At 40.2% G+C, this 144,179-nt stretch overlaps 2 protein-coding genes across 2 annotated transcripts in view; both read right to left on the reverse strand.

The window, feature by feature from the left end:
* Positions 1-54,264: 54,264 nt before the first annotated feature.
* Positions 54,265-108,753, reverse strand: LOC308275761 (ABC-type organic anion transporter ABCA8-like; the record flags this gene model as incomplete). Its single annotated transcript, XM_080714114.1, has 36 exons — positions 54,265-54,363; positions 54,481-54,536; positions 56,624-56,703; positions 56,935-57,075; positions 57,298-57,417; positions 58,396-58,490; positions 58,582-58,657; positions 59,153-59,313; positions 61,926-62,017; positions 62,664-62,781; positions 63,372-63,492; positions 65,244-65,335; positions 66,572-66,691; positions 68,642-68,755; positions 69,204-69,377; positions 70,500-70,607; positions 72,906-73,043; positions 73,844-73,977; positions 75,926-76,092; positions 78,439-78,634; positions 80,616-80,735; positions 82,844-82,983; positions 87,279-87,369; positions 87,812-87,950; positions 88,864-89,039; positions 89,862-89,972; positions 90,673-90,731; positions 92,359-92,527; positions 97,148-97,295; positions 98,784-98,969; positions 99,241-99,382; positions 100,866-101,092; positions 101,467-101,573; positions 104,494-104,658; positions 107,280-107,484; positions 108,658-108,753. 36 exons carry the CDS (start codon positions 108,751-108,753, stop codon positions 54,265-54,267), a joined length of 4,683 nt encoding a protein of 1,560 aa, XP_080570240.1.
* Positions 108,754-136,944: 28,191 nt separating this feature from the next.
* The window catches only part of LOC308275762 (uncharacterized protein), a gene marked incomplete at both ends in the record, with an annotated part of 129,455 nt that continues 122,220 nt past the window's right edge, over positions 136,945-144,179 (reverse strand). The window contains 8 exons of the mRNA XM_080714115.1: positions 136,945-137,043; positions 137,153-137,208; positions 138,625-138,704; positions 139,663-139,803; positions 139,934-140,053; positions 140,758-140,852; positions 140,927-141,002; positions 141,980-142,140. Of these exons, the coding sequence (XP_080570241.1) occupies positions 136,945-137,043; positions 137,153-137,208; positions 138,625-138,704; positions 139,663-139,803; positions 139,934-140,053; positions 140,758-140,852; positions 140,927-141,002; positions 141,980-142,140 (828 nt within the window). The remainder of the gene's footprint in view (positions 137,044-137,152; positions 137,209-138,624; positions 138,705-139,662; positions 139,804-139,933; positions 140,054-140,757; positions 140,853-140,926; positions 141,003-141,979; positions 142,141-144,179) is intronic.

The raw sequence follows: 144,179 nt of genomic DNA on the forward strand, positions 1-144,179 counted from the left end.
TGCACCACCATGTCTGGCTCCACTGCTGTTCTTTAATTTGCTTCTAGAGCACATGTTACAGTTTTTTTCTTTTCTTGTGTGTTTTCCTCTTCAACTGCTATAATATTAAAAACATCTCATTACACATCAACATAAGAACCCCTATGGCTAAGAAAACTGAATATTTATTTAATAATAATGACAAAATAAAATATTGAATATGAATGAATAACATATTTTATACTGTGAATTCTGAAATTATAAAATAGATGCAGTTATCGATGGATTGTCTGTTTTAGAATCTTTTGTGGCTCTGCTATTCATGATTAAGTCTTCAATGAAATTAGTTTTGGTGAAAGGTGGGAGGTATATATTTTCCAAGATGTCAGAACTCTCTCTCAACATCATTTATTGAAGAATCTACGTTTGCCTTGATGACTTTAAATGGCATTGTTTTGTTTCCTATTTAAAATTTCTTTTGTCTTTTTGGTCTGTTTCTGCACTTTCTGGTCCATTCCATTAATAACCTGTCTATGAACCATATCAGTTGGTGACCCCCAATTGGGAGTTTTATTGAGCACTTACTCTTCTCTGTGTGTGAATTTTATTTTTTGCAATTTTAGAATTTATAAGTAATTCTCATAAATAAAAGCCATCATTTGAAAGTACACAATCCTGTGACTGCCAGTACATTCATATCATTGTGTAACCATCACCAGAATCTAATTCCTGGATATTTTCATCATACCAAAGAAAACCCGTAACTGTCAGCAGTTACTCTCAATTCTCTTTTTACCCCCAATGGCTACCAACCATTAATTTATTTTCTTCCTCTACAGATTCACCTACTTTAAGCATTTCATATAAAGGGAATCATATAATATCTAGATTTTATATTTAGATTTTTTCACTTTGCATAATGTTTTCAAAGTTCATCTATGTTATATCAAAATTTCATGCCTTTTATGAGTTGAGTAATATTCCAATGTATGGATATAACACATTTTGTTTATTTACTCACCTGCTGCTGGGTATTTTGTTTTTTTTCAGTTATTTGATTATTTTGATTAGTGCTACTATGAATATTTATCTGTAAATCTTGTTTAAACACAAGCTTTAATTCTTTTAGGTAAATACTTAGGATCAGAATGGCTGGAATGTATGATTACTCTGTTTCACATTTTGAGTAACTGCCAGACTGTTTTGCACAGTGCTGAACTGTTTTAAATTTTGACTATGGATTTATGAGGGTCCCAACACGTTCACGTTCTTACCCACACTTGTTATTTTCTGGTTTCTTTCTTTTTTTGTTGTTTTTCAACTATAGTCATCCTTCCGGGTTTGTAGTGTCTCATTTTGATTTTGGTTTATGTTTCCCTAATATCTAATAATGTTGAGCATCATTTTCTGTGCTTATTAGCTATTTGCATATCTTGTTTGGAGCAATGTCTATTCAAATCTTCTGTCTGCTTAAGAAATGTTTTTTTATGTCAAGTTATAAACTTTAAAAAGTATATTCTAAATATGCAGACCTTCTATCATGTTTGTTCAACTTAAAAACATTTTCTCTCATTCTGTGGGTTAAATTTTGCTTTCTTGATAGTGCTCTTGGACACACAAAATTTTTAAATTTTGGGTAAATTCACCTTACCAATATTTTGTTGTGTATGATTTTAGTAAATATCTAAGAACTTGCCTAATCCAAAGATTTACACCTATACTTTTTTTGAGAGTTTTACAAAATTTTTAAATTTTGGGTAAGTTCACCTTACCAATATTTTGTTGTGTATGATTTTAGTTAATATCTAAGAACTTGCCTAATCCAAAGATTTACACCTATACTTTTTTTTGAGAGTTTTACTGCTATAGCTCTTCATTTTAAGTTATGGATTTAATATGAGTTAACTTTTTGTATGTGGTGTGAGGTAAGGATACAGTTTTATTATTTTGCATATTAAATGTGCTTTTGCCTTGCACTATTGTATTGGGAAAAGACTTAGCAAACTCCTGTCATTGATGCATTTTACAAATCAGGAGCCTTGTGACTCAAGTCCAGTTTTGTGCACGTATAGACGGAACCCCAGTTTGGGTGCCAAATGCTATGGCATAGACTCTCACTCTAACCGGGATCCTAAATTATCACGATAACTTTCCTGTACAGAATGCTGAGGATTCAGATTATAGACCAGCAGCCAGGGCCATTGGCTAGGACAGTCACATCTTTTAGGCAGATGGAGATTTTGGCTATCACTGCGATTAGGTAATGGAATCTGGCTTTCAGGCATCTTGCAACACTGAGTTCTGAGACCAAAGATGGATAATGTGATGACAGAGTCTGTTCATGGCCCAGTTTCAGAGAGGACATCCGGCTTTCCTCTGGGAAGTGTCATTCATCGTCTTTCATCTTTCCCGAATGATATAGGCGCTTCAAGTACCACAAGAAGTATGAAACCTGCTGGACACAAAATATTAAAACTTCTGTTTTTTAAGAACATATGGATATTAAAATGAATGGCATCAGGAGATTTTATCTTTCTAAATATATTATTATGGATGCATTATAATTATACATTCTAATGAGGTTCTGATTATAGAGCTAGACATGTCCACAGCACTTGATGTGTTTTCCCCTGAATCCATTTTCTCCCCTTTATTGAACATGTTGTTGAGATTGGCCCTGATAATATCATAACATTGTTTGAAATATTTCTTTTACCAAGTCTCCTTTCGTTCCCCCCATTTCCCTTTTATAAACTCCCTCTATCACTCCACTGGGGTTTCTCTTATTTTTTTTCATCTGGAGTCATTTCTGTTTTCTAATTTCTCTCTAACTTCCACATCCCTGTATGGAGGGGATCAGTATGGAGGTTTCTCAAAAGTCTGGGAACGGAATGACCAAATGGTCCAGCTGTACTGTTCCTAGGCATCTTTCCAAAGTAATTGAAGTAAGAATATTATAGCAACACATGCATATTCACGTTTATAGCGGCACAGTTCACAACAGCCAAGTTATGAAATGAACCTAGATGTCTATCAACAAATGAATGGGCAATGAAATTGTTTATACACACACACACACACACACACACACACACACACACACCATGGAATTTTATTCAGCCTTAAGGAAAAACAAAATCATGCATTTGCATAATATCTACTGCGTCAGCAGTAGATAAGTTATTTTTCTTCAAGTCTTAATGAAAAGTTAGGCTTCTGAGAGCTTTCATGGGAGCATCTCTCTTTAAAACAATTTCTTCCCTCTTAGATTTTATTGTGTCCAAAGATTCAATTAAGATCAGTACTTGCTACATGCCCCTTTAATTTCTCCCTGATCCCCTCAAAAATTGTCATTAGAGAGTATTTAAAACGTGAAGTCGATATCTGCTTTGACTCTAGGGTTTAACTTAAAATGCCTTGCCCAGACAGGTCCTTTGAGTTGGTTAAGGAGTTGTTTCTTCGAGCTGCTGTATTGAACATGAAACAAGAATGACTTGCCCTGGCTCAGGTCAGGAGTGTGATCTGGAGGTTGCGTCATCCCCCAGGGTGACAGGAATTAGGTTTTTGTGAAATGAAGAATGCCTATTTGCCATCAAATGGCAGTTCTAAGGATAAAACCTTCCCGGAAAAGGGACTACTTATTCCCTTGGCATGAATACAGCCCATGCTGTGTTTGTGTGGCATCAGGGGCCAGCTTCCCACAATGCTGCAGGGATCTCGGGGTACCATAATAGTAAGTGTCCAAGGTGCCACCTGCCCATGTCCTATGACCATTCTGTGACCACAGTGGCTTTAAATCCCAGGCCAAGACAGAATGAGGAGAAGCCAGGAATGTCTCTTTTTTTCTCATATAAACCAAAGGAAGCTTCAGTCACTCTGAGAACTTGTTCCTTTGGCTCTGAGATTTCTTTCCACTCTGTTTCACCCTGCTCACTTATTTGTTCATTGTGAACCATTTAAGGACAATAAACATTTGAATGGAATCTATTCTGATTGCAGTTTTGAATTCTCAACAGAAAGCACAGAATGACAGCTTTAATATGCTTCAGCCATGGAATAAATATTCATTATCTTTACTCGAGGTGGCATGAGACACTGTGTCCATATTCTGGCATTCAAACAAGAATGCAGGGGGTGGTTCCTGCCATTTGATACTTCCAGGGGTCGGGACAACAACTGTTCTACAACTGAGCACAGTGCAATAACAATCCAGGCTAAGAGGCATATTTTTATATAACTGAGTTTGCCCCATCTTAACTCCCCAAAGAAATGTCCTTAGGATGAGGGGCCACTGGGATAGGAAGGCTGAGGAAGGGGCTACTAATGGCAGAAGTTGGGTTTTATCTCTATGTTATACGTGAGGCTGACACAGGTTTCAATGAGGCAATATTTGAAAATCTGCCTCTCATAAAACAACGGAGGACAGTCAATATTGGGAAGAGATACATCCACAGTCATCCCAGAGAGGTCAATAGCAACAGAGACAGCCCCACTTCTCTCAGTCTTGCCCCCCACCAAGGAGTGGGACCTGGTGAGTAGGTAAAAGAAGCATCTTACGGTTCACCTTCACTTTGAGTAGCCCAAATCCAAGTTCAGTCCTATGTTTGAAGTTGAGGATTTGAAAGCTTATGAAAGAAAATAATAAACAACCAGATAATTTATAGTCACACATAGAAAAAGTGGACATGGGGTGAGGCTGAAAATAGGAATGTGTGAAAGACCCAGTATTGGGACCATCATATGATACAGAGAGGGCCACTGTGGGCTGAGACATGGAGGACATATTTTGGGGGGACTTTTTTTTTCTGTATAGGGGATTGAATCCAGGGGCATTATATCTCCAAGCTCTACCTCCCAGTCCTATTTTATTTATTTTTTAAATTTTGAAACAGAGTCTCCCTAAGTTTCTGAGAGTCTTGCTAAATTTTGGAAATTGGCCTCAAATCCATGATCTTCTTGTCTCAGCCTCCCATTTATTGGCATTAAAGGTATGTACCTCAGCCAGGCATGGTGGCGCACACTTGTAATCCCCGCACTTGGGAGGTGGAGACAGGAGGATCACGCAGGTTCGAAGCCAGCCTTGCTGGTTTAAGAGACCCTGTTTCCAAATTAAAAAAAAAAAGTCTGGAAGTATAGCTTGGAGGTAGAAGAGTTCCATCCCTAGTACCACCAAAAAAAAAAAAAAAAAAAAAAACTATGTACCATAACACCTAGCCAGGACTTTTCCCATTTTAAAACCAGTTCATGTGCTCTGGGAACCTGCTCATCCTTGGACAACTCTGGAGATTGTTTGCCCAATATCCCAGCTGTTTCAAAGTGACCATGGTCACACACAGCTTAATTACTCTAAGCCTGATCCATCAACATCTCAGAACAAAGCAAACACATCCGCTTCAATAGTGTTAACATGTGGACCACTGGTTGGTGCACTGCAAAGGAAATAGTCAAATGAGAGGAGAAAAAAAGTGTTTTTTTGTGTCTCTCCAGAGTCCAAACACGTATCAACAGCTGCAGAAAGTCAGCAACTAATACTGAATATGACATCCATGTACAATGTCAAGGGCAGAAGAATACAAAATACAAGCATAATAAATTTCAAGTTCAACAGAGAAATCCTGGTGGCCGGATGAAAAGATAGTGGGCTTATTTGCAGTTGGCGGGCAGTTTCCTGAGCTGGTCCTCATATTATGAGTGAGGTGTTTCACTTGTCAGTGAAGTGTCCTGAGAACAAAATGGGACACAGAATAGCACTAAATGTTCTACAAAGCAACAGCAATGACAACAGCTTCTTTTTTTCTATATTTTTCTCTTTCATTTAAAAAATATGTTAATATCACTTTATTTTTTTACTAAATAATTTTTTTTGGTACTGGATATTGAACCCAGTACCTCTGAGCTACAGCCCTGGCCCTGTTTTTCTTGTTTCAGCCTCCCAAGTACTGAGATTAAAGATATATGTCATCCTGCCAAAATTAGTACCACTTTAAAACAAATATTTTAATATCCTCCAATCTTGTTTAGTAACATGAAAGAGTATGGAGAAAGAAGATGATTTGGAAGAAAGAAATCAACAATTTCTATATGGTGAGAGGTAAAAGGAATGAAAGAACAAATAACAAAGCCTACCATTAAGGGTGTTTTATAGCTTAATAGTGTTATTTATATCTCTCTCACACAGAAGAGAAAGTAAAAAAAAGGGTCAGGAAAAGATAAAGAAGAAACAGACTTAATGTAACATCCAGTGGCTAGTCTATATGGAACTTAAATACATGGCTGTTGGAACAATCAGAATTTAAATAGGAATAAGAGTGAAATAAGAAATGCTCTTCTCAGCCAGGCATGTAATCCCAGTACTCAAGAGGCTGAGACAAGAGGATCAAAGGTTCAAGACCATCCCCAACAACTTAGTTAGAGCCTCAGCATCCTAGGGAGACCCTGTTTCAAAACTAAAAATAAATATGGCTAGGGGTGTTGCCTAAAGGTAGAATTCCCCTGGGTTGAATCCACAGTACCAAGAAAGAACTTAGTTAATAGTTGAGTGGCTAATTTTGTATTGCTATTTCCATGAACATTGTAAACAGAATGTTTTTGTTCATAAATAGAAGGTTTTAAGAATTTGTTACTTCTATCTTGTTCTGTGGTTTATTGACCACTGGATACTTTTATGTACATGACAAATCTTGAATAAAGAGCAAATTTTTAGCCATACTCTTTGCCATTTTCTTTCCTTTTATAGGCCAGAGTTGATAAAGAGGGATGACAATGTGCATGTTGGGTTTTTCTTTCCTGCATACTAATTCTCAGGCCTGTAACACATTTCGTAGTTTAACCCTGGGCGATTTGTTCTATTTCATCTTTATGCTTCGTTCAGATTTTACTGGGTCTGTTTCAAAACCAAAAAATAAAAATGGCTGGGGTGTTGCCTAGAGGTAGAATTCCCCTGGGTTCAATCCATAGTACCGAGAAAGAAAGAAAGTTAGTTAATAGTCGAGTGGCTAATTTTGTATTGCTATTTCCATGAACATTGTAAACAGAATATTATGTTTATTATGTCTGTATGTTCACATATTATGTCACATACAGACATAATAAACCAAAGGCACTATGTCATGGTTTAATCCGATGGCTAATTAGATCAAGCTTATTGGGAAAATCATATTTTGGCATCTTTATCATTGCTCACCTAAACTACTATTAGGGACTATTAGGTCCCCAGGGCTGTGATTGTATGATGGGTTCTGTTGTAATTGTCTTTATCACACTTTGTTTTCCTACAACTTTTTCTGAACATCTGTTTTTTTTTTTTGTTGTTGTTGTTGTTGTTACAATAGTAGGCTAATGCTAGCTTCCAAAATTGACTTCAAAGTCAGCCTTCAGATTCTATGCCAAATGGAGGAACAATTACAGAGCTGTTTCTGGGGAAAATAGTTTCATTTTGATAATTTTGACTTCTCTCAGAGTTTATGACAATAATGGAGTGAAAGGAACATCAAAATAGTATCACTAAATTTAAGAATAAGTTATTGGACTTGTTTATTTTTTCTAACTTAAAAAATCAGATTAGTAACTTACATACTTTCACAGTAAATCATGTTAAAAAAGGGAATGATTTTTTTCAATAGCATGATTTTTTTTTCACTTGAGCCTAAAATTTATGTACATGAACTATTGATTGATTGTTTTAAAGACAGTATATATTCATGTCCCAGAACTTCTGTCTTTATTCAGATGGAAATAGTTTCTTCAGAGCATTTCTTCAATGCAATGTGGGTTAGTATAGATTTTGACTACAAAAAGAGTACAGAGATCCCTTTTTGGGGGAAAAAAAAGAAAAAAGAAAGAAAGAAGGAAAAAAAAAGAAAGTAGAAAATAACCACTTACATTTATGGTTCCATTTTTTTTTTCTGTTTAGTTTTCAAGTCAGCCAGATTGATCAGAAGTTGGAGCCTGAGCTACCTTTGAACAAGCAATGTGATTCACACCTGAGGTCCTAATGTTCAAAATCTGCTAAACAAATGAAGGTCCCAATGATGTGCTTCGAAAAGTCTTTAAAGTAAATGCCCATTGGCTTTTTTTTAAGGGTTCAAGTTAAAAATGCAACAAAAAGCAAAAATGTGTATAATCCCATTCTAAGCCACTTGTCTCTGTATGACATTTAGTCAGGGTCAAGAAGACAGTGTGCCAGAACTAAATTGTTTGAATGAAGACAGTGTGCCAGAACTAAATTGTTTGAATGAGAAGCTTCAGGACTTTGTGTGCTGGTATTGAGAAATGGCTTCAAAATGTATTTGAAAATAGCATTGGTATTAGAAAGACAGAGCTTGGGTGCAGCAGGCACTCAGACAGGGAAGGGAACCTGCAGAGCTCCCGGTACCAAGGGTGATTAGCTAGAAAACAGAGGTAGTTCAGCGTCTTTGTGTTTTAAAGACAAGTGGCTTCTAGCAGACAGGCTAGGATGTGGGAGGATGGCACAAGCCTTCAAGAGATCCCTGATTTGATAATCAGGGATTATTGAAGTAACACATTTTGGGGTCTTAAAGATTTGAGCTTACACCTATAGGAAGAAGACTTTTGGTCAGACAAGGTGTAAGATAGTGAATCCCCACATCAAAAGGCTGCCTGGAGAAGGGGCAGATCTAGTCTGGTCAGAAAGATGATTGGTTAACAAAGATGCGAGATAAAATTCTTTATAAAAACTGTTCTATATCCAAAAACTTCAGTAACTTATTTTCAAGTTACTCCACTACACCCTCCCTTTGGGTATAGTGCTTTAATCTAATATCTGTTCCTTCTTTCTGCCTTTGTAATAATAAAATTGCTTAAGCTTACAGCTAAAAATTAAAAAAGAGTTCTGGCTATTCTTTTCCATGATAGCTAAGAACAAGAACCTGCAGCTACATCTCACACTGGTACGGTTTTGCTGTACCACTGTAACACTTCGTAAACAAGGTCACCATCAAGCCAGGACTGAATACACAGAGAGTTATTCTGAAGTTTTCAGAATTAGAAACTAACCACCAGGAAATGGGCTCCTGTGGCAATAAAGTGGCTGAGCATCCAAGAATGACAGCTCTCAGCCCCACTAGCACCAGGGGCATTCCACTTAACCCAGAGTGTGGGCGTCACTACCCATGAATTGTCCCTGTATTCTTACTCAGTGCTTAACTAGTTTAAGCCTCTACAGAGGAAGAACTCTACGTTATTACTTTCATTATTTATCCACTTTTGTTTTTTCTGGGATATGTGAAGTGGTCAAAGAGAGCACAAGTAGTCAAGGTTGTCAGAAGAGGGAGCACTTGAAATTCTGAAATTAAAAAAAAAAACACCACAGTTTCCCCATTTATATAACAAGGCTTTTTTTTTTTAAAAAAAAAAAAAACAACAACAACAAAAAAAAACCCAAAACAGCTAATCTTCCCCAGCTGCGAGTAGCCCCAGATGTTCTCATTGTGTGGTTTGGGCATAGAAAGTTTTCAAGGCCCCAAGGCCAAGTCGTTTCCAGATTGCCTTGCCCCTCCTGCTCCCTCCCTTTCCATATTTTTTACCCAGAACAAACCATTATTCTTACCACGAAGCAACTTGGAAGACTGTATAATCCCTTAAGAGTAGAAAAAAGAAAAAAAAACCACACACATACACACACACACACACACGCACTTGTACACACACACACACACACACACACACACACACACACACACACACAGAGCAAACAAGCTAGAAAAAAAGTTGATTAAAATAAGGTTAAAAGCTGGCAAATTCCAAAGTAGGAAAAGAGGCACCCAGGGAAGACCCAAGGAAGCAGAGCAGAGAAGATGTTTGCTCACTGTGTGTTGTGAGGATAATTGGCCCCAAAGTAGCCAAACAAAACACCAAAACAATCCTCCCCCAAGCCCCTAACTATTCATTTATTTTGTTTTCACTATGCAAAACAATGGGTTTTATTTTTCCATCAAAACAACTTGTTTTCATCTTACAGATACAAACAGAAAGGGGAAAAAAATAAGACGAGGAAGAAGCCGGATCTCAGTGCCTGTGCTTTTACTGTGAGGTTGAATCACACAGAATTTCTAACATTCAACTCTTTGTGACCTGCAGAAATGGCAAGTTCATATAATTCATACTAATGCAATTGGAAATGAGGAGATAAGGGGTGGTAGGGCGTGCGCAGGATGGTCACCCAATGTCTCCCACAGATCTTAAGCAGTTTGTTATTGTAATGACTTAGCTTCTTTCTGGTAAAGAAAAAAAAAATCTTGATCTGTGGGTCAAATTTGGCCTATTTCTTCTATTTCCAGTGAGCAAAAGGAGGTTTTCTGTTTTTAATGGGTTGTAAAAAAAATTTTAAAAATAGAAGAACCTACAATTTGACCATATATAGTCCTCAGAGCTTAAACATTTACTATCTGACCCTTTATAGAAAAAGTTTATGATCAATAAAAGCCCTGGGAGTACCCAGATTCTTATTTTATTTTTAAATTTTTATTTATTTATTTTTGGTATTAGGGAGAGGACCTAATGGCATTCTACCTCCCAGGTATACCCCAGCCCTTTTACTTTTTTATTTTGAAGTGGAGTCTCACTCAGTTTCTAAAATTCTCATTAAGTTGCTGAGACTGTTCTAGAACCAGGTTCTGTTTCAGCTTGCTAAGTACTGGGATTATAGGCATGTGCCCAGGCCTAACTTATTTTATTTTGGTTCTTGCTTCTAGTAACCTTCGCCCTGGATGACCTCCCAGGCTTAGCTAAAGTAGTGAAAACCTTGCCCACCAGCATGCTTTCAAATGAAGACCAACCCGTTCAGAATCCATAACCTCAAATGCCGTCTTTATTGAGCTCTCACGTTGCAGGACCCTATCCACCTACCCTAATCACCCCCGAGCCCAGCACTCTGCCCTAGAGCCTGCTGAGATTATCCCTATGAGTCAGTTCTAACCCCGCTCACCTCCCCGCGCCTTGCCTGCTCTTCCCACAGAAACCACACACACAAAAAAAGACTTGCCCACACTTGCCTATCTTCCTCCTAGTTTATGACCCTAGTGTAGTATGTCTCCCTTTCCTTTGGATCTGCAAGTTTGAAGACTAACTTTCCAATGACAATGGTTTCTTATCTACCTGAAGAATAATAAATTTTTTTAAAGAGATAGGTTGAATTATACCCTCAAAAAAAAAAAAAAAAAGATATGTTAAGATCCTAACTCCCTAGGACCTGTGAATCTGAGCTTATTTGGAAATACAATCTTTAAAGTTATAATTAAGATGTGGACTCTAAATTCTAGTATTCTTCTAAGAAGAGGAGAAGACACAGAGAAAGATACACAGTGAGCAGGCCACGAAACAACTGTACACAGAGGCAGAGATCGTGGGGAGACAGCTGCAAGCCAAGGAACACCAAGGATTGCTGAGGCTGCCAGGAGCTAGGGAGAGCCAAGAAGGATTGCTTCCTAGAGCCTCAGGAGGAGCAGGGCTCTGCTGGTCCTTGGTTTTAGACATCTGGCCTGCAGAATTGTAAGAGAATGCATTCCTCTTTCTAGAAGCCACTCAGTTGGGGGTACTTCAGCCCTGGTAAACTGATATATCAAGGTATTTAACCCCTTTGCAAGAAGAAGCACTATGAAATTCTTCTGTCGAAAAGATTGTCGAAAAGCTCATTTTCTTCTCACTACTCTATTGTGAAGATGAATGTGTCAGTTTGCTTTCCTGGGTTGATTTGGCACAGAGCAAATACTTTCAATAAAGAATTGGGGAAGAGGGTGATGTAGGATAGAAGAAATAAGCAGGAAGGAAGGACATAGGTAGGAAAAAGTAAAATATAACTGTAATATAAGAATCTGGTGCTAAAGTTCCTCATGTCTCCCATCCCAACTCTCCCAAATTACTGGGAAATCTCCAAATCTTAACACACACACACACACACGCACGCACGCATGCACGCACACACACACACACACACAGGAAAGAGAGAAGAAAAAGGAAAAAGAGAAAGAAAAGAAACTGTAATTTCCTGTGCACTGTTAAAAAGATAGATATAATATCCTGAGAAACCTGTAATTCAGGGGTCTCTCCAGTTTATCCATGGTCAGTCTGAGGATTCTGAGGATGACCAGACCACCATAAACCACCTTGTATCTACTGGACTGATATCATTCTCATACCTTCTCCTGCCTACCCTTCATAAAAGTCTCTTATATAAAGAGAAAGACCCCTGCTCTCCCAAATCATCCCTCTTTAACTTTTGAAGTGCTTTGAATTCTCCATTGAATATGTAACTCCTACTTTCCTAAATAAATATCTGTCTATGTCTTCTGGCATGTGCTGAAGTTCTTTTTGGTCACATAAGCCAAGGACTCCGTTGGTCCTGAACTGCAGAATCACTCTTTCTCTCATGACAGGAGAATGTACTCATGTACATGTGTGTGCATACACACACACACACACACACACACACACACACACATACACAGAACAATTGTAATAGCTAATATTTCTTTGATGCTTTTGAAAAGTCAGGCTACATACTAAGCAATTTAAACTTACTAACTTATTTGATCTCCATTAATAACCTTATAAAGAAAAAGTCCTCTATTGAGGACCGTAGAGACTAACAGGGGCCTTAATTCAAGTCAGTCGTGTTCTTTGCAGAGTCCTGATAATTTAGTGCTGTGCTATTGGACAGGGGTTGTTGTGTGGGAGTTCTAAAAAGCCAGGGAATCGCATGAAAACAATGAGAGCTTGATGTGAGTAATATCTGTGAAAGAGAAATTGGAAGGGCTTTTGAAATTAACTTTAATATGTAAAATCTACTTTATTGGAGGAAATAACATGAGCTGCTTTAAAAGTAGTTATAGGAACTTGATTCTGCATTTTCAGCCACATGATATGCTGATCAGGAAAGGAAGATAGTCAGACATAAGCTTATTTACTGAAAATCATCAGTAATCATTACAAAATTGTCCTCTGTGAGATGTGCTATTCCTTCTTGTAAGGAGTTTTTAAAATTCATAGCAAAGAATTTTTAATATAATTAGAACTTAATCAATCAAACCTCTTTGTTAGAAACTCTCTCTTTCATTGTAATTTCAACCCCAAAGTTAAATTATACCTTTCTATGTGTATACTCTTTTCAGGGCATTAAACAGAACATGAAGACTGACTGAAGCCCTATTCACAGGTTACTTGTGAATTTTGCCTTTGGGAGGAAAAGAATACTCCAGCCAAATAGAAATTTTAAATAAAAACTGAAGAAAATGGAAGTTTGGGGTCTTAAGAGATAATTTTAGATTGTTATAATTATGATTATTATACAGATAAAAAAATAAGCATCTGTCAAGACTAATTGTCAAATAGTTGATGAGGAAACTAGTAAGATGTTATAACTAGTTTAAAGGAGATTTTAAGGTAATTTACATGTATAGGCAGATGAGAAAAGCTGAAACAAACTTATAAATGGAATTAAAGAGCTCTACTCATAGGCTAGTAATTACTTGCATTCCACTGGATGCAACAGAAATGCATACTTATTTCTACACACAGGAATCACTTGTATTATTACCTTTCTCCAATTTACAGAATTGTAAAAAGGCTCCAAGATGATTAAAAAAGAGAGAGAGAGTCTGGAAGGATGTGCTGAACAGAGCACTCATTTATTTCTTTCCAAGTTCAAAATACTTCACAGTTTTCTCTATTATCTTATTGTATATACTTTTTCTTTAGCAGATAGGTTTTTCCAACCTTTCACTTTAGTTTTCAAAGTAGATATATGAAGTTGGTTGGATGCTGTTTGGGGGCATTATTTATATCATTTTATAATCTTTATTTTTCACAAAAATCTTTAAAATCCTGCTCTTCTCCTAACATTTGTTCAGAATCCAAAGTACTGGGATTATAGGCATGTGCTATTGCACCTGACAAGCATATTCATTTGCTAATTAATAAGAAAATAATTGATAAGATTCAAGAATGATATCATTGCATATGTCTTTAAAAACAAAAGATATTATTAATGGAGTATTTCAGCTTTTACTCCTTCCATCCACAGAGCAGATTGCACTTTAAATATTTTTTATTTTATTTTTTATTTTTTATTTTTGGTGGTACTGGGGTAGAGCCCAGAGGCTTTCTACCTCTGGGCTATACTCCCAGACCCATTTTATATTTTATTTGGAAACAGGGTCTCACTAAGTTGCCGAGAGCCTCACTAAGTAGCTGAGGCTGGCTTCGAACCTGCGCGATCCTCCTGTCTCAGCCTCCCAAGCACAGGGATTACAAGCGTGCGCCACCACGCCCGGCTAAATATTTTTTAAATTAACTGGAATGTAAGTAAAGCGTAAAACCTGAGAGAATACAAGGTGATGAGGATACATTGCTGTGTTCGTTGGCATCTGGTTACTGGAAAAAAAATACCTGAGATAATCAAATTGTAAAGAGGAAAGAATTATTTTGGTTTTCAGTTTTGGAAGTTCCAGTCCATGATTGATTGGCTATTGCTCTGGGCTTGCCGTGAGGCAGTACATCATGGTGGAAGCAGGTGGTGGAGCAAAACTGCTCACATAATAAGCCAGAAATAAGGCTCACATAATAAGGCCTGGCTCACATAATAAGCCAGAGAGGAAGGGCCAGGATTCTACCATTGAGGGCATGCTTCCAGTGACCCAGTGATCTCCTATTAAGCTCTACCACACTATAACACCACCATGCCAGCCAGGCCTTCAACACATGGGCCTTTGGAGACATTCAACACCCAAATATAGTGGTTGGCACAGTTTGACCATTGTAATAAAAAACTTATTTTGACCAATGTTGGTGAATTATGTGACTAAGGTAACTGGATAAAAGAGAATGTCACTATTTAGCTATGAAAACCCCTGGGAGGAAGATGACAAGACAATATTTCATTAGATTCTCTTACATCTTCCAGCTGTTCTACTATGACCCTTTAAAGGTAAAATAGACAGACCACTGTTAATCTAATTTCCATATCCACTATTTCCTCATCTCCCACTTCTACCCCAACATTCTGCCAAAAAGACTGACTGTCAGATCTCTCAGGGAAAGGAAGATGACATTGCTAACAATTTCACAAGCATCCCAATTGTGTAAGGGCAAAAAACCAACACAGCACAATGGTCAAGACCAAGAGGGAATTTGGTCATTTGCAGGAAAATGAGTGGAACTGAAAAGGATTATGTTAAGTAAAATAAGCCAGACTCAGAAAGACCAAAGTCATACAGTTTTTTTTCTTATACTTGGGAGACAGAAAGAAAAAGAAAAGAAAAGAGATATCTCATGAAACTAGAAAGGAGACCAGTAAAGCAAAGGAAGGAATATGAGGGGAGGAAGGAGGAGAAAAAAAGGGGAAGGACTGGGAAATGAAATTTGCCAAATTATAAAAAATAAGCAAAACTATAACTTAAAAATATTTGAAGCTAGAAAAGAGTGAAGGGGAAGAAATGGGGAAAAGTTGGAAGAATCAGATAAATCACTTATCTAAGAGATTAGGATTGCAAAATAGCATGGGAAATAGCTGGCTAAATGCTTGAGAGATAAAGTTATTGAAAAGCGTACACTTAAAGGAATAATGTATAAAAACCACTTAAAGGAAAAAATAAAACAAGGTAGCAGTGGAATGCTGAATACTGCATAGAAAACAGAACAGTGCTGAGTTAGGTGGCAATATAGCTTTGATAGTAAAGAATGCAATTGGAAAAATTAACGAAAAGGAAAAAGAGCATTTGCAGGAAACTGAAATGTTCGTACAACAGATAGTTGAAGCAATCAGCATTAAACTTTGATCTGTTTTATGTTAAATATAATAAGTAATTATATGTTATTGCCAACTCTGAGAAAATGAACTATAGAAAAATATTTTCATGATTTTTTTTAATGTGTGTATGCTACAGGGGATTGTACCCAGGGGAGTTCTACCTTGGAGTTATACCCCCAGCTCTACTTTAAAATATTTTTATTCTTTGTAATTTTAAAAAAACAGGACTCGCTAAGTTATTAAGCACTAGCCTTGAACTTGGGATCCTCCTGTCTCAACCTCCCAAGTACTGGGATTATAAGCATGTGCCACCATGACTGACCCTTTTTATGAATATTTGAAAAGGCATTTTATTTCCATCAAGATAGATTTTAAACATTTTTTTTCTGGATTAGTGTTTCCAGAAATAAAACAAGTAAAATAAAATTTTCTTCAAGTTACTTATTATTCTATGATAGGGGTTGGAAAAGCTATTCTGTAAAAGAAATCATGGCGAATATTTTAGGCTTTGTGGGTAATAGAGTTCCTGATGCAAGAAATTTGTCATTAGAGCATGAAAACAGCCAGAGATGAAATGTAAAGAAGTGTGGCTGTGTCCCAGTAAAACTTTATTTATAAAAACAGGAGGTGGGCCACTGGCCATATAATTTACCACCTCTGATCTAGCATTTTACGAATTTATCCTCTAGCTCCTTTGTGGTAATGAGGCCTCTTTCATTGTCCTCCAGGATTCACAGCTGGACTGTAGACTCCAAACTCCTTTGTGGTTAGGTGAGTTGGAGAATGGAATTCTCACTGATGGGATATAAGAGCATGTGATGTAAAAAGTTTCTGGTGGCCCTGACATCTTCCTGTAGACTAACGCATCGTTTGTCTCCAACTTTGTTTCTTGTATGATGGAGAGCGTCCTCAGGACATGTGAGGAGCCCCTCCCTATTCAGACAAGAGCTGCCATTCTTAATCACTGCTTAGAAGAACACCAGCTGAATTTGGGAAAAGATAATCTCGTAACTGGGCCATCAGCTTTAATTTTGTCAAGTTGATGATTTTGGCAATTACAGAAAATAGTGGCAATCCTGCCCCGAGGAATACTATTGTCCATTAGATAATTTTGAGAAATTGACCAAAACTTCAGTAAAAAAGATGTAGTAGTTAGTATTATGTCCGGCTTCACTCTCACCCAAGAAATCTGTGAGTGGACAATCCTTCCTTGTATTGTGGCTTAATAATGCCACCTAGGAGCAGGTTTCTGCTCTGTCCTGCTCTGCTACCTGCCACAATGGCTGTAGCACCCAGCATCACACCATTCCTGACAGGGAGAAGGATGAGATAAGAGGGGTGGCAGCAGCTAACTTCTGTTTCATTGGTTGGCATGGAGTCACATGCTCAGCTTTAGCTGCAAGGGAATCTGTAGACTCCTAGTAGAAAAGGGTAAGTGAGATAGCAATTGTGATTGGCACTGCAGGAGTAATTTTATTATATCTTTTAGTGTTCAAACCTCACAAAAATGCTTTGGCAACTAATTGTTCTAGCTGGCAGACACAAATACATAGAGATGACCATGGGAACACCTTTTTCCACAGAGCCTTTAAAAACTAAGGTTCAGTGATTATTTAACTTTTTTCAGAATAAACCAAGAAATGATGGTTTATAAAGAAAAATTTTACATAAGATAAATTTATTCATGAATAGTTAAGCTTTAAGGAAGAAAGATACATTATGACTGTGGAAGCTATAATGTTTTTCTGTTCCCTATGTTGAAATTATTAATATTACTGAAAATCAAGATGAAATTGTTCACGTTTAACTGAGTTTTTCTTTTTGTATGTGTGTGTTACTGAGGTTCCTGGAAACCCTTCTACCTCCGGGTTACACTTCCATATCTATTTTATATTTTTATTTGGAAACAGGGTCAGCGAGGCTGGCTTTGAACCTGCGCAATCCTCCTGTCTCACCCTCCTAAGTGTGGGGATTACAAGTGTGAGCCACCACGCCTGGCCTGAGTTTTTCTTCTTTTACTGAACAAAATATTATTGCAATAAGATACCCATGCTAACTAATTATTTATTCTTTGGGAAACAAAAAATATCTTTCCTAGTCAGTTTCTAATTTTCATGCATTTATTTCCACAGACAGATATTGAACTCACTGGGCCATTTCCGAAGGGAGTGATTCTGGTTTGCCATTAATGAGTACAGTGTAGATACTGATGGCACAATTTTTCCTGGGCAAATAATCAGCACAGTATTCCAGAGACTATCAGGCAGAAGTTATTGTCTCTGGCTGTATCCAACAATAAAGAAAGAACCAGAGAAGCCAGTGAGCCTTTTCAGATTTTGGAGATAGCATGTATCCCATCTGGGTATCCTTCTTGTTCCACTGGTCAAAGTCATAACAGACCATCACCTCCCAATTGGGACCTTGTGGACAACCAACACTAGAAGCTATTTAACAAGCCATGACAGAGACTCTGCCTCTGGGGTCTTTGGCACCTGCTGGCCTGTTGCGACTTCAAGTATCCTACCACTTCATGCCAGCTGGTTAGCATCTGTGGCAGCAGGAAATTGCTGCTGGGGTGTGCTGGCTGCTTGGATTCTGGCTACACAAGCTGCCTGAAACCTTGCTTTCTGATACACAGTCTTTGAGTAGCAGATTTTCTCTTGCTATTGGGCTCTGATGGAGAAAGGCCAACTTGCTGCTAAAGCACCCTATGTGATTTTTTTGTTCTGGGGTGCCAGTTTCTAGGTGTCCAGTTAGGCCTGACCACCAAGGAGATAGTCAACTTCATGCACAGTCACCTTGCTGGAGAGAACAGGGCATCCAGAAGGGTATAGACTGGTTCCTCATCCACCTAACAGTGGTTTGCAAAGGTTCCAGTTGAAGGAATGCCCTGGTTTCTGATTATTTTATAAAACCCAAAGTTAATGAAGTCTACTGGGATATAGCATCCCTCTGCCTTTTGGGCAGATGTTACTTAATTGAAAGTGGAATATTACAAACCACAGCTGGATGAACTACCCACCGGCCTGAATAGTGCGTGGTGGTGACAGCTGCTTAAACCACATCACCCGAAATTCCTTACTACATGTTTAGGGATGCCTGGGATGTGGCAAATGGTCTGGCTATGGATTAGGAGACCAACAACTATTATTTCATGGAAAGGATAAATTACTGTCACTTTTGTGGATGCTTTGGACAAGGGGCCTTTCAAATGAGAGCAAGAGTGGAATTGTCCAGCCCAGAAATCTTGCACGGGTGAAGCAAAATGCAAGTGTGTGCTACATCCAGGGAGCTGATCCTTGAAGATGAAGAAGCCAGGGAGGCAGTGGGGTCTTGCAATTTCTGCCAACAAAACCAAGCAATACAATGCATGGGAATGGGAAGTCAGCAACCTACTGGAAGTGGCATGGATTCGGCAGATTGATCACATTGGATCTTTATGAACAAGCCATGGTTTATTCGAGTATGTTAAACAGCTGACACTCTGAATATGACGCTACCACCCCATATGGCATGTGGATACTGGTATCACAAAATTCACTTGGAATTAAAAAAAAAAAAAACTTCTGCTATGTGTTTGAATATTCTACCAGACTCTAATCGGACCAGGACACACACACACACACACACACACACACACACACACACTTACAGACACACACACACTCACAGACACACACACACACACACACACACACACACACAATTTCAGCGCATATGCCGAACCCTTCATGCTTTATGCCATTCACAAGCTGATGGAACAATTGGCAGCATAATGGAAGACTAAAATCAAGAGGCGACATTGAGAAGGATTATTATCCCCTTGTCCCATGAGGGGATTTTTAAATTGCTGCACACCACTGAAATGACTGAAACCCCTGCTGGGGAATTCATGAGCCAAGTGGTCATGGAGCCCACCTCACATGCAGAAGTGTGCCTAATCCCGGGGGTGAAGGACCAGGAGGTTCTCTGATTGGGCTATACTTGAAGAATCCCCATCTCAGTATACTGAACCATTCCTTTTCAATTTTATCTCTGGAACACTCTTCCTTGGGTGCTCTGTGACACTGAAATAGCAGTAGTGCCAGACACAGGCCCTAGATGTCTAAGGCCCTAAATGTCTCCGTGGGCTGAGGTCTGCGGTCACTCTACCTCTGGTGGTTGGCTTTGCTATGATCTTAGCTGTCCTTCATGCAGGAACAACACCACTTGGGATTGGGAGTGGCATCTTCCTGATCGGCATCAGATGCAGATTCCGGGGCTAATTCTTTTGTGATTCCCTTCTCTTTGAGATTAATTTCAGGCCACTATCCAATGCTTAAACTTGGACTTCTATTTCCTAACTTCAGTGAGGCTGCTACTTTTCTGCTTAGGCTCTATCCTCAGCTTTGGGGACTCTGAGAAATTTCCTTTAGGAGGAAGGGTAGGAAAATACAGAGCTTGCCTAAAGTGTGGCCTTTCTTCCAAGGGTCATATTCCATCTGTTTTTTTTTTTAATCTGATTTTGTTGTTCTCTTACTCTTCCTTCAAGTTTTATAATCAGCAGGTTTGATTTGACATAACAGATTTTATCCTAATACTCACTGATAAGGATTCAAGTTGTACATTGTTCTTGGAAAAGTAAGGCAGGTCTCTGTAGTGTGGTATGAGCTAGTCATAGTGATGCACACCCGCGATCTTAGTATTTTTCAGGCTGAGACAGGAGGATCCTAGGTTCAATAAGAGCCTCAATAATACAGCAAGACTTTCAGTAACCTAGTGAGACTCTGTTTCAAACTAAAAAGTGGCTGGGGATGCTGTTGCTTAGAGGTTGAATATCTTGGAGTTCAATCCCAGACACATAATAAATAAATAAAATTAAAATTTAGCCTGATAAATTACTTATTGACTCATATAATGAAGGAGCATTGGAGTATCTCATGTTTGAATAAACTTCAGATTACAGGGTTTCTGCTACATTTTTGCATAAAAATCTGAAAAGCACATGGTTTATGGACTTCCATTTTGGGGGACAGTAAAGAATATTTTTGGTGCAACAACCCATCCCCAGGATGAAGGTTAAACTTATCGGTAGGTAGAATGTTGACAATTTGAAGCATCTGTCTAGTCCATGGGCACCCCACTTTTGCAATACTCATTCTTTTGGAATGCATTTCCACCTAGTGACTGCCAAGAGGCCTGGGCCAGATCCTGGGAAGTCTGAGAGATTTGATGCCACCCAGGTGGCCAGAAGTGGAAAGAAAAGGTCTCACTATTAGTGTACGGCCACTGACCGGAACTTCCGGAAACATTCTAGAACTGAAAGGCTATGGGTGTTCAGAAAATCAAACCCAAAAGATGGCACCATTTAAAAAACGTAGCTCAGAAAAAGAAAGGGAAAATACAAATGTGCTCCTTATGTCAATTCCAGAAATCTTAACACAGTTCCTGGAAAAGAACAGCTTTAGTGAATGACTTTGGATTGACATTTGCATTTTGGTTTCAAGCGTCAAGGGGACTGTTGTTGTTAAATTGATTTTGACTTTAAAACACTGGCAGAGAGATCTCATTTGTTTTTCTTCTGGGAACATTGGAGACATTTTACAACATTCTAAAGAGAGTTGCAAACAAAACCTTTCCTTAATATGAATAACAGGAGGGAGTCAGGGACGTTTTAAAATTCCTTCTTTTCTAAGAATAGCTACTGGCTAAGGAGGAAGAAAGAAAAATAAGACTCCAGGCCTCAACATCTTGAATCACTGTTAGTGTAGGTGCAGTTAATTGGCTGTCTGATGCTTATCATTAAGAATAATTAGTTCTTTCCATCATAAATCCAGAATGCCTGGTATAATAATTTAATTAAAATCTTATGGTTAGAGTTGTATCTTATGGAAATATCTTTTAATGTAAAGCGAATGATATGCATATTTCACATGTACATCTTTAAAGTATGATAGGATCCGGGCATGGTGGCACATGCTTGTAATCCCAGCATTGGGGAGGCTGAGACTGGAGGATCGTAGTTCGTGGACAGCCTCAGCTACTTAGTGAGGCCCTCTGCAGTTCAGTGAGACCCTGTTTCAAAATAAAGAATAAAAAATAGGGCAGGGGGTGTAGCTCGGAGGTCGAATGCCCCTGGGTTCCATCCAGACCTGGGTTCCATTCCATACCAGACCTGCAAAAAAAAAAAAAAAAAAAAAAGTATGGTAGGTACAAAATGTCATGGAAAACAATTTCTGAGACAAAATGTACAGATACAGACAGGTATATTTAGAAGTATAAGAAATGTATATTCAAGAGAGAATTCAGGCCATCTCTAGAGTGAGAGAGATGCCTTTGGGGGTTCATGGCTCCCCCTTTATAGAAAACTTAGGAGGGTTGAGTAGGAGGACCAGTGTGAGGATGACAGTCTGGTAGGCATGAGTCGATTCATCGCATTTTGTTTATCTTTCGGGTCCTGATGAGGCCTTCAGGCACATATCAGGCTCTGTGATTTTGATTGTAACATAGCTGTGGGCTTGAAGTGGAAACATGTCTTTTGGGTTACAGCACGGCCAATGGGGTTGTTGGGGTCTGCCCTCAGAATACTTGATCTCTGGGCTTCCTGAAGCCTCCTTTGGCCACCTCCCGAGGTTAAGCAAGGCACCACACAAGACACAAATATAACTTAATGTTTATTTGATTGATATTATAGAGTATTGGATCTGGGGCTTCAGAGGAAATACAGGCTGTTGGTTAAGACACAACCCTGCCCACCCTGTGCAGCTGAACGGGGACACCGACATCTCAGAGTTGATGGAACATCTGGAACATAAACTGGGACAGTTCTATTATTTGTAGACTTGGCAAATGCATTTTCCTCCATTAATTTCACCCCAGAAAAGCAAGAACAATTTCCTTTTACCTGGGAAGGGTGCCAATGGACCTTTATGATATAGCTCCAGGGATATCTGCACAGTCCAACCTTGTGTCACAGTCTCATGGCACAAGAGTTAGCCTCCTGGCAGAAGCCTGAGGCTCAGAATTTAGCCTCACGTCAGATGCTGAGGCTCATGGCTTTACCACTGTATTAATGATATATGCTGTCTTTTATTATTCTTACAGAATTAGAAGTAGTTGAATGCAGTCTCCAAGCTATTCTCCAGAAATGGGGATGGGCTGTTAATGAGGACAAAATCCAGGGAACTGTGTATTTTGTCAAATTCTTGGGAGTTGTCTGGTCGGGTGCAAGGTGATACTTGAAGCAGTTATAGATAGGATATAAATGTAGCCTCTGTATCCTCAGCCGGGAATAGTCAGAGTTACAGACATATCTGGGTTTTTGGGAGGTTTTGCAAATGTTTATACCCCATCTAGCTATGCTTATGTGCCCCTTATACTGTGTTGTTTATAAGGGGGTGACTTGGGATTGGACCCCTCGCAATACAAATGCATTTGTTGTCAACGAGAGGGAGATGATGCAGGCACAGACTCTGCAGGGAGCAGACTCTTCCTGCTAATAGTCCAAGTGGATGATGTAGGCTTTGGAGGAGAGTACATCAGAAACAAGGTGCTAGGAAGAGCCCAACTGGAATTTGATCACAGCTATGGAAAGGGGCAGAGGTGAACTATCGCATTGAGAAAGTGCTACGGTATATGATGTCCTCTTAGCTTGTGGGCCTATTACAGGTACCAGGTCACTGATGGTGCAGACCGCCTACCCTTTTTTTTATTTTTTTGCGGGTCTGGGGATGGAACCCAGGGGCATTTGACCTCCGAGCTACATCCCCTGCCCTATTTCTTATTCTTTATTTTGAAACCGGGTCTCACTGAGTTGCAAAGGGTCTCACTAAGTAGCTGAGGCTGTCCGCAAACCGCGATCCTCCGGTCTCAGCCTCCCAAATGCTGGGATTACAAGCGTGCGCCACCACGCCCGGCTCCCTCCTACCCTTTTGAAGGCTGGCTGAGGTCCTGGACTTGGACCCCCTGGGCTGTTCAAATGCCCACTTTGACCAAGAGGGATCTGTATGAAGACTGGCAGAGGTCTTCAACTTGGTCCCCCGGATAGGGATATCCCAAGTGGTCACTCTGACAAAGTGAGGTACATACTGAGAGCAAAGAACGTGGGTTTCTAGTATCCCTTTGAACAGTTACATACTCTGCTGGGGCCAGCACATTTTTGAGTGAAAGCTCTCTTGGAATCCACAAAAATAGGAGATGCCCCAAGTCTGTACAAGGAAGGAAAACCCAAGGAAGTGGGAGACACCTCAAGTCCTTGTGAGGAAGGGAGAGCCCTTATAACCTACAGAAATGTGGAATACTGATGGTTCCTGTTATGTGCAAACACCCATGTGGGTAGACAGGCCTTATAGCCCATCATGGAAATATGAGATTGGTGCCATATTCTCTAGCTAATGGGCCAAACACCAGGAGTTCTGGTTAGTTCTCCTGAATAAGACTGGGCCCTTGCGAGTCTGTACAGAATGCTGGGAAGTCCACCAAGGGCTATATTTGTGGCCACTCTGATGGGCAGCACAAGACCAGTTGACTAGACACCACCCATTTGTGGCATGAATATGTGGGAGAATCTGTGGAAATGGGGCCTCTGGGAAAAGCTATTATACTTCATTCTCCAGGGTATAGGCCTTCGCACGCCCTAGGTAGTGATATTACTGACACATTAGCAAAAGTTCAGGCTCTCCAACCGCCCCTGGAACCGTCTTCAGTAGCATTGTGGTTACAAAAGAAGCTAGAACATGTAGGCATCCACAACATGGGACTTGTAGCCCAGCAGTGGAGATGCCCTCTTATAGCACTCAAATGCAAGATATTGCACAATGCTCTGGGTGTGCTAAACACCACCCACAGCAATGTAGGGTTCCTCCAACCTTGGGGCAGAAGACCCTGTTACAACTAGACCCTTGGATAGCCGCCTGGTCCTCCCTGGTAAAGTTCACATTTCCCTCATGAGTGTAAGGCACAAGTTTGAAAGGTACAGAAGTCATAAGACTATGGCCTATTCACTTGTAATCTGTGGAAGATGTTCTCGACCCTTTACCACCACGCCCAGCCTCCATGCAGTTTTCTACTCTAGAAAGTGGCGCGCTCCAGACACTCTCTCTGGAGTGTCATCCCTTTATCATGGCCTTTTTAAAATCATACATCTAGTTCTCTAAATAAACCTCTCATTTTCTTTATTAGTGCTTTCTGTTTGCAATCTTTCTTACAGAAATAAAGACCCAAGGAAGAGATCACCACCATAACTAGAAGAGTCTAGTAAAGACAGTGTGTGTTTGCATGCATGTGTGTACTTAATTGAATTGCACAAATTGTACTATTTCAAAAATTATTTTAAACTAGTACTGCATTCAGAGCTGAATACTAAATAAGAAACTGTGACACTCCTTGGATTTACTAGAGCCAAGTTCCCATGTGGTTGTAGCTTTCACCTGAACTCCCATTTCTTTGCTTCTCGGGAACAAAGCCTACCCAAGGTTCCAATGAGAGCGGGCATATTTAAAGTGCAGGAAATTAGATCCTGAAAGCTGGAGATCAAAAAGTAGGATAAGTTAGTTTTTGTGATCACTGTGAACACCACGGCCTCACATCTTGAGGATCAAGAATGGATGATGGGGCAGAGGGAGAATTTTTAATAGAAGCCACAGTTATGCTGAGAATGTGTTGCTCAGCTCTGGTGTGCCTGTCCTGTTCTCCATTATAAAAATGTTGCACACATTTTGCACACATTTTGTACAAATTTTATTGGGTGCAAACACATCTCTATAGCAAAAGTGTCCAGAATGAGAAAATATGAAAAAGTTAATCATAAATCCCAGCAAACGGAGAGGCAGTTCTTTGTCTCTAAATTAAAGCACCTCTAGCTTTTCTTTCTAACAGGATCTGGGAGGTGGGAAAGACTCTAAGAAATATATTTACATGATTTCAGAAAAGGAATTTCAAATTGCATTTATTCATGAACAGAATGATTTTTAACATTAGCCACAGGTAATATTTAAATACGAGTGTTTGACTTTAGGATGTCAAGACTGTAAGGTTCATTATAACTAAGAAGAATATTATTTCCTTTTCTTTCTTTTGTCTTTTTTAAATTTGGCAGTGAGGAGTGAAGCCAGGGTGTTATACCTCTAGGCTAGACCCCCCAGCTCTTTTTATTTGAAACAGGGTCTCACTAAGTTGCAGATGGTCTTGCTGGGTTGCTGAGGCTGGCCTCAAACCTCCTGTCTTAGCCTCCCGAATACTATGATGCCAGTCTTGTGCCATCACATCTGGCCACTGAGAAGGATCAAAAAGTATATACCTATTAATTGGAACTGTAAAATGGTAATATTTTATGCCAATTGTGAAAAGAAGTAGTTAATTATCTTTCCTCAGAGCCTCATTTATGTAAATTTTGTAGGTTATCTAGCAAACAGATTATCTGTAGCATTTGAACTGGGAAGAAATAAAAGGAGTTTTTAAACAGCCAATTTGAGTACACTCCTACAGTAGGAAAGTTGGCCAAAATGTGTTCTCTGCTTCTCAGAATGAATAGTTTTGTGTCCCCAAGTCCTAGAGTGCTATGTGGTCAGCATTTGCCCCTGTGGATGGCTACCAGGACTGGTGTTTTCTCTAATTCTTGCATCTGTAAACCTGGGGGATACTTAACAGATTAAAGCTTGAATTCCTCTTCTTCTTCTTCTCCTTCTTCTTCTTCTTCTTCTTCTTCTTCTTCTTCTTCTTCTTCTTCTTCTTCTTCTTCTTCTTCTTCTTCTTCTTCTTCTTCTCCTTCTCCTTCTTCTCCTTCTTCTCCTTCTTCTCCTTCTTCTCCTTCTTCTCCTTCTTCTCCTTCTTCTCCTTCTTCTCCTTCTCCTCCTTCTCCTCCTTCTCCTCCTTCTCCTCCTTCTCCTCCTTCTCCTCCTTCTCCTCCTTCTCCTCCTTCTCCTTCTCCTTCTCCTTCTCCTTCTCCTTCTCCTTCTCCTTCTCCTTCTCCTTCTCCTTCTCCTTCTCCTTCTCCTTCTTCTTCTTCTTCTTCTTCTTCTTCTTCTTCTTCTTCTTCTTCTTCTTTCCTCCTCCTCCTCCTCCTCCTCTTCCTCCCTCTCCCTCCTTCTCCTCCTTCTCCTCTTCTTCCTCCTCCTCCTCTTCTTCCTCCTCCTCCTCTTCCTCCTCTTCCTCCTCCTCCTTCTCCTCTTTGTCCTCCTCCTCATCCTCCTTTTTCTTCTTCTTCTTGGAACTGGAGATTGAGCTCAGGAGTATTCTACCTCCGAGCTACACCCCCAGTACTTTTTTGTTTAAAAGCAGAGTCTCCCTAAGTTGCAGAGGCTGGCTTCAAACCTGTGATCCTCCTGTCTCAGCCTCTCAGGTACTGGGATCACAGGCATCAACTATTTCACCCAGTTTACTTATTTTTTTATTTCCTAATTTTCCTTCTTTTTTTATATTAGGTGCTTACCAGCAGCTCAAGTTTCTTATCCTTAGTAGCTCCAGTGAAAATAGATTTTCTTATTCTCCCCAATTTCCATGCTAAGAGAGTTAGATTTGAGAGCCATTTTTCATAAGATCAACATGTCAAGGATGAATGGTACATCCTGAAGGGCCAGGCTGGGTCAACTAAAACTGGGACAAGAAAGGTGGTCCCACCTGAATCACATGAAATATGATTGGGACAGGTGGTTTTTCCAAGGAAAATCAGAATATTGAGCATTAAGAAACAATAGGTATCTTCTGCATGCACTCTCTTGCTTGTGTATTTCTGGCAGCTACATAAAGTCAGGTGGGACATTGGACCGCTTCTTTAGCATCTCAAGTGCCTTCATCACAGGTTGCTATGGCAACTCAGGCAATGAGATAGCTGAGGTCTAATATTGTAGCACTCCTATGCAGCTGCCAAAACCCTTTGGTTATCTGGACCCAATGGTCTCATTGCTTCCCCTGTTGACATTCTCAATTTACCTTTTATAAGACCTCTAACCAGAAATAAAATAATTAGCAAATCTTAGAAATATCGCCATATAAACTGATAAGTATGTGAAGTAATGCATGTTTAATTAGCTTGACCCAGCCATTCCACAATGCATACATCCCTCAAAACAACATGTTGTACAAGATAAATATATGCAATTGTTATTTGTCAGTTAAAAAAAATAAAGACTAGGCAGAACCCAGGTGTGCTGGTGCACACCTATAATTTCAGCAGTTGGGAGGCTGACAGGAGGATCACAGGTTCAAAGACAGCCTTAGCAACTTAGTGAGGACTTCTGAAACTTACTGAAACCTGTTTCAAAATAAAATAAGGCTGGGGGTGTAGCTCACAGGTAGAATGCCCCTGGATTCCAACCTCAATACCACACACACGCACACGCACACACACACACACACACACACACACACACACACACACACGATCAAGGAGAAAAAATCACACTGTTTTAATTTTGTTCTCTGATCTTAGACAATGGTGTTGATTTGCCAAGTGCCCTTAGTGTGAAATTCGATGTATTTTGTAATGAATTGTTCTTTTTTCTTAAAGCAATATCATGACTTCAGTTGTTCTTGGAATTACTGAGGATTTGTAACAGCAAAACTATGTAATTGGCAGAGAGAATAATGGTCAGCCTTTTGTTTGTAAGGACAGAACTTGTGCTTTACAAATCACAGCATCTGGGCAACAGCTGTGGGTCCCAGGAAACTGTGAAGAAATTTGAAATTAAACTAGCTACAAGGGGGGGCTCTGTTGCTTAGTTCATGACAATAGGGGAAACTTCAGCAAACAATTATTGACCTCAGTTTAAGCATCTTTATTTATTTTATTTTTTATTTTTTTGGTGGTACTGGAGTTCCTGGAAGCCCTTCTACTTCCGGCCTACACTCCCAGACCTATTTTATATTTTTATTTGGAAAGAGGGTCTCTTACGCCAGCGCGTGCGACTGGCTTCGAACCTGCGCGATCCTCCTGTCTTCGCCTCCCAAGCGGGGGGATTACAAGCGTGCGCCACCACGCCCGGCTAAGCATTTTTTTTTTTTTTTTTTTTTTTTTTTGTGGCGGTACTGGGGTTCCTGGAAGCCCTTCTACCTCCGGGCTACACTCCCAGACCTATTTTTACGTTTTTTTTTTTTTTTTTTTTTTTAAAATTTGGAAACAGGGTCTCCTAAGACAGGTTTCAAACCTGCGCGATCCTTCTGCCTCCCAAGCGCGGGGATTACAAGCGTGCGCCACCACGCCGGGCGGGCTAAGCATCTTTAAATGAGAAATATTACTCTCCCTAACTGGGTAACAGTGGGAATCGAGTAATATGAGGAAGCTCCTATAAAATGGGAAATACTTTATTATTCGTTGATAGAATCAGGAACCATATTTCCCATACTGAGAGAGACTTTAAAAAAAAATTCCTTAGCTTGGCATGGTAACACACACCTGTAATTCCAATACTTAGGCTGAGACAGGAGGATCACAGATTCATGGACAGCCTCCACAACATAGAGAAACCCTGTTTCAAAATAAAACGTAAAATAGGGCTGGGGATAGATTAGAGATAAGATGCCCCTGGGTTCAATCCCCAGTAAAATACACACACACACACACACACACACACACACACACACACACGTGTTTAATTATACTTAGTTCCTTCAGTCTTTCTAATTTTTTTTATTTTTTAATTTTTTATTTTTTTATTTTTATTTATTTTTATTTTTATTTTTTTAATTGGTGCACTGTATTCATACATCATAGTGGGATACATACTTTTGTAGACATACATGCACACATTGCCCAGTCAGCCCCCACCCGATCCCCACCCCATTCTCTCCCCATCCCTCCTTCCCATGCTTGGCTTAGTGATTGACATCTAGTATTATAGCAATTTATCAAAAATTAAAAATGATAATCTCACATAACAGTTTCATTTGTCTGATACCAAGCTTTTGATGACCTAAAGATAACATTTCAATATTTCTTTTTGCTTTCTTTCTTACCAGAGAATTTTTTTTTCTATTTTTTAGGTGAAACTATCATATATTTATATATTTATTTTTCAGAAAAAAAACTATCCTAATATGGAATATGGACTCTAGGTACCCACAACGATCTTGAAAAAGAACAAAGCTAGAAGATGTATATTTTCTGATTTCAAGCCATATAAAGCTACAATAATTGAAACAGTGTAGTAATATTCAAAAGGCAGATATATAAACCATTGGAGTTAAATAAAAGCCTAGAGCTAAATTCTTCCCTATATTGTCAAGTTATTTTTGACAAGGTTTCCACGAACATTTGGTGGTGGGAATAATAATCTTTTAACTAAATATTATTGAAAAATAATAATTACATGGAAAAGAATAAAATTGGACCCTTACCTAATCCCATATACAAATATTAACTCAAAATAGATAAAAGACCTAAATATAAATCTTAAGACTATAAACTTTTAGGGGAGAAAATCTGGGTTATAAAACCTCACAACATTGAAATTGGCAGTGATTTCTTGGTTATGATTTCAATGGCACAGGCAACAGAAGAGTATACAAACTCCCTAAAAAAATAAAAAACATATTGTATATCCAAAGACAATGTAAACAGAGTTAACAGTTACTAATAGAATGGGATAAAATATTTCCAAATGCTATATCTGAAGGTATATTAATATTCCAACTAGAAATCCTAAAAATTAACAAACAATAAAGGCAAACAATACCCTTTAGAGATAGGTAAAAGACTAACATAAATAATGAATCTCCACAGATAACCAATCTTAGTTGTCTGTTGGATGGAAAATCTTGTTTCTCTAGTTCTGATGTGTGTTATCTATTTCTTCTTTGTAGTTAATCTCTTTAAGTATTTTCTCTAGTGCTGGTTTTGAAGACATAAATTCCTTCAGTTTCTGTTTGTCATGGAAGCTTCTTATTTCTCCATCTAATTTGATAGAAAGTTTTGCTGGATAGGAAATTTTTGGCTGGAAGTTGTTTTCTTTCAAAATTGGGAATATGTTACTCCAAGCCCTTCTGGCTCTCATAACTTGGTTTGGGAAGTCTGGAGTGATTCTAATTGGTTTGCCTCTGAATGTCACTTGGCCCTTTGTTTTGTTGCCTTTAAGATTCTCTGCTTGGCTTCCACATTGGTCATTTTGACAATTATGTGGCGTGGGGATCCTCTTCTCCGATCCTGTCTAAAGGGAGTTCTATAAGTTTCCTGGACCTGCGTATCGACCTCTTGCTCTATGTCTGGAAAATTTTCTGCTATTACTTCCTTGAAGAGATTGTTGATCCCTTTGGTTTCACTTTCTTTTCCCTCCTCTATTCCAATTATTCTTACGTTAGCTCTCTTAAAATGGGCCCATATTTCTTCAATATCAGATTCCTGCTGTCGGATATTTTTTTCTAGATTAGAAATTATGCGTTCATTTTTGGAATGATTATCTTCTAAGAGCGAGATTCTGTTCTCCATGTGTTCTAATCGGTTGTTTGTGCTTTGAATTGTGGCCTTTACTTCATTAATTGCATCCTTTATCTCTTTTTGGCTCTCTCTGAGTTCTTTTCGAAGCACCTCTATTATTTCTACAGTTATTTTCCTGATTTGATCTTCTAGAAATCTCTGATTTTCAGTTTTATCGGGTTCTGATGTTGTGGGGTTGTGAGCATTGATTGCTCCAGTATTATTCCTCTTTCCCATGATTTCAGAAGTTTGTGCCTTCTCTGGGTTCTTCCCTTGGGTCACTATGACTTCACTTAAGGTGCTCTGGATCTCGAGTCTGTAGTATCTCAGACCCCACTACTCCTTTACTGGGTTGTATCACAGAGTCTCCGACCCAGAGAGTCGATAGAGGCTGCTTTAGACTGTGGGGGGTGCCTGGTTGCACGTCCTCCTATGGTGTGATATCACTGCCACCGCCCCTCTCCCGCTGGGTCAAGTCCCAGTGAGTAAAGTACTGGGATTTCTCCTCTGGAGCCTGCAATTTGACTCACTGTTCTTGAGTACGCAGATGTAGCTGTACTGGATTCGGTGAATTCTCTGCTGCTGCAGCTGGTGGCAATATGGCGCCGCTGCTACGCCCTCGGCTGTGGGGCTGGCGTTTTTTTTTTCTTGGTTTTGATTTCCACTCTGAATCCCTGCAGCGTGTGCTGAGCTCAGCCACTGCGAGCTGTAGATGTTTCCTGCGCCGAGAAATCCCGCCTGGCTGTTCCGCAGCGGCTCCCCTCGGCTTGTTGTGGCCGTCCCGTGAACTCGCCAGTGCCGCCGGCAGTATGGCTGCTGCCGCGTCCTCGGGCGTGAAGCCGCTTCCTCGGGCGTGAGGATCTCCTCTGTGGCTCTGTTCTCAGTCCGCTTTCTCTCTGGAGCCTGGTAATTTTTTTTGTTTTCCTGGTGATGTTGTTTTCTGGCTTTGAAAGGCGCTGATTTTGTAGTAATGGAGATTTGTTGTTAGCGGGGCTCTTAAGCCCCGCTTTTCTCGGTCGCCATCTTCCCGGAACTAATTTTTTTTATTTTTTGGTGGTACTGGGGTTCCTGGAAGCCCTCCTATCTCTGGGCTACACTCCCAGACCTATTTTATATTTTTGAAACAGGGTCTCTTACGCCAGCACAGCTGGCTTCGAGCCTGCGCGATCCTCCTGTCTCCGCCTCCCGAGCGTGGGGATTACAAGCATGCGCCACCACGCCCAGGTCTAAAATGTTTATCCCTCTCCTATTTCCAACAAAAAGGCTAACTACTCCTTGATAAACCTTCCGCTGTTTAGAAAGTTTAATGAGCTAGATTCTGAGGACTGGGCCAATAATTTATTATAACATGCTTCATCATTTTGGCTTTCTCAGTGTTCTCTCAAAACTTTGGAAGTGATAAAAATATTTTTAGGCGAAGAATTAAAATCTAATACATACATATATATATATATATATATATATATATATATATATATATATACAGACAGATACATAGTGTATTACGTATTACTGTGGATTGAACCCAGGGGCATTCTACTTCTGAATTATACCCCCAGCCCTATTTTTTTTTTCATTTTGAAACAGGATCTTGCCCGATTGCTGAGGGTCTCACTAAATTGCTGAAGTTGGCTTTGGACCTGCAATCCTCTTATTTCAGCTTCCCATGTACTGGAATTACAGGTGATATCGGAATTACTAGTATTATCATGCCTGGCTACAGTTTATTTATTTATTTATTTATTTATTTATTTATTTATGCAGTACTGGGGATGGAACCCAGGGACATTCTACCTCCGAGCAACACCCCTGGCCCTATGTTTTTTATGCTTTTTAATGTTGAAACAGGGTCTCGCTGAGTTGCAAAGGGCCTCACTAAGTAGTTGAGGCTGTCTGCGAACCATGATCCTCCTGTCTCAACCCCCCAAATGCTGGGATTACAAACACGTGCCACCATGTCCAACTACAATCTCATATATATTTGGTGGTACTGGGGGTCCTGGAAGCCCTTCTACCTCTGGGCTATACTCCCAGACACCTATTTTATACTTTTTTTTATTTGGAAACAGGGTCTCTTAAGCCAGCACAGCTGGTTTCGAACCTGCGCGATACTCCTGTCTCCACCTCCCAAGCGCGGGGATTACAAGTGTGTGTCACCACGCCCGGCACAATCTAATTTTTTTTTTTTTTTTTTGGTGGTACTGGGGTTCCTGGAAGCCCTTCTACCTCCGGGCTACACTCTCAGACCTATTTTTGCATTTTTATTTTGGAAACAGGGTCTCCTAAGCCAGCGCGTGCGGCTGGCTTCGAACCTGCGCGATCCTCCTGTCTCTGCCTCCCAAGCGCGGGGATTACAAGTGTGCGCCACCACGCCCGGCACAATCTAATATTTTTAAAAAGCAATTTAGTCCTTCAGTTAAGTTTGTTCTCACAGAATCTTAGCTCTGTGGCATCTGCAGAAGAAGAGCATATTATACTGAGGAAAAGGAGTCAGCAAATAGCTGTCATAGACTGAGTCCATATTATGAGTGTGACATTTGACATGCACATTAAATATTTTAATTTTGGTGAAACACATGTAACATAAAATGTGTCAATTTTCTAATTCCTAGCTGTGCAGCTCAGTGATATTAAGTACATTCACATTTTTACACAATGATCTCCACCCTCCATCTCTAGATTTTTTTCCATCTTGAACACTGACACTTACTCCTTATTCACCTTCTGCCATCTTGAAGTCCAGAGGATTTGAAATCAAAGACCACCTGACACTGGCTTCTTTCTAGCTGTGTAGTCAGGAGTAAATCTCACAACCTCCTCAGGCCCTGACTTCTTCTCATATCCTCCTCACTCAGTGGGTTCTTGTGAGACTCAAATAAAAAGGTCCATGTAGGAGTTCCTGTGAACCATGATTTTCTTCATACAGATTGTCCACAGGACCACCAAGGGCCTGTCTAGTAATTGGCCTAATACCAAGCCTGTGCTCTCCCTCCTACCTCAGACTGTCTCAATCCTGATCAAATATCAGTGGACTGGAAACCCCAAACTTCTGTTCAATTTCTTCCCAACTCACGAGGAGGAGAAACTATAGAGATTTAGTGTAAATTAAAGAAGATCCAAGAATTCTTATGATCAAATGTTACATCAACAAGTGTCCCATTCATGAAAGCTTAAAGAAGACTCCACTGTGAGCTAGTGATAACTGAGGACACTTTATGTGTGGTCAGTCACTGAAATCAAGTGCAAATAATAACACAAAAAAAATGTTGGGTTGAGCCAGACATGGTGGCGCACACCTTTAATTCCAGTCCCTTGGAAGGCTGAGACAGGAGGGCCCAGGTTCAAGGCCAGCTTCAGCAACTTAAAAAGACGTTCAGCTACTTAGCGAGATTCTATTTCAAAATAAAGAATAAAATAGGGCTGGAATGTAGTCCAGACATAGAAAGCCCCTGGATTTAGTCCCCAGTACCATAAAATAACAACAACACAAAAAATGCTGGGTGTGGAAAAATGATAATGTACTTCAAAAGTAGTCAAAGGTCATAAAAGCCCATAGCAATTCTTCAATAATATTTGGGAATGTTTTGCATGGGTGTACAACATAGCTAAGGAAGAAAACATGATTTTTATGTCAATGAGGTTTTAATGCAGGTAGAACAAGAAGTCTTCCGAGAAATAATCATGGCCCCATGAAGTTTTTCTCTTATATGTGGAAGATAGAAGGAGGATAGGAAACAAAAGGGACTTCAGATAAATGAGGAGAGAGACAAGTAGAACCACAAAAGGAGATTTGGAGAGGGAGAAAGAGAGGGAAAAGGAGGCTTGATGAAAGGAACAATTCAAATAATGCTGTGTCTATATATGTAGGTATCAATACCAAGATAACTCACATGTACCAGAGGGAGGAGTGGAGTGAGCTGGGGAGGGAAAAGTACCAAATGCTGTGTGTATGTATGTTTGTACCACTTTGAAATTCACTGTGATGTATAATCATAATGTACCAATAAAAGTAAATAAAAACAAGGAAAAAAGAAATAATCAAGACCCCATTATAAATATACTTCTTGAATATATGAAGTTCATTTTTCTAGTTTTTTCTTTCCTTCTTTTTTCTTTTCCTTCCTCCTCCTATTTCTCCTCCTCCTCCTTCTCTTCTTCTTCTTCCTCCTCCTCCTCCTCCTCCTCCTCCTCCTCCTCCTCCTCCTCCTCCTCCTCCTCCTCCTCCTCCTCCTCCTCCTCCTCCTTCTTCTTCTTCTTCTTCTTCTTCTTCTTCTTCTTCTTCTTCTTCCTCTCTCTTGAAAAAGCTTTACCACCAAGTTTCATTCCAGCTCCTGAGTTCATGTCTTAACTGCAATATTTTTATAAAAGACAATCTGGTTCTAGGACAACTTTTTAAAATCAACTAATACAATGACTATGGCAGTAAAATTCTTGTCTGAGGTTGAGCACGTACAAGATGGATTCCAGTGCCTCTTTGTATCGATTGTCTTGCAGCCTTCGTGACTTGAATGTCTTCTCAGCTCCCCTTTCAGGAGAGCTTCGACTGTGCTGTCTTTTAATCCAGTGATTGATCCGGGTGTGTTTAATAGTCAGCTACTTTCACTTGAGACACAGAGGTGAATGAGCCTCATCTAGGACCTCAACTGGGTCGCCATTCGTGGAGAAGCTCTGCGGCCTGGGACTTTTCTCTTCTTGTTTGCTTTCTTTTACTGCACAAGACCATCTGTCCACGCCCATGTCCTGCTGGCCAAGCAAAGTGACTAAAGTCATCTCACAAATCAATTCATACCATAGAGATAAGGTCTGCATCTATCATCTTAAAATTATTCTTTGTCTAATTACATACTGGCATGAATTACATTTATTATGGCTAGACTGCTTTAATTCGAATGTATTTTTAATTTAATTGAGGCAATTAATAAAGTGAATGCCTTTTAACACTGTGTATGGGAGAGAGAGGGGTGGATAGGCAGAACATAGAGTATTTTCAGGACAGTGTATGATACATGTCAATATAAATTTGTCCAAGCCCATAAAATGAAAACTACCAAGAGTGAACCTGATGTAAACTCTGGAAGATAATGGTGTGCCAGGGGAAGTTCATCCCTTATAACAATTATGCCTCTCTGGTGGGGGATATTGGTCATGAGGGAGACTTTGCATGTGTCAGAGCAGAGGGTACAGGGAAAATATCTGTACCTTTTTACTTAAATTCACTATGGACCTAACATTCCCTTTATAATTAAAGTCTACTAAAGTAAAATAAAACAAAAAAAAACCACACCAAGTCAATAAAACCCCCACTCCATATCCTACCCACTGTTGTAATTTAGAGGTCAGACTCTACCGGCTCTCCCTAGCACATTACTCTCCCATCTGTATATTCCAGTGGGCGCGATGTTTAAATTTGTGTCCATTTATTGCTTTGAATCCTTTAGTCATAAATAATTACAATGATGGGGATGTTCTCTGGGAATTATTTACTTTTAGTTAGATGGTAGAGGGAGATGCGCCATGGATAATGTGAATTATTATCTTTGAGGATTCTAGGCTAGCGATATTGATAGGCAAAAATGAGTAATGTGTCAGGCCAACATGTCCAGGCAGGAAGTTGCCTCATGAGCTGTTGCTTCAGAGAAACCTGATTTATCAAAAAGGAGAGAGGAGAAAATAATAAACGACAAAGCTGAATTACTTTAGTGGGAAGAATGTATCACTAACGAGGCATAAGCAGCCCTATAATGTGGACAACAGATTTTCATGGGTGACATATCCAGGAATGGTCTACTAGAAATGCGGCTGTACGTCTACGGCCATACCACCCTGAATGTATTCTGATCTTGGAAGCTAAGCAGGGTTGGGCCTGGTTAGTACTTGGATGTGAGACGACCGCCTGGGGATACTGGGTGCCATAGGCTTAAAAAAAAAAAAAGAAAAGAAATGCAGCTGTAGTGCCAATGCATCCCTCCGTATCAGCCTCCTTTGATTCCCTATTGTTGTAGCTACTCTACCAATTATTCCACCTCCACGTTCCATGAATGCAGCTGGCCCAAATCAAAGGTGAGGAGATTCAATTTGTCTCTCCCCCAAGTCATCCTGGTATTTGACTCTTGTCGCTCTTTCTCCTGGTGCCCACCTCAGGTGAGATGCTGTAAGATTTTCACTTTTCTGTGGTCTTCTTTGATCTGTTTTTTGGAGTAATGTGCTCTTCCTAGCACTTTTTCAATGTGCATTTGCTAACTTTTGTGTGTGTATGTGTGTGTGTGTGTGTGTGTGTGTGTGTGTATGTGTGTGTGTGTGTGTGTGTGTGTGTGTGTGTGTGTGTGTATTGGGGGATGTGGGGGATTGACCCCAGAGATGCTCTACCTCTGAGCTACACCCCCAGCTCTTTTTATTTTCTATTTTTGAAACAAGGTCTCATTAAGTTGTAGAACAGAGTGACCTAGTTCAGTTCTAAACTCCAGAGTGATAAATTAAGTGCCATCTACTGGGTAACAGGCTCATTGCATGAAATGACTGCTGTGGAGAGAGAGGTAAAGTATATGATCGTCCTTAGCTAAGCACCTTGCCAAGTTGCTGAGGCCTGCCTCAAGCCTACAATCTTGTCTCAGCCTCCCAAGTAATGGTATTAAAGGCATGTACAACCACTTCCAGTTTAGACCTTTTTCTTATTTTTCAGAAATTCTTCAAAATTTCTGGTTCATTGATTGTCTCTTCTCCCACCTTACATTCTATTAATACATTTGTTTTCCCATCTCTTCTATAATCTCTAAGGATTGAAGTGGGAGAGAAAGATGTATTTATCTTGAAACAAATATTTTATTTAAGATTAAAATCTGAGTACCAAAGAAACCAAACATTAGTATCTTTCTCCTCTCCTCTCTATACTCCCATAAGACTCACCACCTTCTAGTATATTTGAGAGAGAATAAACACATTGCATAATCAGTTACTCCTAAGGTGCCAACCAAAGACCTTCTCTGCAGAATATTCTCTTTCTTTCTGCACCAGACTATGGAGATTCGTCTCCAGGACTTGGGAGAGAGAGACCTGAAATGAAGGCACGGACAGTTGCCTGATGGACAACTGACCTGAAATGAAGACACAGACATTTGCCTGATGGGCAACTGACAACTTTATTCTCTAGAACTAAGTTTTTATACCCTTTTTACAGCTATGCTAAAAATCATGACTTCAAGATAAAGAAAACATCAAAGTACAATACAGAAGGGTTGATATAGAACATACATCATATGCTTGCAAAATACAATTATTGAAGGGAAATTACAGGGACAAGGGGGAACAAAGAGACCTGGTTAAAGATGATTAAAAGTGTGACTGCAGCCAGTTCCCACTCTCACCAGTGGGCCAGGGGCATGAAATTCCAGAAAGACCAGGGGTCATCCAGAGTCTCGGAAAGCTTGGGCTTTCGCCAAACTGCCTTAACTCTCTCAGAACCTTTCGTTCTTCAGGCATCGTCCATGTCTTCCATCACCAGACATTGTGAACACTTTGTTATGTGACTGAGAATTTGGCCTAGGTGTATTATGGCTTCCTCATGGTAAGCTCCATTGGAGAGGTCTGTGGATAGGAAGCAAACTACATTTTTGTGTTTTTTTTCCCCTTTCTTTATTCCTTACAAGATCCTACTTTAATGAATAGTTGAGATAAACAAGAAAAGTAGTCTGGGCTTCATTCTTCTGTGTGAGCAAAACCTTGAGTGTGGGTGAGAGGCAAATATCAAGACATTACAAGATACAGTGGTAGAAACTGCATTTTTACTGTAGGCCAAGGTCTTGAGAACACACAAAAGGATAAAACGTACTTTATTTTAATTGCTATTTCAAAAGATAATTAATGTATGATCCCAAGGTTTCCCTCCCAACATTTCTCAGAGACTTTTAGTAGTTCAGATATAAGCCTTTTACCCCCTGGTTTATAAAAGGCCAAAAAATAATATGTATATGGTTCTTAATAACATGAAGACTGAGTTTCCTAGTAAAAATAAGTTAAAAGCAAATAGTACTTGAAAATTTTTCTTTCATTTGTTTCTATACTAAACCGAAGTCTGTGAAACTTTAGATCCCCTTCTTACCCTTGAATAGCTGCACTTGGCAAACACCCAAATCATAAAATATTCCTTGTTGCAGAAAGTGTTTGATATTTGGCTCAAAAAATGTACAGACATTGCAAGTTTGGACTTGAGAAAATAAGAGAGAAAGGTTCCAGGGTATAGCTTGATAGAACCTTGGAAATGAACAAAATTTTTGGTGAATTGGGAGAGTCTCAATCTGTACCGCCGTAAATCGTGTCAACATACATAAACTTGTTTGAAATCTTTGGGATGTTTTTAAAAGCAACCAGAAAAATGATTAAAATGAAAAGGCAAATATTAGCCATCTATATTCACTAAAGTCCCTTGATCATCATGCCTGTAATTATCAATTCACCTAAGGAATGACCACCAGTATGGCTTATCATTAAAAAAAAGGTATTAAACCTGGAAAGTTTATGAGATAAAGAGCTAATGTCAAATGACTTTGCTTTGGTATAGTATATTTTATTTGGATATGAAAAAATCATGCATGGAATTGAAATATTTAAGATATTTAAATTTAAGATATATAATGATGATAAATATTAAGAAGAGCACGAGAATTCTGTAATTCTCTCTTACACACACACACACATACACACACACACACACACACACACACACACACACACACCCCAAAATATCCTGCTATAAATCTGATTTTCTGTTTGTCATTGAGAGCTTTCCTAAGTTCTCCCGTAGCAGTTCATCTTCCAGATGTTCTCTCCTGTGAATAGCTATCTTCTAAAGGCTTGTGTTTCTTCCTTGATGAGTCATTCTTTTCAATTCCCTAAGTTTTTTAACTTGCTCAAAACAGGCCATTATTGTTTTTTCTAATCTTCATAAAGTCCTTCTCTTTTGAATACCGAATTGAGCAATTTGTAAATTTCAAGTCTTGGCAAAAGGCAGAATTAGGCTGTCCACTGAGGAAGCTGATTGAGCCAGTCCTCTTTCTTGTCCTCCCCTGGTAACCTGGGGACAGGCAAGTCACTCTGCTCCTACTTATATCTTTGAACAGGGCTGGGGGAAGGGAAAAGATGAGATGACCGTAGAGACACTCTCCTGGGGCAGTGCTGAGTCCAGTGAGTGGCAGCACTGGGAACTCTCGGTGTCTGCGTCCTGTGCTGTTGACATCAACAGACCTCTGGGTGGTGCTGACTCTCCAACCCTGAAATAGTCTCTGAGTTGTGATGTTACCCATGTTTTCCTAACACCGATTTCTTCTGGTTTCTGACAAAGTTATTGTTATGGTATTGGTGGTCACTGGGAGTCCTTTTCCCAAGCTCAGATAGATATCATGAGTTGGGAGATAAGAGCCAGGCCAACCAGTTGGACTTCAGTGCTGGGGGAAAAGAAGTTTATAAAAGCAAGAAACAGCACTGTGTATCAAAGAGTGAGAGAGCATGAAGGGAGAGAGAAGCATCTCATGCTTCCGAGGAGGACCAATAGAGCCAAGTGCTGACACCCCGTGGGTCCCAGACCTTAAGGCTCATTCTATCTGGTCTGCCTTATCTGGGTTGCTAAGTTCCCAGACCAATAGCCTGTGCTTTGTCAGCAGCTATGGTGAGAGGTTGTTTTTCTCAGCTCTTCCCAGGCCTGTGACCTTCTAAGTTTTAAGGTTTGTAACTTTCTTACTGTTGACCTTCATCTTATCTTCCTTGCCATGCCAACCTAGGATTAAAAAAAAAACAACCCAAACAGCAGGCTGGAAAGAGTAGAAAGCAGCCTGTTTTAACCTTTAAAATGCCTGCTCTGCTTCGGCACCAGGCATAAAATGTGACCAGATCAGTTATGAGATGAGGTCTTTACCTTTTCCAGAATTTCTGGGAACTTTCCAACATGTTTATCGTAAAGTCTTTAATGGCGGCCACATTCAACTTGTATTGTTTTGGTCGAGGCTGTTATATTGTTTACAAAGCGAATCCTTGAGGCTTTGGAATGTGAATGAGACCCTTTCTAGTTTCTGATCATGATGAAGAAGTATTGTGCATCTGTCCACGAATAGTTATATAGACGAGTTGGCTTAACTGTACAGAAAGTTAGAATCAAGAAAGTGAGGTCAAATATATCAGTGAGAATTATCTTGATCCAGGTCCTTTTTTCTACAAACTATACTATTTTTTATATTTGTATTGGTTCATTATAATTATATATTATCATGAGGTTCAGGGTGATAGAAACAAATGAATTGTACTGATTTGAGGGAGAAAGCTCATGTGCCCACAGAATTTTTAAATATACTTTTATTGGTGTTTTGCAATTATACATCATAGGAAGGTTCAAAGTAATAAAAACATACATGCACACAGCCCTTGGTGTGATTTCTTCCCAGTCCAATTCCCTTCAGTTACATATTCGTGAGATTGATACAATCATATATGGACATAGCATTATCTAAACTGTTTCTCATCAAGCCTCCTTCTCCCCTTTTCCACCTCCCTACCACTGTTCCACTGGTCTCTCTCCTCCTTTATCCAAAGTCCCTTTCATCTCTTATTTTCTCTTTAGCTTCCACATATTAGAGCAACAGATGACCTTTGTCCTTTTGAGACTGGCCGATCTCACTTAGCATAATATTCTACAGTTCACACACCTTCTTGTCTTTTTTGGGGTCATCTTCAGCACCTTGAAATGGTTGTTTTGACAGTTTTGTCCAGTTTTCTATTGGTTCTCTGTGAAGGGAAGTTATCTGACCGCATGTTGTTTTCACCAGAAGTTGTCTTTTGTTTATTCTGGGAAACAAGATGTTTATGTTCTCATATAGGAGTGCTGTTTCTACAAAAAAAAAAAAAAAAAAAAAAAATATATATATATATATATATATATATATTCTTGATAGAATGCCACATTACAGACTTATTTTCTTCTCTACCTGCAAAGACTATTTTTCATTTCTCCTTTGTTTTATGGACTGTTCCGGTCTGACTCATAGCTTTCTCTCAGAGGTCTTCAGCAGCTGTGGTAATTTCAATTGTTATTATGAAATCTGACTGGCCAAATTAGGTTAATCCCTTTGAGATAATCTGCAGCCATTTTTAAAGATGAAAAATTGCACTGTTCTCATGTATTTATTTTAATGTGATTTTTTATTTTGTCTTTTTAAATATACTTTTATTACTGCATTGAAACCATGCATCACATTGAGCTTTAGAGGGATAGAAACACACACACCACAGCCAGTGTACTATTCTCTTTTAAAATCATTTGTACAAATGGAGTTTTATTTTTCTATATGTCTAATTGTTTTTATTCATACTTTTGTTTTATCCATACTTTCCCTCATTTATTTACTTTTCCTCCTTTCTTTATGTGTCTTTTAGATATTTTCTTTTTGCTTCTGTATTCTTTTCCCTTGTCCTAAGTATGGCTGCGTTTTTCTTTCTTTAAATTATAACTATTTTAACTCAGTTTTTTCAGTATGACAGATTATCAACAAAAGCAATAATCCTGCTGGGTTTGGGGGTGCACACTTGTAATACCAGCACTTGGAAAGCTGAGACAGGAGGATCGTAGATTCGCGGCCAGCCTCAGCTACTTAGTGAGGCCCTCTGCAACTTAGTGAGACCCTGTTTCAAAAAAATAAAAAATAAGGTTGGGGGAATAGCTTGGAGGTAGAATGCCCCTGATTTTACTCCCCGGTACCAAGAAAAAAAAGAGAGAGAATGTTATTGTGGTGACCCAGGCAGAGTACTGACTGGCAGTTGGTGATGGAATGATTTTGCGAATGTGCATTACATATAGTTATGTGCAATGATTAAGCAAAGTGTAACAAGCATGTACATGTCCCACTGACATGGGTGTGTGTCATTTTGTGTAGAACCCTGTATAAAGAATGGGTCTGGCAATAAAGTTGCTGTTAACTCTTCATTCTCCTCCAGATGGCGACCCCAAGTGTGTTCTTCCTGCTGGGGCTCTTACCACTTACAACCACAACCACAACCCCTGACACCTATATCCAACCATTCTATCAATTTCTTTTAAAACCCTTGCGCGTTTAAGTTAAAAGGCACGTTTATTATATAGAGCAACTAAAAGCTATTGAATGATACCCATCAGGCCTTCTGCATCGGATACATAAATACCAAGAGAACAAATAACAGAAGGAACAAACTATCCTTCTAAGCTCTGCTTTTTTGGTCTTTTAAACCTCAAGATTCCTTTAAAAGTAAAAGCTACTCTCACTTTTGATGTTGATGTTATGTGAAATGTATTAAAAATACTCTTTTACTTGAGAATGCCTTCCTGAATCAGATGAATATTTTCAATGGAGGTGAAGGTTAGAGATCTGACATCCATTAGAACACTGCCTCCACCCACCTCTGCTTCTATTTCTGACTATAGTTAGATGCTCTGAGAAAGAATTTTAGCTACTAAAACTTAAGAGCATCAACGTCCCAAATGCAGGAAAGAACTGAGAATCCAGCAGGTAGGGATCTATCTGCTCAAGAGAACTGTTAGGTAACCCCAGTTACCTGTTCTTACAACCACAAGGTAAGGGTATAATATCAGACTAAGCCCTTGGTCAATTCTTTGTCCTGAAACTTTTGGAATACATGACTAAGCAGCATGGTTTAATACAAAACAAACAAACAAAAACAAACAAACAAAAGCAGCATTGTTTTTGAAGTCCTGGTCATCAGAAGCAACGTGCATGGTAACTTGGGGTAAAGAAAAAAAATAATGAAATTGCAATTTTACCTTCAACAGGGATATTTTTTGCTAATTGTATTATTCATGAATTCTTCCTCACTTGTCTTAAAGACTCCAATAGCTTAACAGACATTTCTTGCTTTCTTTTATTCAAAATTTCCTTTTTTGTGACTCTCCATTATTTTACATATTTGTATTTGTAGTCATACATACATATCTAAAATGAAATGATGCTAGAACTTGACTCCTTTTTTTATACTTTTATTGGCATATTGAAATTACACATCATAGTGAGATTCAAAGTGACACATACTTGCATACATTGCTCGGTGATTTTTCCTCTGCATCTCACCCCACTCCCCACCATCCCTGTGCATGTTAGTGAGACTGGTAGTGAAGAGCTACCTTCACGTATGGACAGTAGCGTTATTTCGCCTCTCAAACATTCATCCTTCTATAGTTCCAGCAAGTCTTTAATTATGGAACATCATGGTGGGAGGGCCACTCCCTCCCTCTCCAGCCCAGCATGTCTTGGCACCCTCCTCTCCTCCTAGAGCCCATTTTTCTCTTTTTGTATATTCTTTGCCAAAACTCTCTGTCCTGCTGGGATTTCTTCATGGAGCCAGGCTCTTGAACTTTCAGGTTCAAAGAAAACATTCATTTATAATTCCTATTTTTGAACTGCAGATATGCAGCGATGGAATTTCAGAAATCTGTGTCGGCACAGACGCAGAAACCTCCCTGTGTTTGTTTTCAGGCTCTTTGCTATTTAAAAACCCTCTTCGGAGAAAGCAAAGGAAAAGTCATTCACAAAGTAACCCGCCGAGCTTACAACAAGCAAAAACTGAATGTGCCTGTGGCTAAATGCTCAGCAGCTGTTCTTCACATTTTATAAGGAAATCCAGATTTTATAAGGAAATCCAGTAATATCTGATGTTGGATGGCCAAAAATCATGGCCATGACTATTATGTAAAAATTTGGTTAAGAGGCCTTTGGTTCAGGGCACAGATCTGAAAATAAGTAAGTAGAAACTTTCTGGTTTCCCCTTTGCTATCCTCCCTCCTCCAATTCTCTCTGCACCTGAGACAGTTCTCTCTTAGTTTATTGGTCTTGCCCATTTCCAAATCAGAAAGGGAACTGGATTGTTCCATTGTGGGTTCATGTCACCCTGCTCCTTCATAACTTTTAATTCAACAGTGCCATTCCCATGTCTCTTCTTCATGAGCATTAACACATATGTATATATTCATGTACCAAAACCTTGATCATGCTATAGGATTTTGCCATTTCCAACAAAATTCTTCTTGCCTCTTATTGCAGGCAATTCCTTATTCCCATCTTGAGTCTACTCAGTAAGTTTTATGTAAGCAGACCTCATTACATATCTCAGTGCAAATACTCAGTGTTATCTATGTATGTCTTGATGCATGTTTTATTTTCACTTGAAAAGAATGTGTGTTTTGCTTTTGTTTGGTTTAGAGTTCTACAAATGTCAATTAGGATAAAGTGGTTGACAATGTCACTTGGACCATTTATTTTAATTTGGTCTGGTTTTTCTGTCAACCTTAGAGTAGCATATTTAAAGTCTCTGTTCATGTTTGTGGATTGATACAAGTATCTTTATTGTTAATTAAATTATATATTTTAAATTGTTGACCTTTATTGTATGCAAATTACATGGCAATAAAAGTATCCTTCCCCTAAAACTCAATGGTGATCTATGGATATTAAAAATTAAAGAAATAAGTGGCTATCATTTATGTTTATCATTATCATATCATAGTATATAAAGTATCACTGTCTTTTAACTTTTGTCACCTGATGATAGCTGTATGGCTCCTATTTTTAGTAACTGTTTTGTCGGTCTTTATAATGATATGAGGTAGCCACCACTCAACCTTTACTTAGTGTACTTGAGTATACATACATTGGAGTAGCCATTCTTTGTTCTGAATAAATTGAACTAAATCGTACTGTACACAGAGTATTGCATTTTTTTATGTTCTGAGTTTTTATTGTATAGTATAGTAATTCGTTAACAATAATATATATATATATATATATATTAAGATAGCTAAAAGATAGGATTTTGAATGTTTTTTTAATTTTTAAAAATTTTTTTAATTGGTGCATTGTAGTCATATATCACATTGGAGTACAACTTGAGAGGATATACAAGCACACATCATCCAATTAGCCCTCATCCAGCCCTCGATCCCATGCTTGTATGGTGATTAACTTTTGATTCCCTCCCCCTCTCTCGATCCCATGCTTGTTTGGTGATTAACTTTGATACATTATGTACCTCCTGCCTTTTAAAGAGGCTCCATCCTCCCCTATTCCATACCCTCTGATTGGTCACCTTAGTTGCTTCACTATAGGGCCCTTTCTATAGCTCGGCCTCTTCCTGTTGCCCCTTTCCTCCTAGTTATTGCTGATTAGGGGAAGCATCTGATTTATATTTTCTGCGATATTTCTCTGTGCATGCCGCGTTGCAAGTACCGATCCCACTCTTGACGGCCCCAATAGTGGCCTGGCTACCCGGTGGACTGATCCAGACTTAGCTGGCTCAAGCAGCGGCCTTGCCTCACGGGAGGCCCCGATTCTGGTCTCGCTGGCCCCAACACCAGCCTAACCCCTCAGCTGGCTCCGATCCCGGCCTCGGAGGCCCCAGCACTAGCCTTGCCTCACAGCAGGCTCTATCCTGGCCTCGCTGGCCCCAGCACTGGCCTAACCCCTCGGCAGGCTCCAATCCCGGCCTCGGAGGCCTCAATAGCAGCCTTGCCTCACGGAAGGCTCCGATGCCAGCCATTGGCCCCAGCACCAGCCTAACCCCTCAGCTTGCTCTTATCCTGGCCTCGGATGCCCCAGCACCGGCCTTGCCTCACAGCAGGCTCCAATGCCGGCCTCGCTGGCCCCATCACTGGCCTAACCCCTCAGCAGGCTCTGATCCCAGCCTCGGAGGCCTCAGTAGCAGCCTTGCCTCACGGCAGGCTCTGATGCCAACCATTGGCCCCGGTACTGGCCTAGCCCCTCGGCAGGCTCTTATCCTGGCCTCGGAGGCCCCAGCACCAGCCTTGCCTCATGGCCGGCTCTGATGTCGGCCTCGTTGGCCCCAGCACCGGCCAAACCCCTCGGCAGGCTCCGATCCCGGCCTCGGAGGCCTCAGTAGCGGCCTTGCCTCATGGAAGGCTCCGATGCTGGCCATTGGCCCCGGCACCGGCCCAACCATTGGCAGGCTCTTATCCTGGCCTCAGAGGCCCCAGCACTGGCTTTGCCTCATGGCAAACTCCAGCCTCGCTGGCCCCAGCACTGGCCTAACCCCTTGGCAGGCTCCGATCCTGGCCTCAGAGGCCTCAGTAGTGGCTTTGCCTCATGGAAGGCTCCGATGGCAGCCGCTGGCCCCGGTACTGGCCTAACCCCTCGGCAGGCTCCAAGCCAGGCCTCGGAGGCCCCAGCAACTGGCCTTTCCTCACAGTGAGCTCAGATCCTGGCCTTGCTGGCCCTGGCACCGGCCTAACCCCTTGGCAAGCTCCAATCCCGGCCTTGAAGGCCCCAGCACCGGCCTTGCCTCACGGCAGGCTCTGATCCCAGCCTCACTGGCCCCAGCATTGGCCTAACCCCTTGGCAGGCTCTGATCTCAGCCTTGGAGGCCCAAGTAGTGGCCTTGCCTCATGGCAGGCTCCAATGTCAGCCATTGGCCCCGGCACCGGCCTAACCCCTCAGCAGGCTCCAATTACTGTCTCGAAGCTCCAGCACCGGTCTTGCCTCATGACAGGCTCCGATCCTGGCCTTGCTGGCTTCGGCACTGGCCTAACCCCTTGGCAGGCTCCAATCCTGGCCTTGGAGGCCTCAGTAGTGGCCTTGCCTCACGGAAGGATCTGATGCCAGCCACTGGCCCTGGTACTGGCCTAACCCCTCGGCAGGCTCCAAGCCAGGCCTCGGAGGCCCCAGCAACTGGCCTTTCTTCATGGTGAGCTCCGATCCTGGCCTTGCTGGCCCTGGCACCGGCCTAACCCCTTGGCAGGCTCCGATCTCGACCTTGGAGGCCCAAGTAGTGGTCTTGCTTCATGGCAGGCTCTGATGTCAGCCATTGGCCCCGGCACCGGCCTAACCCCTCAGCAGGCTCCAATCACTGTCTCAAAGCTCCAGCACCGGCCTTGCCTCACGACAGGCTCCGATCCCGGCCTTGCTGGCCCCGGCACCAGCCTAACCCCTCGACAGGTTCCAATCCTGGCCTTTAAGGCCCCAGCACCGGCCCTGCCTCACGGCAGGCTCCGATCCTGGCCTCACTGGCCCCAGCACTGGCCTAACCCCTTGGCAGGCTCCGATCCCAGCCTCGGAGGCTCCAGCACCGGCCTTGCCTCACGGCAGGCTCCAATCCCAGCTTTGCTGTGTCCGTTGCTGGCCTCACACCTCAGCAGGCTCCAATCCGAGCACCCTCTTCGCCCAACCAATTGTCCCACGTTCTCAAGGGTGCGTGGTGGTAACATTCTGCCTCTGGGTTTATTATTTCAAAGGTTCCAGGTGTAATGCATCAGATCTCTGCCTCACCTGAGTACTGGCCACTGCCATTGCCACTGCCTCCACCATTTCAAATCCTTCCCAGGCTCTTTTTCCACTCTGAATGTTGTCCAGTGTTCCTAAGCATGCGTGATGGTAGCATTCGACATTTGGGGTAATTTCTCCAAAAAAATAAGGTTGGTAGGATCCGATTTCTGCTTCTCCTGAATACAAGTCTCCACCGCCATCATGGAGACCACTTTCAACACTGCCTTTCTCCTTGGTCTCTGCTAAACTCTTTCCTTACAGGTGATGTCCAAGATTCTTAACAGTATAGAGAAACAGCAGTCCTCCTTCACGGGGAATTTTTCCATAAGTTCCAGTGCATTTGGATAAGTTTTGTCTGCATCTCCAGTGTCCTGGCATCCGCCACGGCCTTCTTAACTCCTCTTGGATATTTTTCCTTTTCCTTTTCCTTTTTCTTTTCCTTTTTTTTTTTTTTTTAATAAGAGAGGACAGTAGATGTGGTTTGAGGAGGTAGTGGGATCAGGCACTCAGTAGCACTGTGACCTGGTCGGTTTCCTCATGGGTCCAGCGTGCTCCGCACTACTCCGCCTGGGGCCCCGGCTGGTGTTTCCCGTGTGACCCCCGCTCGGGACCCAGGGTACTGGGCCCGGCTTCTCCAGGGGTCTGGCATGCTATGTGTGGTCCGGCCTGGAGCCCAGAGTCCCATGACCCGGGCCCCAGCTGGCATGCCCCGCGCGACCCCCGCCCGGGACCCAGCGTCTTCAGAGTATTGCATTTTTACTAGCTATTCTTAAAAGAGGCCAGGGGTATAATACGGTAGTTCTAACACTTCTTATGCATCGGAACTGACTAGATGGTTTGTTAAAGACAGGCTGCTGGGTTCTACCCTCAGTGCTACTGTTCAGGAGGATTGAGATGAACATCTAGAATTTGTATTTCCAGCAAGTCTTCATACATGGTGATCATATTCCACATGGATTACACTTTGAGAACCAGTGCCTTAAAGATTAGTGGAGACAGGGAGAGTAAAGGAGATCATACTTTTTTTTATGTAAGTTCAAGATAGTCATTTGAATCTATACATGGATGTCAGCACACAAAATGCAGGGAGTTTATGAACCCCCAGGGTCTCCTGAATTACTCATCTTATTCAAGAAAGACTGTCACCCCTAAATATATTAGTGCATTAAGTATTTGTGTACATTTTTTAAGAAAAGCATAATGAAAGAACAGGCTTTTTTATTCAAGAAATAAGTTGAACTATAGCATGAATCTAAAAATTTTCTGTTCCAGATAAAAGCTCCATTTACATAAGAACCATGTCTTCTTTGGCGCAGTAATATAGGTAGAGTAAGCGACTCTGTCAGTGATGACTTATACCATCCATCCATTCTCCTCACATAGAATACAGTTTGTTTTTCTCCCCACAAATCAAGTGTTATCTTCAAAGTCAAAGTCAAATGCCTTTCCCCTACTAAAAGTCTCCATTCCAGAGCCTTAAATGAAAATGGATGTTTCTCTTGTTTCATTTTATGCCAGTGGTACTTTTATTGATAACATGCAACATGACATTTATTATGAATTATTCTGTTATCCACTTGCTGATTAATTGTGAGCATATCACATGACCACCGCCGTCTGAATCAAGTATTTAATAAGTGCTGAGACATTTTGGTGTGATGGAAAGAATTTGGGCTTTAACAGAAAATGTTGAATGCTGGATGATCTAATTACCAATGTGTGATCTTGATTAAGTTACCTGATCATTTCTGGACATTGTTTCACATATATGTAAAAAGGGAAGAGTGTCCTGCCTAGAATATACTTCCACTACAGCTGTAGAAGGAAGGCACCAAGGTTTGGCAGGGTAGTGGGATTGACTCCTAAACAGTTATCTAGAAAGAGACCAACCTGGCCTTAGATGTCTTGGGACTCCAAATGATATCTTTCTGCATCACTGAAAGCAAATTAGATAAGAATTTAAGCCCAAGAAAATAGAAATCAGAGAATTCTCTTCTTTGTTAACTGTCTTACTTTATGTTTATAAGCATGAATTGGGGGATAGCCAAGAATGTAATTAGAATTGGTTTTTAGTTATTCTCTTTGGCAGAAAAAGAGTAGTAATTAGGCCAATATCAAAACCACTGGCCTAAATGCTGATACAGCAGAAGACCCTAGAAAGATGATCTACACCAATATCTACACCTTCACCAGATTATGTTTCCAATTATACTTGCTGAATCAGAAATTATTAATAAGATTTAAGTAAAATATATAAATTGAAGACCCCTGAGTCAAAGAAAAACACGTACATGAAATAGAAAATATACTTTAAAATTATACATTTTTTTATTTTTCACCTACTTGATCATTTGACCTGTTATTACATTTATCTGCTTTCTGTCACTAATTGACAAATATCTATGGGAGATCAATTACAATCAGGGCCTAAGGCCTAGATTTAAAAAATGCAGTGAAAATGAGGTATAATTGGCTTACAGAAACATAAATCACAATCAATGGCAAGTATTTGGTTTTCCAGATTGTATTCATACCATAATATTTTCAGTGGATATGTCAAATAGCTTGACAACAGATGTTATGGTGATGATGTTTTAGCATGTTTAGCCATCCATTAGAAACATACTAAAATCTATTTTAAAAATTTACTAAGTCATCAAGTTTTAAGGTATTCAATATCCAGAGAGTTAATATATAAACTTCTCATCAGAGGTTAGAAAAACATGTTTTAAGATTTTAACTTTAAAAAGTCAGCCAAAGAGAGGGGCTTTATCCTCTGTGATGTGGGAGCACCTTCCGTCCTCCAGGATGTGAGATTAGCTTCTGTCCTCCAAGATATGGGAGCAACTTCCAGTCTCCGTAATGTAAGAGCATCTTCGGTCCCCCATGATGCGAGGAACTTTTGTGTTCTATGATAGGAAAACAGTTCCCATCCTCCATGATGTGAGGAGCTTCTGTGTTCTATGATAGGAAAACAGTTTTCATCCTCCATGACGTAAGAGCAACTTCCTTCCTCCATGATGTGAGAGTGACTTCAGGCCTCCATGATATCAGAGCAGCATTCCTCTTCCCTCCTTGCCACTACAGCCACTGGCATTTATGCTACAGAGCTGGCCCTGTGGACTGAAACCTCTGAAACTCGACCATATTTTCTACAATCCCAATAGTCCTGAGGCAAAAATGAGTCTGATTATAGCTTGGGCAAAAATAAGCAAGAAGAATAACAGGTCAGCGATGAAGCTTAGTGGTATAACTACCCAGCATCACCAAAATACAAAAAAAAAAAGAAAAAAAAAAGAAAAGAAAAAGAAAAGGAAAAAAAGAAGGGAATGTAGACAATACCCGCATTAGAATTTTTGGACTACCAAGATGCAGAGTGGGGATTCAGTGGAAAAAGAAATCAAGAACAAAATGTGTTTTAAAGAATGCTTATGGTTTAGTCTAGAGACAAGGACAAGGTCAATATGGCGGGAGTTAGGGTTGGTGGACAAAGATGGCAACTTGGAAGAAAGATAGGTTATGCCTGGGAGCGCACATGAAAGGAAGCCACATAAAGATTCTACAGTGGAAAAAGCAAGATTAGAGCAGTATTTCACCACAATGGCACCCACATGAGGATTCAGGATAAAACGGACCATTGAAGACCAAAAGCAAAGAATCATAATTTCCTTCATTAAATTAACAAGATGGAAAGGAGGCCACTTGGCAACCGAGAGAGTTGAGAAGGAAATAACTGAGGAAGAGTTGGTGAGACATGGTCGCTGTATTTAGGGGAAGAAGAAGAAAGCTTTGATGTTTCAAAGCATCTCTTCTGTTTCAAAAGAATAAAGAAGAAATGGCATTTTTATGAGAAAAAAAGCATAAGTCTGAAAGTCAAGAAACATGTTGGACAAGTGGAGTTTCATGAAGTCTCCCCAGCTATTCTGACCTGTTCTGACCACCCCAAAACTTGAGATCTTCACAACAGTACTTATTAGGCACGCAGCTCCATGGTTGGTTGGGCAGCTGCTCTGGTGGCTTTGCCCATTTGTGTAGCTTCACGTAGGTGGAGAGTCAACAGGCCAGGACATGACCTTCCAAGCCTGGGGCTTTGGCTGGCGATCAGGTCGGGGTCTCAGGTCTCCTCTGATGGGCTTTCATCCTGTGGCAGGATAACCTTAATAAGCAGTATTCCGAAACGGCAAAATCAGTCTGCCTGTGAAATTTCTTGCCTTGTTTCCAAAGTATGAGAAGTTCAACCATCGTTAGGATCTATGATCACAACCCAGCCATCTCTTTTCTTGCAGAGTTAGTGTCTTAGTGCCAAAAAAGACATCTAATTAAAATTTTTAAAATATAAAAATGTACAATAGCCTATAAATGGTTATAACCTTCCGTGCCACAGAGGGGATTGAGCTGGTGTGCTGATCATTGCTGACAGCTCCCTCAGTCAGAGGAGATTCCCTGGAGAGATGAGACATCCTAGGATGGAGTGCACCGTGCACATTTATTGACCACCTAGCTGGAAATGGACACTAAGGCAGAGCCTTTACAGCTACTTAGTGAGGCCCTCTGCAGTTTAGTTAGACCCTGTTTCAAAACAAAGAATGAAAATAGGGCTGGGTGGTGTAGCTCGGTGGTAGAACACCCCTGGGTTCAATCCTCAGTACTGCAAAAAAAAAAAAAAAATCTCACTACAGAAAACTAAGTATTGGAGGTACTAGATATGTTAATTAGATTGGCATAATCATTCCATAAAGTAAACATATATACATGCATCAGGTTTTACAACCCAAATATAAGCAATTATTTATCAATTAAAATTTAAATTTTAAATTGTCACACATGCCAGGGGCCTGTCTGGGGTGATTACTTCTCTCTGTACGTGTGGAGTGAGGCAGAAGTAAGACACCCTGTTCCTTAGATCAGCAGAAGGGCCCACACCTGCCTGGGGCAGAGGAACTCTCCTGAAGTTCTGGCCTTTCCAAACTGACGGCACAGGCCCACAGCCACCTCACCTGACAGCATGGCTGAGCGGGGCCGAGGCAGCTGGCAGGTGTTTCTGCAGGGTCTCTGCTCACGCACCTCTCTTCCGCAAGACCCCACCTGTGGGTCCCAGATTCCTCTCTGTAAGTAGCGGCCCTGCTGCATGCAAAGTTTCTGCACTGGCACTCGGGGACCTCACGCTGCCTCCTGCAAACACCCGTGTATCACGAAGAAGGATGGCTGATCTCACTCTCCTTTGTTACCTTGACTCCTACTTCAGGCATCTCTGCCTCCTGAAAAATGTGTGCTTCTACAAAAACACAGTCAGATGTGATTAATGTTTGCTTTGAGCCTCACAGGAGAGGAGCTGACTGAGGCCAGGAGACCCACAATGGCCTGTTTAGGACCAGCCTAGACTCTGGATACTTCAAAACATTTCCACTATTCAAAATCACCACCAAGAGTATTTCCCAAATAACAGCAAATCTAGTAATTTGTTCTAATTACTATAAAGCACAGATGAATAAATGTGACCACCTTAAAAGAAGTCAGCTAAAATTTCTTTATCATACTCAGAAACAAACAATTGTATGAAAGTAAAGGTATTTATTCAGCATTATACAGAAAAACAAAGTGGGACACCCTGCAGAGATGCCAAGGCTGGGATGGGGAGGTGGCTAGTTAGGTCCTCTGTCCACACTGTTGCTGCAGCAACAACAGCTTGATAGTTTCTAAGAAACCATGGTTTCTTAGAAAAATGTTATAGACATCTAAGTGTTTATAATATAGTTTCTAAGAATATGACATTGATGCTATAAGAATAAATGCCCTCATCAAGCAACCACAGACTTATACAAGAACACAGTGTCTGTAGTTCATGGTTCTTCCTGCTGAAGGAGCTTCCACCTCATGGAGAGATCAAGTTCATCCCCAAAATTATTCAGCTCCTGCTCCTTGGAGAGCTCCAGGAAAACCTGAAAGGAAGAGAGAATGAGAGTGGTAGAGGCCATCTGCCTCCTGTAGCTCTAAATGAATCGTAAGAGCATATACTTGGTTTTATTGATGGTACAAGATCACTAAAACTGACCCACCTGCTCCAGGGTGGACTGGGAGAGGCTGTACTCCTCCAAGTCAAAGCTTTGTTTAACTGCGTGGAAATGAATGTGTATTAGGAGTTAACATATTTTTATATCTAAATGATCTTATAAGTCAACATGTGGTAGGCATAATACGTCTTTAAAAACACTTAAACAAATAGGTGAAGGTAACATTTATTTATGTCACCAATGCATTAATCAGTGAAAAACATACCAATACATGTACTTCCATCTGGGAAAAAAATTGATTGTGTTAGTTTGTATGCTGTGTCACCTGTGACATCTGGATTTAAGGGAGAACACGGCACGGAGGTTTATGCACATTTTGCTCAAGAAGATGTGAAAGGAAATCACAGTTTGAAAAAAGTCAAATAAAATTATAGTGAAGACTTGGGAGTCAGACAGGAGGATCTAAGGTTTGCATCCAGCCTCAGCAACTTAGGTCCTTCACAACTTAGTGAGACCCTGTTTCTAAGTAAAAGTTAAAATAGAGTGAGGGTGTAACTCAGAAATAGAATCCCCTGGGTTCAATCTCCTGTACCACACACACACACACATAACACACACACACACTCATGCACGCACGCACGTGTGTGTGCACACACACACACACACACGAAAGAGAAGGAAGTCTTGGGGTCTGTAGGGGGTAGATATTTCTATGGGCCTCTTTCTACAACCCACTGCAGCTTAAGGATCCCCTTCTGGTTGGCACAAATAGACCGAGGAGGATGGTCAGAGTTTGGATGGAGCCCAGCACACTGTAAATAAACCACCACACCTCTGAGGCTAGTACTGGGCTTGGTGCCAATCTGGGGAGCGCAGTGAGTGACCACGTGGCTCAGAAAGTTGGGTGCTCAGCTCTGAGAATGGGAAGAAGATTGTCACTGTGACCATAGATGCTCTCAGCAGGAGTGGGAGTCAGACGGTCTTTTAGAACCAGAAGATTGGAACCCATTGCCTAGGGCAGGTGACAAGCCACCAAAGATGTCATGGGGCAGTGACAAGAACAGCAGAGGGAAGGACCTCTTAGTACCAAAGATCAGAGTAGCAGAGTCAATGGGCTGGAATGGCAAGGGGACAGGTCATGACAGATGCAGTGTGGCCTGGTTAAAGTGCAACAGACCCGGGAAGACTGTTTAAAGGGCCAGAGAGGAGTCCACTTCCCTCCGTCCCTTCCTCCCTCCTTTCCTTTGTCCCTCCTCCTTCCTCCCTCTCTTTTCTTTTCCTTCCTTCCTTTCTTTTCCTTCCTACTTTCTCTTTCTTTCTTCCTTCCTTCCTTCTTTCTCATTTTCTCTCTTTCTTTCTTGTATTGAATCCAGGAGCACTCTATCTGCAGGCTACATCCTTATCCCTCTTTTTATTATTTTTGTTTTGTTTTGTTTTGAGATAGTCTCACTAGGTTTCCAAGGCTGGTCTTGAATCTGCTATCCTCTTGTATTAGCCTCCCAGGTGCTGGGATTACAAGGCATGCCTGGCTCCATTTCTTAATATATTGCCAAGGCAATAAAATGTCATCCAGTAAAATTTTAATTTTAAATATATATGCATCAATGTTCTTTTTTTTTTTTTTTGGTGGTACTGGGGGTGGAACCTAGGGGCTTTCTACCTATGGGCTACACTCCCAGACCTATTTTATATTTTATTTGGAAACAGGGTCTCACTAAGTTGCTGAGAGCCTCACTAAGTAGCTGAGGCTGGCTTTGAACCTGTCTGATTCTCCTGTCTCAGCCTCCCAAGTGCAGGGATTACAAGCGTGCGTCACCACACCCGGCTGCATCAATGTTCTAAGAGAAAGTATTTTTCTTAAATGCATAGCTAAGTTTTTACTTAGATTATATCTATACATCTATATATGTATACATATATGTATGTATATATGTATATATATTTCACATATGTTTAGATATAAAAAACTCACAAAGCAAAAAGAAAAATGATTCACAATAATCCTTGCCAAATACAGATACACAATTTCTTCACCCCTTTGGTTTTCATGTCCCTAAAATTCAATTGAGGTGTCCACTTTTACTTATAATGCATTAGGTCATATTTCACCTTTGTCATGGGGATAGATTGTTAAAGGACCCAGAGTTATCATCTTCCAAGTGTCTTATTGCAAGGTCGTGGATCTTACCTTTCTCCAGTTTGGAGAAAGCTTGGGCTAAAGGTCGCACATCTTCCACAGGTAACTTATAAACCATCAGAGAAGAGTACCTGGGAGGAGAGGAGAGAGATGCCACTTTCAGAAGATAAAACTAACTGTAAACACTGCTCTGGTCTTTTTTTTTTTTTAATCACATCTTTTATCCTTTTTTTTGTGGTACTGAGGTGTAAACCCAAGGGCACTCTACCTCCAAGCTACGATGTATCTGATAAGGGGTTACTCAAATGAGTCCAGATCAATGTAACTGACAGGGAAATGTGGGCTTCTGGAGCCATCCTTACCTTTCCTGCCGAGCAGCCTGTGGGAAAAGCTTCAGAATCTCTGCATGGAGGGCTTCCACCTGTGCAGGGGTCCTCACCTTCATCTCCAGCAGGTAATCTTTGCCAAATTTGCTTTTCAGGTGTTGGATGGAACCTATGCACCTGGAAGTAGTAGTAGGAAGGGGTCATAATGGAAAGAAAAATAAAGGAATTAAGTACATTGTTTAAGACTCTTGATTTGCTGCTGGCATTGGCCCAAGGGCATGACTGTTAAACCTGAGTGCAGCACTGCTGGCCGTTCATAGTGACTTCTCTCTGTCCATAAACAAAGTCTTTCAGCTATGCTCCTTGCGATGAAAGGGTGGCCTCAGGACAGGAACTCACCTCAGCCTTCCCGACACCATGATGGCCACACGGTCACACACGGCCTCCGCCTCTGCCATGTAATGGGTGGTCAGGAGGGCACCCCTCTCTGTGTTCTTAACGGTGGCCCGGATGGCTTGCCTGTATTGTCAAGAGAGTATCTTTGATTTAGGAAGTTTTAAAATTTATTTTTCATTTTTCTTTTTTTTTTCGGTATTAGGGATGGAACCCAGGGGCATTCTACCTCTGAGCTACACCCCTGGCCCGATTTTTTATTCTTCATTTTGAAACCGGGTCTCACTGAGTTGCAGAGGGCCTCACTAAGTAGCTGAGGCTGTCTGCGAACCGCGATCCTCCCTCTCAGCCTCCCAAATGCTGGCATTACAAGAGTGAGCCACCATGCCTGACTGGGAGCCTTTTTAATAAATCAGAAATGGAGAGAAAAAAAGAGAATACTTAGCAGAAGAGATTAATCAAAGGAAGATTCTTAAGAAGATGTGGAGGATGAGCAAGGGCCAGTCAGGTGAGAGATGGTAACCAGGAGCCTGTGTGGAACAGGGGCATTTAGAGAACACAGCATTAGTGCAAGGTTGAATTGAAAGAGGAAAAGTGAATAAGAGATCTGTGCAAGGCAGAGGGCGGAGAGCAGGAGGACTCAACATGTAACAACAGTCAGTGCTGTCCCAGCACAATGAGAAGGAATAGTGGAAGGTATCTTTTTTTTTTTTTTTTTGCGGGTCTGGGGATGGAACCCAGGGGCATTCAACCTCCAAGCTACACCCCTAGCCCTATTTTTTACTCTTTATTTTGAAACAGGGCCTCACTAAGTAGCTGAGGCTGTCCATGAACCGTGATCCTCCAGTCTCAGCCTCCCGAATGCTGGGATTACAAGTGTGCACCACCACGCCCGGCAGAAGGGATCATTTTTAAAGGAGCCCAGGAACCAAACAGTTGACAAACTCCCTGCAGGGGGTCTTCCCCCGGCTCCTGTGGGGTCACCCTGCTAACCACAGGTGCTGTTGACCCTCAGGGTCCATCCCAGTGAGCCCAGGAACCAAACAGTTGACAAACTCCCTGCAGGGGGTCTTCCCCCGGCCCCTGTGGGGTCACCCTGCTAACCACAGGTGCTGTTGACCCTCAGGGTCCATCCCAGTGGACGGCTCATCTAGAAGCATCACCAATGGGCCCCCCAGGAGGCTCAGCACGAAACACAGCTGGAACGAGAGAGACAGTTGGTTGTTCACAGGTCTGGTCATGGGTCTGCAAGGTGCACAGGGGGATGCTAACCCTAACCCACCCCCATACCTTTCTCTTCATGCCTTCTGACAAGGTCTTCACAGGCGCCTTCAGCTGGTCCTGCAGCCTGAGCGCGTCCACCAACCTGAAAGAAACATTCAGAGCGTCAGAATCTACTCCACAGGGGCAGCTGAGGGACCTACAGCTGAATACGAGTGCAGATGCTGGTTCAGAACCCAGAAACACAATTCTGGAAATTTGCGATGTGCTGGGGGACTAGAGGAGAGCTGTCACCTCCCCTCTGTGAGAGAGGAAGGAGAGATAGATGGATTCCTGCCAAAGATACTGTTGTCGTTTTAAAGCATATAAACGCATGTCATGTTAACCAAAGAATTGTTCTATGATAACTAAATGGGAATATTTTTGATAAATTTTACCAGCAAATGTTTTTTTTTTCTTTCCATGTTTAGTATGACAGAAAAAAATAACTTTGACATCAAAGAAATTGGTTTCTAGTTGCAAATTGCCCGGCATGATCGGGATCAGCATCTAAAGCTTCTCATTCCTGGTATCCCATGAACATCATCGCCTTCTCCCTGCCTCCCTGGATACAGAACAGGTGCGGTGACTCCCCAAGTACCGTGTGATGGCGACCATGGCATCTCCTTTGGTCAGCCCCTTGATGGCAGCAAATACTTCCAGGTGTTCCCTGACGGTGAGGTTGGGCCACAGCATGTTCTCCTGAGGACAGTACCCCATGAACCCAGGGCTGTCCTCTAGGCTGTCTCCTTTCAGTAGCACCTACAGATGAAAGGTCAGTCTTAGATTCTACATCTTATGATGCTCCTTTTTGAGTACTCCCACCATGTCCTTATCTATAAACCTAGATAAACTACAGAAACAAGTTGATTCTCATAATCTGTCATCATTTTGCTTTAGAGAAAGATATCAGAGAGGCAATGCATTGAAACAAATGTATACACAGCCATCAACCTAATCTGAGCTGAGGATAAAGATCTCACGGTTGTAGGGCTCTACCATCTCGGTCCCTGGTTCACATTTGATGTCTCCATCACTGTCAGAATGAAGTTTCTTGATTTAATGACTCATTGCTTAACTTTCCTTCCTATTGAAATGTTTTGGGAATACCTCCCAGGTGATCAATACTGTGCTCCTGTGGGTACAAGGGAGAATGGACTCACTAGTGCCCTGCTATTTGGAGTTTTCTTCTATTGAGTGAATCACGCAATAAGCAAATACAAAAATGGGTAAATAAAATTAAAAAGTTGGGGTGAAGAATAACAGGGGAAGAGACATTAGGTCCAGTGATCAGAAAACCCATCTTCTGAGGGTTTCAGCAGCAGAGGAGAAGGTGCCAGGAATGGTTAAATATAAGGGCAGGGAGTGTGGGGCCGAGCGAAGAGTGAGCAAAAATCCTGGCACAACTGTCAAACTATGGAACCAGTGGAGATGTCCATTAACAAATGAATGAATTACAAAACTATGAAATAGGTACACAACGAAATTTTACTCAGCCATAAAGAAGAACAAAATTATACCATTTGCAGAATAGTGCATGGAAATAGGAAACATTTGCTAAGTAAGATTAGTCTATCACAAAAAAAAAAGTGAAAAGTTGGCCGGGCGTGGTGGCGCACACTTGTAATCCCCGCGCTTGGGAGGCTGAGACAGGAGGACTGCATGGGTTCGAAGCCAGCCTCAGCTACTCAGTGAGGCTTCCAGCAACTTAGTGAGACCCTGTTTCCAAATAAAATATAAAAAAAGGTCTGGGAGTATAGCCCAGAGTCAGAAAGCCTCTGGGTTCAACCCCCAGTACCACCAAAAAAAAAAAAAAAAAAAAGTGAAAAGTTGGACGTCCTTACTGATACACAGAAGCTAGGAAGAAATTAGAATATGGGAGGGACTCCAGAAAAAGGAGGAACCTTAGTTGAGTGAGTGAGGAAGGTGACCTAATTGAAGCAGATGAGAGAGAGGAAGAGGGAAACATCTTAATGGACATGATGTACATATACAAACTTATCAGAGCCAATCACTGTGCTGAGCATGGGAAGGAAGTTGGGTAGGGAATGGGGCAGGAACTGAGAAAAGGCTCAATAAACGCCATGTGCATGTATGCCTCTACCACCCTAAAATGTTTCAAGATGTATGACTACAATGCGCCAATGAAAAAGCAAATCCTGGCAAAGGATGAATCTTAATGTGTTCTTGGACCCAAGGCAATATCAGGGGACCTGGGGTAGAGTAAGCAAGGGCAGAGGGACAGAGATACAACAGAAAGACATTGAAGTCCTTCAGCTCTCGTAGCCATCTGCAAGGCAGGGGAGGAGACCTGCCAGTCACAGACCAGAGGGGCCTTGAACGTAACTTCAGCCAGAGAACGATGTCACCAAAGAACATCACACTGATTGACCTTATGAAACTCATTTTATGACTTTCAAATAGTTGGCTTTATACGTCAGACTTTGCTTTTAAAACATTTCATTAGATTGTATCAATGAGCATTTATCTCCTTTTATCCGATGTGTAGAGGTAAATAAAATGCTGACGTAGGGTCCAGGTAGTGGCTGAGTACAGTGAGGGGTCTAGTTAGGGTTGGCCAGCTCATCAATGTTTGCTGAAAGGTCTCCTTCACAAATACCTGCTCTTACCGAGTTTAGAGGGACTGTGAATACCTCCCAAGTGGATATTTGCCTATAGCATTTCTGGCCATCCAACTTGGCTTCACTACCAACCCCTTTCCAAGGTGTATTTCTGCCAATATTCTATTCCGTCCTTCCCCTAGACAGATTTTTCCAATGGAATTTTCAAATTCTGCCATAAAATTAGGGGGGGAGTTTTATTCCATCCCATGACATTTATCTCTTTGAGAAATCTGAGCTCTTTCTGTTTGCCTAACCACTTTATTAAATTAAACCCTAAGTATAATTCAAGTTGACCTCATATATCTGTTGCTCATTTTTAAGCCATTTCTTAAAAACATTCCCCCAAAATAAGCATTTTCATAAAAAATATATTGCAGTATTTAAGCACTTTGTAGAGGACAATGACTATAATATTTTTAAAATTAGTTTAAAGGCTAAAATATTACATAGTGAGTAGATAATGTTCATTGAAAGTGTGCCTCTATGTGTTTTACTGACCTGTGAGAGTGGCATGGATTTAAATATTGATTTATGATCTGATACAGAAAATTCCTTTTAAATATTTTTGAAGGCATGAATAATTATTCCATTTCAGGGCCTAAATTTTATGTGTATTTTTGTGAACTATTCTTCTGTGTATTTCATTAATCACTTTAATCATGTAGTGATTGAAAAGACATTTTGCTGCTTATAAAATTATATTATCTTAAATTATATTATAATAACATATTTTCCACATCATTCACCTACCTGACCAGCAGTTGATTTCATGTCTCCAGTGATCACCTTAATAGATGTACTTTTACCAGCTCCATTATGTCCTAATAATCCTAAAACCTCACCTGAAAAAAATTATGTATTATAGTAACTAATTTTAATAGTACAACTGAGAATAAAGCAGTTATGTTTTATTATGTGACAAGTATTGTGCCATATGTTTTGTATATGGTATGCCACTTGACTGTCACAACCATCCTGAGCAATTATCATAATTTCTTCTCATGTATTTGGAGACAAAAGCTCTCAAGAATCAGGTTATGTGCCCAAGGTCCCTTGTATGGAAAGTGGTAAAGCCACACTTAGAAGCCAAGATTTTTAGATTCTGTCTCCTGTGGTCCTAATTGCTATGTAGTAATGACACAAACTGAGGCCATCTAACATCTGCTGGTCAAGGCTTCAGACCATGCAGGCATATCCCCAATCAGTTCCCTTGTGAAAATAACAGACATTAGAGGAAATAAATTGTGTTTGTTTGAATAGAAAAGTCACGGCTCCAGGGATTCATATTAGCAACTTCTGGTTTCACTGGTGGCTGTGCTCCTATTCATGGGGTGACTGAATCGATCCCTCTTAGAAATGAAATATGTAGAAGGAGCTGTGGTGGTTGCCTGCCCAGGGGACTTCACATGGACCAAGAGAGGTTGTGTGAGGAATTCTTCCTAGAAACCATGAAGCACTACAGGGGGCCCCGAGCCAACTGTGTCCAACCTCTTCTAACGCAGAAAGATACGTTTCTGGTGGCTATTTTATTCTTCCTCTTGGAGAAGCAGTGCTTCCTCTTCCCCGTGTACTCCTTGCGTAGACAGCTGGCCACAATGACTGGCTTCTGTTAATGACAAATATCAAGGTAGATCTTCATTCTCCCCATTAATGGAAACATATCTATCCTCTCATGGCTTTGATCCTTTGCTGTCCGTGCAATGAATCAAGAGGTCCTTCTGCTAGGCGACGTGCTTATTGCCCAGTCTCCTAGGTTGAAACATTTTGGGATGAAATACTATCATGTTCCCCCCCAACAAAAGCAGTGACTCAGGAACACATTATTTGATGTACCCTGCTGGACTCAGAGCAGGAGTGGAGAAACTTGGAAAAGCAATGAATCATCCTCAAAGAACCAAACCGTGCACTGTGGGCCGCATTTTGTATTGTACACTTTCTCCAAAGTGATGCTCGTACCTTTGTTCAGTTTCTGAAATCCTCCCTGCCTTTGTAATTTCACTCGCACTTTGCTTTCCTATTTGCTCTGAGAAATACAAAGAAAATCACCTTGACTTCTAAACTGCTCGTTTAGGTGTAAAAATAGTGACTACTTTCTAAAGTGGTCATCTTCATTTGCAAAGACTAAAGGAACTCAAAATTATTTGAGAATCAGACTGCTTTGACTGAGAGGTCAAAGAAACACTTGACATGCTTTACCTCCTCAAAATTTGTGGAATTTAAGGCACTAGCAGTTCTCACTCTTTCCATCTGAACATCTTCATCTTCCTCTTCTGGCTCTTCTGGATTCTGACACACTTCACTGCTTCTTGGAGAAATTCTAGAGATAAGAACATCCACTAATAACTGATTTCTGGATTCATCCTCGTACCAAAAATATTGCATTTTAAAACGTATGCTTGGATAGTTTGCACGATTAATAAACCATTGTAATTTCCTTCAATGCCGTGAGTTCTCTTTCCAACCTCTTTGTTTCCATCAATAGCGGTGGTGTATTTAGTGACCACTACTTCTTATATATCTTCCATTCTATTTATCTGAAAAAATATTATTATTCTATATCAATGGATAACTTGGAGCCTATTATCTGACAAGGGATTTTTATATCCTAGTTTAATGGAACAATTTTTCTGATAACCTTAGCTCTGACACCAACATGTTGGTGTTATAATGTTCTCATGGGAAAAAATGGGCCAGAAAATTCAAAATCAGGACTGACTTCGAAAATAAAAGTTAGATGCTTGATCTCTCATTAAACCTGACTCCTTCTTTCAAATCTGTCCAAGCATCACTCTTTCTCCTCATCCAAATCTTGGCCAGACATACCCAAAGTACATCTCATTCTCGTCTCTATTCTCCTGATTTCCTCCACCATACCATCTGAGAAGACTTCTTAAAGGTCTGCATTTATTTTGGTAGCCACCTATCTGACCATCTGTAATAGCAAAAGATAAAACTGATGTGGATGAGAGTCACAGAGAAATACATGACATATGGTTGCATCTTTGAATGGTTCACAAAAAAGGTCGGTTTCCAAGACCCATCTATAACTGACCAGTCAGTGGTCTACCACCTGGACTTCCTACTAACTATAGGAAAAGAGCACAGTTACTGCTGTTGTTGGCCTACTGATCATTCTGTTTCTTATTCTTGCACAGGTAGCATTCTGTCAGCTACCAATCTGTTTAAATACATCATTCCTTAAATGGAACCAGCACAATTTAACCCTCCCCACCCCGCCACAAGCAATGCTTCTCTGCACATGGTGTCACATAAATAATCCTTCCTTCCTTCCTTCCTTCCTTCCTTCCTTCCTTCCTTCCTTCCTTCCTTCCTTCTTTCCTTCCTTCTGTCTTTCTTCTGCCTTCCCTTTCTCTCTTCTAGCCTCTCTCCCTCCCTTCTTCCCTCCTTTCCCACTGAGGAGTGAATCCAAGGATACTTTTTCCACTCAGCTACATTCTTAGTCTTATTTATTTATTTATTTATTTATTTATTTATTTATTTTACTGGGGATGGAACCCAGGGGCATTCTACTTCCAAGCTACACTCCCTAGCCCTGGTTTTTATTTTTTTATTTTGAAACATGGTCTCACTAAGTTGCAGAGGGCCTCACTAAGTAGCTGAGGCTGGCTGAGAACCTTCGATCCTCCTGTTTCAGCCTCCCAAGTACTGGGATTACAAGTGTGTGCCATCATGCCAGGCATTTATTTATTTATTTATTTATTTAGACAAAATCTCACTAAGTTGGACAGGCTGGCCTCAAATTTGTGATTCTGTTGTTTGAACCTCCTTGGTATCTGGGATTACAGGTATGTGCCACCATGCCTGGCCTAGTGAGAGCCTTTTATATTCAATGTTTCAGGTCTATTCCTTTACTAGATCCTAATCTTTATTGGGTTGGAATCTGAATCTCTTTATTTGGCACATTCTTTATTTTACTGGCACATTGCTCCTACCCCAACCAATCTTCATCCATGGCACTTTTCCATTAATGGATTGCTTTCTACATATCAGAATTATCTTAAAATATTAATCAATGAAATAAAAGAATCCAATTTGATTTCTTCCAACCTGAAAAAGGGGTCCTTTCTCATTGGTTTTTTTCCAAACTTCCATTCCAGACATCGAAGAATAAAGAGGAAAATGGTAAAATGAAGGAGAGGCTAGGAATGAGGAGAAGGAAACATATTTAGAAACATGGAAAGATCATCATTTTAGTATCAGAGATGACAAAGAGTAGGTGGATTTATAAAAATACAGTCATTCAGAGTAATCATCAAAAATGTCCAGCAACCTAGCAGGTTACAAAGCTATCAAAAATTCATTTTCAGTTTTGTTTGGAGAACCACAAGAAACAATTATATTTATGCAATATCATTACTTAATGTGATTCCCTCTCATAACTGCACACTGTCCTGAAAATTTAAAACGTGTGTTATATTCTCAGTTGCTTTGTAAAAATAAGTGCCCTGGATTTTATAAATATCATATCTCTACAGGTTACAGATAACTATATATCTATTTTAATAAAAAACTTCACTCTGCGTAGAGGAATTAAAATTCTTGAGTATAGTAAAAGGCACAATGATTTCTGAAGAAGAGTGTGTTCTTACAATTAGGAATAGCAGATATGGCTCCACAGGCTGTGATGTTTCATTGAAGACACTAAACAAGATAAGCTGTAAAAGGAAAGCCATGGTTAAAAGGACATTTTTGCTACATAACTGTCACCAACATTAATTTGAATCAGCCCCAAGGAGCCCTGCTAAACTCTCCCCTGGTTTCACCACGAGTTTTTAGGCAAACACCCATTTGAAATTGCATAGCAAGGGCTGGCTTCCTTCCTCCCGAGGACTCTGAGCTTTTCTTTGAAGGGCTAGGATCACACTGGTAAGGTAATCGGGGATATGAGCTACCCACCCCAAACACTAAGAGATTCCTGCGCTCATTTTTGCCTCTCGTGGCATTCCTTCCCTTCCCCACGGGTACCTCTTTCCTGTACTTCCCTTTGTAGAAGCATAGGTATCAGTTAACGAATAGGGGGGGATTTAATTCCTATTGGAAGCCTCTCTATGACCCAGAAATCTCAAAGATTCAGAGCATTTCAGTTCATTTCTAAAGCTCAGCCTGCCTGGGAGTTCATAAAACCCAGAACAACCTTGAAGGCTGCTCTATCAGGCCACCCACCTCGTTCCGCCCCACCCCCACCCATAAACCAGGGCCAAAATTCCTTATGACAGATCAGCAGAGAACACTGTCCCGCCTGGGGCTGGAATCCACAGAGTAGAAGTCTTCAAACCTCATTCCTGGTCAACATGTTGCAGGGTGTCAACATGAACTAAGCTTTTACAACTGGCCATGAGCCCCTGGACACTGGGATAGACAGTAGCGTTACTTACATGGAAAGATATGAACAGACAGCCGATCAGGGTGGCTTGTGGTATTAAAAATATGATGAAGTACAGTAGGATGTTCCCATAGCTGTCAAACACAAATACAACCACAGAGGAGAGGGTGATCTGAAGAGAACAGAAATACGCGTGTTAATCGTGTTGAGCCTCAATACAGGTCCCAAGTGAAGTTTCGACTTGTCTTAAAGATACTTTCTTCTGGATCTCAACTCCAACCTCTCAATCTACACTGAAATCAAACGCATTTCCAATAACATTTCCCTTAGTGACTGACATATATGTTCCTTTGACCTAGAGTATCATGAGGAGACATCACGGGACAATTCTAGGACCCAATACATACATAGAATATTTTAATTATAAGCCCGGCATAGTGGTATATACCTGTAATCCTAATACTTGGGGGGCTGAGACAGAAGAATTGCAGGTTTGAGACTAGATTCAGCAACTTAATGAGACTCTCAACAATCTAGAAAAACCCTGTTTCAAAAGCAAAATAATAATAAAAAAAAAAAGAATAGGGGTGTAGCTCAGAAGTAAAATGTCTCTAGGTTAAATTCCCCGGAAGAATAAGGAGGAGGCGGAGTAGGGGGAGGAGGAGGAAGAGTAAATCTGAATTATAGAAAGGAAAAACTGAGTATGTATTTTTTCTTGGGGGTAAAATTCAAAATAGTAGATAAGCAACAATCATAGGGAAAATTAAATTTGATATCTAACAGAAAAAAACCTCAACATTGAGAATGAAAAAAATCAACTTTTGTCAACTATCCTGGTAAAGAAAAACAAGCAGGTAACAAACTGGAGTGGCTTAGCAAAGGCAAAGAACTAAAACACAGAATTCAGGGATAAAAGAAAGTTTCAGGAACATCTGAAGCTCTAAACTTTCTTTATTAAAAGTATGAGACAGGCATGGTGGTACACACTTGTAACCCCAGTATTTGAGAGGCTAAGATAGGAAGATTGCAGATTTGCAGCCAGCCTCAGCAATTTGTGAGGCCCTCTGCAACTTAGGGAGACCCTGTTTTAAAATAAAGAATAACATAGGGCTGAGGGTATAGCTCCTAGGTCAACCTGGACTTCTTCTCTAGAATTCTGTTCACCTAAATTTACTATCTTATACTTTTTCACGTTTCACTGTTTAAAGGAAACTTCTCTTTCTCTCCTCTATTACTCCACTGGTGTGAGACTTTTTATTTTTTATTTTTTGCAGTACTAGGGATTGGACTCAAGAGTGTTCTACTACCCAGCTGTAACCCTAGCCATTTTTAGTTTTTGCTTTGAAGGAGGGTCTCACTAGGTTACTGAGAGTATCAATAAGTTGTTAAGGCTTGTCTGAAACCCGAAATTCTCAGCCTCTCAAGTATTAGGATGACAGAGTGTGCCACCATGCCTGGCTTTGTAAGAAACTCTTAAGATGGAAAACGACTCTGTATCTAATCTTTTTCTCTCATGCTGTTTTGATAGATTGCTGCTTATTATCAGTTTATCCTTTGGAAACACTCATAGGGGTAAAATTTATCTACTGCGTATCTTCTTTCTGTCTCCATTTGTAACACATGGAGGAAGTCAACAAATACTTTTTGAGTTAATAATGTACTTTTTGTCATCCTGCAACTCCAAGAAGTCAGAATACATATTCATAAATTACACAATTTTTTCCTAATTTAGAAAAAGAGAAGTGTAGCTTTTATGAAGTTAATTCAAAGTAAGAGGGTTGGAATATTTTGTAGTTTTAACTATGCTGGTAACAGAATTTTTGATCGTCCAAGTTTGTGCCAATCTTTAGATGAACTTATTTTTTTAGTAAAAGGAAGATGTAGATGTTCTGTCTTCTAGGTGAATATTTTACAGTTGTAGAAATATGACCACTTTTAAAGAAAGACCAGGATGGAATTAGGTTGGGGAAAAGGGACGAATTATGAAAAGGAGTCAAAATAAGGGAAATGCCAACTCGTTTAGACTGCGATATTTATTATTCTACCGGGGGCAAAACTTAAGTATCAGCTCACATAGCATATTAAGTATAATAAACTAAATGCTTGCAAAAAACATACTTACGACAAAGAAGCAAAATGACCAAATGCCACTGTTTTTTCTCCCCTTGCGACAAACAAATGAAATCATGTATGTGAAGAAGATAAGAGACATGGAATAACCAAGAGTACACGTAACCTGCAATCGACAGAAATGTTAAGCTGAGTTAAAGACAAACACCATCTGGGCAGACATCTAGGCCCCCAAACACTGCCACCGCGTAGGCTTTGACAGCCATTTAATGTGTGTGTGTGTGTGTGTGTGTGTGTGTGTGTGGTACTAGGGGTGGAACCCAGGGGCTTTTCTACCTCCGGGCTACACTCCCAGACCTATTTTTATACTTTATTTGGAAACAGGGTCTCACTAGGCTGCTGAGAGCCTCACTAAGTAGCTGAGGCTGGCTTCGAACCCGTGCGATCCTCCTGTCTCAGCCTCCCAAGCGCGGGGATTACAAGCGTGCACCACCACGCCCGGCTCAATAGCCATTTAATTCACAACAATGTATTACCACTGAGAACAGTTCGGGTCTTCCAGTTTTCTCATTAAGGCATGCCATGATATTTCTTTTATGAGTATCATCACTTACGTGAATAGTATGATTTACTACAGCAAATATAATCTCTTCGAAGCTTAGAATATAGTCCATTAAATACATAAGAAGGAAGATCAAGCCGTAGAGGGGAACATCCACCAGCGCCTGCCCAAACCAGTACGCAGAAGGGAAGAGGCCCGAGATCCGCAGCTGGGACGACATTTTGTTCTGGTTAGGAGAGAACAAAGACACCAGGTGGTGGTTCAGCTTCAGTTTTAAGAAAATGTGGATTCGGTTAGAAAATATCCAAGCAAAAGCTTTATTTTTAACAATTCTGGATTATGACTATGTAATGGCTTGGCCTTAGAAATTCCACCAAAGAGGAGCACATGTTGGCGATGCAGAAAGGTTCAAGGGTGAAAGAGTTGAATTTGAATGAATCTACTGGGTGGGAACTGAGGCAGATCACCCAGGGAGCAGCCTTGAGGACTCTCCTTTCCATTGTCTGATGCCATGAGCGGAACAGCTTTCCTCGGCCACCCCCTGCTGCTATGACGCTTCTGCTCTGGAGCCAGCGGACTATGGACAGAATCTCTCAACCTATGGGCCAAAATAAACCTTTCCTATTCTAAGCTGTTCCTGCCAGGTATTTTGGTCACAGTGATGAAAAGCTGGCCAACACTAATACAAAGGTTCTCCAGGTGAAAGGATGGGTGGTGGGTGGACAAACATGTCAGTCAGCTGCACTAAGGAATGACACTGATGTTCAGAACACATCTGGTAAGAGTAGGCGAAAGAAGACATCGGAGGGAATAATCAAGGCTCCAACACTGCAGCAAAAAAAACCCTAGTGACGGAATGATTTACAGGGGTGGGGGCGTGGCAGGGAGAGTATATTCATCTCGGAGACTAGCTTCTCATTACAGCGATTCCTCTGTCTCTGTGTCTCTTTATAAAGAATTATATATATATAATATACAATTATCCTTAATATAACACATTCTTAATTCCTATAACTTTTTCACCTCTAACTTTTTAATGAGCCTCAATATCAGAAGTATGTCTTCCAACTTTTTTTTCAAAGTTATTTTTGTATATTCTAGGCCCTTTGCATATTCCTATAAATTTAGAATCATTCTCTATTATCTATGTATTTATATATCTATACTTCCATTTGTGAAACTTCCTACTATTTTAGTATTTTTATTACTTATTACACATATATAATATCTATGTATAATATGTGTAATGTAGACACAGGTTTAATAGCTTCACAGAAAATCTTGTAATTGCGTTGCCTTCAGCTTCTAATTACACAAAGTAATGGAAGTTTCAGTTACGTCTTATTACCTTATAGTCATCGATGCTGCTCATGGCGATATAAGGAGGGCAACTGGAGGTCAAGGCTAGCCAGAATAAGGTGTGTGCCAGGAATTCATATGGATTATTCATTGTGTTCTGAAAAGGTGAAGAATACAGTGAGCCGAAGGAACAAATTCTAAGTTCATTTTCTGGAATACAGTTTTAAAAATATCAAGCTGACTGTGTGTAATTCTTTCTTAGGTCCCCTTTAAGATTCCCAAGATCTTTCATTATTTTCTCAGGGTTAAGCTTCAATTCTGAACTCTTAGCTTTATACGTAGATTTATAGGTTGAGGAAAGTGATTGAGAGACGACGCATTCATTGATATCATACTCATTTGGAAATCAGTAAGAACAAGATTTTTATTATTATTTTGCCTTATAATTCTGAAGTTTATACTGGTGACAGAGGTGTTTTGGGCTATAGTTTGTGTATTTAAAACCTGCTCCTTTAGATCATGTTTGACATAGAGAACTTTCTCACTGGGATGTCTCACTGGTATGTTTGCATGTGAAATCGCACTACAAAATCAATTCAAAGGCTGGGACCAAATCTTTATGTTTAGGGAGTTTCAAATTCGCCTAAGTATATTCAGTGCTTTAATCTATAAGTTAAGCTATGTTAATTGCTTGTGAATATTAAGTGTGGTACAAGCCATTTTTTTTTTTTTTTTGGTGGTACTGGGGTTCCTGGAAGCCCTTCTACCTCTGGGCTACATTCCCAGACCTATTTTAACATTTTGATTTGGAAACAGGGTCTCCTAAGCCAACGCGTGCGGCTGGCTTCGAACCTGCGCGATCCTCCTGTCTCTGCCTCCCAAGCGCGGGGATTACAAGCGTGCGCCACAACGCCCGACTTACAAGCCATTTTAAGATGGGAAAAAAGAAAAGTAGTAAGCATGTGTATATATATGCTTACTACTTTTTTATATATTATATAAATATGGAGAGAGAGAGAAAGGACGAGAATTCTAGTTCATTAAGTCTTGGTAATTATCAAGATAACTTGATAATTCACAGTAGACACTTTCAGTGTCCAACTGATCTTTATAATTATTTCAAATGTGATAGTCTGACTCAAAAATCACACTGGATGTTTCATGGCTGTAATCAGTCATTTTCTTAGGCACATCGTGAGATAAGATCAGTTTTGGCTGGAGATTCAAAGTAGAAACGAAGTGCTAGAAGAGAGAGGGAAAGCACAAAGGGAAATCTCTGGGCTTTGCTATGCCATGGCTGCTAACCGTAACCCTAACCTTAACCCTCTCCTTCCATCTTTAAGAACAGAAGGTTCAAAAACTGCCTTGAAACTGACCCCTGGTTATTTTCATGGTTCACAGAGTTGTCATTTAGGTACCTTGCTTAAGAAAGTGAGAACCATAGCGTGGTTATCTTCAGCATGGGCATCAAAAAGACGCTTGCTAAACATGGAGTGGTGAGGATGAAGTTTATTGTCAGAATGCTTTCAGAACACTCTGGGTAGCTGTAAGTCCTCAGTGGTAAATACACTCACTTTGGGCTGGACAGAGGCATAGTTTATATTTTTCTATTATTTTTTTGTGGTACTGGGGGTGGAACCCAGAGGCTTTCTACCTCTGGGCTATACTCTCAGACCTTTTTTATATTTTATTTGGAAACAGGGTCTCACTAAGTTGCTGAGAGCCTCACTAAGTAGCTGAGGCTGGCTTCGAACCTGTGCGATCCTCCTGTCTCAGCCTCCCAAGCGCGGGGATTACAAGTGTGCACCACCATGCCTGGCTAGAGGCATGGTTTAAAACTCTGAAAACTCTTGCTTTGGGAGCAATGAAAAGGTAAATTTGAATAGCAAATAAAGTGAGTTGCTGGAGATACTGGTTAAAATAAATATGTTGGTACATAAATACAAGGTCCACTAACGTGTGGGTATCAGATTCATTCTAACTAACACAGGATGTCTTTCTAGATGGAAGCCCAAGGTAATTTTCTCAATTACAATGTACCTCTCTTAGAAAAGTTGCAAAGGTCACCACAGTCATTAAAGGTTAGTTAAATGAACCAAAAGCCAGGCGTTCCTCTTCTAGTATTTCTAAAAGCAGTAATACTATTTATCCTTCTCTCTCTCCCTCCTTCCCTGTCTCCCTTTCCCTCCTCCTTCCTTCCCTTTTTTTGTTCATTACCTTTGTGTTAATCACAATACTGCACAATTGTACTTGTGTTGTTCTCATTCTCTTTGTAAACCGTTTAGTTAGCTCTATTTGCATTTAAAAAATCAAAGTTCTGAAAAGTGCATTGATTTAGGAAAGTCACAGAGCCAGCATGAATCCAAATGTTAATTTATTATGCAATGTCTTACTCAATAATATTCCAGGACTTAAAAGCATAATCTGGAAAAGCGACCATAAGATTTACACTTACCCCCCAAAATGTACTTCTGTCTGTTCTAATACGTGCAGCTGGTGTAGACATTCCAAGCAGGGCATTACTAACAATATCCATAAGGACCGGGAAGCAATTCAGTCTTTTGGTATTGCATGCTAGCAGAAAGTTGTATTTCTAAAATACAAGGAAGTTTATAAATTATTAAAGGTTTTTAATATTTTATATTTTGATATGGGATCCTTTTTTTCTTTTTCATTTGTTTTTGTTTTTGTGGTGTTGGGGATGAAACCCAGGGCCTCACCCAAGCTAGGCAAGTGCTCTACCATTGAGCCACATGCTTCGAAAATGATGACAAACATCATGTAAGTAAAAACCCTGCGTAAACAGAAGCAAACACTTGTATAAATAAATAAACAATAAAAAATTCATATATCTAATTTTTAAGATACCAGCTGTTTTTTTAAGGCTAGAATCAGGTTTTGAGTGTTCACAATTAAATAACAAATCAGACAGAGGTTACAAAAAATTTTTTTTAAATCTTAGAAAAAAATGAATTCTTTAGACTTATATACATGCATGACAAGGGATATTCAGGAGTATGTATTTTGTTTATATACACAGTTTTCGTTGGTAAACAATGAGGAATATTCGGATTGTTACACATGAATATGATTCTCTAAGTAATAGATGAATCCTCAGAAGAATGGGAACAAGTCTACCATTTGATCCAGCAATACCACTTCTGGGTATCTACCCAAAAGAAAGGAAACCAAACTACCAAACTAATGCATGTCTCTCTATGTTCATAGCTGTGCAATTCACCATAGCCAAACTGTGGAACCAGCCAAGATGTCCATCAACAGATGAATGGATTACAATATTTGTTATTTATCTTTGTTTCTGGAATTGGAAACCTGAGTATATTATGTTAGCTTTCTACACCTTTGGGAATCATGAACTAGAGACCAGTGTACCTTGTCACTGCCGGAGACGATGATAGCTCCGTTGTAAGATGGGTCGTCAGTGCCATTTCTAGCTCCAGAGGCGTCCACTTCCACAGCGAGCTCCTGGTGCTCCACGGAACGAATGAAGTCATCGATGCTTGCCCCTGAGGTGAAATTTAACACATTCGCTATTTCAAAACTAAAAGAAGCAAAGTCAAGTCTCACAGTCAAATTACGGTTCATGTTTTTATACGGTACTGTAATATGGACTTTTAGGATATTTTTCCACATGATAACATGCTTGCTACAATGAATTAAGAATCTAGTCATTTTTCCAGGAGCTGACTTCACAATTTGCTTATTTGCTTATGCTTACTGATGATGTAAAAATATTTTAAAGCACGATATGACTTTTGGACTAGATTTTTTTTTCTAGAATCTTGTAATGGATAGCTGTGACTAGTATGTTTTAATGACCTTTTTTTTTTTAATAATTAACCTCAAATTTGCCAAAGCCCACTACACTACTGATAGCCTATTAATTGATTCTCAAATATTTCTTGACAGAGAAGACCTGCACAATAGTGATGTAAAGGCTTTCACAGATCCTTTACATAAAATAAAAAAATATTCATTTAAGGAGGTCTATTAAAACTTGGTAAGAAAACTTCTCTGAGCAAGTCAGTAAGCACATAAAAAAAGATGATCAACATCATGAGCTATTGGCAAAATACAAATAAAACCACAAGGTATGCCACTGTGATGCCTTATTATAAGCACCACTCTGATATCTCATTATAGTCACCACTGTGGTGGATATAATAAGAAGAGAGAAAATAATGAATGTTGGCAAAAGTGTATAGAAATTGGAATATTGTTGGTGGGATTGCAAATTAGTGCAACCACTTTGGAAAACAGTATAGAGAATCCTCAGAAGAATGGGAACAAATCTACCATTTGATCCAGCAATACCACTTCTGGGTATCTACCCAAAAGAAAGGAAACCAAACTACCAAACTAATGCATGTGTATCTATGTTCATAGCTGCACAATTCACCATAGCCAAACTATGGAACCAGCCAAGATGTCCATCAAAAGATGAATGGAATACAAAACTGTGGGATATGTACACAGTGGAATTTTACTCAGCCATAAAAAAATACAATTGTGGTATTTTCCGGGAAATGGATGCATCTTGAGGACATTGTGCTAAGCAAGATTAGTCAGTCTCAAAAAGTAAGGAATCAGATGCTTTCCCTAATATATGAAAGCGAGGGTGAATGGGGTCATAGGAGGAACTCCAGGTGAAAAGGAAATCCTATAGAGGAGCAAATAAGGCAACCTAACTGTGGGGATGAGAGGTGGGGAGAGGGAAACGCTTTAAAGCGCATGATGTCCTTATTCATATAGAAGTCAACCACTAAACCAAGCATGGGAGGGAGTGAGGTGGGGACTGGGTGGGTGCTGGCTGGGTGATGTGTGCATTTATGTCTACACAAGTTTATTACCCCATTATGATGTATAAATACAATGCACTAATTAAAAAAATCTTAAAAAAAGAAATTGGAACGCAACTCCAGTTGCTAGGGTAAATACAAAGGGGCTCACTCACTGTGAAAAACAGTTTGGCAGGTGCTTAAAAGATTAAACATCTGGGTGTGGTGGTACATGCCTGTGGTCCCAAGGACTTGGGAGGCTGAGACAGGAGGATCACAGGTTCAAGGCCAGCCTCAACAACTTAGCGAGGCTCTCACAACTTAGCAAAACTGTTTAAAAATTTTAAAAAAAGGGCTGGGGGGATAGCTCAAAGATAGAATTCCCCTGGGTTCAATCCCCAGCACCACAAACAAACAAAAAGTTAAATGAAGTCATTTTGTGACCTAACAATTCTATTCCTAACATGACGTGCCAAAGAAATAGGAGCGTATGTTCACGCAAAACATTATCCATAAACATTTATAAAAACAACATTCATAATAATCAGTTATTTGAGCAAAAACATCCATCTGCTGATGACTGACTAAAAATCAGAAAATTATTCAGTAATTAAAAATGAAATATTGGTCCATGGATACATGCTACAACATGGATGTCCTTGGAAACCGTAATTACCTGTTTTATTGATGACCAGTAATTTAGAGAGAGGATCTTGTGGTTGCTGTCCAGGAGCAAGGAAGTACAAATGGGGAGAGAGTTCCCACGTGTAACTGCTTTGATATACTTTCACCAAAATGTACCTCAAAAGAAGAGGGGAAACTCCAATTGCCAGGATCAATAGCCTGTACAGAAGAAAATCGTCCATGTGAGTTTCCTAACCTTCATTTCCTAACCTTTCAAAGCGATCCGAGCAGATTATAAATGCTGAGACCGAAAAACTATGAACATTAAACACTTAGCTCTCCGCCTTGTACCCCGAGTCTTTTGTCCTTTTTTCCTATTACTAAACTGGAGGGTTGTAGAGTGATCCTTTGATCGCCTCTTGGTCATCGGCTCTTGGGTACTCCATCATTTTCGTGGGACATGTGTCCTTAAACTCGTGTTCAGATTCTGCCTGCCCTCTGTGCTTCCAGGGCGGTTCTTGGCCTCTCCTTTGCTCCTTCAACACATCACCCTTGATCTTCTTCACTGTCCACTTTTCTTTTTATAGCCCCTGTTTCTCTTAGTGATCACAAGATTTCTTTCATCTCCAAGGTCAACTTCTTCATTACTTTTAGTCATTATTACCCATTTTAAGGAAATTAAAAAATCTTATGATGCTGTCATTATATTTCTTACTTCAACTCCTTTCTCCTGCCCTACTTTATAACTATATCTTGCCTGCCAAATGGTCAGCATCCCTACACGCTCTACTCTCTAGACTTTGTTATATAGTATTACTAGCTTAATAGTAAAGATTTTTTCTTACAATGCACTAATTTTCTTATCAGAAGTTCCCATTTCTCTTTGTGTAGCAGTTATTTATTGAGATTCAATTATGTGGCAGGCCACCTATCTCTTTATTGATTAAGCAGAATACAGTGTTCAGAGACATGGCAGTGGTTGATGGCCACGGTACCATGGCACCAGGGTAGTAATAGAAGGTGCTATGAGTCTTGGAAGCAGGTGTGGCACCTGTTATGCACAGAGTGGGCAGAGAATTGAGCTGCTTAAGAAGGATAGAGATGGGGAGGAGTCATGCTATCTAGAGATGAGCCAGTAGGATAACCAGAGAATATCTAAAATGGGTACTGGCATATAGATCTTGGGAAAGAGGATCCATTTCCCAATGTGCCTGCCACTTGCAGAACTTGAGTAAGAGAAAATGTTATATGTGGATTTGAAGACTGACTTTTCCAGCTCGGTGGATAATTGGTATTTTAATAGGGATTGCATTGAATTTAGGTTTCCGTCGAGCGGATGGATGGATAACAAAACTAATACGTTCACACAATGGAATGTTACTCAACATTAAAGAAGAAAAAAAATTATGACATTTTCAGGAAAACGGATGGAACTAAAGAATATTATGCTAAATGAGATTAGCCAGTCTCAGAAAGTGAAGGATTTATGTTTTCCTCTCATAGGTGGAAGTTAGAGAAAAATTGGAAAAAAAGAGACATTAGATAACTGAGGAGAGAGTTCAGTAAAACAATAGAAAGAGACTAAGGGAGGGACGTGAGGGGATGGAGATTTGATTAAGAAAACAATTCAAATAATGCTATATAAATATATAAAATTACCAACACTAATCTCAGTAACATGTACCGGGAAGGGGAGGGGCAGGTGGGATCTTCTATCTGCAGCTACTATGTGCAGGTATGTCTCTATCATTCATTATGATAAATGATTACAATGCACCAATAAAAATACATTAAAAATAGTGAATGTTATAGCTTTTTCCCTAGAATTAATTATCTCTGAAACATGATAAATCCCACCTGCTAGTCTTTTAACTGATAAACTACCTATGAGATCCATTGACTAAACGTGTATTATACTTTAGTTTTGCAGACACAGGTAATTTTTTATTTTTATTTATTTATTTACTTTAGCAGGAATTTGTGAAAAGTTTTTTTTATTAGTGCATTGTATTTATACATCATAATGGGGTAAAAATCTTGTGTAGACATAAACGCACACATCACCCAGCCAGCCCCCACCCAGTCCCCACCTCACTCCCTCCCCATCCCTCCCTCCCATGCTTGGTCTAGTGATTGACTTCGATATGAATAAGGACATCATGCGCTTTAAAGCATTTCCCTCTCCCCACCTCCCATCCCCACAGTTAGGTCGCCTTATTTGCTCCTCCATAGGATTTCCTTTTCACCTGGAGTTCCTCCTATGACCCCATTCACCCTAGCTTTCACTTATTAGGGAAAGCATCTGATTCCTTGCTTTCTGAGACTGACTAATCTCGCTTAGCACAATGTCCTCAAGATCCATCCATTTCCCGGAAAATACCACAATTGTATTATTTTATGGCTGAGTAAAATTCCACTGTGTGCATATCCCACAGTTTTGTAAACACAGGCAATTTTTTTTTAAAAAAATATATATTTTCTGGTTTTCTTTTCTCTTGTTTATATGTCTCAGTTATTTTTAACACATTGCCTAAAGAAAAATATCTCTGGCCCGCTGATACTCACAGTGATAAAAGAGCTTTTCTCTCATGCTTTAACTTTAACAAGCGAACCTTGGCAATGGCACAGATTTGCTGTCCCCAGAGAGCCATGCCCCTCACTGTCCTTGTGTCTGTGAGTGAAGAGAGAAGTTCTTCCATTTCAACAAGCCTTTCTGTGTCCCCAACTCTTCCTACTTGTACTTCTCCCCAAATGTCAATATCTACAAAACACAAAAAAAGCAATTCATAAAGTCTCTCTTCAAATGGGCATTCCTGAGTTTCCTGGGGGAATCTGTTTGTCTGAGGACACTGTAGTGAGATTCTCCTGTGCTGCTGCTGGCCTGATAATGGCAATGGGCCGCTTTCTTGAATGAGAAAAATAGGTAAAAGATTCATTTCTTGAACAGAAATAAGAGTAGAAAGGATTTTGTCTCGGTCAATGTTCTCACAGCTGTCATCCAAAACAACTGACCACACTACGCAGAGGAAGAAAGATTTATCTGCTCACAGTTATTGGAGATTTCAGGGTTCTGTCCATGTGAGGCTGGGGTTTATGGAGCTCAGGATATGGTTCTGGGAATCAGACAGAGGGAGAGCAAGGGCTTTGCTCTCACAATATGGAGGCCAGAAGCCAGAGAGAGCAAGTAAGCAAGGAGTTTCAAAGACAAAAAGCCTGGTCTCCTAAGGCCACATCCTAGGGACCCACCTTCTCCGCCCACACCCCACACCTAGGTTTCCACCAGTAAGTCCATTACAATGGATTTTTCTGCTGATGAGATTACAACCCCATGACTTAGTTACATCACTCCAAACATTTAATACATGAGCCCTTCAGAAGATACTCTACATTGAACCATGACAGAGATTGTAGATAATTTAGACACACATCACTCATGAAAGGGGCTAGAAAAATATGCAAGATCGTTGCAGTGCCTAGGTGTGACATGCGAGCTTTGTACATGAAACAATTGTCTACGTTCACCTGTAGAAAGAAGCAAGCTACAAACTGAAATGCCACAAACCTGGAGTCAACTGTAAATGACCAACTATGATCCTGGGGGCTAATTATAACTTGTCAGCCCTGGACAGATTTAAAATTTTATTCAGTGTTTGAGGCTATCCTCTTTTGACTTATGCACATTCTCTACAATCTCTAGAGATCCAGGATGGTGTCCATTGTATGATACAAAAAGAAGCCTGATAGGAAAGCTCAAAAAGTACACCCACAAATGTGTAAACACAACCACAGGCACAAAAACACATGCTGTGAATACAGATCTTAAATAAGAGAGTGGTCAAAATGCCACCTGGACGGGGTTTCCTGGGGAGGTCCCCAAAGGGAAGCGCACCTTGACTCAGCCCATGAGGGATCTCGATGTTGTCAGGATGGGCTACTGCGAGGCATAGGTTGATTTTATTGAGAGAAGAAATGAAAGCATACACTCTTGAGGGGTGGAGTAGAGTGCAAACACTGATCTACGGGGATTTTATAGTTTTTAAATTTTATATTTTTTAAAGTATTGTTTGGGATTCTTAAGTATTTCTTATTGGTAGACAGGTATTTTATGTTAATTTTGGGGGAAAGTGGCTTTATATAATTTTCTTCTACAGATCCAACAAACTCAAAAATTCCAAATAAGAAATGATAAAGGCTGCCTCTAGTGATACTCGATAAGAGGTGGGAATGGAAGAGTTAAGGGTCTCATGGAGACATAAAGTATGGGCAAATATAGCAGGATGTTAAAACATATCTCAGTCTTTGGGTATGTGTCTCATTTCTGTTTATCTATCTTTACCTCTACAGAAATATCAATATAGACACAAATTGTGTGTGTGTGTGTGTGTGTGTGTGTGTGTGTGTGTGTGTGTATTGTACCAGGCTACACCTCTAGAACTTAAGATTTTTTTGTTGTTCTTGTTTGTAACAGAGTCTCACTAGCTTGCTGATAACCTTGCTGAATTGCTGAGGCTGGCCTCAAACCCATAATCTTCCTGTCCTAACCTCTCAAGCACTGGAATTATAAGTGTGCACAACCACACCTGGTTTCGACACAGATCTACAGAAACATAAATGACACAGACACATTCATCTTTGATCCCCACATTTGGTAATTACACCGTTGGAACCGGGTCCTCCTGAGATATAGACTGCACTGGGTGTGGTAAATACTTTGCGTAATAATTTTAATGCATTTTCTTTACCTGGTTCATCCACTGCTGATTTTCCTTCTAGTTTCAGAAACACCTCACTCAAAGTTGTCATGGAAACTCCATAATTCTCAATTCCCAGTTCAGGAGAGTTATCAAGATCCTTATAAAGTTCTAATAAATAAATACACAGCAGTGAATCAAAGGCAACCAAAGTCACCTGCAAACTGAGGAAATTTCCCCAAACTAAAAAGTACAAATATGTGAAAGAATACTTGAGCCCATAGAAAATATTTTAAAGAATAACATGGTATAATAAGTTATAAATACATTATATTTTATAATGAGTTATATATTTTACAATTTCCACATATTATTTTCTATTGTGTACTACATGCTATAGCTAAAATAATACTTTTGTGATCAAATAACAATTCACACTTTTATTAAAATTCACTTTTTAAAATTCACGTTAGCCTTTTATGGGTCAAATATGACTTCTGACATATAGTCACCTATATGTCTATTAAAATTCATTTTAGTCTTTTGTGATTTGCTTTACCAATTTAATTAATTTTGGAACTTTGGATTTCTCAACTCTGAGCTAAACTTTTTCCAGAGAACAGGAAGATGAGAGCCATTCATGCTATAACCAAGAAAAGGGAAAAAAAAAACTAATTTTTTTTTGAGAATTAGTTGGATGATAATGACTCTTCTTCAAGTCAGAAAGTATCAGACAAAGCATATATGTAGGAGATAAGTCATTTAAAATATTTTTTCTGCCAGGCAAGGTGGCACATGCCTACAATCCTAGTACTTGGGAGGCTAAAACAGGAAGATCACAGGTTAGAGGCCAGCCTCAGCAACTTAGCAAGACTCTTAGCAACCTAGTGAGACCCTGTTTCAAAAACAAAACAATAACAACTACATATATAAAAAGGGCTGGGGGTATAGCTCAGAGGTACCTGTCTGCATAGATCTGAATTATAGTGGGTAACTAAGGGAAGCTTAAATGAAAACCTGCTGGGCATAGTGGTCCACGCTTGTCATCCCAGCATTTGGGAGGCGGAGACAGGAGACTCGCGGTCCTAGGGCAGCCTCAGCTACTTAGTGAGACCCTTTGCAACTTGGTGAGACCCTGTTTCAAAATACAGAATAAAAAAAAATAAGGCTGGGAGTGTAGCTTGGAGGTAGAATGCCCTGAGTTCTTTCAGCAGTACCACAAAAAAAAAAAAGAAAAAGAAAAAAAGAAAAGCAAAAAAACTAATTCCAAATCATAGAACAGTTATAGAATCCTGAGGTTTTATTCTGGAGTGTCTACCTGGGCAAAAAGATAAGTTAGAATCATCTTGTCTCAACTAGAGAATTTTATACGGATAGGTAGAAGACAATAAAGATTTATAATGCTAGTGAGCCAGGCAGGCATGGTGGCAAGTGCCTGTAATCCCAGTATTTGGGAAGCTGAGACAGGAATGAGGCAGGAAGATCTCAGGTTCATGGACAGCCTCAGCAATGTAGCGAGACCCTGTTGAAGGTTGAATGTCCCTGGGTTCAATATCCAGAACACACACACACACACACACACACACACACACACACACACACACCACAAATGTCAACGAGTATTATGTGTCATTTTTCATTTTACCTGACAATTTTACAGAATGTCTCTAAATTTTAATCACTGTTAAAAAGCACTGTCTAGAGTTCTGTCAACACTTTGCTGAATGATTCTAAGGAGCACTTGCGGTGTTACCATAACATGTATGTACCTGAATGACTTTACAGGGTAATTCATGTGTCTTTACTAACCACAGATTGCTTCAACTACTCAATACAAACCCCCGATAGCGCCCCATCAGCAGAGAGCAGAGACCCTGAAGGACAAATATAACTAGCAAACTTCTCTATAGTAGCCACAAAAACCCAGTGTTAAAAGCCTGGCCAAGAAAAATGGTTACAGCATAGTAGTTAAGCCAGAGGTTTCAACCATTTGTGTTCATGGGCAGTGAAGGGTCCTAGAATATTCTTTTATTATACTTAAATGAGAGAGAAGGACTGAAAGAAGCTCTCTCAAATACCCAAGCATTACAGTGTAACTAGGAGAACGTAATATTTCCCACAACAGATAAAGTAATTGCTATTTGTTACTATTATTCTTTTGATCATGTTTCAAGACCTGAACACATCATAAGCTCTAAATAAACATTAGTTATAAATATATCATCATTCCCATCATTGTTACGAGTATTACTTCATTTTATTCCTTTGATGTACGTTACCTGGGAATCTATAGGTTGTTTCTAAGGGTAATGTATAGATCAGTTTTCTCTCACTTTCTGCTGATAACTTGGCATCGGGGATGTGATGTTTAATGAGTGATGTTACGTTTTCCTGAATACATACTTCATTCAACTGCAAACTAATGTTAAAAAAAAAAGGTATATGTTATTTAACGTAGTCTCCAATAGCAGGGAAATAAATTCTCAGCTTCCTAGCTCAAAGAAAATCAGTTAAAATGTAAAGCAAGAAGTCACCCATGCCAACATAAGATAGAGGAGAAAAACATCATTAACACAAGTGTAATGGGGGCGGGGGCAGAGTATGAGCTCTTTGGAATGACTGGTCGGGTTACTGGGGATGGTGAGAGAAGGCTGATAACGGCCCAGGTGCTAAGTACCAGGAGGCATCAAAGATGGGGACTGTGTAAGATAGATGATGTTGAAGGCTATGTCAAAAGACAGTTTAAGTTGGCCAAGTAGGATTATTGTACTGGCTCAAAGGACAAGGGGTTTTTGATAGTCATAGATACCAAACAGGCTCAGTTACTCAATTTAGTCATCAAATGCAAGCTTCCTGAGTTCTTCATATGAGACAAACCTTACACTAAACACGACAGAATTGTCTTGCCCTTGAAAATTGTCTCCTGGGAGAGACGGGAAGAAATAATTAAAGAAACAGATAATGATTATCTATAATAAGTGCTATGAAATAGATTGGGTTATAGAGAGAAATTAATGATGAATGAATGTGGGCTTGGGGAGCGGGGATCTCTAATTTTAGCTTCTTTGTAGTGTTAAACCTAGAACTTTGAATAGGAAAAAAGAGAGAAAAGAAATGTATTCATTCAAAACTACCACTGCTATTTCCCCATTGCAGAAGGACAAACCAACCAACAAAAATCAGATAATCGAGGTTATTAAGTATATAGTACTTTGAAACTTGATTTTACCATTAGGAAAAAAATGTGATTTAACCTATTTGAACTGTTTTTTCATTAGTAAGATAAAATAATTCCTGATATGTAAGATTGTTCTAAGAACTGAAAGAATGGTAATGTCGACCGACACTTAGCAAGCCCTTAAATTTAATAGCTATTTTATTTAATCAAATGCATACATCAAAATTATTCTATGTACTCACAAGGCATGTGTGAAGTTAAAAGGCTATATATTATTTTTAGAAGTAGTGAAATCCACTGAGTGAATGGCCCTGAAGTAAAAAAAAAAAAATTCTGGAAATCTTTCTTGGACATTTACAAGAACTTCTGCAGGGTGTATGGAGGATTTCACCAGTGGAAGAAGGGGGTTAGCAGACTTTTTCTGCAAATGGATAGATAGTAAATATTTTAGGCTTTACCTGAAAAAGCTGTTAGACCTGTCTCTGTTGCAATCATTCATCCCACTATAATGTCTCAGGAGCAGCCATAGGCAATAGATAAGAGAATGGGCAAGGCTGAGCCCCATCAAACTTTATTTACAAAAATAAAATGGGAGTCTGGATTTGGTCCATGGGCCATAATTTGTTAACCATTGGCTGAGATGGAGAAAATGGTTATTATGCCAATGATGGCTCAGAATGTATTAATAAACTCATGATTTAGGCAGGAATCCTGACTAACATTTTTTGTTTTAGAACAGAGTATTCTAGTATTCTGCCATGCAATCAATGTTCTAGGCAACGTACCATTTATTTTTCTGCAATCTTTATTCGCAACCAGGAGCTATTAATGACATTTTGTAAGTGAGAAAACCTAGTTTTAGAGACTTTAATTAATTTCTAAGAAGAGATTCAAAGAGTGCTTTAAGAATTTTTTTTTAAACTTTTTTTTTTATGGTACTGGGATTGAACTCAGGAGCATCCCACTTCTGAGCTACACTGCAAGCCTTATTTTATTTATTTATTGTTTTGTTTTGTTTTGAAACAGATTTCCACTGAGTTGCGAAGGGCCTAAGTTACTGAGGCTGGCTGCAACCTGAGATCCTCCTATCTCAGCCTCCCAAGTACTGGGATTAGAGCTGTGTGCTATCATACTTAGAAAAATTTTATGTACTTTTATTGGTGCATTATAATTATACATTATACATTATAAAAAGGTCCAGAGAGTGACCAAAACATACATGCACACAGCACTTGGTGTGTTTTCCTCCAAATCCCCCCCTTCCCTCCTCTTCCCCATACATGCTTCTGAATTGGCATCGATAATTATGTAAATGTGTATAGCATTCATTGAAGAGTTTCCTTTATCTTCCACTGTTTTACTGGAATCTTTCCTCATTCATCTGAGGTCCCTTTTTGCTTTCCAATTACTTTCTAGTTTCCACATATGGGTGAAAACATACAGCCCTTCGCTTTCTGAGACCAGCAGTTCTCATTTAGCAGAATGTTCTATAGTTCCATCCATTTTTCTGCAAATAATGTGTGTTATTCTTTATAGGGACTTCACACAGGACTGGAAGGTTAACCAAGTATACACGAAATGTTATCCAAATTACTCTTTAGGAGTTAAATAGGTGTTCAAGAAACAGCCAGCCTCAGGAAAGGAACTCAGTAACCTCAGGAAATGTAGACTACGGTAGGACGTGCATATGAATCATGAATATTTCATGTGAACTAGAGAGTGTTGACTTGGGCGAGGGTTTATGGTATGGGAGTTATGATTATCACGAATTAATTAATAACATTATCAAGTGCCAGGCATGGTGGTGTATGCTTGTAATCTTACCCAGCATGTGGGAAGCTGAGACAAGAGAGGAGGCTGGTTCGAGGAAGCCTCAGCTACTACTTAGTGAGGCCCTTTGCAACTCAGTGAGACCCTGTTTCAAAAAATAAAAGACTAAAAAAGAGGGCTAGGGGTGTAGCTCAGAGGAAGAATGCCCCTGGGTTCCATGGACCCCAGTATTGCAAAAAAAAAAAATGGAAATGGCCCTGGGCTACAGAGAGATGAATGAGGTTCCCCTGCCCCACACGCTCTTTCTTGTCCTTCTTCCTTTGGCCATGGAGTGACGTGAGAAGAAGGTGCTGCCAAACTATGATTCCTTAAACTTAAAGTCTCCAAAACTTTAAGAAAAACATCTTTGTTCTTTGTAAACTAGGCAGTCCAAGAAACACAAAATGGACTAAGACATAAAGAAAGGCTATATTTTCATGTGTAAAGTAAAAGTAACATTTCTCATGTTGAAAGCAGACAATTTAAATTAAAGAATGTTGCCGGGCGTGGTGGCGCACGCTTGTCATCCCAGCATTCGGGAGGCTGAGACCTGGAGGATCGCGGTTCGCGGCCAGCCTCAGCTACTTACTGAGACCCTCTGCAACTCAGTGAGACCCTGTTTCAAAATAAAGAATAAAAAATAGGGCAGGGGGTGTAGCTCAGAGGTCAAATGCCTCTGGGTTCCATCCCTAGACCCACCAAAAAAAAATTAAAGAATGTTAAGTATAATATCTCTGAATTATTTTATAAATAAGTCAAATATGCTACTATCCAAAATAATAATAATAATAATAATAATAATAATAATAATAATAAATAAAAGAGGAAGAGCTGAGAGAGTAGTAGCCACTAGGCTACTTAGGAAATTATATTAACATCCTGGTGTGAGAGATTAGGGTGTAAAATATGAATGTTTCAGTTGAAAAATGTCCCTTAATATATGTATCCCTTAACAAGTAACACATTGTAGGTACATTTTCTATCACATTTACCTAAACTATTATTATTATTATTATTATTATTATTATTATTATTATTATGTGTGTGTGTGTGTGTGTGTGTGTGTGTGTGTGTGTGTAAAACTGAGGATTAAACCCAGGGGCATTCAACCTCCGACCTACACACCCAGCTCTGGTTTTTATTCTTTATATTGAAGCAAGGCCTCACTAAGTTATGGAGGGCCTCACTAAGTAGCTGAGGCTGGCTGCAAATTTGCAATCCTCTGTCTCAACCTCTCCAGTACTAGGATTACAAGTGTGTCCCACCACACCCAAGCTCTTATTGTTTTTATTTTTTTTAATGCCTGCTGCTAAGGATTGAAGTTAAGGGCATTCTACCTCTGAGCTACAATCTCAGCCCTATTTTTTATTATTATTATTATTATTATTATTATTACTAATTATTATATTTTGAAACAGGCTTTCATTAAGTCACTGCATACTGGCCTTGAATCTGCAACCTTCCTATTTCATCCTTTCTAGGATTACAGGTATGTGCCCCCGCAGCCAGCTTTTTTGCTGCTGTTTTAGATTCTTAATTTGTAAACTCTGAAAATCAAAATCCTTCATATATGCCTACGAGCTATATCTCTATCTCAACACAAATATGTGCGGATGCATGAGTAATCACTTCTGGATGGTAATAAAAGGGTTTCTTGTGTGTTGTTATGAAACTTTAAACGTCATGCCCCACGCTAGCCCAATGCCTATCTCTCCTCTACCTCCTACCTTAAATGATATCCAATACCCCATTTTTTCTTCAGAAACAGGGAGGAGCCTGCACACTTCAGCCTCCCTTTGGAGAGAAACACTTTCCTATCTGAAAAGGAAGAGTCAAAGAGAAAAATCCATTAAGAAGCTGTCCATTTTTGAGAAAAGTCAGGTACTCCTCTGTGTGATTTGATTTAAATCCAGCCATTTCTATAATTTCAAAGACAGAGCTTAAAAAGGACTCAAGGAGACAGATGTATCTTAATCTAATGTGTGCACTGTAGGTTCCTACTTAGCAGAAAGGTTAAACCATGTGGATACACCTTCTGTTATAGAGAACCATTGCACTGCATATTTTAATTGACTACACACTGAAATAATTTGAATATTTCAAGTTAAGTTACCTCCATTTTGCTTTAAAAAAATCTCTTAGAATATAGGCTTTGTTACTTCACAGTAAGTGAATACAGATGCTCAGAATACCAATCCACATTTCTCGAATCTCTTAAAGTTCTCAAGAGGATATTTAGTGGAAACCAGTAACGAATTACCAGCCAGAATGTCGGCCTCATCCATGAATTGCGTACTGAAGACAATCACACGATCTGCCCTTCGTTCTTTCAAAAGGTTCCAGATGCAGTGTCTTGAAAAGGGATCCAACCCAGCTGTCGGTTCATCCAACAGAAAAATCTACAGAGGAGGGAGGCACATTCAGTAGTTTCTTTCGAGGCGAAGTTCTTCCAGAAAATAGGATCAAAAGCATATTATATAAAACTATATTACATGACATATTATTTTTTGCAGTTCTGGAGACCAGAACTAAGATCTTCTACATGCCAGGCACATGTCCCAATATTGACTCTATCTCCAGTCCTTATTTATATTTTAGAGGGAATCATGGTTAGGATTTTGCTCTTATACTGAATGTTTTTTTATAAATATTTTGTCATACCTGTCCTTTGCAATTATAAGGCTTCCGCTATTATTCAGTTTCGCTGTCTCAAATGTGAATTTGGCTGCGCACTTACCCGAGGATCTCCTAACATGGCAATCCCAAAGGTTAGCTTTCTTTTCTGTCCACCGCTGAGATTCTGAGCCAGAATGTCCTGAATATCCTTCATTTCCAATGCCAATAAAACTCCTTGTACCTAAACGAAGGACAACATTTATGTCCTACACCAAGATTTCTTTTTTTCTTTTTTTTTAACCTTATAATAAATACAAAAATGTAAAGTATGATGGTTAAAAACATGGATGCTGGAGCCAAACTCCCTGTTTTCAATCCGTCTTAATTTACTGCATAATCTTGGTCAATTACTTGTTCTCTCAAACCCCAGTTTTCACATGCATAAAATGGAGATAATACCTGCCTCATAGGGTTGTTGTTTTTACACTTTAATTTAAGGATGTGCTTGTTACATTGTAAATTAGGTGTAAATAACTTGCATTTTCCTATTTGACATGCTTGTTTAAATTAGATCTTCCTATCCAACACTTACACAAGGATTTACACACAGATAATTTAACGAAAGAAAAACTCAGTGCAAATAGTACTCAACAATCATACTTTGACCGGTGTATTAGTTCTAACTCATTTATATACCTCTCTGTCCACGTCTCCTGGCAGGATCCCTCTTAATTTTGCAAATAGTCTGAGGTTTTCTCTCACAGTGAGGAAGTCAAATTGTACATTAGATTGAGGACAGATTCCAGTGATCTTGATAATATTGTCCAGGCTGTCCATTTCTGAAAATTTATTATTATACATGGCAACAGAACCTATCACACAGAATAAATATTAGTATCAGGATAATGAGTAAAACAAATTCATTTCTAAATGAAAAACCATTATCAACATATATGTCAAATTTTAGATATATAAAATTTTTGTCAAGGTTTATGCAATTCAGGCATTATGAAATTCCATTTTATTAGTAAAGTGAGTTGAGAAAAGAAGTTCCCATCTGCAGTTTTCCCCTGACATGTCATTCTCTCTGTGCGCCCCTCTCATTTAGGTTTGGTGAGATTCCCAATGGGGTCCTAGCAAGTGTGATACAAATAGGGGCTGATGAAGAATTGACTTGCTGTGTGACCTATCCCCTTTTACTGCTGGGCTGGGATCATGGAGAATACTGGGTGTGGAATTTCAGGCTAGCCTCCTGGGAAATGAGAGTTAATGTAGAAATAGAAGCATGGTCTTCCTAACAAAACCTTCTGTGAGTGGGGCCATGTTAAATTACCCAGCCCCATTCACTTTAGCCCAGAAAATAAAAACTGCCCAGGTAACCTGCAGAATCACGAGAAAACAACAAAACAACTTTATTGCAAGCCACTAAATTTGGGAGTGCTTGTCGTGCAGCAAAAGCTGACAGATGCAGACTGGAATGCCAAATGGTAGCTCATAGCCATGAAAATAGTTATCATGAAATATCCGCATTCTACTTATTCAGATTAAATATAATATGTACTTTTTATAGAATAATACTATAAATAACCTTCCATCTTTCATTGGTATCTATCTTTGTAGTAAAGAATCAGAAGGATTTTATATTGGCTGCTGATATATTCGTCAAATTGACTTTGGAAAAAGAGAATCCTTACCTTTGGTAGGAATAGATAACCCACTAAGAATATTTAACAGTGTTGATTTTCCGGCTCCACTGTGACCAAGTATTGCAGTGATTTGGCCTTCGTATATGTCAAATACCAGATCTAGGAGGGGAAAAAAGAAAAGAAAAAGGGATAAGATGAAGAAGAAAAAAAAGATAGGAGGAAAGAAAACAATAAAAAACACAAATAAAATTATATTATGGAGCCAATCTTCTATTTCTTTAAAGAGTCATATTTTTCTGAGTATGTATATATTGTGTTGAATTCAAAATAAAACTAATACTTCAAAACATTTTTCAAAATGTCTCTTCTAGAATTTTTTTTTAGTCACTTGGTTTAAATGAAGGAAACATACATGAGTCTCTCAGGTTCATTGACATTGCCTAGCACATTTTAAATGGATGATAGTGCTTATTCAATGTAAGAATAGATCAACAATAAACAGCCACATGGCTAAAACTCTTCTGGAGTGATTTATTTATTTATTTATTATTTTTGCAGAAAAAGAAAACACCTAGAATCTACCAGTACCTTTAGGATTACAGAAGAAAAATTGGATTTGAAAACAAAAATAAAACACCCAGAATATGCTTAGGATACCTCCATATAGACTTTGAATACATGTAATTCTATAACACTCATTTTTAAAACTTTTATGAAGTAGAAGAAATGGGTTGGGAGGGGAAATTTATCATGTGGCCGAAATCATTTTTTAAATCTCAGATACCATCACTAATTGATAATCCAAAGCAAAGTGAATTTAAATAATAAAATCAATCAATATATTAATAATACTTTTTACCTTTCAAAGCTTCTACTTTATCAGGCTTCCCTTTATATTCTTTTGTAACATTTCTGATTCTGGAAAAGAAGAAAAGCTACTACTCATTTGACAGTTTTAATTAGTTTATAACTCGAATTAGGTCACTAAGATTGGACGAGTCTTCTCTTCAGGGTACAAGGAGAGCTGGGACTTCACTCTCAGGCAGCTGTGGTGGTGTCACAGAACCTTCTAGAATACTGTTTTCCAGCCTTGCTGCGCACGAGTATCACCTGAGTAGTTTCTGTTTTTTTTTTTGTTTTTTTTTTTTTTGTTCTGTTTGTGGTCCTGGGGGTTGAACCCAGAGACATTCTACCCGAGCTAGATCCCCAGCCCTATTCTATTTTTTATTTTGAAACAGAGTCTCACTAAGTTGTGGAGTTTCTTCCTAAATTGCCAAGGCTGGCCTGAAACCGTCAATCCTCCTGTCTCAGCCTCCCAAGTACTGGGATTACCAGCGTGCGCCACCACGCCTGGCTATTCATGTTTATAATTGAGTGAAGCGCCAAGGAGACTGAAGAGAACCAACAGGAAACATTCCAACAGGTCAAGTAAAACCACGGATTTGCTCTAGGCTGCTCTGCTGCGGGTGAAACTTAGCTAAGGTTGTGGGACAAATATAAATAGGGGAGATAAATATGGGATGGCTAAAATGAAGAAAATGAAAGGGATCTGGACTCTCACTCAGCTGCAGTCATCTGAGACTATTTGCAGAGGACCAACTTGCGTGGGTCACAGAGAAGGAAGAGCTGAAGAGTCCGACCTTGAGGACTCTCTTCCTATTTTCTTATTTGAAAGAAAAATTGCTGCCTCCAGACAAAAGGGGCGTTTGTTGTCACCAAGAATGAAGATGTCCCTGGCTCCAACGGGCGCATCTTCTGTATTTCCTTTATGCCTGTCTCACTTCCCATTCCCTGCTCTTTAGTTTTAAGAAGCAATAAATAAAAAAGGAAAGAGAAGTTACAAATTTGAATATATATATATAGATAGATAGATAGATAGATAGATAGAGAGATATCTCAGAAATGAAGGGTGGCCAAAGTGTGGATACATACTGCCAATCACAAAAACGAGAGGAGCAAGGTGTGGTAGTTCATGCCTGTAACCCCAGGACTTGGGAGGGTGAGACAGGAGGACTGCAGGTTGGAGGCTAGCCTCAGAAAATAAGCCAGACTGTTTCAAAAATCAAAATTAATGTAGGACTGGGGATGTAGCTCAGAGATAGAATGCCACTGTGTTTCTTGGTTTTAATCCCCAGTACCAAAAATGAAAAGAAAGAACAAAGGAAGGGAGAGAGGGAGGGAGAGAGGAAGGGAGGAAGGAAGAAAGGAAAGAAGGAAGGAAGAAGGGAAAGAAGGAAAGAGAGAAAGAGAAAGGAAGGAAGGAAGGAAGGAGGGAAGAAAGAAAGAAGGAAAGAAAGAAAGAAAGAAAGAAAGAAAGAAAGAAAGAAAGAAAGAAAGAAAGAAGGAAAGGAATGAATCCAGGCAAGAATTTTGCTGAATTATCTTCATGGGTGAAACCTAAATTTTTACTTAACGTAGACAGGATGGCCAAGCATGGGTGAGGTGAAGTGGAACGGTCCACAGAGCCCAAGGAGAGCTCTGCTTGCCTCAGCTTCTGAGTACCGGCTCCCAGCCTCGGCCTGATCTCCCTCCGCACCCTCGTTACCTGATGGCTTCTTTCCCATGAAATTCTGGAGACATTGGCTCAAAACAGTCACTAGAGGAAGGGTTGAGATCTACAGCATCTTCAAGGTCTATATAATCAGCTTCTCGTTTTCGTGACCAAAATGAAGACTTTAGGAAAAACGAGGGTGAATGTTGGCGTCCGTATTCATCTACAAACAGGAGACATTTGGCCACTGGATCAATCACCACTTTGAAGGAAAGTCATGATCACGCAGCCTTGTAACACAGCCCCGTGTCTCTAAGCCTGAACCCCTGGTCTGTATAATGTAATGGTTTTATTTGCATTGTTGTTGTTGTTGTTATTATTTTGTTTGTTTTCAGTGCTGAGTATTGAACCCATGTGTCTGGGCATGCTAAGCATATTCTCTGCCACCAAGCTATGACTCAGCCCCAATGAATATATATATATATATTTACATCTGAAGCTTCATAAGAAAAAAAAACACCAAAATATCTATATTGTAATAATTGCTCCTTATAGGAAGTAATGAAATTGACAAAATCTTTTCAGCAGAAATTTCAATAAATGTTCTGAAAGCCAGGGAGGAGGGGTACGCAGGGTGGGATGTGCAGGGAAATCATACGTAGCTGTGTGCTTTTAGCATAACTAACTTCAGTGTGATGTACACTTGCAAAGCATAAAAAAATAGGTTTTTAACAAAGAAATACAGAAGCCAAGTGTGGTGGGGCACACTTGTAATCCCAGCATTTGGGAGGCTGAGACAGGATCATGGTTTGCAGACATCCTCAGCTACTTAGTGAGGCCCTCTGCAACTCAGTGGGACCTGGTTTCAAAATAAAGAATAAAAAAATAGGGCTGAGAGTGTAACTTGGAGGTAGAATGCCTCTGGGTTCTATCTCCAATACCAAAGAGAGAGAGAACGAGAGAGCGAGAGAGAGAGAGAGAGAGCGAGAGAGAGCGAGAGAGAGAGAGAGAGAGAGAGAGAGGGAGAAAGGGAGAGGGAGAGGGAGAGGGAGAGGGAGAGGGAGAGGGAGAGGGAGAGGGAGAGGGAGAGGGAGAGGGAGAGAGAGAGATTCAGAGAGATTCAGATATTGGAGTAAAACTGCAAACTCTGCTGGGCCTGCTGAATTCTGTACAGGAGATCAAGTATTGTTGCATTAGCATAGGGAGAAGACATTGAGAAGTGAATACCGGATATATAAAATGAATATTCCAAGAGAAGCTGGAATGGGACTTAGCAAAAATAAATAATACATTTACAAAAAAGGGGAGAATGGGAGAAGGAATTTATTCGAATTAGAACTTTTGTTTCATCACCAGACACTGAATTTCCTCTGGAGCAAATTCATAACAATAAACATCCTGCAGGAACTTTACCCACAGCATATTTGTGCCTCACTGTCATTTGTTTTCTATGTTAGGAAACAGTGAAATTGGAGAATCAACTGCTCTACTGTTTTGCAGTTGACTTCCGCCGTGAGGTTGGTGGATTTAAACCTTACATCCACTTTACATGCTTCGAGCTTTATTCATGTTTTGTGTACTGAAAGTCCTCTGTGTACTTGGCAAAGGTATGTTTTTAGCTAGTGCCTATATCTTCTACAGAATTCTGTCGTTTTATCCAGCTAATCTTTTGGTCATTCATAGTTATTACCTTCAAATGGATTTTGAACAATGTCACCTCTGATCCTAAATTCAGTCTTTGAAAATCAATAATAATTAGGAAGAAAATTGAACAATTTGGTTGTTTTGAATTATTAAAAAAAACTTCTTAGTAATACTAACAAAATAAAACGTGTCTAAAACTAGAAAAAGAATGCATGTGAAAAATACCTTCATGACTTCAATAAAATGTTGCGTAAGAAGCAAGGCAGAGAGGTGAAATAATAGTTGATATAACTTGAGAAAACACAAAGAAAATAACATTTAAAATGACGTGATTAGAATGTGTTTGAAACAGGGACTTAAAATGAAATAAGTCATATAATGTATACTAAAAGAAAATTTAAATTGGTTAGCAAAAACAGTTGGCCAAGGTATCATTAAGCAATTGCAAACAGCACCATCTGTTTGTGGGTACACTGGAAATAAACCCACTGGAGAAGAACAGATGTGGGAGAAAGTGTAACTAGCATCTTTTAAAAAATAGAAGAATAAAGGAAGAATTAATCATTGCAAAGGTCACCAGAATAAATGTCTTGACCTAACAAGGAGGTCCAAACCTTACAGTCTAAACACCAGAAAGAAAAACTTTTCAGAGTAAACACAAACTATGTCATGACTATTTTGTCATAAAATCAAAGCCACAAACACAGAATAGATTAAAAAAAAGTGTGTATGTTTCTTAAAGTGGCAATGTTAGCAAGGGGTAGAAAGGCTTAGAATATTTGTAACTGTGAAAATAATTTTGTTATCTTGTCAAATAGTACTAATCTCTATTAGAAAAAATAAAACAACCACAAAATTTATCAGTTAAAGTAATTTCAACTGCATAATAATTGGATTGGCCAAAAAATTGTAGATTGTGGCATTTAGTGTAGATTTTTCTAAAAGCCAGAAACTGGTATCATTCTTAAGAGATTATAAAAAAAATGTGAACAGTTCACTGCTTCTGGACCTCTCTCTGTGCTTCTGCTCTCAGTATTTCCATCTTTCTCCTTCCAAAGTGTTTATTTTTTGCTTCATTTATAAAGGGCTCTTGACATTCTATATTAAACTTTCAATAAATCGAGCAGGAAAGGTACAGGCCCTTTCTTTGATTCTAAAGAGGAGGAGAAAGCCTTCTATCAAAGAAAATTCCAGGTCTAGCCGGGCGTGGTGGCGCACGCTTGTAATCCCCGCGCTTGGGAGGCGGAGACAGGAGGATGGCGCAGGTTCGAAGCCAGCCGCGCACGCTGGCTTAGGAGACCCTGTTTCCAAAAATGAAAATGTAAAAATAGGTCTGGGAGTGTAGCCCAGAGGTAGAAGGGCTTCCAGAAACCCCAGTGTAATTTTTTTACACCAAAAAAAAAAAGAAGAAAAAAAGAAAAAAAGAAAATTCCAAGTCCAGACAGATTCCCAGCTGAATTTTACAAGACCTATTTATTATAACTCAGCCCAATGCTTCTCAAATTATGAACCAGAAAGAGAGGGAGTTATTCCAAAGTCATTCTATGAAGCCAGTATCACCTTAATACCAAAACCAAACAAGGATGCCTCCAGAAAAGAAAAATCACAGACCAATATCCTTGATGAATGCAGATGATTAATATCTAAGCAAAACACTAGTGATTTGATTTCAAAACCACATCGAGAAAATTGTACACCATGACCAAATTGGTTTCATTCTAGGAATGCAAGGCTGGTTCAACACACACAAATCAATAAGTGTCATTCACCACATAAATAGAACTAGGACAAAAAAATCACAGAATCATCTCAACAGATGCTGAGGGTCATGTGTCTTTTCTCATAAATGAAAGACAGAAAGAAGCCAAGAGACAAAACAGACTTCAAATAAAGGAATTTTGGAAGGGAGGAGGAATGAGGAAGAAAACTTGATGAAGGAATTAGTTCAAACAATTCTATGTAGACTTGTACAGATATTGATACCAATTTCAATGTTATGAATGGGGAGGGGAGGGAGCAGAATAAGATCTGGGGGAAAAGTACCAGTACTATATATATGCATATTTATATCACACTAAACTTCAATAAGATGCATGGTTACAATGCACCTTTGAAGGTATATTTAAAAATAAATTAAAAAGAGGGGAGATAATGTCCTCCAGGCTCAATCCTGTTGTCCCAGTGACAGAATCGCGTGCTTTTCATGGCTGAATAATAATCCACTGTATATATACACTACATTTTCTTTGTCCATTCATTCATTAGAGAACATTTAGGTTGTTCCTAGAAAGTGCTTATTGTTAATAGTGCTGCAATAAATAAAGAAGCACAGTCCTCTTTGATATACTAGTGTCATTTTCTTTGTATATATGCTCAGTAGTGGGACTACTGGATCTTATAGTAGTTCTAATTTTACTTTTTTAAGGAGCTTCCGTACTCTCTATTTTTTCCATATGGCCTTACTAATTTATATTCCTATGAAGCATATAAGAGAAGCCTGGAGGACATTGTGTTAAGTAAAATAAGCCAAACCTGAAAAGACAAATAGCACATATTATCTATCACATGTGGACTCTAAAGAAGGTCATCTCACAGGAGTAGCTCAGAAGAGAACTTAGGAGATCTCAGGAAAGCAGGGTGGGGGGAGAGAAGAAGATGTGTCAACTGTACAGAGTTGCAGATAGGAGAAACAAGTTCTCATAGGGGTGACTGTAATTAACAATACTCTACAGACTGTTTCAAAATTGCTATGAGGTAGAATTTTAGATGCTCTCAGCACAAAGAAGTGACCTGTATATACTGTGATGGATATGCCAAGTCTGTACTTGGATTATTATACATGTATGCATGTATCCAAATATCAAACTGCATCCCATAGTATATATACATATGCATCCATTAAAACAAAATAAGAAATACAAATAAAAGGAAGGAGAGAAAAGTGAGTCAATATTTTGAAGACAAGAGAAGAGTGAAGTTCAAATAAAGATTAATGACTCAATACACACAATTTAGGCTTGAATTCTAAGCAGTCAAACAGCAAGAACGAAATGGACTAATTTAGCCAAGAGGTAAGACATTGTTCATTTCCTTGATGGTGCACAAAAGGATTCTTAAACACAAACATTGCATAGGAGATTCGTTCTTAGAAAATAACATTATTAAAGTGATGCTTAGTCTTGATCACATTACTACTTACTAGGCAACGTCTTTTCAAAGTACATCATCAGTGCCAGATAGAGGAGCGTGTCAAACACCAACATAAAATGTGTCGCTATGATTAGATATGAACCATTTGACGAATCAGGAAGTGCATTAGAATTTAAATCATAGTCCAAGTGTAAAAGCTGAATTAAAAAAATTAAGAAATTAGGTTTATGGTACATTATAAACAATTAGGATAAGTGTAGGCATAAAATAGCTATTACTTCATTCTGGAAATAGAAAGGTTAAATAAAGACATGGCCTACTTTATGGTCCTCAAATCTATAGAAAGGCGTGGGTATGTGAACAACTATTACACAGTGTAATTATGACTACAATAAAAAGAAAATGTAAATGAAACTGGAACATTACGAAGCAACAAGGAAACATGGCAAAGGGGGCATTTGAGCTTGAATGTAGACTTTTACCAATAGGACACAGTAGAAAGTTGTGGGGCTCCTTCAAGACAGCCATAGACACAAGAATTCTCACTCTGGGCAAAAACAGTACTTTAAGGGTGTGTTTAAAGAGACCCAGTGAGCCGGGCATGGTGGCGCACACTTGTAATCCCTGCGCTTGGGAGGTGGAGACAGGAGGATCGCGCAGGGTCGAAGCCAGTCCCGCTGGCTTAAGAGACCCTGTTTCCGAATAAAAATATAAAATAGGTCTGGGAGTGTGGGAGTGTAGCCTGGAGGTAGAAGGGCTTCCAGGAACCTCAGTACCACCAAAAAAAAAAAAAAAAAAAAAAAAGAAAGAAAGAAAAAAAGGAAGAAAAAAAAAGAAAGAGAGAGAGAGATCCAGTGAGAAGAGTGGGCTGTTCAATAATGTTGGGAGTTAAGGAGTGCTTTATAATTAACAATCCTTTTGTTAAGCACTAAATACTGGATATATAAGAACTAGCGTTACCATTTAAATGGAGAGAAGGAAAGGTGAGTTTGTTAAAAGTCAAAAAAGTATTTTTATAAAAAGAATCATAGTTTACTAATCAATTAACATATTTTAAGGTGTTAACTTTTAAGTTCATGCCATTTTATTTTGTGCTTTTGATAGTCAAGTGTACTTTTCAATTCCTAAACCAAAATATGAACAGAAGCTGATCTCCTAGAAGTACAGTAAAAGGGTGGTTGCCAGGGGCTAGGAAGGGGTCAGGGAACGTTAACAATATGTATTTGCAACAGCAAATATATATTTGGTTGATAGCTTATGAAACACTTTGTCTGGTCTCTAAAGAATTGCACATGAATCGTCCAACTCTCAACACTCTCTAAATGGCTTATTTTTCTAGGTCGAATACTTTCAAAGCTTTTAAAACTTCATCTTTCTGGGTGTGATGGTACACCCTTATAATCCCAGTCTTTGGGATGCTAAAATAGAAGAAAATCAGGTTTGAGGCCAGCCTTAGCAACTTAGCAAGACCGTATTTTCAAATAAAAAATAAAAAAGGGTCAAGGGTGTAGTTTGGAGGTAGGATGTCCCTGAGTTCACTCTCCAGTACCAAAAAAGTTAATTGCCAAATCAAAAAGTTGACACTAGGGTTTTGAATCTTACCATCTCAGCCATGAGAATGACAATGAACTACTGAATTCCAGAGAGGGAAGGTGTTATTAATAAAACATCAGATGGCTTCTTACCTGGGCCATTCCAAGTGTGAACGCGAAGGGACTAAGCAAACTTAAAATCCACTCCAAGGACACAGGGAGGTACCTGTACAGCGCTGTGAATCCCAGGCTCCCCCAGAAGACAGTGAGAAGGGACACAGCGAGCCCGGTGAGGAAGGACTTCTTCACCAAGACACTCATCAGGAAAGTCAAAGCTATCTAAACGAGAGAAGGTCCAGCCGGTTCAGGTTTCCTAAGCATTCTGAGTAGTGTAACTACAGAATTACAGTGATACTGCTATTTTGCATATAATACACAAAGCTGTGTTTTGTGGATTGTACTCAAAATTGGCTTCAGGAAAAACAACAGAGTCAAGTCTACTTGTCTATGTGCAAAGAGAGCAGATAGAAAACAGGTCTGTAGAGTAATAACCTCATCAGAAACTGACCCTTGACTCTAAGAGGAAGAGGCATTGCGTGCATCAACTCACCATAGACAATCCATAAAGGAGGAAGAGGGTGAAGACCACCATGAAGTTGGTCAGAATGAAAAACTTGATGGATTTGATAATTAGGGCCAAGAAAAAAGCCACAACGGAGACAAAACCAGCGTAGAGTAGACCCCAGGAGAGCCTGGTGTGGAGAAAAAGTGCTGTGTTAGTGTGCCATGCTCACCTGAAAAGGAGAAGCTGCAATCTACTCTAATGCAGTGTTCATTCATTCACTCATTCATTCACCCATTCATGGATTCATGGATTCATTCATTCATTCATTCATTCATTCTTTCATGTTTTCATGTAGCAGATAGATATTGGGGATTCTAGGATGTGCAAGTTTTACCTGAAGGTAAAACTCGAGGAAATAATTCATTAGGAACTGGGACTATTCTTTATCCTAAATTGGATTGCACACGCGTGCGCGCACGCACACACACACACACACACACACACACACACACACACACACACAGGCTAAAGGGAATAATTAGGTTTGCAGTCCGATTGGATTGGGTTGTAATGTTTCATCTGTAGCATTCTTGCCCTGGGACCTTGGGAAAGCTCTGTATGCACTCTCTATCCCTTTAGTCCTCTGGGCAGGAGGCTTTCAACGATGGTGAGGACCCGTGAGGTCCACCTACGGAGGACACTGCCTTATACTGCACGGCAGCTCCTCGGTGGATCCCGGACTCCTTTCTCTCTGGAGCATCTCTGTGATGAGAAGCGTCATGAATTTCCTTGGAGATAAGAAATTCTTCCTTGGATGGAACCCTATCACTTCTCTTATCAGAAGCTGTTTCAATACTTTCCGGGATGTACAAAGCAAATAGTCTACACACTTGCTTTTAATTCCATTCATTCTTCACTAAGATAGATTGCTAAAAAATCCATTCTTTTATATCTCATATTCTCTCTCTCTCTCTCTCTCTCTCTCTCTCTCTCTCTCTCCCCTACAACCCCAGCCATTTTTATTTTTTTTATTTTAAACAGGGTCTGGCCAAGTTGTTGTGAGTCTCGCTAAGTTGCTATGACTGGCTTGAACCTGTGATCCTCCTGTCTCAGCCTCCCAAACATTAGGATTATAGAAGTACATTACTAAGCTCCACTTCCTGTTTCTTTTGTCTCAGAATAGTCCACTCCCCCACCCCACAGAAGGCATTCCCACTGTCACTGCTTCCCAATCCCCCAGCAAACCTAAACTCTAGGTTCTTTCTTCTCTCGGAGAACCACAGTAACACGCAGACTCAGCCTGGAAAACATTATACCAAGGACAGCTTATGCCATTCACGGAGATAAAGGGAACAGTTAGAAAATCAATGCTGGTGGTACTGGAGGTTGAATCCAGGGGCATTCTACCACTGAGCTTACACCCCTAGCCCTATTTGTTTATTTACTTGTTTGTTTGTTTTGTGGTACTAGAGATTGAACCCAGGGGCATTCTACCTCCAAGCTACACCCCCAGCATTATTTTTTACCTACCATCCTCCTGTCTCAGCCTCCCAAATACTGGAATGACAGGTGAGTGCCACTGCACCAGCTCATTTCTTTTTAAGAGGCACTGAAGATGCCCACTTTCCCTGAGTGCTTCTGCTGACAGGTTTGTGGTACTTGAGACTCACCAGAAGGCAGAATCACGGAGGCCCATCATTGTCATCAGACCCTTCATCTTTTTCCTCTCTCTTGTGACGTTGATGGCCGCATAGTACGCAAATGGGGAAAAGGAGATGATGCAGAAGAAAACAAAAAAATCGGTGGCAATTCCTCCTTGAACAACGAAGGGCTGGATCTTCATGTACATCCCCGTAGTCGACAGCAGTTCCTCCATCGCCGAGTGATTCGTCGTGACCTAAACAAAGATCTTACTATGGGAGACTGACACAGGAAGGTCACAGGTTCGAGGCCGACCTCAGCAACTTAGCAAGACTCTTGGCAACCTAGCAAGACATTATTTAAGAACATAAAATAAAATAAAATAAAATAAAACAAAATAAAATAAAATAAAAGGACTGGAGGCATATCTCAGAGGTAGAATGCTTCTGGTTTAACCCCTAATGCCCCCCTAAAAATACATACATATATATATATATATATATATATATATATATATATATATATATGTAGAGAGAGAGAGAGAGAGAGAGAATATATGGAATATATTATAATATATAGAGATTAATATTTGCATAGAATAATCATTTGCACTGAACAGTTTTTACTCACTTCTATGATGGCAGCATTGATGGCGGCTTGGAGAGCTACAAAGCCTTTCTTCCAGAATATTGAGATCTGGCAGTCAATATCTTCTTCACTTGTTTCAAAGCAATGAGCTTTGTGGGGAGGGGAAGGGAGGGGGAGAAAAGAAACCATAATTACAACTCTGGGTTATTGCAGTCTTGGTCATGGGAAGTGGACTTAACAATGGCCTCAAAATTCCAAAGGTTCTTGTTTTGACTCAAAAATATATGAAGATAGAAACGGTGGCAATGATGCTCCGAATGGGCCAGGCAGAGCTGCCCTGGAGAACGGTCCTTCTTTGAGACGCCACCACTGCCAGCAACTCACACCGACTTTGGTGTGTCCCTTTCACAATTGCGTGAAGTTCCTATCTGATGTTTGTATTGTGAGAGCAATAGCGTCTGTGTGTTTTTTGAAGTTAGAAGGATCTGTCATGGAGTGACATACATTGATCTTGTTTTAGCATTCGACACAACCCAGGCACAACGGATAGAGGGAGGTTGGAATAAGACAAAATATACTTTTGAATGATGTCAATCAGAATATCTTTCGAAGAGAAAGAATTGCTTTTAAAGGAAGGAAAGAAGGAAGAGAGGGAGGGAGGAAAGGAAGGAAGCCATCTGGCATGGTGGCACACACCTGTAATCCTAATATTTGGGAGACTGGGACAGGAAGATGGCAGGTCTGAGGCTAGTTTCAAAAATTGAGCAACATCCTCAGAAACTTAGCAAGACCCTGTGTCAAAATAAAAAATTAAAAGGGCTAAGGATGTAGCTTGGAAGTAGAATGCCCCTAGGTTCAATCCTCAATTCCAAAAAGCAACAGCAACAAAAAAAGAAACCTACCAGTCCATTGAATATTAATATATTTCCAACTATACTTAATATAGTTATAATATACATACTTAATATTATTATATTGAGATATTCTTTAATAAGATGAATTAAAATTGAATGCATCAATTAAATGTACATCACATGAAGATATTAAAAATATTTTTGAAATTTTAGATATACAAATAATGTAAAAATATAATGAACACACACATACCTATCTCCAAAGTATAAAAATAGTTACAAACACAGTTGGCCTCCCCCATGGACTGTCCAAGATGTGCTTTCTCTAGCACTAAGCCCCTAATTTACCATGACTGAAAAAAATATTAAACTCTACTCAATCCAGGGTCTCACTATTTTCATCATTCTGTACTTTGCTTCATTTATTATATTTTATATATTCAAGTGTATATAAATAGCCCTATTTATTTCTTCTTATTATGATTCTAAAATCCCACTGCAGATATTTGAACTGATAAATTTATCTAATTTCCTGTGATTATATTTTTTAATATTACAAACAAGGAAAACAAACTCCTTCTGTGAATATTTTTATATGTGTCTTCTTGAAAAACCTCTGTATCAGTATCAGTCAGGATAGTCTATGATATGCTACAGTAACAAATAACCTCCAAATCTCAGTTTATCACTACAGCATCCTTCTTCTACCAGCTAAAAATTCAGCAAGGGTCTGTGGTAAGAGTTTGGGCTTTCTACTTCTAAGCTACACCCTCTAGCCTTTTTTCTTTTCTTTTCTTTTCTTTTTTGTGGTGCTGGGGATAAAATCTTCCTCTGGGATACACTCTTAGAACTATTTTTTTAATATTTTATTTAAAAACAGGGTCTCACTAAATTGCTGAGAGCCTCACTAAGTACCTGTGGCTAGGTAATCCTCCTGTCTCTGTCTCCCAAGTACTGGGATTACAAGCATGCGCCACCATGCCCAGCTTTTCATTTTTTAAACTAAGTTGCTGAGAGTTTCCCTAAATTACTGAGGCTGACTGCAAACCTGCAATCCTCTTGTCTCAGCCTCCCAAGTACTGGGATTACAGGCATTCACTACCATGCCCAGCTTGATGGCATCTTTTTTTTTTTTAAATAATTTTTCCACCTAATTATTGCTAGTACTTCCTATAGATTATGGTATCATTTCTTTAGTTGCACTTTTAATTCAATCTCTTAAGTCTTCACATTTTAGACTTTGTTTGGTATTCTCAGCTTTACAATTTCACTGGGAAAGATATATTCAGCTTGGCAAATTCTCCTGACTCTCACTTAACTATTCTTTACATACTGGACCGTACATTTACATTGAGAGAAAATTTCTGTTTGTGGCCTGAGTTCAGGTTGTACTTTTCTAGAGAATATTTATAAACTATTCTTCCAGCCACCCCAGTCCCTAACCAACCAAGGATCACTTACTTTATTTATATTTTTCACTGGGGCTTCTCAGACCCGATAGACAAGGTAAGAGAGAACCCAGGCCCAGGTGAAAGTGGACCGAGAGCTACAATTTCTCAAAGAAGAATAAAACAGAATTTCACCATCCAGAGCCCAAAGGAAGACAAATGAACTTCTTTTTATCTTTCCTTTGTGTAGGAAGAACAGGGGCTCTTTTGCTGTCTACTCTTTTGCTGAGTACACAACACCTCTGGGTTCCAAATTAACGCATAAAATTTCACCTCACACAAACCCATACAGCTACTAAAGCCCAAAACTCTTCATCACTGATCCTGGAAAAATCATATAGCATCAATAATAACTCTGGACTTGGTAACCTCTTCATTTTCTACCTTTGGCAATTTCTCGTGCTCATGCGGACTTATCTAAGCATTTGGAGAGTTTGTTCTATCTTATCCATAAACAACCTTACTTTAACAATCATAAATTATGGCTGCATATTAGAAAATATATATGTGTGTATGTGTACATGTAAATATATGCATGTATAAGTGTCTGGATGTATCTATATAGCGATACATAGTCATCATATATTGAATATATCGTTATGCCCCAAAATAAATGGACATTTTTTAAAAAAATGTGTGGAATGACATGTGGACATCACCATGGCAGATTGGGGTCTTCTCATTTGACCTACTAACATCTGTTCCAAGAAATGTCTTGAGACATAATTGAAATAGACAACAGTGAAATTATACAGCCAAAGAGTTACCTGCATGGTCCCTGTGCTCCTTCCTGACTGGGATTCTGTGTCCCAACAAGAATTTCAAATGATAGGAGTTCGTGTCAGTGAAGATGACTCTTACTACTTCTTCAGTATAATTTTCTGCTAATTCTTTTATAGCTTCTTCATCTGGCAGTCCCATGACTTCTTTACCTGCCAGTACAAGCAGAAAACATAATTGTTAGTAAGTCATAGTAAGTGATCAGGAGACACAGCTTCAAGATGTCATGCTCAATAGCTTTAACTAGAGTTCCTTATGAAAAGGAAAAAGAAATTAAGCACTGGCTTTGACTATGTTCTGCAATCTAGAAGGCTTGTGGGGAGAGACTCCTAAGGTCCCATCAAGACACACACAGAAGAAATTCATGAAAATTAGTTGTTTATATATTTAGATATTTATTGTTGTTTTTGAGTCAAGGTCAATAGCATAAAATATATCATACCAATTAAATAATTCATAGGAGAATTGGAATCCTAATACATCTGAGCTAGTGGTTTTATTTACACATATATATTTATTTATTTATTTAACTATTGGGCACTCCTTTCCACTAGAAACTTGGAAATAACTCTACCACGTTGTTTTCCTTTACAAACTATGACAGGATGGCTAATAACCTCAGCAAACATGAAGATTTTCAAATTATGTGAACTGCCTGTGTTGACGTCACTAAGAGAATCCCGCTTTTCTGTAGAGTTCATGCCCAATGCCTTATACATGTTTTCTTAAGGCTGAAAGAGTGAAAGAAACACCAGAAAAGTGCCTGGTGGGTTAGAAGTGTTGAAGAGGAGCGTAAAGAGTGGACAGGATGTGTTTTGATAGAACTGGTTTTATTCTGGAGTCTCTTCCTTAGTTCTGTGTGGTAACAAGTCGCCTGCCCCCTTTGACTCCATTTCCAGCTTTATAAAATGAACTTAGTAAGATATATTATGATTTCAGAATATTAATAGGGTATGGAATAATATAGTACAAGATAATATTATCACAAACAATGCTCCACTGCTACAGAATAGTCTTTGTAATAATCCAGCACATGGTGGCATCTAACGCCATATTTGTTATTTTTTTTTTCATGTGCCTTTGAATGGGTCCTATGAAGTCCACATCTCTGTTTGTAAAGAATACATGTTGTTTTCGTCTGCCTAAGATCTAGTTCTCCAATAAAAACACAGGATTGTTCATCTGGGATACTGCCCCTCCTCCACTCACATACTCTGTGTGTACATGATTCATGGAGTACCCGAGGAGCCCGAGCAGTGGGTGAGGGCAGAGCTGCAGTCTCCTACCCACAGAGATGAATTCTTGGTGGATCCATACCAAAGCTCACCCAAAGTCACCCATTTGTCCCAATGGCTATAATCTCTGAGATTATTGTGAACTACTGGGGCAGATCTATACTCCTTTGATTGAAGATGAATATCTGATAGGACTTACATCTAGAGGGTTTGCAGACGGACTTTGTTTCACTCTGGAAAGAACCAACTTGTGAATGACGAGGCACAGGAGACTCTACACCTCAGAGCTGTATAGATGGCTATTTCACCCTCTGTTGCTGAGCGCCCTCCATTGGGTCTTGTTTCTGCACTGAGTTCTCCTCTAATTTCAGAAAACTGCTACAGAAATTATCTTGGTGGTCATCATGTTCTTATTTTTCATTGTTAAGTAACACTGGAGGGTGTAAATTTGAAGCACAGATTACTTGTACTGGGGATGGAACCCAGGGGCATTCTGCCTCCAAGCTACACCCTTAGCTCTACTTTTTAATTCTTTATTTTGAAACAAGGTCTCACTGAGTTACAAAGGGCCTCACTAAGTAGCTGAGGCTGACCACGGACCTGGATCCTCCTGTCTCAGCCCATAATATTTTAATATAGAAAAATCAGCCAGATGATGTGGCACACACCCATAATCCCAATACTTGGGAGGCTGAGATTGAAATTTTTAAATTTCAATATATCTTACCATGTGAACCATTGAAAATAGAAATACTTTAAATTCAGCCATCTGAGCTATAATGAATTCAAATGTATTTAATTCAGTACCAGTTCTAAATCTGCTGAGTATCACAAATTTAAGACCAGGCTCAACAATTTAGTAAGACCCTGTTTGTAGCTCAGAGTTAGAATGCCCCTGGGTTCAATCCCCACCACAGGTGACAGATGGATAACTACCTAATATATTTTTATTTGTGAGTGGGAATATTAGTCAAAAGAATGGTCATTGGCTTTTAAAATATTTATTGGATTCTCAGTTTCTGATCAGCTTTAGAGTGTCATTATATAATCTAATATAATACATATGCATATTTATGTACATTGTATTAAGAAAATATTTTTGATAATCAAAGGTGCAAATAAAATTCTTATGAGAATCAAAGAAATTTTAAAATCTTATCTTTATCTATAATAAGAAATAAATACTAGGATAACCATCTCATTCTAGTAAGAATGTTTCTTCCCCAGCTCCATGCTGTTCAGAAATATCAATCTATGTATTCCCTGCTTTCACAAACCTGCAGGAGATCTGCAGGTTTCTTTGTCAAGAGACTGTGTGCTCCAAATAATAACCCCTAGCTTGGCCAGCAACACATTTGGCTTTGAGGCAGGTGCTGAGTCGTGGCCTCTTACTTCCAGTAGAGGGAGGGAATATTCAGATTTTATGCTCTAGACATTTTGAGAACTGACATAATTTTATCAACTGCAATGCACACATCAGCAGTCAGGTGCACCAAATACCAAGGTCGGGCACTCCTCGCGGGTCGCTGGTAACTCACCGGTCATGAAGGAGGCAGTGGCTACTTTCCTCATGATCTGTCGGGTTTCATTCGTGACAGGCGTGTATGCAATTGCAAACTTAGACTCACTGAATGAATCTACCCGTCCCAGGTCCACGGGAGGCAGTGAAGAAAAATCATTAAGTTGGTGGTCAGTAGGATACAGATACAAAGCAAGCAGGAGGAGCAAGGCGTTCGTCCATTCCTACACAAACCAAGGAAAAGGACAGAGGAAATCACGATTTCAAATGACTCACGGTCGCTTTGCCATAGAGTGCGCGTCTTTGTTCCTTTCTAAAACTTTTCAGTATAGCTGACCAGGTGAACCATTTAAAATAAGTATACTAAAATTTCAGCAGTCTGAGCTGTAATATGCTTTGAAATTCACTGAATTCAGTCCCGGTTCTAAATCATGTTCTAAATTATGAAAAAAATAAGAAATGTACTTAAGACAAGCTAACTTAAATTATGATCAGCCAGTGTTCCTTTCTGCTGCTAGCCTATGCCTTGAAGAGAAGGTTCCAAGGCGCTGGTCACTTAGTCATGATGTAATGACCACGGGCCAATATTCTGGCCCTGAGGACTTAACAGAAGGCTGGAGACCTGAGGATCATCACATTAATTAGTTACAAACCCTGGTCACCTGCAAACTCCCAATAAGAAATCACATTGTTTCCAAAATGCACAATCTTAGCTTTAGTTACAAGGTAAGACAATAAACATATGCTAATTTCCTTCCTGGCACACAATACATTTCCAACCTTTGGGCTACTTTTGAAAAAAAAATAATAATTTTTTTTTTTTTTTTGGTGGTACTGGGGTTCCTGAAAGCCCTTCTACCTCCGGGCTACACTCCCAGACCTATTTTTACATTTTTATTTGGAAACAGGGTCTCCTAAGCCAGCATGCGCGGCTGGCTTCGAAACTGCGCGATCCTCCTGTCTCCGCCTCCCAAGAGAGGGGATTACAGGCGTGCGCCACCACGCCCGGCTAAATGAATAATTTTTAAGAAGAGAAAATACCAGCCACCTATTTCCGTGGGCTGGTTTGTCTGCCATCGCTTTATAGTATCACTCCCTAACCTTTTTATTTACAAATGTGAATGTTTGTTAAAAAAAAAAAGAGTGGCCATTGGCTTTTAACATGTTTATTGAGTTCTCTATTTCTGACCATCTTTAGTGCTTTTAGAACTCAGTTGACAGGTGTATGGCCATTTAAATAGATTTGTGGTCTGAGAAACAACTTCTGCATAAAGGTAACTTATTATTTTTGGTGGTTAGGGAAGATATACAAAACAAAGCATAACTTCTTCTCAGGTAACACCAATTTTCCCATCATTTTCCTGACATCCCCCAAAGGAATAAATATTGAACCATACCATTAAGGACTCTCTTTTCATTCTCCATTTTTTAAGAATGTTCTTATGTAATAAGGCCCAAGTTTGTTGACACACGCTTATCTCTCTCTTACTCATTTTGCCCTGTGTAATAAGAAAGAATAGGGGGAGGAGATAAATGAGAAATTCTTATTAAGAACAAATATTCTGTAAACTACTAGTGGCCTGATAACTCCAAGTTCTGTGTTCCGAATGAGTGCTGGGAATTTGACCAAATTAAATAAAAAATATACAGTAGGTCTGGGAATGGAGCTCAGATGTAGAATGCCTCTGGATTCAATTCCCAGTTACACATACACACGTATACACACCATAGAGAGAACCTGAATAAATGATAAATTATAAAAATGTATCTGAAAAAATTTGATAAGATAGTTGATATTTCTAGTAGATAGTTTTAATCTACATTAATTTTTGTGAGAAGACTTCAAAATTTTCTTTCCCCAGTGAAAGAAAATAAATTTTTATTATCCTTTTGTGAAAAGAAAATGAATATTGAGATAGAAAAGTCACCAGCATTTCAGACCTAGAAGATTGTAAAGTAACATTAATAACATTATTAATTTTAAAATGATGCTCATTTCTTGTCTCCATCTTTAACATTGTATATATGTTTACTAAAAAGGAACTTTTCAGATCCTCTAGGAATGGGTGTATTTTCCCAGATCATTGTAGTAATTTGGGTGATTATAAGAAGTCTGTGGCTGGGCCTTGGGGCACACACTTGTAATCCCAGTCCTTGGGAGGCTGAGTCAGGAGGAGCACAGGTTCGAGACCAGTCTCAGCAATTGATTGAAACACTGTTTCAAAATTAAAAATAAAAAAGAGTAGGGGTGTAACTTGGAAGTAGAATGCCTAGGTTCACTCCCCAATAATACACACACACACACACACACACACACACACACTATAAAAACTCATTATTTCTGCATCTTCACCTGTGCTTGACATTATAATTCTCTGTAAAATTTCCTAGATTACCTTTTCATTTATGATGTATAAAGTCTTCAGGGAATACCACCACTCTCCTAATAACAATAGCAAGTCAAATAATCTACAAAACATAACTTTTCATGAGCCCACCAAAGAGCCGGAATCACAAGGCAGCTAAGTGAACTGAATTCTAAAAGGCGAGGGGGCATGCCTGTAATCCCAGCCTTTGGGAGGCAGAGACAGGAGGACCGTAGGTTCAAGGACAGTCTCAGCAATTTAGCTAGACTCTCAGCAACTTAGACCTTGTTTTGAAGCAAAAAAAAAAAAAAAAGTTAAAAAACAGGGCTGGGGGGTGTAGCTTGGAGGTTGAATGTTCCTGGGTTCAATCCTCAGTACCACAATATATAAATAAATAAATAAATAATAACAAATAAAAATAAATAACATTTGTTCATGACCAACCATGAACAGCTTCACTTTTGAAAAGTAGTAGAGAATGATATGGCCTCCCCAAAAGAAGATGATAAGAAAGTGACTTAAACATGTAACAGGGTAGTTTGGAATTCTTCAGAGCCCAGCACTAGTTTGCCAACTCTTTTCCATGGTCCCCTCTGGCTTCTCATAAAACATATGAGGACAGAGCCAAGACCCAGGGAGCCACCCAAGTGATTCACAGATCACAAGACCTCTTGGGGAAGGGTCCAAGCAGAAACTAGTTCCTGAGCAGTCTATATACTCTCCTGCCTCCACCCCTGGTCCTGTGCCAGGCAACCACACTATTGCCAAGAGATAGGTAGGAGCGAAATGCCACTTGGTCCTGGCAGAGAGGATGAAAATCATCATTTCTCCAACAAGAGTCTTGCAACCAAGTCAAAAGCAAGAGCTGCCCATCACCCGGGACAAGGCCAACGTTTCTGTCACCATTCCCAAGCAAAGATGAGTAGTTGCTGAGTTTTCTATAGGGACCCAGCTTGTATACAAAACGGAGTTAGGCTGTCCCCAAAGGAGGGAAGATCACATGTCCAAGATCTCCCAAAAGATATAAAGTGGGAATGGGCAGGAGGGTAGGGAAAGTAAAAATGCCAGGGATGTCACACTGCAAGGCCTCGGATCATAGCCCCTGTCTAACCCTGAGGCTGGAGCAAGAAATCTAGGCTCCCCTCCTTACCCGGACTTGAAGCATTGAGCTGAGCAAAAATCTACAGCCATCTATGATGGGGTTGGGTGAGAGAATGGAGAGGGGTTTCCTTGGTGTCTCAGGTGCAAAGGACCTTGAAAGTTAAGCAAGGGTGGAACAGAGGCAGAGACCAAAATCTACAGCTCCCAGGACCCACACTAAGCCCAAACAAAGAGGTGTGCCAATCTGCAGAGTGTGGGGGCACCTCACTATTTGAATTAGTATTGCTTTTTTATCATTACAAATTATATTGAGCTATAATTTTCTCATTCATTATTCTTGTCTAATTTTAGCCTCAATATTATGCTAGTTTCACAAGGGGGTAATAATTCCTCTTTTTCAATTTTTCTGTGTAGTTTTTAAGACATGGGATGATTTGACCCCAGAAGGCAGGCAATCTTGCTGGTAATATCTTAGAAGCCTGACATCTTTAAGATGAGGAGAGGGTAGATTGTTATTGATGTTAATTAATATGGAGCCAATTGATGAATGATTTTTAATTTGGGTTTTCTATTTCATCTTGATGCAATTTGGGTTTTCTTTTTCACTACAAATGTATCTATTAAATAGAAGTTTTTAATTTAAAGTATACATGCAGTAAATTTAGTTTTACCAACAACATTTTTTTTTTTTTTAATGTGGTTAGGACTTGTGCTAGAGATAGTCGAAATTCCACCTGAAATGGGCTGAGACTGGCTTCAGTTCACTAAGTGTGTAAACATCCTATGGACTTTACCTAAAATTGCCAGCAGAGAGCAGCATTATTCTTCGATGGATACTGTATAATTTCCCCAGGAGTTTATCAGCAGTAGACCTGACATTTTTCTTACAAAAACAGCATATTACAGTTTTAGCATATTCAACATTGAATAAAGAATACATATATGAATGTGTATAGGGAGGAAATTTGGTGGAGAATTTTATAAATACATTTTATTTGCAGGAGGGATGTCAAATTTCCCCCAAAAGGAGATGCCTCCGTGCACAATCATAGTGCCACATCTTTCCACAGCCCTGACCAACCCATGCTAAGCAAGTGCAATCTTCTAAACTGCTCTCAAGAGCAGTGGGGTGTAAGTTGCTCTCAAAAGCTCTTTCCTTTGGGAGAAAATAGAGCATTTAAGCTGCATTAGAGAAAGTAATGAGATTGTGGAATGCTCACCCGTTTTCTAGGAAGCATGCCAGGAATGTGATTTGGAGGGAGCAGGTCAAGATTTGGGTACAGTTGCCCGGGGGTCCTGACTCCTGAAGCCAGTGGTCTCCTTCCGCCTCGAGATCACCATGTTGGTGAGGCACGGACCACAAGGCTGACTGCCATGATGAGGATCAGGTGTGTCTCCCCACCTGAATGCCTCGTCCTATTTAGGGGTGGGGCCGTACTATTTCCTAGAGCCAAAGCTCAGTTGAGGAGTTCAGGGGTCTGTTCCAACAGGAGGCATGTTGGCCAGAGGGTATTGTTAGGGGAGAAAATTCCACAGGGCTGCTAATGAGGCCAAGAGGCAGGTCTAGCAGATAGGGAAAAGAGGTCAGAGAGTCCATGGAAAGAGGGAGGGAGGCAAAGCCAGCTCCCAGAGTGAACCAGCGCCAGGCAGGGTGGTCAGTGAGAGGGCGCTGAGGCTCTCTGCAGTGGCTCTCAGCGCAGAGCGTTCAGAGTGGGCGTCGTAATGGGGACTGGGCAGGGTGGTAGAGGAGGTTGAAGTGGCCAAGATGGTGAGACCCTCACCACGCATCAGCTCCCATCCTATGGGCACAGAGACTTCAATCTCACTTCAACTTCTAAGATTATCCACTACTGACTAATATTGTAACTTTCTCTACAACTGGTATAGGTTCTACAGTTGGCAAAATGTCTAAATCATACGGGTTTCAACTGGAATGACCGATGCTAATTCTTTCATGCTGTTAAATTTCAGAACCAAGCACTTCACAACAGAAACATGCGGCGTCTGTTTACCGCATGTGCCTGCTGAATGGTATTGTGACAAGGACCAGCTATGGATTTCACATTCGGATTCATCTCCTGGTATCCAAGGGGGAAGAGATCCTGGGAAGCAGCTTACATTTCTAAAACTCTTACAGCCTGAGAATGAGAGGAAGGGGCTTAAAACATGCCCGTGAATGCTCTTGGTAAGTTGAAAACAGCTGGAAAAACAGTTCTCGGAACTGCCTTCAAATTATTGTGCAGTGAAATAGGCTGAGTAACTATAACTTCAAAAACAAAAGGCTTACAGATGAATTCACAGGATTTTAAGTTTTTCACAATCAACTTGCTAGCCAATTTCAACATACTTAGTTGAAAGTACACACGTAGTTTCTGCCTTAAAATGATAAGATAGCCATATACTTCAAAGAATCCTGATGTTTTAATTACATCTTTTTTATCTATCTATTATCTATTTTTAAACCCCAGGAATTAAAAAAAACTTCAAAAATAATCCATTAATTTTCAAGATAATTTATCCACAGATGTTTAGCATTCAGCTCATAAAACCTGATCTACAATTTTGTCATAGGAAAAAAAAATACCCAAGATCTAAAACAACAACCAAACCCTACAAAACAAAGCAGAAACAAACTGGGTGAACTTACTTTTGGAAAAATCGAAGCAAGGAAACCCAGTTTATCCACTGCTCTCCGTATTTAGAAGAAAACGATTCACATTTTTCCCGGTCTCTGCCACACCTCTAGGATTTGGATTCACTGTTTAATTTTTGTTGAAAGGTCTGTGAAGGCTGCTTTCAGAAGGGAGGTTATGATCTCAGTCCTGTGAGCCCTGCCAAACACCAGGCTCACGTGACCACTCTCGGGCTGTTTATATTTTCATTGATATTCGGTCAAGCCTTGCCGAGGAGGGACATTTAGACTAGGTTGCTCATGGTATCAAATTATAAAGTGCAGTCTCACAGAGGAAATAAAATATTCCTAAACTTTCAATATCCCTCAGCTTTTTTTTCCTATCATGTCCAAGATGATTTGGGATGCCATCCAAGTTTGAAGTGCTGTCTTCACACTATGAGAGAGTAAATAATCAGAGAAAAGCTCTTGACTCCACCCCAGAGCTGCAGGCTGTATAACTGACATCTTCTCTTAGATAAGCAAGATGTTTATTTCTCTGCTTCCCAGAGCCATTTACAAATATTCAAACTCTATTCTAATTTCCCTGGAAACGTATTCCTTGACCTGGGGATTATTTTAGCAGTGGGTTATTTCATTTCCAAATGCCCGAGGTTTTTCTTATTCACTTTTGACTATTGATTTCTAGGTCTTTATTCTACTGTGTTCATAAAACATTTCACGTTAGATTGGTTAAGGCTCATTTTATGAACCAAGGTCGGGGCTTTCTTGGTGAATCCTCCACATGCACTCAAATGTGTATTTTGCATTTGACAGATAGCATAATAATCCGGCACATATCCAACAGGGGCTGTGATGGGAGTTGTGGAGATTTTAAAATCCAATGCCTGTACATTCACCCCATTTACTCTATTGGTATTGGTAGCAGAAAGTATGATCAATTACAATTCTGTGGGTTATTGGTTTTGGGGGTGGAACCCAGGGTCATTCTACCACTGAGCTACATCCCAGACCTTTATTTTGAAATAGAGTCTGGTTAAGTTACTAATGGTCTTGCTAAATTGCTAAGGCTGGCCTCGAACTTGCCATCTTCCTGTCTCAGCCTCCCAAGGATTGAGATTACAGGTGTGTACCATCATGTTCGACTGTATTTTTAAATTCAGTCAGCCACTGATTTAAGAAACATACTCTACATATACAAAATCTGTAACATAATTCAAGTTTTTTTTTTTTTTTGAGGAGCGGTTACTGGAGATTAAACTCAAAGACATTCTACTTCTGAACCACACTCCAGCCCTTTTTAATTTTTATTTTGAAACTAGGTCTTGCTAAATTGCTGAGGCTGGCCTTGAACATGAGACCATTGTGTCTCATCCCTCCAAGTGCTTCACTATACCTGTTGTAAGATTATTTTAAAGTTTTCAATTTCCCTTACCTGGTCCTCTGATCTATGACTATATTATCAACCGACTCTCTTAGACAAAGTAACAAATGCTTTTAATAGTTTCAGAAGTGCAATAGATTTGAAAAATACCTATTTGTAGTACCGGAGACGAAAAGGGAGTCAGTATATGTATCAAAAACAAAAACACCCCACACAAAAAAAACCAGATATTCTGTAGTCATTCATCTTAATGGAGTACAAGATGGTGGAGGCACACATGCACACATGACTCATTCAGCCCTTCCCCAACTCCCACCCCAGGCCCTCCCCCTCCCTCCTTCTCAAGTTTGGCTTAGTGACTGACTTTGATATGTTTATGAACGTACATCAAGTACATTAGTGAATTTTCCTCTTCCTCCCTCTCATCCCCCTTAGTTAGGCCACCTTATCTGCACAACTATGGTTTCTCCTTCCTCCTCTAAAGTTCCTTGCCGGGGTCCAGCCCTAGCGAGAGTCAAGGTTCGTGTGTTGGTGATAGAGGAGCCGAGGTGGATGAGAGAAGAATTGCCACACGAAATCAGATTCAGTCTTCTCCATTTTAATCAGGATTTGTTATAACTTTTATACTTTTTTCTTTGACAGAAAAGCAAGGGAATAGCCATGCAAGCAGGATCTCCAAGGACAGGATCTCCAAGTTTAGGGTAAGGGTGTCAGACATTTAAACAATCATAGTATGCCTTCACTTCACAAGGCTGACTCAAACCCAGTCTTATACAGTGGCCCAAACTAAAGTCAGTTTGAACTTAATGTTTGACCCAATAACTTTATCCTTGGGAAAAAGCCTTTGCTGCCTGAGTCTTTCACAAGCCGCTGCCCATCAGTTTTAGTTATAATGCTTATACATAAAATTCCAATTATACATATTAATCCAAATAATCCTAAAATAATTTTTTGAAGAAGGAAATGCTAGACATACTTCATGGGGGATCTACGCCGTTGCGGATCCCCTGATCGAGCTTTCTCAAGATATGCACGAGATGCGGTAGCAGTGCCTCCTATGACCCTTTTTCTCCCTAGCTTCCACATATTAGGGAGAACATTCCCTCTCTTGATTTATAGCACTATATGTTAGATACGTTATCAATGTTTTGTATCAGATATGCTACAAAGTCAAGTTTTGGTGCTTTTATTTACAAATCAATTGAACATAAACTCATGAGGAAACACACTGTGAAAGCTTTTAAATTTTAATATTTATTTAAAATCTTCACAAGTTGGGCATGGTGGTGCACACTTGTATTCCCAGTGAACAGCCTCAGCTACTTAGGCCCTCCGCAACTTAATGAGACCTTGTTTCAAAATAAAGAATAAAAAGTAAGGCAAGGGTTCTAGCTCGGAGGTAGAATGCCCCTGGTTTCCATCCCCAGACCGGCAAAAATAAATAAATAAGTAAATAAATAAATAAATAAATAAATAAAATGTTCACGAATTCGGTCGTTTGAACTGTTAGTTTTACAAAACAGTTTATATTTGATTCCATCTTTCATTATCTCAGTGACTTAAATTCTTTGTTTTACAAAGTATCAAGTTTTCTAGAATACTATAATTTATATTTCTCAATCTAGATTCAGAAATAAACAAACAGAAGAGCAATTCAATGAGTGAACAGATATTTTTCAAAAATTCAAGGGAACTCACAAGAGCTCCCTGCGCTGCTGTGTTTTGTGACTTAACTTTTGTTACCTGTGTTTTAACTTTATTTAAGCTAATAAAAGTTTAAAAATGAAAGTTTAGATGGAATTTGAAGAATACAGTTATATTTAGTATTTTAAATGTTCTATTAAGATAATTTTTAAAAAATTAGTGAGATTAAGCCGAGCATGATGGCGTACACTTGTAATCCCAGCATTCGGGGGGCTGAGACTGGAGGATCGCGGTTCACGGACAGCCTCAGATACTTAGTGAGGCCCTCCGCAACTCAGTGAGACCCTGTTTCAAAATAAAGAATAAAAAACAGGGCAGGGGGTATAACTCGGAGGTCAAATGCCCCTGGGTTCCATCCCCAGACCTGCAAAAAAAAAATTTAGTGATATTATATTACAGTGAAACTCAATCTAGCTAGCTTACTGTCATCCATCTTATAGACAATTAATCATCTATCATCTGTCTATAATTGGCCTATCTTCTATCTATCTATCATCTATCTAATATCTGTCAGCTAAAATCTATAATTTATTACCTCTCTACTTATCTATCATCAGTATTATCTATCATCTACCTATAATTTATTTTCTACCTACCATGATCATCTATACGTGTATATACCTATGTATCTATACACTATAGCTATCATAATTAGTGTATTATCTATTCATCATCCATTGTCATATACATATTATCTTTTAATCTTTTCTCTCTATTCACCTATTCTACCTATGATTAAGTGATATATATATGTGTATATATATATGCACTCACATAAGTACATCTATACATAAAACATACAAATGTAAGTATATGTACATACATACATACCAACTTATATGTATATATGTGTAGATAGATAGATAGATAGATAGATAGATAGATAGATGTTGGAAACCAAACCCAAGGCCTTGTGCATGTTAGGAAAGCTCTCTACTTCTGTGCTAAATCCCCAGCTCAAGGGTTCATATATTTTTATGATCAGATGGTCTGAAAATTTGACATAAAGTACAAATGATAGAAATGAAAGGCACTTACATGAATAAGGCAGAGTTATAACCCTTCATAGGCTGAGTCTGTCCTGACAGTAAGTTGTGTCCGTGCATTTGTTTGTACTGGAGAAAAGCAAACACTCCCTCCGGTCGAGGATGCAGTTCATGACATCTGAATGTTGCAGGAGGAAGCAGGGCCGAGCCAGCTCCTCCCTACACGTCTGCCATGTCCTGCACACTCAGCATGGTGGCTGGAAGCTGTGGGAGGAGGAGGGAAGCAATAGAAGGGCCTTTTTCAGAAACCACTGTGAGATTTCTCTAACTGGGTTGAAAACCATTCTGAGTGACTCCAATGGACTGAGAAGGCTGGTTAGAGCTCTAGCCAGAGCTCAGTGAACTGGAAATGCACCACTGACAGGACAGAACACAGCAGCCATTAAATGACCACATGCCCCAGAAAGTTGGGCTGCTTAACTCAATCAGAGAACGGAAGGAGATTGTCTCTGTGAGTGTAGATGTCAGCGGGCTCTAGAAGGAAGCAGCACAGGTCTTGGGGGAGATAATAAATCCAAACCAGCAAGGATTAATTTGCAGAATATTTCAAGAACTCAAAAAACTCACCACCATAAAGATGAATGGCCCCATCAATAAATGGACAAATGAATTAGCAGACATTTCTCAAAAGAAGAAATACAAATGGCCAACAAATACACACGAAAAATATCTGTAGCAGCCAGGAAAATGCAAATCTAAACTCTACTGAGATTGTATCTTATTCTGGTTAGATGGCAGTCATCAAGAATACAAGTAATGTAAATGTTGGTGAGGATACAGGGAAAGTTATATGCTGATGTGATTAAAAATTAGTATAGCCACTGTGAAAATAAGTATAAAGGTTCCTCAAAAGATTAGGAATGGAGTCACCATATGACCCAGCAATACTACTCCTTAGCATGTTTCCAAAACAATGAAAGTCAGCTAGTATGATAAAAATATGGATACTCATATTTATAGCCACACAATTGACACTAGCTGAATTCCTGAATGGATAAAGGAAATGACTGGTATAGATAAACAATGGAGTTTTATTCAGCCATAAAGAATGAGATTCTGTCATTTGCAACAAAATGGATGGAACTGGAGATCATTATGTTATGCAAATAATCCAGTCTCAGAAAGTCAAGGGTCATATGGAAGCTAGAGAGAAAAGGGGTTAAAAAGAAAGCAGAAAGATTGAGGACAGATCTCATAAAAATAGAAGAGAGAGAAAATAGTGAAAAGTTTGCTTTAGAAGCTTTTTTTTTTTGGTGGTACTGGGGTTCCTGGTAACCCTTTTACCTCTGGGTTACACTCCCAGACACCTATTTTTTATATTTCTTATTTGGAAATAGGGTCTCTTAAGCCAGCATGTCTGGCTTCGAACCTGAATGATCCTCCTGTCTCCGCCTCCCAAGCGCGGGGATTACAAGCATGTGCCACCACGCCCGGCTGCTTTAGAAGCTTTTATAGTAATGTGACATTTCTGCAACATCAATGTGCATGCTATATACATATATAAATAGAATATATAGACATATATGCCATAATGCTATCAGTCTATTTTGGTTGTAGTCTCACATTCTACTATCACAATATAGTTGAGAGTATTAGGGACACACGTGCACACAGCACTTGGTGAGGTTCCCCCCAGCTTCCTCCCCACATCTTTTGCATAGTTCAATCACCAAATCCCATTAGTGTTTGATTTGCTGGGTCTTTCTTGGAAACTTTGCCATAAAAATAAAAGCAATAAACTATTTGTTGATAGTTCATAGAAGGTCTTTTTATTTTATTTTATTTTATTTTATTTTATTTTATTTACAGTATGAGAAGTTGAATCTAGAAATGTCTACCACTGAGCCACACCCCCACCCCTTTTTGTTTTTTATTTTGAGACATGGTTCTGCTAATTTGCCCATTCTGGCTTTGAACTTGCAATCCTCCTGCCTTAGCCTCGGGAGTTGCTGGGATTATAGATGTGCACCACTGTGTCAAGATATAAAAGGTCTTAACTGCATACGAAAATAGATCGTTTAAAAAAAACTTACGAAGCAAGTATCTTACAGTGAACATTCACCTTTGGGGTCATGGTTTGCATAAATGGATCAGGACCTTTAGGCACAAAGTCAACAGCTTCATCCTGGCTTATACCAATCAGCTCTTAGATCTTGCTATTTGCTCAAAGTGACCTTATTTTTTTGTACTCCACGTTGTTCAAGAATAGCCTACTTGGTTGTCATGGAATATTGCCATAGGAAAGAAGATATGAGCCCCCCACCTCCAGCCATTATGCACAGGGCATTACTATTTTCTAGAGATAAAGATGGAGTGGGGAGTTGAGGGACCAATTCCAATGAGCTGCATATTGGCCAAGGCAGACTCAGAGGAGGAAACACAGGGCTACTCAATGAGACTGAGAGACAGGTCTACGTAGGAGCAGACAGAGAAGTCAAAGAGCCCCCAGCAACGCCAGCTGGAAAGAGGAAGGCAGTCCAAACAGAACAGTTTTAGGTCAAGGTGTCCAGTAGACCATGGTTTGCTCCTGCAGGTGTAGACACTCTTAAAACAGATCATGTAACAGGATCAGCCAGCTAAGGGGGTCATCTCCCCATTGTGGAGTCAGCCACAGCCCAGTGCAACGTGAAGAACTGAGTCCAACTCCCAAGCATGTAGGTTTTCCATTGTAAGTCAGTCTGCGGTATATAAAGGCTCGTTAAATTATCCCCTGTGGTTCACGTGTGCCCTTGAGCTTATATCTGAATAAAACGAGCCAGGCATGGTGGCACGCGCTTGTAATCCCAGTATTTGGGAGGCTGAGATGGGAGGATCACAGGTTCATGGCCAGCCTCTTCTTCTCAGTGAGTTCCTCTGCAACTTAGTGAGACCCTGCTTCAAAATAAAGATTAAAAAATAGGGCTGGGGGTATAGCTCAGAGGTAGAATGTCTCTGGGTTTAATCTTCAGTACTTCAAAAAAATAAATTAAAAGTAAGACATAGTCTTGTTGTTTTGAATTTCATATTTCATTTCTAACTGCAAAGATCCTGTTTTTCCTGTCAGGCTACTGTTAATGTTAGAAGAAAACTCTTTGCTTCATCATGACTATGGAAAACTGTGAACTATTTTTCTTTTTCTTTTGCGGTACTGGGGATGGAACCCAGGGGCATTCTACCTCTGAGCGACACCCCCAGCCCTATTTTTTATTCTTTATTTTGAAATAGGGTCTCACTGAGTTGCAGAGAGGCTCACTAAGTAGCTAAGGCTGGCCACAAACTGTGATCTGCCCATCTCTGCCTCCCAAATGCTGGGATTACAAGCATGTGCCATCATGCCCGACTTCTGCAAACTATTCTGAATGGATGTGGATTTGAAATAACCATTATAATCAGAGGTATGTATTTTTCCATATGATTTAACACATTGCATTCAAAGAATAAAAGATGCAGGAAAGCATCTTATAATATAGGTCTGAAGCCCCAGGGTATTGGTACATACCTGTAATCCCAGTTTTTGGGAAGCTGAGTCAGGAAGATCACAGGTTCAAGGCCAGCCTCAAAAATTAGAGAGACCATTAGCAACTTAATGAGGCCCTGTTTCAAAATAAAAAATAAAATAGTGCTGGCGATGTAGTACAGAGGTAAAACTCCCCTGGTTTAATTTCTAGAAACACACACACACACACACACACACACACACACACACACACGTAAGTCTGGGAATGAGAGGCACAGACCTTAAAAATTTCTCTAAGTGTTAGTTAAAAGTCTCAGTTAAAGAAAGTATATCCAAAGTCCCTAAAAATTCCTATACAATAAAATCATACTGTGTGTGTGTGTCCACAACTTGAAAATGCATTCACACCAGGTGTGGTGGTGCATGCTTGTAATTCCAGTACTTGGGAAGCTGAGACAGGAGGATCATGGTTGCGGACAGCCTCAGCTACTTAGTGAGGCTCTGTTTCAAAATAAAGAATAAAAAATAGGGCTAGAGGTGTCGCTCTGAAGTAGAATGCTCTGGGTTCTATCCCCAGTACGAAGGAAGGAAGGAAGGAAGGAAGGAAGGAAGGAAGGAAGGAAGGAAGGGAGGGAGGGAAGAAAGGAAGGGAGGGAGGGAAAAGAAAGAAAAAGAAAAAGAAAAAGAAAAGAAAGTTCATTCACATTCAGAGTCACCTATCAAAACCATCCTAAAAATTTACTTAATCTCATAATTAATTCATTAGCACTTCCCCACCTTATTGGCAGTGTTTTTTTTTCTTTTTTACTTTGATTATATCAGCTTTCCAGCATTTTGACAAATATCTGAGAAACTCAGCCTAAGGGAGGAAAGACTCTGGTTTCTTTTCTCTCTCTCTCTCTCTCTCTCTCTCTCTCTCTCTCTCTCTCTCTCTCTCTGTGTGTGTGTGTGTGTGTGTGTGTGTGTGTGTGTGTGTGTGTGTGTGTTGCTACACATTTTCAGTCTATGGTCAGCAGGCTCCAATGCAAAAACTTCATGGCTGAAGGGTCGGGGGGGGGGGGGTCGGGGGGCTGCTCACATTATAGCTTCCGGGAGAGAGGGAGAAGAGAATGGGACCAGGGCAGAGCTAGCTGACATTAGCAGAGGGGTGGCCCGGGAAGGACGGGAAGTGCAGCTACAGAGCCTCAGTCACTTAGATCCCCACCGCTGTGGAAAGGGGAACAGAGAAACAACAGAGCGTCACTAAGGTGCCACATGCCAGGAGCCTGGGACCTCCGCTAAGTGTGATGCATACAAAGAAGTTGTCTAGAGAGAATATGAAACCCAACACGTGGATAACTGCACTCGCCGGCTTTCCATCCTCAGAAGCAGTCTCTGCAGTGTGACCCTTTGCCCACAGTCATTTCCCATTCCCAGAAGGGACCTTTCTGTACACTTCCCTCTGGGACATCATCCCTGCCCTCTTTCCCCTTGGCCCTTCACACATGGTGCTTTCGTTTCTCTAAATAAACTTCCTGTATTCCCCATTTCTGCTTTTTTTTTTTTCCTTTTGTAGAACTAAGAATGGAACTCAGGGGCACTCTGCCTCTAAGTTACACCACCAGCCCAATTTTTTTTATTTTTTATTTTGAAACAGGGTCTCACTAAGTTGCAAAGGTTTCCCTTAAGTAGCTGAAGCTGTCCGTGAACCCGCAATCCTCCTGTCTCAGCCTCCCAAGTACTGGGATTATAAGCATGCTCCACCACACCTGGCTTTTCTATTTGAACGCTTACCATACACAAAAGCAAGAATTGAGGGACTGCAGAATAATTTTAAAATCTCCCACCCTTCCAGGCAAGCCCCCAGTGATCCACTTCTTCCAACTAGGTCTCATCCTCTACAAATCCTTCTAACTCTCAGTTAGCTATCCAATTATGAACCACCCATAAACTAACCAATTGATAAGGTCAGAGCCCTCAGGATCCAATTTATGTTGGATAGAAGAAATAGGTAGGAAGAAAAACAGGAGGGAAAGGTAAAATATAACTGTAACAGAAGAACCTGGAGCTGAAGTGCTTCAGCCTCTAGTCCACAAACCAGTTCTCTTTCTCAGGCCCGACTCTCTCAAATTTCTGGAAAATCTCTAGATCCCAGAGTTTTAAAGAAATGATAATTGCCCTGTGCATTGATAAGACAGGTGTGATATTTCTGAGAAACTTTAACTTAGGAATTTAGGATCTTCTTCCGTAGATTTCTTCTTCTTAGAAGAGCCAGACATGCTGGTGCGCACTTATAATTTAGGAATTTAGGATCTTTTTTAGTTATCTGTCAGTCAGATAATGAAGACCTCAATCAGCCCGAGGACCCTAAGGTTGACCAGATCACTGAACCACCAGAAACCATCTTGGAACTACTGAATTGAGACCATCCTTACCTACTTCTCTAGCCCACCGCTCAGAAAAGTCCCCTAGAAGAAAAGAGACCTGAACTCCCCTAAACGAGTCCCTTATCTGGAGGTGGCCTGATTTCTCTCTTAAATGTGTTTGTTTTTCCTTTCCCCATATGAACCTCTGTTCACATTTCTGCTGCGTGCTGAAATTCTTTTTTGTCACACATAGGCCAAGGACCCTGCTGATCCCGACTTCCTGAGTTGAGGAATCGGCCGGTCACCCACACACAATGACTTCCCACGGACCCCACCTCTGAACACGGCTACACTGAGGACCAAGCCTTCAGTACATTGGTGTCTGGGGGTCACTTCATATCCACAACAGAAAATGATATAATAGTTACAATAAAAAAAAAACTAGTCATCAACCAAGTTCTTCTTTTCTGTAGGATAGATGGGCAAATATTCAGAAACAGTAAATTTGCTATTTTAAAAATAATTTCTCCATGGATAGTTGCCATTTTGCATATGGAATCTTATTTGTAATTATGTAATACAAGTTAAACAGAAAAAAAAATGAACTTACTTTGGTTGTGTTCAAAGACAGTGACCTAGACACTCAGTTCATCTCTGGGCTTCGTTATTTCCAGGAAAATAATTCCGATTACTTTCTAGTCTCTACAAAAGCTTTCTTATACTCGATCTTTTCCACTTGATTTCAAAGGGATCGATCTTCTTGGCCTGCTGAACATCAAATTTACATGATCACTCTTAAATTTATTTTATGTCGATTTCCAGGGAGTTCTTGCAGCAAAGAACTATAGTTGTACTTGGTTGGCTGGCTGTTATAGTATCAAAAAGACATATCTGGCAGAGGAAATCCACTATTTCTCTTTTTTATACCCCCAAAGAAAAAATATACAACACTATCTTTAGATAAACAGTAAAACAGCAATGAGCTTAGAGATAAGCTTTTTCTCTCTTCCCAGGAGTTTTGGGTCTGATTGTCAAGGCTGTCAGATAACCTAATCATGACTGTGACCATTTTACTTTGTTTTTTTTTTTAGTATACTTGTGTTGGTATATTATAGTTTCACATCATAATGTAAATCATGTTGACAGTGATATACATGCACACATCACTTGGGCTCCCATTCTCCCTCTTCCCAATACAGAGTACTGAAACTGACATTGGTATTTCACATAGTAATTTCCTTAATGAACATCAGCCCCCCCTGCTTCTCCCTGCCTCCACTGAGGTTTCTCCTCCATTATCTGGAATCCCGTTGGAATCCTAATTACTCCCTAGCTTGTGCATATGAGAGAAGAATATATGACCCTCGCTTTCTGTGGCTGGCTAATCCCACCTAACATAATGTTCTCCAGGTCCTTCCATTTTCTTGCAAATGACATAATTTTGTGCTTCTTTATTCCTGAGTAGAATTCCATTGTGTATAATTTCCATAATTTTGTAATCCATTCATCTGTCTATGAACATCTAGGTTGGTTCCATAATTTGGCTAGTGTGAAATGTGCTGTTATGAACATGGGTATGCAAATATTACTGTAGTTCTCTGATTTGGGCCTCTTTGGAAAGATACACAGGTGTGGTATAGACAGATCATATGGTGGATTCATTCCTAAATTTCTGAGGACACTGATCTCCATAGGGACCGTACTAAATTGCAATCCCATCAACAGTATAGAAAAGTTCTGACTTCCCCACATCCTTGCCAACATTTATTGTTTTTTGACTTCTTAATGATCGTCAGTTGGGGTTAGATGGAATCTCAGAGTGGATTTCCTCTGCCAAATATCTCTTTATGATACTATAACCATCAACCAACTAGATACAACTGTAGTTCTTTGCTACAGGAACTTGCTGGAAATCGACATTTTAATTTGGATTAGACTGGAAGCCTCATTTTAATTTGCGTCTCCTGGTTGCTAATGATGGTGAACTTGTTTTTCATGTATTTATTGGCCGTTTGGATCTCTTCTTTTGTGAAGTGTCTGTTCAATGCAATTGTCCATTTCTTGATTGGGTTATTTTCTTTTAATATAAAGTAATTTAAGTTCTTTATATATTCTAGGTATTAGTCCTCTGTCAGAGGGATAGCTGGCAACGATCTTCTCCCATTCTGCAGGCTTCTCTTTAGACTCATCATGCTGCCTTACGATGAGCAGAAACTTTTTAGTTTAATGCCATCCCACTTACTAATTTTTGTTATAATTTCCTGAGCTTTGGGGGTCTTGTTGAGGATGTGAACATTTTAAGAAGGAAAATCTTGATTTTTTTTCTTCTGCTTCCTGTATCACATCTGCTCCCCTCCATCCACCTTTTTATAAACCTCAAAAAATACCATTGCCCTCCAAGTTTGACTATCTGTCACCCCTTCCCTGCCAGAACATCACACTCGATTCATCAGCAAATCGTACCAACTTTAGTTCCAAAGTACGTCCCAAGCCACCCACTATCTCGACATCCACATCTCCACCCTCTGCGAGCCTCGCCCGTCTCCTCATCCCATGCGTGTTATTGCAACACTTCTTACGGAATCTGCCTACACACATTGCTGATGCCATACCGTACCTTCTGTTCTCCACTCAAAAACAACTGTTATCTTTTCTTAAATATGTATCTGATAAGAGAACTTCTCTCTTCACACCCTCCCATGGCTGTGTGTGTGTGTGTGTGTGTGTGTGTGTGTGTGTGTGGTACTAGGGATAGAACTCAGGGGCACTCTACCTCCAAGCTACGCTCCAGTCCTAGTTTTTATTTTTTTGTAGTACTGGGGATGGAATCCAGGGGCATTCTACCTCCGGCTTATTTTTCATTCTTTATTTTGAAACAAGGTCTCATTGAGTTGCAAAGAGACTCATTAAGTAGCTGAGGCTGTCCTCAAACCACGATCCTCCTGTCTCAGCCTCCCAAATGCTGGGATTACAAGCGCGCTCCACCACACCTGGATTCCCATGACTTTCGAAGTACTTACTTAGTTTAAAATTTATGGTGCCCACTGCCCTACTTCCCCAGGCCCTTCCCAAACCCTCCAACATCATCTCTAAACATGGTTCTAATTTGTTCCATCAACTCTGCTCCTCCTGTGGACAGTCTACCTCTCCCATTCTCAGATCGCCACCTTCCTGTCATTGAATCCTCAGTGTAATTCTTAGAAAGAGACTCCAAAGAGGCTTTTTCTGATTAACTTTCTAAAAAATCTTTCTGATGAGCCTGGTGTGGTGGTGCACGCTTGTAATCCCAGTGCTTGGGAGGCTGAGACAGGAGGATCGCACAGGTTCGAAGCCAGCCTCAGCTACTTAGTGAGGCTCTCAGCAACTTAGTGAGACCCTGTTTCCAAATAAAATATAAAATAGGTCTGGGAGTACAGCCCGGAGGTAGAAAGCCTCTGGTTTCTACCCCTAGTACCACAGGGGGGGAAAAAAAAATGTTTCAGATGAACTTTGGCCTTTCCTGTGGTCTGGCCGTATCACTTTATTTTTTTTTAATTAATTTATTTATTTTTTATTTTTTGGTGGTACTGGGGTTCCTGGAAGCCCTTCTACCTCCGGGCTACGCTCCCAGACCTATTTTATATTTTTGAAACAGGGTCTCTTACGCCAGCGCGGCTGGCTCCGAACCTGCGCGATCCTCCTGTCTCCGCCTCCCAAGCGCGGGGATTACAAGCGTGCGCCACCACGCCCGGCCCACTATATTTTTGGCATAGAACTTTTCCCTATCAGAGTTTCTCAGCTTCAGCACTATGGATTATTTTGGGCTAATTCTTCGATGTGTATGAGCTGGGGAAAGAAGTGACAGAGATGAACTAAAGAGACAGAGGATTGAAAATTAGAAAGCCAGGGGAAATAGACACCAGAACATTGACTGGAACAGCCGGGTGTAGTAGCGTAGGCCTGCAGTCCTAGTATTTGGGAGACTGAAACAGCAAGACTGAAGGTTTGAGGCCAGCCTCAGCAACATAGCCAGACCCTCAGCAACTTAGTGAGACTATGTTTTGTTTTGTTTTTTCCGGTGGTGCTGGGGTTCCTGGAAGCCCTTCTACCTCTGGGCTACACTCCCAGACCTATTTTATATTTTTGAAACAGGGTCTCTTACGCCAGCGCTGTGCGATCCTCCTGTCTCCACCTCCCAAGTGCGGGGATTACAAGCGTGCGCCACCACGCCCAGCGCTTGGACTGTGTTTCAAAAATAAAAATAAATAGCCAGGCTTGGTGGCGCACGCTTGTAATCCCCACGCTTGGGAGGCGGAGACAGGAGGATTGCTCAGGTTTGAAGCCAGCTGTGCTGGCTTAAGAGACCTGTTTCCAAATTAAAAAAAGTGTAAAATAGGTCTGGGAGTGTAGCCCGGAGGTAGAAGGGTTTCCAGGAACACCAGTACCACCAAATAAAAATAAAAATAAAAATAAATAAATAAAATAGGGTGGGGTTATAGCTAAAAGTCAGAATGTCACTCCTGGGTTCAATCCCCTGTACAACAACAACAAAAAATTGGAATGGATCATCAGATTATCTAAGTAGGTATTACAGCATCTAAAAGTGATATTGAGGGCACCATGGAGTGGACTGACTGAGTACTGTGTGCCTATATATCACTGACAACATGATTTACTTTAGGATTTACATTATAACGTGAGCTAAAATGCACCAATAAAATCATCTAAATAATAAATAAAAGTGATGTCAGGAGTAATGTTGAAAAGATGTGATTTTCATCCATGTCTGGAATCCCCAAGAATATCAGTTCTACAGTATATCAAGAGATGCAAATTAAACGTGCGTACATGCAGAGTTACTGCGTTCGGCAGGCAGGAGAGCTGAGAGATGGTTTTCCTGCGGCACTGGAAGAGTAGAGAACGGCAGAATCCCAGTTTGGGGGCTGAGGATGAGTGTGGAGGAAGGTCGGGGTTGGAAAGTAAAATCTGGCCAACAAAATAGAGTTGAAAAGATTCACAGAAAGGAGATGAAGCTTTTTTTTTTTTTTAATGGCTGACATCATTTTCAGGGAACTGGATGGAACTGGAGGACATTATGCTAAGTGAGATTAGTCAGTCACAAAAAATAAGAAATCAGATGCTTTCCCTAATATGTGAGAGTTAGGGAGAAATGGGTCATAGGAGGAACTCTTGAAAGAGGAAATCCTATAGAGGAGCAAACAAGGCAATCTAAAGGAGGAGAAAGGAGGGGGGAAGAGGAAAATCTCTAAAACACACAATGTACTTAAACATATCGAAGTCAACCACTAAGCCAAGCAAGGGAGGGAGGGACGGGGAGGGAATGGGGTGGGAATTGGGTAGGGGTTAAATCAGTGATGTGTACATGTCTGTACACACAAGTTCTTTACCCCAGTATGATGTATGAATATAATGCACCAATAAAATTTTTTTAAAAAAGGGGTTGAAGTTGGCTAGGATTGGAAGGTAGGGTGAAGTGTGGCTGGGCTCTGAGACTCACAGAGCTCTTTTGGCAATCTAAATGAATGACGTGCAGAATTGCCAGGGCAGTATTTGAACACAGTGAGAAAATAAATCAAATGCTGAGCAAGCTGCGCTGTTAAAGCAACAGGCTAACTCTCAAGTTCAGCTAACGATGAAGTATAAAATCCATAAAAATACAAAATATTACCTGATAGAAACATTTTTACCACGATTTTTCATCCTCTTCATTACTTATTTATTTTTCAATTATGTTTTATTTTGTTTTGGATTTTGAGTACTGGGGATGGAACCCAGAGGTGTTCTACCTCTGAGCTACCCCCTCAGCCCTATTTTATTATTTTGAAACAAGTCTCACTATGTTGCTAACAGTCTCACTAAGATGCTGAGACTGGCTTCAAACCTGCAATCCTCCTGTCTCTGCCTCCCAAAGAATGGGATTACAGGCATTAGGCCCTGCCTAATTTTTTTTTTTTTTTTTTTTTTTTTTTTTTTTAGTACTGGGGATGGAACCTAGGGGATTTTCTACCTCCGGGCTATATTCCCAGATCTATTTTATACTTTATTTAGAAACAGGGTCTCACTGAGTTTCTGAGAGCCTCACTAAGTAGCTGAGGCTGGCTTCAAACCTGTGCGATCCTTCTGTCTCAGCCTCCCAAGTGCTGGGATTACAAGCATGTGCCACCACACCCAGCTGGCCCTGCCTAATTTATTTGTTTTTTTTTTTAAACTAGTACATTAATTTTTATTTTTAAGAATAGTCTTTTCCATCCTTTCCATTTTATCACGACCTGAACTCAATACCATCTGTCAACGTGCTTCACATCAAGGCTTCTACATAAAGGACTGGGTGATGCGGTTCAAGAACAGAATTAAATCAGAGAAGAGTGAAAATCCAAGCTTGCCAACCATAAAACAGACCTTCCTTTTGACCAAACAAATTATGCTTTAATAAGTGTCTATTAGTAAGGCAAGAGCAGCCAGCCGCCGTCCAGCCTCGAGGTAACAACTTATACTTTGTTTTATGTAGCTAGAAATATTAAAAATTAGTTTTCATCTATCAGTGCACATTCAAAAAAACAAGTCTACAAAAATTGATCATAACCTGGGATAAAGTTCTCTCTCTACTCTATGACCAAGTAATAGAATCATTCAGGTTCCAACTTATACAATAAGCAAATGGCAGTTAGATCTCTGGGGTTCTCTTCTTGCTTACAACTCGGAGATAACTGATATTGCTTATGATATTGAGATAATCAATCATCATATTTCTGGCTTAAATGCTCTCCCAAGCTCCAAGTAAAGTTTCAGGGCTGTGTAGGGGTTTGTTTCCATGCATACTACCAGGCCTGCCTTGACATTAACCTTTCCCATCCAGACACTCAAAGCCAGGCCTGGGGGTGCACACCTGTAATGCCAGCAATTAGTTGAGAAAAGAAGGCTCATAGGTTTGAGGCCAGCCTTAGCAACTTAGCAAGACCCTTGCTCGGCAACTTGGGGAGACTCCTTCGAAGTTAAAAAAAAAAAATTGCTGGGTGTGGTGGCCCACGGCTGTAATCCCAGTACTTAGAAGGCTAAGACAGGAGGATCATAGTTTCAAAGCCAGCCTCAGCAACTTAGTGAGGCTCTCAGAAACTTAGTGAGACCCTGTTTCCAAATAAAAAATAAAGTAGGGCTGGAGGTATAGCCCAGAGGTTAAAGGCCTCTGGGTTCCACCCTCAGTACCACAAAAACAAACAAATAGCCCAGCAGCGTGGTAGTGTACACTTGTAATCCCCGAGCCTGTGAGGTGCAGACAGGAGGATCACGGATCGCGCAGGTTCAAAATCAGCCGCGCTGGCTTAAGAGACCTTGTTTCCAAATTTGAAAAGTATAGAAATAGGTCTGGGAGTGTAGCCCGGAGGTAGAAGGGTTTCCAGGAACCCCAGTACCACAAAACAACGACAACAACAACAACTAAATAAATATTTAAAAAAGGTCTGGGTGTGTGTGGTTCAGACATAGAATGTCCTGCCTCAGGGGAGAGAGAGAGAGAGAGAGAGAGAGAGAGAGAGAGAGAGAGAGAGAGAGAGAGAGAGAGAGAGAGAGAGAGCTTTTTCTTCTATAACTGGTGGGGTGCCACTCCTGCTGGGGTGCCACTCCTGCTGGGGTACCACTCCCAATGAGAGTCTACTTTGCTTCCTGTAGTTCTCACCCGCCAATCTGCCAGAGGTCTCGCTGATGGAGTACACACCACAGCTGCCCCAGTGCTTCACTTTGCTTCTCAGAAATAATGGACAGTTGTTGCACAACACAGGGCTGAGGGCTGTGCTCTCCTGGACAGATCCACTTGTGAACTACAAACAAAAGCGGTTGCAGTCTCTACACATTCATCTCATTGATTATGGACATTCCCATTGCTCATTTACCAGATCTGTTCCCGGAGGATGGCTCTTGTGGGTTGGCCCAGGGTGCTGAAAGCAAGACACCAAAACTTCTAAATGAAGGAGAGCTACTGTTTTCACTTTGTCTTGAGATGTTAAGATACTCGAGTGGTTGACTTAAAAGATACGCATATATAAGTCAACAGGGGTGACACTGGGTTCTCGTCCTGGGGTGGGAGAGACAAGGACGCCACTCGTATTCAATAGCACACAAGGTGGCCCTCGCCACCACCTGGACAGATAATTTTCTGGTGCAAAATATTAGTTGTGCAACTGTTAGAAAAATGTACATCTGATGTAAGAGTAATTAAGCCCAGCTTCATTAAAATTTTATAATATTTTTCATGCATTCATTGTGATATTCTCATTTGTTAAGTGCTTGATAACTTATTCTTGCCTCCTACTTCATATCCTCCCCTCGCTCAATACAACTCTGTATGCCAAAGTCAGGACATCCCTTCCTAGTACTTTACAGTATGAGGAAGGATGGACCCATTTGAAGGTACAGATTCTTGGTTCAGATTATATCCAGAAAAGGGATTTTTGAGGAGACTTTAAAATATTTCTACTAGCTGGGCATGGTGACACATGCTTGTAATTCCAGTACTGGAGAGACTAAGACAGGAGGACTGCAGATTCAAGCCCAGACTCAGCAATGTAGCGAGACTCAGCAATACAGCAAGACCTTGTTTCAAGACGAAAAATAATAAAGGATGAAGGCATAGCTCAGAGGTAGAAGGCACCTGGGTTCAATACCCAGTACCATTAAAAAAAAGGGGGGGAGGGGGGAAGGAAGGAAGGAAGGAAGGAAGGAAGGAAGGAAGGAAGGAAGGAAGGACGACTTTCCTCCAGTTTACAAGAGTCCCATTTCAAGACAGCAATTCTAACCCAAGATTTTAACTCTTTTGCTTTGAAACTGCCATGGATATAACACAATGAATCACACAAGAAATATTTATATCAACAGCAGTAACAGGCAGGTGACTATTGGGATAGGGTAGTACAGACGGACTGGGAATGAAGGAAGTATCTAGCCAGGGTCAACACAGATAAATACCTGGAAACCAGAGGGAATATCACCCTTGATGGGAGAGGTGACTTTGCTCCAGGCCAGCCTGGGGACAGACAGCTTGGCTCAGTTCAAAGACCTTTGGTGTTTGCATCAGCACCCTGGGTGAAAAATATGTGTTCCAGGTTTTGTTTTCATTCTTTCTGGGGCATGGACTATGGTATTAGTCAATGCAATGTTGAATCTCTGTCCTAATCTATGGTCCCCACACCTCAGTCGTCTCATAGCTTTCTCCCCAAAAGCCTTGGCCTCTCCTTAGGCCCCTCTCAGCTACTAAACTGCAGGACACGCACAGTCCTCACATCCCTTGTCCTGTCTCCACTCCATCATCAAAGACAGACTGTAAGCATCAAGCCATCCTCAGGCTTCCCATCTCTCTGATGTCCTTTCCTGCCTCCACAGAGGCAGCTCTCAGCATTGAGCATAAGGTGATTAAATCAGGTAAGGTAATCTATCTGTGCTCATCTGGGATAACTTCTCTATCTTAATGTTAAATGTGCCTCGAGACCTAACAGACACAGAGGAACGATACCACATCATACTGCAGGATCAAGAGATTACAGAGTCACCTTTAGTGCAGCGTTTTGAGGTAGGCTAGAAGATATAAAAGAGATAGAGAGGAGACGACAAGGCACACATAACTTTAACATGGAAGCTGGTAGCAAAATCCCCTCATGCCCTTATTCCTCTAGCTCTCTCCCAGCCAAACCTGTTTATCTCAGATATCTGAGGGATTTACAAGTCTTTACTAATTTTCCTGAGTACTGTTGACGAGCCTCCAAGAGGTATTGACAAGTCAATAGAGCTCACACAGAGGTGATTGGATGCTATGTTGGAGATTCACTCACTTACAAAAACAAAACCCCAAAACGCCTTGAACTGTTAATTATCCAACCTAGGAATAATCAGGAGAGATATATTTTGGTCAGATGATAGAGTTCACACAGAGGATACTCTCCTTAGGTGCGGTTAGCTGTGTCTGAACAGTTTAAAAAAAAAAATGAAACCTACTGATAAGATACTGAAGATCCCTCCAGGACTCTGGCAATGAGAAAAATCTCCTAAATTATCCTGACTACCAAGTGATGTCGTCCTCATCTACCTCCTCCTACCCACTCCTCATGAAAGTCTCCTTCAAAAATAAAGAGTCCTGCAGCCAGGCTTAGTGGTGCAAGCCTATGATCCCAGTGTTTAGGAGACTGAGACAGGAAGTGTTAAAAAAAATGCAGAGAGACAGGGCGAAACAGCAAAGGACAGGCTTTATTTGGGGTAAAAGCCCAAGAGGGAGCAACTGACTAGAGAGACCCTCCTGTCAGGAGTCAACTTCCTTACAGACTCTGGGCTTTCTGAACGGCTAGAAATGGGGTTGGAGTGGATGGGCAGTTGCATTAGTTGATGATGGGTGAGCCTGTGGTCCCACCATATTTGGTAAAGTTTTTGGCTAGAAGACAGGGTGATGGTTAGGAGCAATTCTCTTTTTGTTTATCTTTTTTTTTTCATTTTTTTCATTTTTAGCTGTCTCGAGTTCTGTGTTCCAGGTGGGTTTTGTCCAATGCCTACAGGAGGATCACAGGTTCAAAGCCAACCTCGGCAACTTGGTGAGACTCTCAGAAACTTAGCAAGGTCCTGTTTCTAAAAATTAAAAAACAAATAAGAAGGGCTGGGAGTAGCTCAGAGATAGGATGTTCCTGAGTTCAATCCCAAGTAACACACACACACACACACACACACACACACACACGAAGAGCCCTGCATCCCCCCAAATATCACTCTCAACCTGGAGATGTCTCACATTCTCCCTTGAATGTGCACTTCTTGCTTTCCTAAATAAACCTCTATCTTGGACTGGCTCCTACTGAAATTCTTCTCTGTCACATTACCAAGGACCCTGCTGCTTCTGAGTTGACTTTCCCTCTCTCCCTTGCTAGGAGCTCCTCTGGATGTTTCGCAGAATCTACCCTTCTCAAGGGACAATTTTAGAAATTCTACCTCCCATGGTGTCAAATATAAACAGAAATCATTATTTGCAATATTATTTTGAGGCCTGCATAAGATAATCAATATATGTACAGGATCTAGCAGACAAAGTGCATCGTTAGTCTTCTTATAAATGACAATAATAACTTTAGGCCAGGCATGGTGGCACATGCTTGTAATCTAGCATTTGGGAGGCTGAGACCAGAGGATCCAGGTGTGCAGCCAGCCTCAGCTACTTAGTGACGCCCTCTGCAACTTACTGAGACCGTGTTTCAAAAAAAAAGAATAAAAAATAGGACTAGAGCCATAGCTCAGAGGTAGAGTTCCCCTGTGTTCAGTCCCGAACACCACACACACACACACACACACACACACACACACACACACACACACACACAATAATGATAATATTGCCATTACCATATTGTGCTTCTGAAATTAACAAAGTTCTAAAGTTCTATGAGGCTCAAGTTTAGTTTCAGTGTCTTTTACAGGACAGTTAGGTATAATTCCTCTGCTTGAAACATTCTCACTCAGATCATCAGCATGGCTGCTGCTCCTTCTCCTCCTTCTCCTCCTTCTCCCCTCCTCCTCTTCCTCCTCCTTCTCCTCCTTCTCTTCCTTCTCCTCTTCCTCCTCCTTCTCCTCCTCATCTGTTCCTTCGCCTCTCCTCCTACTACGTCATTGTTTTTGTCTTGAGAATGTACTTTCAGAATGTCAAAATGCTATATGCATCTTTTGACTAGCTCCCATAATATAACACTTTGATACTTTCTCATTAAAAATGCTTCATTAAAATACTTCCTGAATCCAACAGAATGTATACGGGGTAATTAAATCAAGTCTTAGAAAAAGTCATGCATTATTTAAGGGGTATGCCTTATCATGCAAGGATAATTGTAGATTTTAGTGTTTGTTCACTGTAAGGAACACTTATTCTAGTACCAATATTAATAAAATGAACTATAGTTTTCAGTGTGTTGGTTTGTATTGACTCCTTTGCAACTCATAAAAGTCAAGTGAATCAGTAGGGCCAGTAATAACGTTTTCTTTTTTAAAATAAGAAATCTGAAGCTCTTTTTTTTTTTTTTTCCACAGTACTGAGGATGGAACCCAGGGGTATTATATCTTTGAGCTACACCCCCAGCCCTATTTTTCAGTCTTTTTATTTTTGAGAAAAGGTCTCACTGAGTTGCAAAGGGCCTTGCTAAGTATCTGAGGCTGTCCACGAACTGCGATCCTTTGTTCTCAGCCTCCCGAATGCTGGGATTACAAGCTGTGCGCCCCCATACCCGGCTAAGAAATCTGGAGCTTTTTACTCTAGATTTTATGTGAGTATTTTCACAGGTCTATGGCCATCTGTTATTTCTGTAAACTAAAAAGGTACAGGAAACATTAGACTCAAAGAAAAGATCTTATGCATTGCTGGCTTAAAATATTCAATTAGCTACCAATAATTATAGTAACAAACCAGGTGGCATGTACCTACATCCCCAGTACTTGGGAGGCTGAGACAGGAGGATCACAGATTCAAGATCAGCCTCAGCCACTAAGTCAGACTCAGCCACTTAGCAAGATTGTTTCTAAATAAAAAATAGAAGATTCTGGCAATGTAGCTCAGAGGTAGAATGCCCTGGGGTTCAATCCCCAATACCCTAAAATAAAAATAATAGTAGTAGCAACAACAACAACTCAACAAAATAAGAATATACAAGTTTATTGTATTGATTTTAAGGTGTTTAATGTCACCGGTTGGATAGGTCATAACACAAATAGTAAATTAAGACCAATAAAGTTTTAGTGCTTTGCCTAAGAGTACATTTGTATCATTAAAAATATAAAATCAGAAATACATTCAAATTTATATGTAAAATATTTTTATTTATATGTAAAATATTTGTATTTATATGTAAAATACTAAAAAATGCTCACAAGTTAGTCATTCCAATTCTTATCACAAGTGTTTATCTTGACAGGTTTCAAATTTTCTTCACAGCCATCACAGACAAAAAAACACTTACTCTGCAATCTGAAGTCTGAAGAAAGATAGAAAAGGAGACTGGGTGAATTAAGAACAGGTTAAAAAAATGAAATACTGTGCTTCTGGGTAATCAATTGAGTCCCCTTCCCCTGCATGTTTTTTTTTACACTTTAGCTAATCAAATTGAGAGGGAAATGTTCAATATTTTAAAGTTTGGAGAAAGAAAATTAGTCTTTGTATTGTTTTCAGAAATGTAAACTGTTCTATTGTGAATGCATATTTATTTATTTATTTATTTATTTGGTACTAGGGATCGAACCCAGGGCATTCTACCTCTGAGCTACATCCCCATCCCTATTTTAGTTTTTATTTTTAAAATAGGATCTCACCAAGTTGCTGTTGCTGACCTTGAACCTGCAATCTTCCTGTCTCAGCTCCCAAATAATGGAATTATAGGCGTGCATTCCCATGCCCGGCTTCATGGATGCATTTCTACACTTAATACCTTGTGAAATGGGACGTGGTAGCAGGTATGGTGGCCGTGATGGCCCAACTCCATCTCAGGTGTTAACATTTCTCTCACTGGTTTCACCTACTAGCTCCACCACAAGAGAGATTATTGAGAAAAAAAAAAACATGACACGAGTTTCAAAAGTACTCTGTACCCTCTCTGAGATAAGGCATATTACTGCTTTACAGAACTGTCTCCAAGGGCACAAGCTTGAATTGCTTATCGGCAGCTTTAAGGCTCTTCCTGCGGGAGGAGTTTCCACTTCACTGAGGGGTCAAGTTCATCATCAAAATCATCCAGCTCCTGCTCCTTGGAGAGCTCCAGGAAAACCTGAAAGGGAGAGAAAAAGAGTAAAAGGAGAGGGTGGCCTCTGCCTTGTTTGTACACGTTTATGCTCTTATATTCCACAAATGATATAAAATCATGAAAACAGACCCACCTGCTCCAGTGTGGACTGCGAGAGGCTGTACTCCTCCAAGTCAAAGTTCTGTTTAACTGCATAGGGATGAATATACATTAGGGGTTTATGAGGGTCGTTTTTTGTTTGGTTTGGTTTTTATTCACAGAATTCTACAAAGTCATATACAAAGTAATCCCACCAGTACTTGGGAGGCTGAGACAGGAGGACCGCAGGTTCATGGACAGCCTCAGCTACTTAGCAAGGCTCTCAGCAACTTAGAAAGACCCTGTTTATAAAAAAAAAAAAAAAAGGGGGGCGGGGAGCTGGGGGCAGAGCTCAAAGATAGAATGCCCCTAGGTTTTCTGGGCGTGGTGGCACAGGCTTATAATCCCAGCATTTTGGGAGACTGAGATAGGAGGATCACGGTTCTCAGACAGCCTCAGCTACTTAGTGAGGCCCTCGGCAAATTAGTGAGACCCTGTTTCAAAATAAAGAATAAAAAAATAGGGCAGGGGGTGTAGCTCGGAGGTTGACTGCCCCTGGGTTCCATCCCCAGACCCGCAAAATAAATAAGTAAATAAATAAATAAATAAATAAAAGAATACCCCTGGGTTCACTCTTCAGTCACACACACACACACACACACACACACACACACACACACACACACACACACATCATGTAAATCGATCTTAACATATAAAACAGAAGGTGTTCTGTATGTAATTTTGTGTTTATTCTTGGTCTAAAAGTGGAAAAGCAAATGCACCCTGTAGTCGTATAACAGGAAGGAAATAACTGTTGAGTTTCCTTGGAGATTGTGGCAGAGGCATCACTAGAAGGAAAACAGTTTAAGAGGATCCAGAACACCCGGGCAGGACAAGCTAAGCGATGGCTCCCTCTGCGTCCACGTGCCCCTCTGCACATATGCTCACTCTTCTCCACCCCAGGGGCTGACATTGAGATGGCTCCGGCGGGCTCTCAATGGAAAGCCTGTAGGAAGGCCAGACGAGAGGGGAGTCCATGGCATGAATTCTTTCACTAAGTGTGTCCTTGGTTGAAGGTCACTTTTTCTCAAGGTGGTAGAGTCTGTGGGACTCTACTCCCGGGTTCCAGTCATGCTCATGGGTCTCAGCCTGCTGACAGGCCTGCTGGTTCTAACCTTCAGATACAGCCCTGTGATTGCACTCCTGCACAGGAGGCCCTGGTGTCCTATTACTGCCTTGATGATCAAGCCAAGCTTGGCTTCATGTTCTCTCTTCTCTCTTCCTCTTTTACTCTGCTTTGGAGAGGCCCAACACATCAGCTTATAGATTCAGGAGGAAATTGAAAAAGAAAAGAGATCGATCGATTCAACCGATGCTGCTGATGCCAGCTTCCAACCCATGATCCTCCTTTCTGGAATTACAGTACTGGGCTATAACCATATCGGACTATTTATGTTTTTTTTTTTTTTTTTTTTACCCTGATTTGGATTTTTTTTCTGTTCTCATTTATAAACAGTCACTTACCTATCTCCAATTTGAAGAAAGCCTGTGATAAAGGTCGCACATCCTCAACAGGAAGCTTGTAGACCATTAGGGAGGAGAACCTGCAAGGGAAGAGTGAGGCTGAGCTCCAGGTGTCACTCTCTCAACCTCTGATGGACGTACATCTGAGAACCAGTGGCAGTCTCATCAACAACGTGTTGAAATATACATAACCGGACTGGCCTTGGTGACTGCCAAAGAGCAAATGTTATTTGATCACCAAGATGTTGGTCTACTGAGAGGAGCACTGGGAGGCAGGAGAAGACGTCGACAGTGCCTATGCCTTAGGAAATAAAGAAACAAGATTCCCTTTCTTTCTTCTCAGTGAAAAGAGGGGAGCATTTAAGTAAAATGAGCTAGGTTAGCTGGGTATAATAGCACACACCTATAATCCCAGTACTTGGGAGGCAGAGATAGGAGGATTACAGGTTCTCGGCCAGCCTCAGCAGCTTGGTGAGGTATTCCGCAACTTAGTGAGACTCTTTTAAAATAGAAAATAAAATAGGGCTGGGGGGTTTATCTCAGAGGTAGGACAACCCTAGGCTCATCCCCAGTACTTAGAAAAAGAACTAGGTTCAACTCAAACATCTGCCACTAGTTATTTGGTATTACCTAAACTGCCTAGGCGGTTAGTGCCATTAGTTATTAATAAAGATGTTAAGAGACACTCTTTATTGATCTTCAACTGAGGCCTGGTATTGCAGCATGGACTGGATACAGGGGACCTCCTTTAACAGAGAATCATGTTACCCACCTGATAACCTAAACACACACCTACATTGGTACCTGGAACACTAGAGACCCTACAAATGCTAATTCCCTCACAAGATCCAGCCTCCAAATCGGGAATTCATTGTCTTATTTTTCACCTGCGGCAGCCTTTGTAACAGAGCCTTTCTCCAGAAATCACTCACAATTACTGTTGAGCATTTTTTAAAAGGAAAAAACAAAGTTTTGATATCTCATGACTATAATAGAAAAACCAACTGAAGACCAAGATGAAACAACACTTACACGTACCTTTCCTGCCGAGCAGCCTGTGGGAAGAGCTTCAGGATCTCTGTGTGGAGAGGCTCCACCTGTGCCGGGCACTTCAGCTTCATCTCCAGGAGGTAATCTTTGCCGAATTTGCTTTTCAGGTGTTGAATGGAACCTATACACCTGGAGGTGGGAGGAGGCCAGCTTGACTGAGGAGCCAGTGAGCAGCTGATGAAGCTCCTCGCCTTAGGGAGCACTCTTCCGGCAGAGCCTGTAGCCTGGGGGCAGAGTTCAGGCCAAGGCAAGCGCTCACCTCAGCCTTCCTGACACCATGATGGCCACCCGGTCGCACACAGCCTCCGCCTCTGCCATGTAATGTGTGGTCAGGAGGGCGCCTCGCTCCGTGTTTCTAACGGTGGCCCGGATCGCCTGCCTAGAGTTAGACCAAGAGAAAATGCTAAGTAAAGAAAATGCTCGAGATATTGTAGAAAGTTTGTTTTTTTTTTTTCTAAAGAAGTTTCCTTTGGCACACCTATGAGACAAGTAGTAAATTCAGCCTAGACTCAAACAAGGATTCCTCTAGTCATGACAGGCATGGAAATAACCAATGTATTGGTTAGAGAATATAATTTAGAAATGGTTTGGACTGGACATAGAGAATGATATGGGGGAAAAGCAAGTGAAAACTTACTAAAATACATGATAATCATCACATATACCGCCAATGTTTTAAAAAAAATGACAGATTTTAGAAATTTCCTAAAATAATTCTAGAATAAATTGAAGACCTGAAATGTTTTTTTTATCCTCTATACAAATTGTATTTTTGTGATGTTGCAGGAAGATTTCAAGATGAATAATTGATTGATTGGGCTAAGTATGCACCCCAGGCATACCCAGAAGATCTAAGAGGAAAACAAAGTTCTCAGAGGGTATATGAAAAGTTGAAAGTTTGTATGTTTTTCTCTCAATAGAAACTGGTGATTGTGAGGTGAATGCAGATGTTTCCCCCTCTTCATCTTGGGTATCCTGACAGTGGATGAGTGTGTCTTTCATGTTCTAAGGGAACCAGGACTTTGCAGGGAGTTGTTCCAGGATTCGTGGATCCAGAGGGGGCTCCTCCTGAGCGCGTCTCACCACAGGTGCTGCTGTCCCTCCGGGTCCATGCCAGTAGACGGCTCATCCAGGAGCACTGCTGATGGGTTCCCCAAAATGCTCAGCAAGAAGCACAGCTGGAAGGAGAGGGATAGCCCGTTGGACAACGGTCTGTGGGGTGCCCAGGGGACCTCGAGCTCCACCCCTATACCTTTCTCTTTATTCCCTCCGACAAGGTCTTCACAGGCGCCTTCAGCTGGTCCTGTAGCCTCAGAGCATCCGCCAACCTGGAGGAGACAAAGTGAGTCCATCGTCATTACCTGGCAAGTGCTGGGGAGATCAAGCAAATCAGAACAGACGCTCTAGTGGGGAAACATGTAAGAGTCATCAGAGTAGTCATAGCTCTGGATCCGCCTGGGATAATGCTCTGGATTAGCTAGATTTTGTCTCCCGAGGATTTGTGTCTTGTATGCTTGGCCCCTAGTGTGATGTTAGGAGGTGTTGTGGACCTTTAAGAGGTGGGGCTTAGTGGAAGGTTCCTAGGTCATTTGGGTGTGTGCCTTCAGAACATCTCTCTTTGGTTTCCTGTCTGGCCTTGTGATCACACCTTACCCACTGTTAGACCCTCACCAGAGGCTAAACCAATGGGTTTGTTCAATCTTGGATATTTGGCCTCCAATTCTATAAGCTACATACACTTCTTTTCTTCAAAAATTGCCAGCCTCATGCGTTTCATCATAGTAAGATAAAACTAGCAAAAGCAGACTCTTTATGACCCATTCATGGTCATTCCATTCATTTTCAATGATTTCTTTCCTTTTTAATTTGTTTTAATTTGTGTGTGTGTGTGTGTGTGTGTGTGTGTGTGTGTGTGTGTGTGCATGTGGTACTAAGGATTGAACCTCAGGAGCATTGTACCTCTGAGCTAAACCCCTAGCCCTATTTTATTTTTATTTGAAAGATGGCATCACTAGGTAAGCACACACTGCTGACCTGGAGCCTATGATCTTCCTGTCTCAGCCTCCTAAGTACTGGGATTACAAATGTTTGTCAACACACCTGGCTAAGTTCTTTCTATATTATTAATAATCAGTAATTTTTTAAAAATTAAAGTAACAGAAAACAACAATTCTGAACTGGGTTCTAGATGGCCAAGTCTTCTCCCACCGGCAAAGAGTCCTTCGTTGGAACCCCCTTCTTTGATTCTGTGTGAATATCACCAGTATCGCATCTCCCAGTAGAGAATGGCATGGCTTCCTGGTACCGTGCAATGGCGGCCGCGGCGTCTCTTTTCTTCAGCCCTTTCAGGGCGGCGTACACCTCCAGGTGTTCCCTCACGGTCAGGCTGGGCCAGAGCACATTTTCCTGAGGGCAATACCCCAGGAAGCCCGGGGAGTCCCCTTCACTGCTCCCTTTCAAAATCACCTGCACAAAAAGAGTTTGTTCTCAGGTTCTGTCCAAAATTCTGCGTGCCTATCGCACAAGTCTACACTCCAATGCGGTTCCTTTCACACACGTGGCACTGGGAGAGTACAAGTAAGTAACCACTTAGCTCTGGGAAAAGTAGATGACAAGACACTCTATTAATGAAAAGACAAATCTTGTGCACTGTTGTATCCTTCCATTATAGCTTAGGCTTTATTACTAATTCCATCACCATAGTTGAGTTCAATGTTGCTTCTTTGGTTTCTCATTTGTTTACTTCATTAATTGATCCAAACATTCAAAAGAACAGATGTGGTTTAAGGAGTCTGTCTCCCCAGTGATATCTATGATCATAGTATCTATCTCACAATAAGGCAGTGGCTTTATGTTTTTGGTACTGGAGGTTAAACCTAGGGCTCTTCTACCTCTGAGCTAAAACCCTAGCAAAGTCTTTAAATTTTTGTTTGAAACAGGGTTTTGCTAGGTTGCTGTGAGTCTCATGATTGCAGAGACTGGTCTCAAACCTGAGATTCTCCTGTCTCAGCCTCCCAAATACTGGGATTACAGGTGTGTGCCACCATGCCAGGCTAAGGAAGTGGTTTTACACTGAGATAATTCTCCCCTCCTCCTAGGGTACATTTTTTTTATGTACTGGGCATTGAATCCAGAGGAGCTTTACTGTTGATCTATAGCCCCAGCACATTAATTAATTAGTTTGCTTGTTTATTTTGAGACAAGTTCTCACTAAGTCACAGAAGCTGGTCTAGAACTTACAGCCTTCCTGCCTCAGCCTACCAAATATCCAGGGCACATCTGGAACGTTTGAAGATGTATGTGAGCATCCTAATCTGAGTGTCTATCTGTGGTGGGAAAGTGCTACTGGCCTCTAGTAGGTAGAGGCCAAGGATGCTGCTAAGCATCGTACTATGCACAAACATTTAATCGTCCAAAAGGTCACTTGTCTAAGGTTAAGAAGCCCTGAATGAAGTTATATGTAAAAAGCCTTTGGTACTATGTCTGGCACAGAGGGACCAATAGATGGAGACTGGGATCTGCCTCCAGAATCCAAGCCCTCTGCCTTGATGTTATCTTGTCTCTCCCAGTATAAAAGCCAGTATAAAAGAAGAGAAATAACTTTGCCTTACAGAGCTTTCATTCAAATATATGGAAGGAAACACCTAAGCAGACTAATTAAAGCCTCTACTTAATGCTTCCAAGGAAACAGTATGATATGGAGACTAATAATAACATGAAGGATAATATGGAGGCTTGAATTTAGCAAAGAGTCAGGAAAAGACCTTCTGGGGAAGTAGACTTTAACGTGATAAGACAAAGATGAGCAAACAGGTACAGAGGTGAAGGTAGGGCATCCTAGCTCCAAAGATATTCAACCCAAAGATCCTACAGGGGGAGGCGGCCAAAGGCCAGTCCAGCAAGGGGTAGAGGGTGTGAGGCAGTGGACAGAGCCCACTCATGCTGTGACCTTTTGCAGCCATGGCAAAGATTTGGGATCAATTCCACTTAAGGTTGGCATGACCTCATTTGCATTTTTTTTTTTTTTTTGGCGGCACTGGAGAGTAAACCCAGGGGCATTATTCTACTTTCAAAATATACCCTCAAAGCCTATTTTTTTTTTTTTGAGACAGAGTTTCACTAAGTTGCTGAGGGTCTTCCTATATTGCTGAGGCTGTCTTCAAATCTTTGATCCTCCTATTTCAGCCTCCCAGGTATTGGGATTACAGGCCTGTGTCGCCACACCCAACTCATTTGCATTTTTAAGAAAGGCTCTGGCCTCAGTGTGAGGTCAGAGTGGCCATGAAAAGTCAATTTAGAAAATGTCTGTAGCCGTCAACGCCATCCGCCATGTGCAACTTTCCTTTGCCAACTCTTACTCTAACTTCAACCTCATGCCAATGGTCAAGAGCATTTTCCCTCCCAAGCTGTAGCCCTTTAGTCTCTGCCCATCCTTTTATCCACCTTGGCCTTGACAAGTGGAATTCTCATATTATTCTGCTTTGAGGTTTGTAATTTAGACAATT

Source organism: Muscardinus avellanarius (assembly GCF_963383645.1).
Source record: "Muscardinus avellanarius genome assembly, chromosome: 16".
NCBI classification, from domain to species: domain Eukaryota; kingdom Metazoa; phylum Chordata; class Mammalia; order Rodentia; family Gliridae; genus Muscardinus; species Muscardinus avellanarius.